The sequence below is a fragment of the Diadema setosum genome, chromosome 13 (assembly GCF_964275005.1).
Source record: "Diadema setosum chromosome 13, eeDiaSeto1, whole genome shotgun sequence".
NCBI lineage: Eukaryota > Metazoa > Echinodermata > Echinoidea > Diadematoida > Diadematidae > Diadema > Diadema setosum.
Genome location: NC_092697.1, coordinates 23,934,205 through 24,078,383, shown reverse-complemented (window position 1 = coordinate 24,078,383; position 144,179 = coordinate 23,934,205). Strand labels below are relative to the sequence as shown.

Sequence of the window (144,179 nt, the reverse complement as noted above, 5' to 3'; positions counted from 1 at the left end):
AGATCAAGAATCTGCCCAGCCTGTTCCTCGAGTCTAGTGAAGAGCTCCTGGAATTTGGAGTCAAGTGCTTGTATCACAGCTTCTTTCATGACCTTCAGTACCTCATCATCCTGGAGGATCTCCTTAATGAGGTTCTTTGTTGTCCGGGTACCAGCCATTGTGTCGTGAAGAAGTAAACCCAGGTGGCAAGAACAATATATAATACTACACAGTCCAGTGAGGCAACTTCAATAGATTCCGCGGAGCAAGTAGAGGCAATTTCAATGGGATGAGTGGGGCAAGATAAGGCAACACTGGTCTTATAGTTGAACGATCCAGTTAGACCACATGAAGATGAGTGTATGGGACTGCAGCTTGTCCACAATCCAAAATGGGCTGTCAGACTACCAAGAAAAAGTTGGCAAGAGTGTGCAAAAATCTCAATAAAAATATAAAGTTCTCACCACATAAGATTCTCCAAGCATCCAAGAGGCAAAAGTGTTACATCATTGCATATCTGTGATTCCAGAAGTGTGAATTTTAAGCAAATATGAGGAGCTAGTTGAGGAGCTTGCCTTCAGCTTGTCTCGGGCAGATGTATTGAGAAAGTGCATATTATCCCCTCCCCCTTTTTCTTTTGGTTGTTGTTGTTGTTTTGGTTTTTTTGTGGGGGGGGGGGCTTTTTTTAATCTTGTTGTAACAAACAATGCAAGTAAGGGAAATAATTATAGTTTCACCTCTCATACTAGGGAAATATTGTTACAATGTACATATTTCTGAATTAGATTGTTCCACTGAGTGAGTTTGGTCAATGACATACAAGCGGTGTATACATATCTCAAAATATACACTGCCATATTGGTGTTCATTATCACAGGGTTTGCCTGTACACAATGTATTACCATCAATACCATTAATGACCACCAATGTGACTATGATCATTATTCTTATCTTTGTATTCATAAGAATAACCACACCATTCCTATATTAGTATCATGACAATGTTGTTGTTGTTGCTGTTACTGTTGCTGCTGTTGTTGTTGTTGTTGTTGCTGTTGATATCATCAACACTTGATACTGAAAATGTTGGATACATACCATGTGTATATTCAGCCCTTGAAGAATTCCAGGACTGTCCCTGCTGATCCATACACGTCACCCAGGCAGACAAATTGTCCTCATTTAAGGTAATAAACTGCATATCGTCGCTTGGAAGACCTACGGTGTGTTTGAAAACCTGACCTCTGACAGCATAGTGAAGCACGCAATCAATTTTCGATGACATCGATACGGTGGGCTGCCATCGTACTATCACATAATTCTTCTGCACCTCTGGCCTCCATATGCACAGCACTAGAGCAACATCTGTGGAGAAGAAATATATACAACAAACTATACGTGAATGAAATGCTGCAAGCTCTATACAATTGCACATTCTTAGCACAGAATAGCAGAGAAGGGCTATTGGTCAGAACGAACTTCATAACAAAAATTCACCTAATTGCTATTTTAAACTTCTCTTTCACCAAACATCATCAAATCCATTCACGGGGGGCCTCCAATGCCCCCTCCAGATCTCGGCGGTCAACCGCACAATCGCGATGAAAATTGGCACACACATTGCCTATGACGTAATCTAAAGTACCATGACATTAAGTTTTTAACAAATTATCATTTATGCTAAATTATGCTAATTTATGCATAATGATGCATAAAATCAGACAATTTGGTATAAATCACTAAATAAAGCTCAAAACTGGCAAATTTTTTGGGTAAATATTCTTTTTAGTGTCCTTAGCAAATGTAAGAGAAAAAATGTGCAATCAGAGAAAAATTTCTTCAGTTTTTAATTGTTTTTTAATTTCTTATGTATTTCTCTGTTTTTTTGACTTTATGTTTTTCATTGTTTTTTCGATGAAATTTGTCCGCGACATTGTTCCGAACAAGAAAATATGTTATTAATTGATTTTAATCAATAAAACCCCAAAAGAATCATGCTTTTATGAAATTTGCCTGTAAACACAGTTTGCATTGAAATTGTACATGAATTCACGTTTTTGAGCAATTTTTGGTCCGACATGCACGTACACTATACATATTTATGCGCAACTTCGGAACCGCGCGCCCGGGCATCGCAAATTTGGTGTCAAAAGATGCGGGAGACTCGAAAGAAAAAAGTCATGAAACGTCGCGGCGATAGCTTTTCGCGTTTGTGATACATCGTGCGAAACGTTGAGGGCCCCCCGGCCTAGTTAGGGTTAAAGATCATAAAATTCTAAGAGGAATTCCAAGTTATTTGATGAAAATTGGTTTTGAAAAGGTTGAGATATCCAAAACAAAGCAATCCTAATAAATGTGGGACCCACCTCTTATTAGGATCACTTTGTTTTCCTTTGTTAATGGATATATCAACCATTTTAATACTGATTTTCATTGAATAAACTGTGAATTGTATGTTCTTTAATATTTCATAAGTGATTTCTAGTTATTTCTCAAAAAGTGAAAAGCTTCATAATCCCCATCTCAACCAAAAACTACACTATTCCTTTAAAATCAACAAAATGATAGTTTACACCCAACCCTGTCCTCCTGCAGACTATGGAAAAAAAGTTTGGTTCTGAGCATCTCACCACTGTCTGATACCAATGAACGGAGGCCACTGTCTGTGCAGACATGCTGAGAACTGGAGTTTCCTGTAAACAAGCAGCAATAATACTCATATCAAGCTAGAGTATAATGAAATATGTCAAGCATACTACATCTCACACATTGCACTGAGAAGGAATACCATTAATAGCAAAGCAATCTTCAGACAATCAATATAAAGTGCTACTGATCACTGACTTTATGGTGCTCTGTGTCATTTGTTATTTTGGCAACTCTTGAATTTGACTTCTGACACAAACTATCGTTTCAGCTAAGTAGTAATTGAAGATGATGCATGTTTCTCAAGTACAAGTAGATATTACCACTGGAGATTTCTTGCTGAAGTCATGGTTAGAAAATTGAATATATGTCTGAATCAAAGCACAATGGCATGTCACCACTGCTATGTTCAAGCCATTACTTGTCTTTTTATTTCCATCCTTGCCCCTAAACAAACATCAACACTACAGTAGATGTTCCTAGTAAATTGATGGATTAAAATCAATGATACATACAATGTATAGTACAGTATCCTTTCACCTTGACCTTTGAAATCAAACTGTGACCTTTAGAGAGCATGAACACACAAATGTCTTGATACATCATCACCTGAAGGTTACCATACAGCAGTAATTGTGTCAGGGTTGTGGATGATTTAGCTCATTATGAAATCAAAATGGCATGAAGTGTGATTTTAGGAAATCAATAATTGTATTTTCTCAAGCTACTTAAATGTCTATCCTACATGAATTTGACCTGATGCTTACAGAAAGCACACATTTATGTAAACTCATTCCCTACTTTCCACACGAGGATGTGTATTTTCTGCTGAAATTTGCCACTGTGAAAAATTGCTAGACGAAGTCAGCTTGTGCACTCATAAATGTAGGACAAATACAGGAGTCTCCTATTTCCCTCCCCCCCCCCTTTCTTTTTTTGAATGCTCACTCGGAAGAAAACAAACAAAAATTTAATATTTGTGTGTCTCTCAGGCAATGTGATACAAAAAATAAACAAACAACACTCTGCAGAATAGAAATTTCTGAAATCACCCATCCTTCAGGAGTATCCAAAGGCGATACATAGTATGCATCTGGCAGCATTATGACAATGACAATTATTTCATTATTTATGGCAGAAACAGGATGGTCACGGCACTGCAAAGAAGCTGACACATATGAAAATATGATTTTAAAACTCATTTACCTGTCACTTAAGGTTATCATTGTGCATAGTCCCTAAAACCCTGGGATTATGACATACATTTGTACATAATTGACATAGCAGATCAACATTATCTATTCTACAGTGACACCATACACAAAGTGCTATGCAACTTCTATACACATGTACAGCTGCAATGCTCATAGAAAGACAAACTCTCACCCACCTGGAATAAATGGCAGTTCAGGAGAGGAAGGTGTATTAGACTGTCCATTATTCTTTGAAGTATCACATCTTACGCTGATGAGCCATGTTGATGACATGCTTATATCACTGACCAATGAAAGACCATATGATGTGGGCAGGTCAATCAAGTAGACTTCAGAGCTGTATGCTAATCTGTATAACAGTTCACAGTTGGACACATCGACTGGAGAGGGTGAGGAGACTCCCCACTTCACACTGGTGTTGTTGGTCCTGGAATTGAAGTCTACACAGATGTGGGTTGCAGTTTCACTACCTGCAAGACAAAAACAGTCAATGTAATGTCTGAAAGACTGCAGCAGGTATTAAAGTACAGTGTACATGCAACACTCATAACATGAAAGCATTGGGACAAAATTTATGAGGTCATTTTCCTTTCCTTGTGATTATAAGCAAACGTAAAATCCCAATGCTATGCACAGGATATGTAAAGCACATATTAGCATGCCCGTTATTAGAGTTAATAGTCTTGACATCTTGCAATAATGCTCTTGTCTCTAGATTTAATACCAACATAAACATACCGGTACACATGTATGCACATACATATAATACACACACACACTAGGGCTGCATTTTTTAAAAGTTGGGGGGGGGGGGAGGTTATACAATGTATTTCTCGTGCCCAGGGGGAAAAAAATAAATAAAAAGGCCTTCAGCATTTTCTGGTGCCACTTCATCAAAAAGGGCCCAAGTGGTTAAACCCTATATTAACTTTTAAATATATGCAAACAGTGCCCCCTCCCCCCCCCCCCCAAAAAAAAAAAAAATCGGGTTGCACCGGCCCTGCACACACACACACACACATAAAGATGAAGAAGCTGACACTATAACATCCACTGGTAATTGTCTGCTTTCACCTGTTCTTCTTCATTTCAATCCTTTATTAAATTTCTTTGGATCAAGGTCTCCTTGAGGGGAATGCACCCAAAACAGATTCAGTGAATGCAGGCATATTAGCGGCACACATCAGTAAAGTTTGAGGAAAACTAGACAATCTGTTTGGTTATGAATTGTTGAAGTTTTTGTTTTAAAATCTACTGCATACATGTACCTATTACATGTATCACATTGTATGTGTTGCCATCATGGCATAAAAGAAGAACATACAATTCCTATCAATGTCACAGCAGGACAACAACAAAGAGAAAATATACAGAGAATTTAACAACAAAATGTACATTTTCTACATTTCTAGCAAAATGAAAGTGCACTGACTTTAAGTGTACCTCCTTGTGAAGGAAAGGGCATTAAATAATACTGTGCTTGTCAAGAACAAGTCATATGAATAACTGCACTTTTCATTAAAAAATGAATTTTGCAGAATTTTCTTTTCTTTCGCATTATCCTACTGTGACATCACATCTGCTGCAATCTTCTTAATCAAGTAACGGCTGCACTGAACTTTTTGAATGGATGATTTGATTTACCTCATTTAGAACTTTACTGATGAGTTTTTCATAATTGCTGAATTCAATAAATCCACCGTATGCATGCAAACGTGGATATATTTGGTAAGGTATAACAATTTCCCTTTAAAGTGTTGTCCCCTTGAAAGCCAGCTTACTAATGTAACATGTACATTGTACACACTGCTGAGTTGCAAATGCTTCGCCTTGGCTTTTGATTTTGGACCTTTACAAATGTCAGTCCATATCTTTTTCTTATCTATCAGTCATTGTTATCATTTTCCTTGAACATTTTGTAGTCCTTGACTGAATTATCTCAATGTTAGTGGAGTATCTCACAAATGCACTGATCATGGAATTTGCCCTTCTCTTTGACTGACGGTTCATTTGTTTCCAAAGCAGTTGATATAATTACGTCCTTAGAACCAAGTTGGCATGCCCTGTTACAGCACATTTTGTTTAATTGCACATCTTGGTAAATTACCAAAATGTGCAGTGGAGTTACCAAAATGTGCCGTAACATGTTATGGCACATTTTGGTAATGGCACATTTTGGTAAATGTACCAAAGTGTGCAGGACATTGACGGCACATTTAGGTAACTTTCTGCTCCTCCACAATCATCACAAAAACAAATTAAAACTGTATCGCCACTAATGACCCAGTATTATGAAAGTGCCATGGCAGCACAGGGACTCAATACATTGACCTACGTTCTATGCCAGAAAAATGCCCCCCCCCCCCTTCACAAAATTACTAGCACTGAACACTAGTCCTGCCTGGAACAATTATTGATCACCTTAATTGAATTCTTACTCCTGGAATGCTACATCTCCTACCAATGCACTTGACCTACACTTACTTTGGGACTCTACCCCCGAAGAATAATCCTCACCAAGTTTGACTGTCTCAAATTCGCCCACTGGTTCTGAAGAAGATGGAAATGTATTTTCCCCCTTGCCCCCCCCCCCCCCCCAGTCTCCAAGGGGGACCCCTCCCCCAGTATCCAAGGGGGATACCCTAGGTATTCCCATTAACAAATTATATTCCAGGCTCTGTAAAGATATCCACGTATAACATATCTTGCATGTAATGCTTTTTGGCCTGGAACACAAATTTCTACCTATTTCCCCTGGGGGTCATATGGGGGTCATATGCCCAACAGAAACAACCTTATTACCCATCTTCCTAATGATGATCCCCACCAAAATTGATTGAAATTCGCCCACTGATTCTGAAGAAGAAGATCTATAAAAATGTGTTTTCCCCCTTGGCCCCCACCTCTCAAACTTTCATCCCCATCTAGGGGCCCAAACGGGGCCCCAGAAAACGAAAAGCAATTGCAATGTGAGCTAAAAAAAGTGTCTTGCCTGTCTTTACTGCAGGACCATATCACCTTAATTCCTTAACTGTATCAACTCTCAAGCCCATCCATGGATTTTTAGTTCAGTTGCCAAAATGTGCAGATTGTCCAAAATGTGCAGGCAAGTCCACTTTTAACTGCACATTTTGGTAACAGTTGATCCCGTCAGGTATAGGTGCACTATCGGCACATTTTGGTGACAAATTTCTTTTACCAAAATGTGCAGTTACCAAAATGTGCCATAACATGCCCTCAGACACACAGTCATGGAAATACACAATAAACTCAGGTTAAAAAAAAAAAGTAGAAAATCACTGCATTACATAATCTGTGGGACATGTATACAAAAATGCCTCACATCTAAAAAGTGGGTGCAAAGTTCTGGAAGTTTGCATATATATATCATTTTGCCATGTTGAAAATTGACACCTACAAATTTTCTCTCAGCCACATTCAATGAGTTTATTATTTATTTAATCTTTACAAAAACGTCACAATACATGTACATAATTTGTATATTCTACAAATTTCACTAGATTTACACATGTAAGAAAATCCATCTGTGCTAATTTCCCATAAACAACATGAAGCTAGAGAAGCCCACAATGTAGTAATTACAGTCTCTAGAACTTCCACCACTGGGCTTTATTCCTCCCAATCCTGTTCAGTATAAACACAGAAAAAGGTTGTGTCTATTAAAAACACAAGTCTGCCCACAAGGTTTCTTTCTAGGATATGACCTAAAAGAGTGATCATTTTACAAGCAGTAGGCATAATAGTTCAGCACAATTACATGGTGTGCTTTTTCAATCAGTGACATACTGTACACTTTGTGAAGTCACTCTGCTACCCAATCTGTTGCACAGATACTGGAAGGGTCTGTTTCAGTCACATACACTGACATACTGACCCCATCCTTGCTGGTGAGATTGACTGTTCAAAATCTTGTGGTTGTACACTGTATCTACGTATGTAACTGTAAGTCATGTTGGTGACAGAGGTATAGTTGATCGTAGGGTATCCTCAAACCATTTCAGTGCTGTTCAGTCCTGCTCTCAACTCGACTCTTATCTTACTAACAAATAATTTCATCATTCTCTAGGTTTAATATCCTCTAGATTTCAGAAGCATTTAACACTTGCAGTTCTACTCAGTAGAAGTTCTACACAAGGTTGGTAATAAAAGTCAGTTAATGACAATAAACTATTTTGTATTGTTAATGGTGGCATGTTTCAAATCATCAATTCTTATTGATTTAGGAAAGTACAGTATGATCGAGAGTACCACCTACAACATTGTATCATCACCGTAAGGACCTGCAGCTTGTTTATTCCAAAAGTATAAAACAAATTCGCCTAAGTTTTGCCTCAAATATGCCATAAATACTGCAGTTTCGAATATCATGACCGTCCTGTTGGATTCTGAATCTCCATAGTGAAATAACACCATTTTACCCTGTGTTCACATTGGTCCCCGCGATGCGGGGACAGCAACAAGAGATCTTATCTTTTTTACGACTGACCGTTCACATTGGTATCTTATCTGTCCCCGAGCTGTGGGGGCATTTTGGGGCTTTGAGTGAGCTCTGCCACTTGAATCCAGGCATAGCGCATGCGCACATTTGATGACCACAGCTGGACGCTATCAATTGCGCCCCAAGGTCACTCTCCCCTCCAAATCTTGTCCCCGTACCCGACTTGCTTTGCGGGGACGAGGGGACAAGTCCCAGCGAGCATTCACATTATGGTTTTTGAGGAGAAAGTCCCACAGCTCGGGACTTTCCCCGCGTCGCGGGGACCAATGTGAACGCGGGGTTAGTGTGTGCGCTGCATTTTCTTTGCGCGGCTTAAAAGGGAACTTCAATATCGGCACCCCCTTCCTCAATAGGTAATACACATGAATTTCACAGTCATGCGTCATGTTCGCAATTTACTATTTATACTAAGCGGATGTGTACTGTAACTGAACCGTGTTCAGTTTGTTTGTTTGTTTAGGAGTTTGTTTTTCGTGTCTTCGTTATTATTTTCATAGCTTACGGCACTTAATCCCACACGTACAATATTCAGGGCTCGACCTTAGCGGGAGCCCGGGGACCATTGGCTCCCCAGAATCGCTACGGGCTCCCCAGAAATGTATGAAAAAAGCCCGGCTGGCTCCTTAAGTTTTTTGCCGTATAGCCACACGTTTCAAGACAGAATCATAGTTTATGTACACAATCACACTATTGACGAGCGCGAGCGGCCCCGGCGCGCGCAGCGAGCCCTGACGCTCGAAGTTATTATCCCTGCAATTGCAATATAGACTACACACTGAACATATTTCATTCTCCAGCCGGCCCACGTTGCCCGCATGTGTGTGTGTCTGTGTGTACCCGACGTGTGTGTGTTCCTATCTTCTATTATAGAATACTAGTAGTGTGCGCACTTGCAATTCGCTGCTTGCGTACTGTGTACGCCGAATGGAACTTCGCGCACCTGAATCCCTGTCGCCTACGGACCGTGGATGTTTACATCGATCGCCGTGGTATCCCCATGTGTGGCCGGCTGGGGAGCGTGAGTACATTTAGTAGCTTAGCTATCACACACTGTAGCCAGCTGCCACTATAAACAGTACCCTATTTTGTTTTGAGTCGGGGTAGAAGCACTCCGTTGTGCAATGTCTGCTTCTTTTTCTCTTCTTCTTCCGCTTTTCCCTTGCCTCCCAAGTATGAAATGATTTTTAGAATGTTGTGTGTGTGTGTTTTGTAACGTTATTGCATCATTTTTCTGCAAGGAAGAGGTGAGTTTCTGTTCGTGTATTGATGAGCACTGCAGTAAATGTGCAGGTGAAAAGCGTTCGAACTTTCTTTCCCGAGTATCGTGGAAACTCGATGTATTTCTAGGCCTATTAAAGGAGATCTCATATAACAGAATACTTATAACAAACTATTTTCCGATCAAAATGAATTAATTTCCTTTGTTTTGTATCATTTATTGACGATCCCAAGGATCTCGTCGCAATACAGAGTTTCCAATGTGTATTAATTTTCGCGTAGCTTTCGGTGCTGCAAACTTTTGCTAGGGCCTAATCCTACTACTAAACTTATCGTTCTATTTCTGTCGTTTCTCACACCTCGTTTGGTACGATTTCTTCCATTTTATATCACTTTATCCGTTCCCTTTATACTTTGAAATATTTAAACAATGCTTTCAAGTGTCTCGCACTGTTATTTTCGTAACAGCGATTTCTCCGCTTTGCTGCAATACTTTTGCTAGGGCCTAATCCTACTACTAAACTTATCGTTCTATTTCTGTCGTTTCTCACACCTCGCTTGGTACGATTTCTTCCATTTTATATCACTTTATCCGTTCCCTTTATACTTTGAAATATTTAAACAATTCTTTCAAGTGTCTCACACTGTTATTTTCGTAACAGCGATTTCTCCGCTTTGCTGCAATACTTTTTCGAATCGAAGCGACGTGTGTTGTCTTTTCTAAATATTTGTGTTGTTGGGAGGTGTTGATACTTTGTATTTGTTATTTATTTTCCTCGGTTTTTATCTCGAGGGACTGTGCGTGTTTCTTAATGTTCATAGGAAAAGGCTAAAATGATCTGAGTGATGTCTGATGGTGATGATGAAAACTACGCTGGTATAAAAAGACAGCTTACTGCAAATGCTGAGCGTACTTGCCGTTCGTTTTATTTCACTTTCCCTCTTATTCTTCTTCCCCCTTACTCTTCTTTCCCCTCCAAAGAATGATAAAAAAAAAAGAAATTACATACACCTCACAACAAAAAGATCCACGATCTACCAACCTTCGTAAAGTTAAATCTAAATGTTCGATATCAGCACAGAATAAGGAGAAAACATGTCATGAATTACAATAAATTAGAGCGAAGAGATTGTGAAATACTGAATACGTGCGCGCAGTCTCTTCGGCTCGAAGAAACTTGACACCCACCCCGCTCCCCTTGTGGAAATTTCCACAAAAGCAGGTGCCACACCCAGGTGCGTGCCAGACGAAAGAATGCGCGCACTGGAATAAACAGCGTGTAAATATCTTGAAAATATCGATCTCGAGAAGAACCAGCTCAGTTGAATTAAAGGAATCATTGCAAAGATACCGTGATTCTACAATTCTATAGCCTTTCTTTTGGTGCATAGCAGGAAACATCAGTCGAATATGGTGTACTTAATCGAATATCTTATGTTCCCTGAACAATAAAAAAAGAATCGATTAATCAGTCAATTAAAAAGGCAATCACAGAAATACTTAAAAGGTCTCGTATGCCCAGACAAATTCACTATGAAGTAGGTCCAATGAGATGCAGTCATCACATGGTTAGACAGCAAAATCATGACAATTAATTTCAGTTCATGCTCATCATAACTGCATATTACTTTTCAAAGTTTTGGCTATCAACATTCGTTCGTAGGTGTTTTTTTTTTTTTTTTTTGCATGTTTTTCCTCGTGAAAGACGTAATGACTTCTTCGTATCGAATGTAAACTGCATGTTAAATACCGTAAACAAGCCATCAGCTCAGCTATGGCACATTCGATCCATCGAACTTGCAGTAACCTCTATAGGCAGGAGCACATGGCGCATTCCTTTAACTTGAAAGTACAACCACGTGTTTGCACATTGGCGCAACCACACACAGCGCGGCATTTTGCGATCATCGTTATAGCAGACTTTCCGATTCCAGTCAGGGTAAAAGAAATTGGAATACCGGTACTTTCGGAAAATACTGATGTTTAAAATCCAGTAAAATTAAAAAGCTTGAAAACAGCGCATGATTATGTTTTATAGTAAACAATAGTTGGAAACACCGAACAGAGTTTTGCATTCACTCACACAGAAGCTTTCTTGAGAAGATGAAAGCATCCCCCTTCCCTGCTAGATAGTGGAAGCTTCCATAACCAGCCCAGCAAGTTTCTGGAGGTACATACTGTACATGCACTTGTAGTCTTGTACACATGCATTGAGAGAAAGCAATCAATCACCGCTGAACATTGCGTAGTTTGGATTCTTTATCGTGCTAGTGACCAGCTCGATACTTCGGCATGTATCGTAATGTTATGTTAAAGAGCTTGTAGGCCTTATAAGTCGACAAGTTTAAATCAAAATGGCAAAAAAGAGGGAGGTGGAAAAAATACAGATTCTGGTGGAAAATATGGATTTTGGAGCTGCTGAGTACGGATTTGTGCTTCCAAAGGTTGGCAGCTCTGCTGATCAATCAACATGTGGCGTTACATAATTGTTTCTAACCCACACCTTGCAGCTAAAAAAAGAAGAACCGAGAAAGAAAGATAATAATTATGAACAGACCAGGGTAAGAAATTACACAAGGGAATGGGAGAGGGACCACACAAAACACCTACACACACACACGCAGGTGCACGGCAGGCACAGGCACAGGCACACACACACACACACACACACACACACACACACACTGTGACTGTGCTAAAACCCGTTAGATACTAAGAACCAGGTATCTCCGGCTTGTGTCTGGAGAAATGCATGTTATATCTAAACGAAATCTTCTCCACCAGGTTAATACATGTACATGTAATAGACCTCTACTGCTGATTGTGACTGAGGGAAACGTGGCTCTCTAAAACTCAATTTGGCTCCCTAAAAAGGTCCCTGAGGAGCCCGGCTGGCTTCCTAGAAAAAAAGTTAAGGTCGAGCCCTGATATTGTACTTTATCAGTCCATGCGCAAACAGTCATGATACGGGGGGTGCCGATGTTCAGGTACCCTGCTGATAGTGCATAGTGATACATGGTAGATGTGTACTCTTACCATACATTTCATGGTGCTCAGTCACAGTACCACGTGAAGGGGAAAAAAGGATTGTACTTCTGTGCAGTCTGAAATTGGAACAGTGCGGTCAATGCAGTGCAGTGCAGTGGTGGCGAGACCCAAGTCCTAACGGTTAGCTACTTATAGACCTTATGTATCTTTACTGCGACCAGCAGCCCCATACGCATAGCGTAATGGGGCTGCGCACTGTATGTAGCATTCAGGATCATGACAGGGTAGTATCGCGGACAAATATCGTTGGAGAAATTTTTCGATTTTAAGTTGATATTTATCCGTGATACTACCCTGTCATGATCCTGAATGCTACAGTGCGCAGCCCCATTACGCTATGCGTATGGGGCTGCTGGTCGCTTCAAGTTGTAGCTACTGTACTAAGCTAGTACAATGGGGGGTTTTGTTTCTGGACACTGAAGTTCGCTAGCGAAAACTTACCTATTTTACTTGTACATAGAACATGCACCCTTCTTTACCTCAAAGACTTGATAACTCTGAAAACGGCGTGAGAATTAACCTGCTAAATCGTTGGATTTTCCCCTTCAAAGTGACTCCATGTACGAATGTATCAAAGAGAGTTGTGCACGTGTTGATTTTGTACGGGAAATATATAGGGAGCGAGCGTGCACAGTTTTTACATTCTCGCCGTACGATAGATGCCATCGAACATTCGACTGAACTGGCCTAATGACATGTGTGTATAACTCGTAACACCTTTTGAGACTTTCATTGCGTCATTTTCATTACAGACGCACTTACAATACGCGTCCGATCCCACAACCTGTCCGGTCCCACAACGCTTGGTGATACTATAGTATGAGTACAGTAGACTAGTAGGGACCGTTTCACGAACTGATTAAAGTTGTCAATCCTGTTAACGTTAGTATCAAAACAGTCAGTGACTATTAACGTTAGAACTTCTCAGCCAATCAAAAATCATGTTATTGACGTTAAAATAATCAAAGTGACAATGACAATAGAGCTACATCCAAGGGTACTACTACTCGCGCAGGGACTTAATGGTCGCGCATAACGAAACTGCGTATAGCAAGCAATGTTACGCGTAGGACTAGGCGCAAAATTTGCCGATACGCCCATGGAATAAACATACCTGACAACTGCTAAACATGAGAAGGAAGCAGGTAAGAAATTTTGATTTTGAACAAATTTTTCACTAAATTTCCAATTTTTTGGAACAAATTTTTCACTAAATTTCCAATTTTTTACCTTGTAATTTACCTACCTTAGCTTAAAATCTGTTTTAAGGATGTTGTAGCCTAGACGTGTCGTTTCGCTTGTCTCGTTCGTAGCCAATAGAATTCGTAATTTGTTCGATCGATCGTTTATAATATTTTACGAAAGCCGAAGCACGTTACAGCCGCAGAGGGGCAGACACTTTCACGCATGAAACTACATAGGGCAGCTGCGCGACCTTAACATACCGGTAGGCCTACCCCGAGAAATTGAACGCATAAAATTAAGTCCGACATACAAACGGGACAGCGCACTACTCCGTCATCGTATCATCAGGAGATTCTGGGAGGTGATTTTTCTGCATTTTCGTGATATTTATTGAGAAATTCATGTACGATTGTGGAATAATTTCTATTATAAGAGCATCACAAATTTTCGTGCGCGATATCTAGACCCCTCAACCATACATGTCGAGTGGGCAGTGGTGGGTCGATATCATCGCGATCATCATAATCGTAATCACTCAAATCAGTGAAACATTCGTTGTCTTCATTTTCCAAGACTATTAGTATTAATCGTTGTTAATGCACACGCAAGGTAAAATTACTCACCTGTCGTGGAAGCAGATAAACTCAAAATGTTTGGCCCCAAGTAGAGTAGAATCGCAAATATCAACATCATAGGCATAGCTGCTGGTGGTTTGACATGACACTGTTGACAAACATAGTCGACGTACATTTGTCTCCATCGAACGCACGTACGACTACGACTACAAGATGTAGTTTGCGTTGTTTATGCTCCGTCCTCTCCGCTGAACTGCTGCGCCTACGCTGTCAGCTGGTACACAAGTGGTGATGGATGGAGCAGGAATTGATGACATTCACATTTACAGAAGTGTTTCCCTCGTATCTGCTACACCTGTACACCTACATGAGTGAACGGCAATAAAAAAGAACATATAGGTTACCTAGATTCATATCCTAGTCGCCTAAATTGTGGTTATACGTACGCGGATGGGGGGCTAGGACTCTAGGATGGATTTAGGGGAGGAGGGATAAAGATGGCCAACTCTCCCGATTTTACACGGCCGCTGCATGCTGGTGGGTGAAACGCAAGTGGCAGCCGCCCTCTAGCGGTGAGCGGGGATAATCAAACCTAGGTTAGAAGCACTGAAATCGATCTGCGTACTTACTCAGTACAGTGGTCAGAAGACGTCTGGCAGGCTTGTGTCAACCTAGGAATTTTTGAATTATACAGTACTATAATTCAAATAATACTAATAGTATACTAATACTAATACTAATACTAATACTAATAACACTACTACTACTACTACTAATAATAATAATAATTGTAATAATACTAATAGTATAATTTAAATTATACTAAAGACCGCGGGTCTTTTCAGCGCTATACTTCAAAATAATAATTATTACTTCTTTATGTGAATGAAAGTATACATTCTGGGGTGAAAACTAGTCAAAGAATCCAATGTTAAATCATATTTTCTCTCTAAACATATGAGGGTATTTTTCTCCTTAAGAAAATGGCAAGCATTTTTGTCAACTTAACATGTTCGCTGAAATGTTAGACTTTTATAGTAGTGCTATAACCTCGATTAAAAACCATGCTACAATTCTTGTAAGGCTTACTATATTTTGGATTTAAGCAGTTAAAAGAAGTTAGAACTGACAAAAAAGGGTTTAAAACATATTTTTTCGGGTACCTCTTGTAGGTTTAATTACATTAGTTTCTTAGACACAATACACGTTCACTTTATTTTTTTTTCTGCCATTTTCTTTAAAAGGAAAATGTTTATGTTGGAGAACAAAATAAACAGACCTTCAGCAGATAATAATATCACAGCTTATCATCATGATTATAACTTACATTGTATGACATTTCTCAAGATATAATTTCAATTAGAGAATTTCATCTGCTCTTTATTTATTTATTGTTGTTTTTTTTAATTGGAGCGGTTCTTATGTGAGTCTATAATGATACATAGGCAACGCCACCAAAATAGATTTTTTTTTTTTTTTGTGAGACTCTGGTTCAGTTTTTGGTATCTCATTAAATGACAATAGTTTCTATTTAATTTACTCAGCGGTTTATGCAATTCAGTCAGTTCTCTAGAGAGCTTTCACAACTTTCCCGGGTCATTCGGGCTACACATGCATGGACAGGGACTGAACATTATTCAACACTGCATTTACAGAACAGAGATGGCTAAATTGCACTTCTGCTTATTTGGCTTTTCATGATTGAAACAACCACAATAAAATTATGGCAATACACAACATTCATTCAGAATTATACATTAGGTTCTTTATTCAACTGAATACTTGACAAGTTAAATAGAGTGAATTATTTGACTACCATCGCTCCCCCACCCCACCTCTTGGCTACGCCGGTGCCTTAGGTATTGTAAGGCACCGGGCGTAGCCAAGAGGTGGGGTGGGGGCGCGAAAGTTACACTTTGGGAAAAATTGTCTAAATTGTATTTCAAAATATGTGGATGATTTTTTCATATTTATGGATGCCCCATAGTCTCATCTATCAGGTGCAATCAACAAAAGAAAATTTTGTTCACGCTTGGCTGAACACTGACGCTCTTTGTCCAGAGTGTGAAAAATGACTTGCGCCAAATTGAAAGAAGATGGAAAATTCAGCCGGCAGTCCAAATTAAGACAGTGCTCCCATTCAAACAAATTGCTCTTTTGCTTAAAGCTTTGATTATGTTATGATAGTCTGAGATTCTTTTGTCAGCTTTATCGTAATTTTAATGATTTCATTTCTAAATCAATTGGTGAGAATTAGAGTATGTAATTACTTCAAGATCTGTAACAGTGTAAAGGAAACCAATACCCAAAGAGAAATGTGGATTGAGTGAAAGAAGCAACATTAGTAGAACACATCAGTGAAAGTTTGAGGAAAATCGGACACTCGATGCAAAAGTTATGAATTTTAAAAGTTTTGGTATTGGAACCATTATGGATAAGGAGACTACATGAGTTTATGACATCAGATGTGGACAACAATATAAAGGAAATATTCAGAAAATTCAACATGCTTTCACTTTTCTAGCGTAATGAAAGAGCGCTTGACTGACCGCTTTTAGAAAGCAGGGGGAATAATTACTAACCTTAACACATGTTAGTATCAAGCTGATTGAATGTGTAATTTTCATGAAAAATAGATTTTTGTGGAATTATCTTCATTATTGTTGTCCACACACGACGTCGTGAACTCTAGTAGTCTCCTTATCCAGTCGTTACAACACCAAAACTTTACAAATTCATAACTTTTGCATCGATTGTCCCATTTTCCTCAAACTTTCACTGACGTGTTCTACTGATGTTGCTGCTTTCACTCAATCCACGTTGCTCTTCATGGGTTTTGGTTTCCTTTAAAGCAGTTTTCACAATACACGGACACATCAATACCACACGCCAGTATTGATTAATGTGGTAGTGGTACCAAATTAATCAACATTCAAATCATTCATCCCATTAATCAATCAATTGATTGACCAATTAATCAATCAATTGATTGACCAATTAATCAATCAATCAGTCAACCAATCAATCAATTAATCAACCCCTCAATACATGAGTAAAGGGGCTGGTGGTGGAAGGGAAGAGAGCAGTGGCCATCTAAATATCAAAAACCTAAACAAAACAAAAAACCGAGCCTGAAAGCACCGGGGGGGGGGGGGGGTGGGGGGAGGTGATATTCCCGATGTCGATCTGCCACTTTAAACATGCATACGATTGTGACTGATGATTGATTGATCGATGGATTGATTGATTAAAAATGAATGATTGCTTGCTTGCTTGCTTGCTTGATTGATTGATTGATTGGATTGATTGATTGGATTGTCTTGATCCTATATGATTGATTGAGTGGATTGATTGATTGATTGATTGATTGATTGATTGATTGATTGATTGATTGATTGAATGATCTGAGGATGCATTAATTTTGTACTTTTCTTCTTGAGTGAGTGCAGGCTTGTGGGTTCGATATGTCTGTGCATGATTAATTTTGTGGTAACTGTGCTTAAAAGATCTTGATGTTGTTAATCAACCTTCCATAACAGAACATGGAATCATTTAAAACGTAACAGAAAATCACCAGAAAATTCCTAAACTAACATCAGAACATAATCAAAACTATGAGTAAAAGAGCAATTTGTTTGAATGAGAACACTTATTTGGACTGCAGGGATGTCAAGTTCAAAAACAAAATATGAGTGAGATTGTCATCACTCGGCATCTCGGCATGCGAATGTGCGCGCGAGCGAGGGTGTGGGAGGGGTTTTTCCCCCCTGTGGCCTCCCACGGTAGGGAGCTTTTTCAATTTTTAGCTCTTAATGGTGCGATGAGGTGCAAGTAGCTATTTTTTTTTCTTATTTTGAAAGACAAAAGGGAAATAATTATTTATACCTTCATTTTCAACTATCACTTTAATCTTTTGAGCTATGCTCATTATTATAGGCCCAAGTTGCAGACTTGGCCAGATGTGTGAGAAAAATGGGTGTCATGCGTGAGATCGTGAGATTGCCCCTAAATGCTTGAGTTTCACGCAGAATGGTAGCTCTGGGACTGCTGGCTGATCGAATTTTCGGGTGCACGTCACGAGACCGACACCCACGAGTCATACAGCCCACAAGTCATACAGCTCACAAGTCATACAGCCCATGAGTTCGACACTAAGCCAACAAGGCCCACGAGACCGACACATTACGCGCCGTGTTGTATCTGTCGAACTCGTGGGCTGTCCTAGTGTCGAACTCATGGGCTTTATTTGCCTAGTGTCGAACTCATGGGCTGTATGACTCGTGAGCTGTATGACTCATGGACCTGTTTTCAATGTCGAACTCGTGGGATGTATGACTCGTGGGTGTCGGTCTAGTGGAATGACCCCGAATTTTCCATCTTCTTTCAATTTGGCGCAAGCCATTTTTCATACTCTGGACAAAGAGCGTCAGTGTTCAGCCAAGCGTGAAAAAAAAAAATTGTTTTGTTGATTGCACTTGATAGATGAGACTATTGGGTATCCATGAATATGAAAAAAATCTTTCAAATATTTTGAAATGTAATTTAGACAATTTTTTCAAAAGTGTAACGTTTTTTTTTGTTTTGTTTTTTTTTTTTGATACGCCTTGTATATCTCTTATGGGCCTCTACAGTATACTATAGTATACGAATAATTTATGAGTTGTGAGTGCATCAGGGCACGAATATCGCACGAGGCGCGAGATAAGCCACTGGTCTATTCAACAAGGCGCGTAGCGCCGCGTTGAATAGACCAGTGGCGAATCTCGCGCCGAGTGCGATATTACGTGCCCCAATGCACGAACAAAATCATAAATTATTCGTTTTATACAACACCTTGTCCACAATCACAGTACTAAATTAGTGACCGCCAACTCATGAAGGCCCAAAAATGTAACAATTAGGCCGAGAATTGTAAACCACCCTGTGTATACTGCTTGCAAACACTCGTCATGATTTCACCACACAGTCACAGGAATCACAAACTCTGCAGGGTCTATATCCATTCTACACTAACGTTAGATCGAGTTAGGCCTGACTGTTAGGCCGATCTGAGATGTCGGTAGATCTATGTAGTAGGTCTAGACTTTGTCTATTTCCAAAAATGATTTTGTATAAAAACACAGAAAAATAATCAAATTACGGTTTCTCAACTTGAAATGAAGTCTTGATTTTGGGATCACTTTGGTCCACGTAGCAGATCAGAGTCAAAAGTAAAAACACAGCAGTAGGTAAGGCCGCAATACATGCAACTAGCTATAGGTAAGGTATACGTTGCAGTACTCCGTGCGCCGCGCCGCGCCTGGTCTGTGAGACTTACCGGCAGCGCAGCGCAGCGCAGCCGGCCAGCACGTAGTTAATTTGCTGGCGCTTTGCTAGTGTGAGCCACAGAATTGGAACTCTACAGTGAGCGGCCGTGCAATAGTAGCCCCCTGCGAAGCCGTGCTATAGTACCTTCGAGCCGTTCAATAGGCCCATGCCAGGGGCCTATTGCATGGCTGTCACTCTCAATGAGTTTGATAGGTATTTCTATTGAATGTCATGTGACATGTTCTTGGCCAATCACAATTCGACATCATTCTGAGGTGTTGTATAATACTCTTTGACTGTAGTAACGTTAGTAACGTACTGTGCAGAAGCGCAGCGCACGCAATGCGTGCGTCCATATAAGCGCGCGCAAGTACCGTATGTTGTGGTTCAGCCCGACCATGCCAGACGCCGTGCGATGCGGATGCGACAAGTCGCTATTTATACAGCGACTAGGCAGTGTACAGTAATTAGTTGTGGTTGTGTTCTGTTAGCGTTCAACTTTTTCTTTTTTTAACCCCTTTCGGAAAATGGGGGGGGGGGGGGGGACTGGGCGCCCCAGAGCCTTCTATTAGAAAGCTCTGGTGCCCCCTCTAAAAGAAAAAAAAAATGTGTGTGCGCCCCCTTTAATTTTGTACAGGCGCCTCCCCTTTACGGAATTCCTGGATCCGCCCTTGAAAGGTGTGTACCATGTACCTTTCATAAGGATTACTTGCACGGGGAGAACACTTATTTTTGATAATAAGCAACAATTCACGATTGATATGTAAACATTTCCCAACCTAAAGTAGGCCTACATTTTTACATAAACTGTAAGGAAAGGATATCTTTGTTTGTAATAAACATAGGCCTATAAGAAGCCATTGATTTTGAAAAGAAGTTTTCTTTTTGTTGAACTAGGTCAATGTCGTCTCCATTCTCATATCCTCCCCCCGCACACACACACACACACACACTCTCTCTCTCTCTCTCTCTCTCTCTCTCTCTCTCTCCATGACGCCGCCCTGTGTATCATCCGGCAAACGTGGAGGTACACAATGCAGATTGAACCTCCATGCTGCAATCTGTGACGGAACTGTGGTTAAGGGGTGTGTACAGTTCTGGTCGGGGTGAGGATTTAGCTGTTCACGTTTTGCGAGATATTCAGAAACCACTCTATGAGATGTCAAAGAGCATGCAGTTCTTAGGGGCGTATCCGGGCACTTACCCTCTGGGCAACCACCCCCCCCCCCCCCCCGGATAACTACCACAAGGATAATTACCCCCCCAGGGCTATTCCCCCCTAGGGCAAGTACCACCCGGAAAACTACCCTCCTAGGGCAATTACCCTCCAGGGCAATTACCCCCTAGGGCAACTACCCCCCGGACAACTACCCTCTTAGGGCAATCACCCCCCAGGGCAATTCCCCCTAGGACAACTACCCACCGGATAACTACCCACCGGTTAACTACCCCCCAGATAACTACCACCCGGATAACTACCCCCTGGATAACTACCTCCCGGAGAACTACCCCCTGGATAACTACCACCAGGATAACTACCACCCAGATAACTACCACCCGGATAACTACCCCCTGGATAACTATACCTCCCGGAGAACTACCCCCTGGATAACTATACCACCAGGATAACTACCACCCAGAAAACTACCACCCGGATAACTACCACCCGGATAACTACCACCCAGATAACTACCACCAGGATAACTACCACCCGGATAACTAATTTTTATGAATATCATGAACGGTGTCTGTCAAACAATCAAAAAGAAAAAGCAAGCACATGAGGGGGTAGATAAATGGCATTTGTCCTTTCACACGAAGGTGATTTAGTCTTTTCAGACCTGAAATTCAGCGATCTGGTGCAAACTTTTGGTGCAAAAAAAAAAAGAGGAATAATGGAATAAATAGGGCTCTTTCAGGAAAGTGTTACAATCACGGAATTTAGCTCTTATTCCGAGTCATCATCTCTATGTATGAACAAAATCTAGTGAAGTAGAGTTTAGGGTAGGGGTGAGGGAGAAGGATTTCCCCTTCCGCTCGACGGAGCTTTTGCGTTGTTAGAATTGAAATAAAGCGATCCGAAGCACCCTTTTTTGTGCAGAATTAGGAAATTGTCATTCCCCGAAGTGTATTAAGTCTATAGAGGGGACCAAGCAATGGGAGGGTGGTAAAGTAGCTCTCTCCTATATTCGAGGGAGCTCTTTTTAGTTTTAGAACTGAAATTCAAAAATCTGTAGCACACTTTTTTTGAATGTCTGGAAATTTGCCAATCAAAAAATGTGGAAGGGGATAAGCGCTATCCAGCCCCCCCCCCCCTCTCGCACGAGGGACATTCTGTATTTTCTGCTTGCACTTAAACGTTTTGATGCAAATATTTTGTGGCATATTTGGAAAACTGTCTATGTTCAGTCTCCTTGCATGCATGGGAGGGGGGGCGAGCTATCACCACACTTCCGGTTCGAGGGAGCTTTTGCCTTTTTAAAGTTACAATTTAGATATCTCGAATACGGTTTGATGAAATATTTGGGAAATTAAGAAATAAACAACTGATCTTGTGAAAATAAGAGAGAAAAGTGTTAATTAAAAGGGAATTTCCTTTTGTACATGAAATAACTTTCGAGTTTAAAGTTTATATAAGTGATATAAGTGTTGTACACTCAGAAGTATTCAGGATTTTTTTTTTTTTTGAAATAGTCTATACATCATCCAACAAGATTGAATACTGTTCAGCTCTCTTACCGCTCTGAAGGTGGGTGTATGAACGTCAAGCAATATGCTGAAAAATGATATAATCACATTTCTGCTTCCTCTGTTGTTGTTGTTTATTTCTTCAAATTTCAGGGAGGATGATTGAACAGGCAATCCCCCCTCCTCCATTTCAGGGGTGGGGGATGTATACCCCCATCCCACCCCGATTTACGCCCATGGCTTTGTGTAATGTAGCATGCCGATCTGTATCAACGACGTATATAGGCCTCCCTGTAGACACATAGAGAGAACCACACGTGTGCAAAATACGTATCGCTATATGCTTACCTATACATTCAGATAATTATGTATTTTCTCTTCCGACAGAATATAATATCATATTCTGTAGAGTAATCTCATATATATGTACTGTAATTATGTCACAGATGTTTGGATAATGAATATCGTTTAAATTGAAGAAACTAGCTATAATGAGAATCATATTATTGTATATATATTACATTTTATTATTTGATACCAAAATGTTGTAAATGATGCCTTACAAATAATAAATGAATCATCTGACAGATGTTATTAAATATACAATGTTTGGCTGTACAGCGAAAAATAACGGGTATCGACGAAGTCTTAGCAACCACAGTGATTCTTCGTTTATTTTCGATGATTCGGTATGCCCGAGCCGCATCCGAGTCGATGATACGTACATTCACCGTCTGTGTTTGAAAGTTTGTGATTTTTTTTTGAAGAATACACAGAAACCAATTTGAATAAGCCAACCGCGAAGAAGTCAAAGCATGATTAAGCATATCAGCTACAGATAAAAAAACAACAACAATAACTCATCTCTAACATTCCGCTGAACTTGAGTTACATGACTTCGAAATGAGATTTCATAATGAATTATAACACCTATTGGAGTTACGGGCTGTTTTTGATGAAGTATACCAGTGCTACAGACAGGACTGATGTGGACATAATATCATTGATGATCAACTTCACGTAACATTTCATTCTTGAAACCCATATATACATATGATAATAATAATGATAATAATAATAAACTCAAAATCTATCATCATTCAGTTTAAGACCATTGGATGCCAGCAAGATTCTTCATGTCTTGCCTACACGCTTCAAGTTCTGCAATTATGGCGGGTGACAGTGAAGACAAAAGAGGTTTAAAAGAAAATTAGGCTGTGTATCACATGCATAACAATAATAACCAATACAATGCTTGCGCAATATTTTAGTGATTAGTTTCCTAAACAGACCAAACGACAAAAACAAAACCCGGGCCTCCAACAGAACCCTGGGGTAACCGAAAATCATTAACCAACAACCAATAACAAACAACAAATAACCAATAACAGATAACCAATAACCAATAACCAATAACTAATAACCAATAACCATTGCCAATCCTGACAGAATTCTATGCTGCAAGAGCTCAATAACCATCATTTTTCAATGGGTTAAACAAACGTGTGCGTAGGCCTACGTCTAAGATATACTAGTACATGAAAGTCTTATATCGCACGAAATGCACACAAAATGTCAAAGAACGTGGCAATAACTCCTACTGTCTTTCATGGTGAGGGAGATATTTATCTAGGGGGTATAGGTCATACTTATCCAGGGAGTATTCTTCGAGGGAGGGGGTAAATTGGGGGTAGTAATCCGGGGGCATCCAGGGCTTTTTATTTATTTTCTTTATTATTTATTTATTCATTTCATCATTTTTTTTTTTTTTTTTGGGGGGGGGGGGAGTGGAGTAATTATCCAGGAGGTATTTTTCCCGGTGGTAGTTATCCGAGGGGTAGTTATCCCGGGGGTAGTTATCCGGGGGGTAGTTACCCCGGGGGTAGTTATCCGGGGGGTAGTTATCCGGGGGGTAGTTATCCAGGGGGTAGTAATCCGGGGGGTAGTTATCCCGGGGGTAGTAATCCGGGGGGTAGTTATCCAGGGGGTAATTTTCCTGGTGGTAGTTATCCAGGGGGTAGTTATCCTGGGGGGTAGTTATCCAGGGGTAGTCATCCTTGGGGTATTTATCCGTGGGGTAATTGTCCTAAGGGGGAATCGCCCCAAGGGGGTGATTGCCCTAGGAGGGTAGTTGTCCGGGAGGGAGGTGTCCTACGGGGTAATTGCCCTGGAGGGTGATTGCCCTAGGGGGGTAGTTGTCCGGGGGGCAGTTGGCCTAAGGGGGAATTTCCTGGGGGTGATTATCCGGGTGGTAGTTATCCGGAGGGTGGTTTTCCAGGGGGTACTGTTCCTAGTATCAAAAATTTATTTGATGAAAATCGGTTTTGAAATGTGTGAGATATCCAAAAACAAGGTGAACAAAGAGATTCTAATAAAGGTGGGGCATGTCGCCTTTTATATTATCACTTTTGGGGATATCTCAGCCATTTGAAACCATTTTCATCAAATAAACGTAGAATCCTTCTTAAAATCACATGCTCTTTCATATTCCATAAGAGGTTTCTCATTTATCTCACATAGGAATGTTCAAAACATGAATCCCCACCTCAACCACTACTGTACAGTCCCTTTAATAGAAATCATGGTGGAACCCTCGCAGTTTGCATGTACAGTCTTGACAATTCAGCTGGTCTTTTGCCGTTTTTTCGCGAAAATGACGGAACAACGGTGTAAAAAAAAAGATTAATGACGCGCTGCCGGGGGCCCCGTACAGGATGGAAACACCGCCGGCGAATGTTAATAGCCTAAAAGTGGGGGCCCAGTTTATCTGGTGCCACTTCCGGGTTTCATCAGCTGACAAGCAAAAAAAAAAAAAAAGGTCTTACCCGCTCCCCCACTTCAAGATCTCATCGGCTGCCAAAATCTGGTCTGTTATACAGCCCCCCCCCCCCCCCCCCCCCCCGGCCCTGTGAAAATGACTGGTTTCGTGATTTGGGCTTTGTGTTATAATAATAGAGAAGTATGCTTTCCATTGCAATTGCTTCATGGTGTTTTTGGTATCTCTTGTTGAGTACTTTTTCCATTGCAAAACTGAGAATTAGCCATTACTCTTCTCAGCTAAGCAGGAGTCATAATAAATGGGGGGGGGGGTCCCTACTGGATAGAATAACTGGGTTTGGTGTTTTGGGTATAGAGTCTCAGTTGTTGTGTAGGACCTTCTAATTCATTTAAAGAATTATTAAAATAAAAAATAAAAGAAATTAGTCATGACTCTACAGCTCTTAAAAAAAAAAAAATCATATGAGGTGGCATTTCTGGCTACTGTAGCCTAATAGGGCCCAGTACAGGATAAGATGACTGGCTTTGGTGTTTGGGACATCTCTCTTCAGTATTATTTCAATTGCAAAAGGATTTGTCAAGACCCTTTTCCATGCAGCTGATTAACAGTGTACATTGATTCTATACCATGGATGAGGCACTTTGGGGCTACTGTCTGGGCCCCGTATATACAGGATAAAATAACTGACTTTGGTGTTTTGGATATCTCTGATGGGTACTACTTCCAGTGCAAAAGAAATTAGCCATGACACTTTTCAGCTAAATGAAATCAAACGTTGGGGGGGGGGGGGCACTTTGGCTATCCACCCTGTCTGGGGTCCAGTATCAGGAAAAAATACTGGCTTTGATGTTTTGGTGTCTCTGCGTGTACTACTTCCATTGCAAAAGAAATTAGCCGTGACCCTTTCAGCTGAATAACACCATATGGGTGGGGCCCTTTATTGGGGCTACTCTCTGGGCCCCGTACAGGATAGAATAACTGGCTTTGCTGTTTTCATGATAGGTACACCCAAAGGAACAGTTATACCCACCAAAACGTTTGTCCGCAGTGTTGGGTCGGGGGGGGGGGGGCGCACGGGAGCGCCCCCCTCTTTATTTTTTGCTAAAACAAAAGAAATAAAAAATAAATGAATTCCTGCATTCCGCCCCTGGTCCGTGACCCCTTCGATTGAATGAATATATTTTGGGGCCTTTTGTGGCCCCTAGGATTATTCACGGTATCGAGGGGCGGAGTGGCTTTGAGTCTTCATCTACAGATTAGATATCTGATTTGCGGCCAAGAGAGACGATCTCATAAGAAAGGCGATTAATGTCCGTTCAACGCCCCTCCCCCCTCCCCCATACACACATTTCTTGAAAACATGGGCCACTTTCCCCTGGATATTTTTCTATATATACATGTACTAGGGCAAGAATAATCGATATTAACAAGAGACGTTAGTTTTAGGGATCATTATAATGTGAAAATGTAAAGTAAATGTGGCGACAAAGATCACAATTATGATAGATAAGAATAGATAATTCATACTCATAGAAGAAGAGTGCCGTGATTGATAAGAATATCTTTTTATTTCATTTCATAATTTTATTTATTCCAGGCGGCACATGATTCAGCCAAAGGGCTGTTCCTCATGTCCGTGCATCATTGCAAATAAAATAATAATAATAATAATAATAATAATGATAATAATATAAATGATGATAATAATAATAATAATGATAATGATAATAATAAAATAATAATAAAATAATGATAATAATATATAATAATAATAATGATGATGATAATAAATAATAATAATAATAATAATAATAATAATAATAATAATAATAATGATAAATAATTAATAATAATATTTCAAGTTTCAAGTTTCTTTATTTCACCAAAGCAAAGAAGATATAAAAACAAACAAACACATACAACAACATTAGAATACAATTACAAAATATCAGTTAAACAGTGTTAAAGGAATTGCTATGGTAGGCAGCAGCAGAAAGGAAAATGTCCCTTATTTTCGGCTGGCCTAAAACAATAATAATAATTACCTATAATGACCTATAATTAATATAAATATTGTGTAACGAGCCAACCTCGTTACGGTCCTCTACTAGGTAGTTTTATTCATGCCTTCTTTGTTTGTATTTCTTTCATGAAGCAGCGCCTTATTCTATTTCTTCACCTATTCTCACTCTATATCCTTCCGCCTGTTGCTATGTCTACTTTCTTCTCTTCACTCTCCACCTCTTCTCTTCTCTCACTGCTTCAGAATGTAAGAATGAATTGTAAAAGTCGCTAGAAGTTTATGCTTTGGCGGTGAATTGTCATAGAAAGTCATTAGAGTTGCTTTAGTCACGACAAGCATATAACTCATAGCATAACTGTTCCGAGAATAGAAATCTGAAATTTAGTCATTGGTCTGTATTTCAATATCGAAGTTTACGGCACTAATGACCTACAGTTGACCTATCCTTAGCTGAATTTGTTTTGCTTGGATACGTGTTATAAGTATAGAAACGGTTAATGCACATTGCATTCAGCAACTTCATACATTCTATAAGGCATTGAAGAATGTAGGGAATACCCTGTTATTATGAAATGACGGCCAGGAATATTCTAATAATTGAAGGATTTAGTATGTGTAGCGAATATTTGAGTGGTAACTTACCCCATGTTGACAGAAATATGAAGGAATATGGAGTTTGAATACGATATCTTGTCCTGTACGAAGAATCCAAACACTGCGATAGATGCGCGTACCGCGTAGTGTTCATTCAGGATTACAGACCGTCCCTCGTTCTTTATCTTTAATATTTTGGCTGTTTATTTTAATTCATATCCAAAATTCCCTAAATTCTCAATCTTTCAGAAAATAAGTGGGAATATTAATACATGAAGAATACTTTGGTGATAGATATGAATTTTATAACTCTTCAGAAGCTAACTTGCAAAATGATATAAGTTTGCATGTGAGCTTTGGCTTCGCATCGCTGTTATGACGTAGCCACGCCAGCGTGTGATTTGGATCCTTCGTGTATGAAAATTACTGCTATTTGTCGATTCTGGTCAATACTAGAGAAATTTGGTTATTATATGTATCTGGTCATTTGGTAATAACTCATAATTTATTGTAACACAGAACCCATATTATAAAGAGTGATATTTGTTGAGATAATAAGATTTTTGCGACGTCTAACTAGCACAATATCTACGGAGTGAACAAGTTCAGCGCTTAGCGCATACCGTAGCTACCTCCGCGTAGTGATTCCCTCGACGTCCGCATTAAGCCTATATAAGCAGTAAAATTTTTCAGTTCGGGAGGGAGACTCCCGGAGTCCGCTCCAGGTATCGAGCTACTCTCTGCTCACTCCTCAACACACTACTTTCTTTCTCCCTCCCCCTCCCCTTATATGTAGAGGAGACTCTTGGAGTTCTACTCCAAGTATCGAGCATCTGCTCACTCCTCTACATATCAACTAAACCCCCCCCCCCCTTTATGTCCCTATGTAAATTTCAACTTATATTTTGGGATTTTCGGCAATTCAAAAAGAGTTAGAGACATGCTTTGTATTAGTCATGAGATGTCATGTTAGGGATTCTGGCGAGTCAGAACTAAGGGGAAATAGAAGAACTTGTATTCGCACGAACAATCAAACGAAGTGTATGCATGGTTCGGTATTAGAATTTACGAATTGGCTTAGGCATGCATTAATAAATGAGTATGTAACAGTGGCGATTTTTGAAATGTTGTAAATGAAAGATTAAACTTTGATTTTTGTTTTTGTTGAACTGAAATCTGAGTATTACAACCTTGTGTCTTTCTTTTGTTTCTGTGTACGACTCACTTGACTTAGTTTCTATTTTCACACACTACACAACCCATACACAACATACACATCTACACACACACACACACACCACAAACTGCACATATATTCCTCCCTTGCGTATTCCATCTTCCCTCCACGGTCATATACTTTGACCAAGAACTCATCCCCACCGAGAGACTATAGCTTCCGAAAGGTCGATTACACTCTGTATATGTTTTTACCGCTCGGACATTTGGGCTTAACATCTCGCCCACGGAGTTGATCAATCTTTCTGGAAAAACACAACATCACACCGCTAATAACTCTCGGTCATTATATTATATTCTGTGGTAGTGGCGACAGTGCGCCCTCGACGACAAAAAAACAACAAACAACAACTAAAGAGGGCGCCACACAACACAACAACAACCAAACAAACAGCCATCTCAAGACCGCCACATAATAATAATAATAATAATACTAGTAATAATAATAATAATAATAATAACAATAATAGCGCATCCGTTTGGTCCATGTTCATTCCAATTCCAATTCCAATTTGAATTCAGATTTTATTTTCACTTTTTCAACAAAATGTACGAGGAATCTATGTGAAATTTGACATGGGTGTCGTTGAAAATAATTACAGCGACCCGGTCATGGCGCAGGGATATAACATGTTCATGTCTATAATTATGATCAGTACTAAAAAAGAGACATACAATTCACTAATTGTAAAAGTACAACACAGCGAAAAAGTTCACACCTACCATAATGTCTACATTACCCCATCCAAAGTAAGAAAGAAAAGATACCCCCCAAAAGAAGAAATAGAATATAATGTTCTGCAGCTTTCTGGAAAGGACTGTATAGAAAGAAAATTATATTGACCGCCTACAATGATTTCTATCGGTTGTTCTATATTGAAAATCTTAGTATATTAACCTACATTGCTGACCAAGAGAAGAGCTGAGAGGAGGAAGGGAGGGAGGAGAGGCTCTGAAGCTGTGAGCACCCTCATGCATCACACATCATGGTTTAGGTATACTCCCTATATCATTAGGAGTTAGCTCGAATTTTGAGGGACAACAAAGAGCATTCCTTCATTTATATTTCGTTCTTAGGCAGGAATGATACTTATAAATGCCGTAATGAGGTCCGAAGTTCTTCTTTACCCTGTATGCCTCCCTAAAAGCAACGGCGTAAATCCATACTGAGGAGTGGGGGGGATGATCGGCGATAGTCACCATCACCACGATTACAAGGCCATAACCGAACCGGCGCAGCCTTGAGGGGGACGGGGGTGAGAGAAGCTTGGTAACCCCCCCCCCCCACACACACACACACACACTTTACAGGGATCGGATGTCTCACTCTTTTGCATGAAATATAAAGTGGGAGGAGAGTGATATACTTCTGACAAACTGTTACAAGCGAGCTTGAAAATTGTGACATTTTACAGTCCCAAATCTGCAGTTTGTGACTGTATTTTGTCCGCTTTGGAAATTAAGGGGGGCACCAGGTGAAACTGCTGGCAATTACTACTGACAGCAACATCAAGAGAATGGCATAACAATTAAATGCGAGCGAGCGAAGCGAGCGAGCTTGAAAATTTTGACATTTTACAGTAAAAAAAAAAACTGCCGTTTTGGGCTGTATTTTTTCGCTTTGGAAATTAAGGGGGCGCACAGGGCGCAACTGCTGGCAGTTCGTACTGGCAGCAACATCAGGAGAATGGCATAATGATTAAATGCGAGCGAGCGAAGCGAGCGAGCTTGAAAATTTTGACTTATTACAGTCCCAAAACTGCCGTTTGTAGCTTTATTTTTAGCTTTGGAAATTAAGGGGGAGCACCGGGCGAAAACTGGTGGCAATTACTGGCAGCAACATCATGAGAATGGCATTAATGCGAGTGTGCGAAGCGAGCGAGCTTGAAAATTTTGACATCTTACAGTCCCCAAAACTGCCATTTGTAGTTATATTTTTCGCTTTGGAAATTAAAGGGGACGCACCGGGCACAACTGCTGTCAATCACTGGCAGCAACATCAGGAGAATGCCATAGCGATTAAATGCGAGCAAGCGGAGCAAGCGAGCCTTAAAATTTTGACATTTTGCAATCCCAGACAATGTCGTTTGTAGCTGCATTTTTTCGCTTTGGAAATTAAGGGGAGGCACACCGCGGGCGAAAACTGCTGGCAATTACTGGCAGCAACATCAGGAGAATGGCATAATGATTGAGCGAGTGAGCGGAGCGAGCGAGCTTCAAAATTTTTGACTTATTACAGTCCCAAAACTGCCGTTTGTAGCTTTATTTTTAGCTTTGGAAATTAAGGGGGGGGGGGGGCACCGGGTGAAACTGCTGGCAATTACTACTGACAGCAACATCAAGAGAATGGCATAACAATAAAGTGCGAGCGAGCGAAGCGAGCGAGCTTGAAAATTTTGGCATTTTACAGTAAAAAAAACTGCCGTTTTGGGCTGTATTTTTTCGCTTTGGAAATTAAGGGGGCGCACAGGGCGCAACTGCTGGCAGTTCGTACTGGCAGCAACATCAGGAGAATGGCATAATGATTAAATGCGAGCGAGCGAAGCGAGCGAGCTTGAAAATTTTGACTTATTACAGTCCCAAAACTGCCGTTTGTAGCTATATTTTTCGCTTTGGAAATTAAGGGGGGGGGGAGCACCGGGCGAAAACTGCTGGCAATAACTGGCATCAACATCAGGAGAATGGCATAATGATTAAATGCGAGTGAGTGAAGCGAGCTTCAAAATTTTGACATCTTACAGTCCCAAAACTGCCGTTTGTAGCTATGTTTTTCGCTGTGGAGATTAAGGGGGGAGCACCGGGCGAAAACTGCTGGCAATTACTGGCAGCAACATCATGAGAATCGCATAATGATTAAATGCGAGTGTGCGAAGCGAGCGAGCTTGAAAAATTTTGACATCTTACAGTCCCCCAAACTGCCATTTGTAGCTATATTTTTTGCTTTGGAGATTGGGGGGCGCACCGGGCGCAACTGCTGTCAATCACTGGTAGCAACATCAGGGGAATGGCTTAGCGCTTAAATGCGAGCGAGCGGAGCGAGCGAGCTTTAAAATTTTGACATTTTACACCCCAAAAACTGCCGTGTTTAGCTATATTTTTGCGATTTGGTTTGTCCCACTTTTATGGGGGAACCATCCCCCCCCCCCCCATCGACGCCTCTGCATATGAGGGACCTTTCGTTAAGTGAAAGATATGCTGCACACTCTTTGACAAATTAGGGAAATATACGTCAATCTCAACAGTGTACTTATCGAAAGGGATCCAGTATAGCGGAGCTTTTGCATGTTGCACATTACTGGCAGCAACATCATGAGAATCGCATAATGATTAAATGCGAGTGTGCGAAGCGAGCGAGCTTGAAAAATTTTGACATCTTACAGTCCCCCAAACTGCCATTTGTAGCTATATTTTTTGCTTTGGAGATTGGGGGGGGGGGCGCACCGGGCGCAACTGCTGTCAATCACTGGTAGCAACATCAGGGGAATGGCTTAGCGCTTAAATGCGAGCGAGCGGAGCGAGCGAGCTTTAAAATTTTGACATTTTACACCCCAAAAACTGCCGTTTTTAGCTATATTTTTGCGATTTGGTTTGTCCCACTTTTATGGGGGAACCATCCCCCCCCCCATCGACGCCTCTGCATATGAGGGACCTTTCGTTAAGTGAAAGATATGCTGCACACTCTTTGACAAATTAGGGAAATATACGTCAATCTCAACAGTGTACTTATCGAAAGGGATCCAGTATAGCGGAGCTTTTGCATGTTTATGATTGCAATTCAACGATTTGGTGCATAGTTCTGGCGGTATTTGGACAATAATTCCATTAAGAAAGTTCGAAATTTGTCCTCATCTCGGAAATTGCTTGGGGGATAAATGATTTGCCTGCCTAAACACTTTCGTAGGGGCGGGGCAAATGCCCTTTGCCCCCCCCCCCCCCCCCCCCCGAGATATTTTCGACGCCCCTGATCTTCCCTGGGTATACCCATAGATGTATCTTGACTGAATTATCAGTCACTGTCGTTCCTCATGAATGATTCAGGAAATGGAGGGGGTTCAATTATGGCAATATAGTTTTGTTATTGTTTGTTTGTTTGTTTTCGTACATATTTTGCAGATGCAATGGTCCCAAGTTACTCTCGTCTTAGCATGTTTACATGTAGGCCTACACTATTTGACGTTGTCAACGTCTGAGCCATACCTTACAGTGTATGTCCATGTCCGCGAGCGAGCGAAGCGAGCGAGCGCTTGAGAAAATTATGCATTCGATTTCCTGCAAGATAGAATACTGTTCAGCTCTGTTACCTGTCTGAAGGCCGGCGTACAAACGTCATGCAATATGCCAAAATTGATACAATCACATTTCTGCTTCCTCCATTTTTTTTTTCTTCAAAATTCAGGGGGGGGGGATGATTGTACAGGCCATCCCCCCCTCCTCCATTTCAGGGGGGGGATATATCCCCCCCCCCCATCCCCCCCGGGATTTAGTACCTCTCCATTGAGGGTAAATCCGCCCGCTGGCGATCGCTTTGCTTCCTAAAATGGCGCCCGCACCTGCCCGTGAGCGTATTAATTACTACGCAAAATCTCGAGAGTGCACCCTCTTAGGTTTCTACGCTCTTTGGTTACGAACGACTTACGAGCGAGAAAGTTGCAATTAATTGCAAATAATTGCTAATTTTGAAACAACCATTCTGATTGGCTCAGGGTCTGCCCTATTAAGAAGACATGCATGCAACAATGATTTTGATTGGCCAGTGACAATCAGTTGCAAGTTGCGTTTAAACGCAAAGTTTCTAGCAACGGGGCCCCAGTTCTTGTGCTGAATTATGGAAATTCTGATAAGTATAGCATATCAGTCGCTCGTAAGTTGTTCGTAACTTTACGAATAGGGAGCTTTAGATTTTAGACGCGCGGACGTTCGAAGAGAAAAAAACATGATCTGAGCGTGCGCAGTAACTTGATCCGCGCTACTGCGCATGCTCAGATCATGTTTTTTTCTCTTTGAACGTCCGCGCGTCTAAAATCTAGAGCTCCTTAATATAGCTATGGTATGAAACAGGACCCGAGCTATGCTGCTGCAACGTGTGTGAACCATTTGCCTTGAGATACTGTATCTACCTTCTAAAATACAGTTTGTACGAACGATAGTACACTTGCCGTACCTCCATCGTGCCGCGGCTAGAAGCACACAATTACTAAGAATGACCGCAATCAAGGTAATGGAAACTAACTGTCTTGTTGAAAAGTAGCCGTGCGTGCGTGCTCCGTGCAAACACGTGCATGCATGCAATCAGCACGCAGCAACGTTTCTCCAGCAGGCCGGCGGCTCAGGCCACGTTTCCGAGCGCGAGCCGGCTGTAGCTGTGTAGCGATTGAGTAGGGAGGGAGTCTGCTCGCTCTGCTGTGGCTGTGATCTATCGAGTATTAAAGGGAAGATAAACCCCGAGAGCAATGTGGATTGAGTGAAAGCAGCAACATTAGTAGAACACATCAGTGAAAGTTTGAAGAAAATCGGACAATCGATGCAAAAGTTATGAATTTTTAAAGTTTTGGTGTTGGAACCGCTGAATGAGGAGACTACTAGAGGTTATGACGTATGAGTGGACAACAATACCAAGAAAATATAAAGAAAATTCTACAAAAATCCATTTTTCATGAAAATTACAAATTCCATCAACTTGATATTGACATATGTTAAGGGTAGCAATTATTCCCCTTGCTTTCTGAAAGAGGTTGGTCCATTGCTCTTTCATGATTCTAGAAAAGTGAAGTTTTGTTGAATTTCCTTTATATTTTCTTTGTATTGTTGTCCACTCATACGTCATATCCTCTAGTAGTCTCCTCATCCAGCGGTTCCAACACCAAAACTTTAAAAATTCATAACTTTTGCATCGATTGTCCGATTTTCCTCAAACTTTCAAAATTTTGACTTATTACAGTCCCAAAACTGCCGTTTGTAGCTATATTTTTCGCTTTGGAAATTAAGGGGGGGGGGGGGGGGGAGCACCGGGCGAAAACTGCTGGCAATAACTGGCAGCAACATCAGGAGAATGGCATAATGATTAAATGCGAGTGAGTGAAGCGAGCTTCAAAATTTTGACATCTTACAGTCCCAAAACTGCCGTTTGTAGCTATGTTTTTCGCTGTGGAGATTAAGGGGGGAGCACCGGGCGAAAACTGCTGGCAATTACTGGCAGCAACATCATGAGAATCGCATAATGATTAAATGCGAGTGTGCGAAGCGAGCGAGCTTGAAAAATTTTGACATCTTACAGTCCCCCAAACTGCCATTTGTAGCTATATTTTTTGCTTTGGAGATTGGGGGGGGGGGGGGGGGGGCGCACCGGGCGCAACTGCTGTCAATCACTGGTAGCAACATCAGGGGAATGGCTTAGCGCTTAAATGCGAGCGAGCGGAGCGAGCGAGCTTTAAAATTTTGACATTTTACACCCCAAAAACTGCCGTGTTTAGCTATATTTTTGCGATTTGGTTTGTCCCACTTTTATGGGGGAACCATCCCCCCCCCCCCATCGACGCCTCTGCATATGAGGGACCTTTCGTTAAGTGAAAGATATGCTGCACACTCTTTGACAAATTAGGGAAATATACGTCAATCTCAACAGTGTACTTATCGAAAGGGATCCAGTATAGCGGAGCTTTTGCATGTTGCACATTACTGGCAGCAACATCATGAGAATCGCATAATGATTAAATGCGAGTGTGCGAAGCGAGCGAGCTTGAAAAATTTTGACATCTTACAGTCCCCCAAACTGCCATTTGTAGCTATATTTTTTGCTTTGGAGATTGGGGGGGGGGGGGGGGGCGCACCGGGCGCAACTGCTGTCAATCACTGGTAGCAACATCAGGGGAATGGCTTAGCGCTTAAATGCGAGCGAGCGGAGCGAGCGAGCTTTAAAATTTTGACATTTTACACCCCAAAAACTGCCGTTTTTAGCTATATTTTTGCGATTTGGTTTGTCCCACTTTTATGGGGGAACCATCCCCCCCCCCCATCGACGCCTCTGCATATGAGGGACCTTTCGTTAAGTGAAAGATATGCTGCACACTCTTTGACAAATTAGGGAAATATACGTCAATCTCAACAGTGTACTTATCGAAAGGGATCCAGTATAGCGGAGCTTTTGCATGTTTATGATTGCAATTCAACGATTTGGTGCATAGTTCTGGCGGTATTTGGACAATAATTCCATTAAGAAAGTTCGAAATTTGTCCTCATCTCGGAAATTGCTTGGGGGATAAATGATTTGCCTGCCTAAACACTTTCGTAGGGGCGGGGCAAATGCCCTTTGCCCCCCCCCCCCCCCCCGAGATATTTTCGACGCCCCTGATCTTCCCTGGGTATACCCATAGATGTATCTTGACTGAATTATCAGTCACTGTCGTTCCTCATGAATGATTCAGGAAATGGAGGGGGTTCAATTATGGCAATATAGTTTTGTTATTGTTTGTTTGTTTGTTTTCGTACATATTTTGCAGATGCAATGGTCCCAAGTTACTCTCGTCTTAGCATGTTTACATGTAGGCCTACACTATTTGACGTTGTCAACGTCTGAGCCATACCTTACAGTGTATGTCCATGTCCGCGAGCGAGCGAAGCGAGCGAGCGCTTGAGAAAATTATGCATTCGATTTCCTGCAAGATAGAATACTGTTCAGCTCTGTTACCTGTCTGAAGGCCGGCGTACAAACGTCATGCAATATGCCAAAATTGATACAATCACATTTCTGCTTCCTCCATTTTTTTTTTCTTCAAAATTCAGGGGGGGATGATTGTACAGGCCATCCCCCCCTCCTCCATTTCAGGGGGGGATATATCCCCCCCCCCATCCCCCCCGGGATTTAGTACCTCTCCATTGAGGGTAAATCCGCCCGCTGGCGATCGCTTTGCTTCCTAAAATGGCGCCCGCACCTGCCCGTGAGCGTATTAATTACTACGCAAAATCTCGAGAGTGCACCCTCTTAGGTTTCTACGCTCTTTGGTTACAAACGACTTACGAGCGAGAAAGTTGCAATTAATTGCAAATAATTGCTAATTTTGAAACAACCATTCTGATTGGCTCAGGGTCTGCCCTATTAAGAAGACATGCATGCAACAATGATTTTGATTGGCCAGTGACAATCAGTTGCAAGTTGCGTTTAAACGCAAAGTTTCTAGCAACGGGGCCCCAGTTCTTGTGCTGAATTATGGAAATTCTGATAAGTATAGCATATCAGTCGCTCGTAAGTTGTTCGTAACTTTACGAATAGGGAGCTTTAGATTTTAGACGCGCGGACGTTCGAAGAGAAAAAAAGTGGACAACAATACCAAGAAAATATAAAGAAAATTCTACAAAAATCCATTTTTCATGAAAATTACAAATTCCATCAACTTGATATTGACATATGTTAAGGGTAGCAATTATTCCCCTTGCTTTCTGAAAGAGGTTGGTCCATTGCTCTTTCATGATTCTAGAAAAGTGAATTTTTGTTGAATTTCCTTTATATTTTCTTTGTATTGTTGTCCACTCATACGTCATATCCTCTAGTAGTCTCCTCATCCAGCGGTTCCAACACCAAAACTTTAAAAATTCATAACTTTTGCATCGATTGTCCGATTTTCCTCAAACTTTCACTGATGTGTTCTACTAATGTTGCTGCTTTCACTCAATCCACATTGCTCTTGGGGTTTATCTTCCCTTTAAACTTGGTGAATGTTAGGCCTAACTAGCTCCATGGACCATAGTTGAGTTAACTTCGGCGGCAATTGTTCAGAGCCGTTCAGTGCTGTAGTGATAATCATGATGGATGATAAAATTATGGCTAACAGAACGCAGCCCGAAATAGGGGCAGGGCATAGACAAAGGTGTCTATTATGTTAGGGGAGATGTTGTTATTTTAATTTTAAAAGGGCATTGCATGTATCGGTTTTTTATTTTTTTATATGTTGTTCTCTTAATTCTAAAAGACCCAGCGGTGCAAACAGAATCAAAATTTCATAACGATTTAGCCCGTAATTTCATGTTAAAAATTGAACTTTTTGGGTGAGAATTATGCTAATGTAGTACTAGTAATGAGCTAACGAGCCCGGATGTCGTGACGTCACAGGTGCCAACTATAGCACTGATTACAAGCTCTCGCATACGCGTGCATTAAATCGTACCGAGTAGCAGACGACGCTTAGGCCCAATTTAGCTAGCAGACTGCACTTGTGTACTGTCCTATTCGTACATGCAGCTGTCTCAAATTTCGCTGAACCAAATCCCACCAAAATTACAGGATATACTTCTAAGCATAAGTCTACTGTCTTATATTTGAACGAAATCGGTAATCAAGAAGTATCAATATTGACGCAGACTTTCAAGTCGTCACCCAAAAAAAAAACTCACTCTTCGCGAGAGCTCATGGTAAACGCGACATGCACAATCTAGAACTGAAGTTAGCCAACTAGTACTTTGCGAACGGGGAATTTACGCGGGAACTAAACTAAAAAATGTCATGATTTTGGCGATTTGTGTGATTTACGAACTATATTTTTAATTCGACTTAGCTCAAATAATTTGTAGATTGATTTTTTGCTCCTGATTACTTGAAAGATTTGTCTCATCATATTACATGGCTAACTTCAGTCTGTGCGTGCGCAGGCAGGGCCTATGCCGCGATCACTCTTGTTTGGACAGAGCAGATTATTTTTAGCGACGACAGGAAAGTCGACAACTTCACTTACGCTTCCCGACTTGCGATTTGGTTCCAATTAGCGTGAGCAAGTGGACATGAGTCATAAAGTATTTCCTGTGATTTTGGTGCAATTTGGTTAAGTGAATTTTGAGATATCTACATGGATATGGAAGTACGCTAGCACTATACCTACACCAGCGCTTGGATCGCGAAGCGGCGGCACTGTTAGTATCTACGTGGTCAGGCCACTCTTCCGAGGTATGGGTCCTACTGTAAAACTAAACTAGATCTACTTACTAGTCCTTGGTGTTAATACGACCACCATGAGATTTATCTCGACTACAAAAACATTGAAAATCCATAAAGCAGATACCTTACCTGCAAAATTCAGCACAGAAACAACTAGGGCCTGCAGCACAAGGGCCTAGATCTAACGGCAACGCCAGACCTTGGAGTCTGGACTTTCGTCTGGACTTTCTTCAAGTTCTGGCAGCAGGGGTTTATATAACGTTTACGCTGTGCCTATTAGCGCTGTGCACGTACAGCTGTCGACGGGGCGGCGAGTGAGTGTAGGGGCCTACATCAAGACTTGAACTGCCACGTAACATTAAGCCCCCGTTCCACTTTCACGATCTGGACCCCGATCTGTCCCGATCTAGCAGATCGGGAGAGAGCGGCAAAAGCCTACGGGGATCGGAAGCATCGTGGCAGCAGCGTGTGGAGGTCGGGGTTGGAGCGGACATTTTTTCAGATCGGGAAGAAATTTTGAACCTGTTCAAAATTTCTTCCCGATCTCCCCGATCAAAATTGACCTATTTTTAATCGTACGGCAAGCGGGGAGAGCGTAGTGACAGCGTAAACGCAGCGGGGAGAGCGTAGTGACAGCGTAAACGCACTGGGATGAGCGTAACAAGGTCTTTCTGAGCATAGTAACATCGGCACAAGAACGGGAAGAAAACTTACACAAAAACGTCTGCCAGAAGAAGATCAAGGAGATCGAGAGGCAGAACTGTTGAGGAGGAGGAGGGCATTGTCGCTACACCTGTCAGGGCAGAACATGAAGAAGAAGGAGCTCAAATTTTCGAAGAAGGAGAAGAGATGAAGAAAAAGAAAAGAAGAAAGCAGCAAAGCAGCTACCCAAAAGGCGAAGAAAGAGAGACTGCACGTGATGCTTAAAGAGGAGGAAGAGGACATAGCAGAATTTTGAAGAATATGAAATCATCTACAACTGGAGGAATTAAGACGGACTATAAAAGCAAGGACATCAAGAAAAAGCCTTGGAAAAATCAGCACGTTTTTGTTTATAACAATACATTGCTGCAAAAGAACCGTGAGTTGAGGAGCCTCTTCGAGGTCCACAGTATATTTCTTCGTCGGTTCTGCATGCTAATAAGTTGACTGACTGCAGATCGACAGTCGAGTCGGGGTACATCGGGGCACATCGGGCACTTTTCAGCTCTCTGAACGGGGTGACAGCGTGATGAGATCGTATAGATCGTTCAGAGCGTAGATACAGCGTGCATCGCTCGGATAACATCGGCAACATCGCACTGACAGCGTAGCTACATCGTTCTCAAGCGTAGCTGCAGCGGCAGAGATCGTAATGCCTCATTCCCGATCATCGTAGTAAGAGCGTAGCAAGCACGTGGTAGTCGTAACTGCAGCGTACTTAGAGCGTTCTAACATCGTACTGTGTCCAGATCGGCTCAGGTTTTTCCCGATCCTTCCCGATCTGAGAAAATTGTCAAATCATAGCGAGAACGGCATAGTGGAACAGGGGCTTTAGAATCTACTCGGTCCTTGACTGCTCACTAGTCCTGGTCCTAGTTCTAGTCTAGAGTCTATGTGTACTGGGTGCTGTTTTCTTCTAACTAGGCGTAAACCGTGATTGCCGTTAACTGTCACTCAGTCGTCATCTTCGTTAGATAAGTTTGAACTGTCGAACCATTATCGCTCGTCATCAACGCATAGTATAGTTAGTGCAACGCACACAGTTTTCTATGGGCAGCACGTTCGGACAATGATGCCAATTTCATTTTGCATAATCTGGAATATTCCCCACAAATTTTATCTAAATAAAAAGCTTTGAAGAGATTCCTTTTAAAAATTAATATTGTTTAACATGTTTATTTCAGCTCCATAATGCAATTTTATTAAATAACAGTTTTTGCAGTACTTCATGTGAGATTTCATCAGTAAATTGACATGTGTAGTTCGTTTTGCTAAAATCGGAGGGTGGCACCTGTGACGTATGCCAAATTGTGTGGATCGTTCCTTGGCTTGCTCGTTTTCATTTATTTTCAAAAAATCATTACAGGCTTATCCTGGGTTTTAGAATCCTCTCTTTCCAGTTGTAGGCATCAAAAAATGTAGATTAGAATTATCAGACAATTAGAAATGTCAGTACAGTTTTCTTTTAAAGGGTGTGTACAGTTCTGGTCGAGGTGAGGATTTAGCTTTTAACCTTTTGCAAGATATTCAGAAACCACTGTATGGGATGTCAAAGAGCATGTGGTTCTAAGGGGTATCAAAAGTTTATTCGATGAAAATCAGTTTTGAAATGGCCGAGATATCCAAAAACAAGGTGAAACAAAGAGATCCTAATAAAGAAAGTTGTGGCATGTCGCCTTTTATTATTAGCACTTTTTTGGATATCTCAGCCATTTGGCAGCCGATTTTCATCAAATAAACGTTGAATTCTTCTTAAAATTGCATGCTCTTTCATATTTCATAGGAGGTATCTCATTATCTCACTTAGGAATGTTCAAAGCATGAATCCGCACATTGACCAGTACTCTACAGCCCCTTTAAGCCAAGGCGTGTAACGTTAGATATTCATTCATTCAGTTATGAATATATAGATCTAACAATTAGACGTTACGCCTAATACAGTACCTACTTAAATTTATACAAATATCTTTTTTTTTTCTTTGAGGAACACAAATTCAAATTAATTCCGCTGTGTTATTGCCGCAATTGTGGAGATTCTAAAACAGACTGTCACCACCCATCATTGGCCGTTTTTAATTTTGCGTATTTTCTGGCCATGCCCTGTTCGGTATACGTAGTATAACACGTGAACAGGCTGCTCAGCTTGAGCATGCGTGCATTCAAGCCTAGCCATTCCAATACCTTCCAGTACCGGTAGGCCTATAGTATGTGTACGTGTATGTACAGCTGCCGGCCAAGACTTGGATGATGTCTGTCAATGTGAATATGTGTCTCCTTTTCTGATTGAATCACTGAAACCAAAAACAAAAATATAATAATTTCGAAACCATTGTAACATAAAATCATTCTGGGCTTCTTGTGTGGCGAGGTGCAAATAATCATAGTGATGCATACTTCTTACTACAGCTGTACTTACACATAGGCCTACTGTACACTGTACGTGCACATATGGTTGACATGGTTGAGGGGTCTAGATATCGCGCACAAAACTTTTGTGATGCTCTTTAACATAATGGAATTATTCCACAATCGTACCTGAATTTCTCAATAAATATCACGAAAATGCAGAAAAATCACCTCCCAGAATCTCCTGATGATACGATGACGGAGTAGTGCGCTGTCGCCGTTTGTATGTCGGACTTGAATTTCTGCGTTCAATTCTCGGGGTATATAAAGGTCGCGCAGCTGCCCTATGTAGTTTCATGCGTGAAATTGTCTGCCCCACTGCTGTATAACGTGCTTCGGCTTTCGTAGAATATTATAAACGATCAATCGAACAAAATACGAATTCTATCGGCTTCGAACGAGACAAGCGAGATGACACGTCTAGGCTACATCATCCTTAAAACAGGTTTTAAGCTAATGTAGGTAAATTACAAGGTAAAAAATTGGAAATTTACTGAAAAATTTGTTAGAAATCAAAATTTCTTACCTGCTTCCGTCTCTTGTTTAGCGGTTGTCAGGTATGTTTATTCCATGGGCGTATCGGCAAATTTTGCGCTTAGTCCCATGCGTAATATTGCTTGCTATACGCAGTTTCGCTATCATTATGTGCGACCATTAAGTCCCTGCGCGAGATCTAATCCCCTTACTATACATTTAACATATTGTACATTATACTGTATACGCCGAATATTTCGCGAGGTTTTTATTTTCGCGAGTCAGCTGTAGTTCGTGAAAATATTGACTCTGATCCCGATATGAATGGGATGTACGCATACACATTTCTGCATTCAGTAAAGGACTCCATCGTCGTGAATTTAACCACTCGCGAAATCGTCGGGAAGTCACGATTCGCGAAAATTTAGACTCACGAAATATATGGCGTATACAGTACATACGTAGGCCTACATAATTTTATCTTCAACAATTTATTGTACTGGTAAATGATTACCGTATAAGAAGGAGAATCTGTGTCCTTCTTACGAAGCCAACCATTGCTTTTTGGTTTAAATATTCTGGTGAATTTAAGAGTCTCAGAATGTTCTTTACTTCCTTGCAATTTGTTTCATTCAGCTAACAGCATTGTTTTTTCTATTATAAATCTAGGGCATTCGATTAGAAAATATTTTGTGGTTTCTGGTACTGGTATTCCACATCTTTCACATAACCCAGTATCAATCTATCATGCTTCTTCAATAAAAAAAAGGTTATAATTTAAGCCAATATTATCTATTCTTAAACAGTGCAAAATTGCCTCACTGTTTGTTTTTTGTTTTTTTTTATTTAATACACATTTGAATGTCAATGATGCACAATTTTGTATGTTTTTTTTTAGGGGGGAGACTGTTTCATCATTGGCAGGTGCCAATTTGGCAGGGAAAACGAAATGGTTAATTAGATGGGTGTTAGTTGTGCGAAGAGAAGCCCAAAATGTTTGCTTACCCGAAATGTCCAAGTAACACATTTGTGAGAAAATTTAAGTTCAGGGATTCGTCTCCCATATGCCGCAGCAGGCTGAGGTTATATATCAGATGAATCAAATAAAATGTCCAAATAAGAATTTCTAAGGCTTGGAGAGAATCAGAAAATCAGAAAATAAGAGGCATCAGAAGAGGCACGTCCGACCACCTTGACCGACCGCCTTGACCGCCTTAACACTTAGAATGTAGCCTACTTAGAATGCAACACGAATGTCCCGTGTGTGTCAAGAATGCCGCCGGAATGGTCTCCGATGGCATATAGAATGGTGATTTTCACCAGTCTCAACCCGATCATCCTTGGACCATGTTGAATTGCTTTGCTACAGATTGCTGTCCTCCAGCAAGACCTTGAAAGAGAGTGTCTAGGCCAATTACCCCCTGGGCAATTACCTCAGACCCTTCCCATGACCCTTACCCTACAAACCTGAACCTAATCCTAACCCAAACTCTAACTCCAAGCCTAACCCTAACTCTAATCTGTACTCTAACCTTTTCACTAACCAGTATTTAACTGGGGGTAATTGTATGAATATTTGAGCATTTGAGATATTTTGGCAGAATTTGAGGTGCAACACAGTTCCGATTCTCCCTCAAATTATTGTTTCAAATGCTGTTAGAATGCCGTATATTGTAGGAATATTTAGAATGCCGTAGGAATATTTAGAATGCAATCAGAGTCCAATTAGAGTACCCTTCGAATGCAGATCGATATTTCTCCACTTCGAATGCTCCTCAAATTTTTTAAGCATGGAAAACACATTCAGGCTGGCCACAAGAATGGGCCCGAATGTTTGGAACGCACTCAGAATGTCGTCAGGATTGTTAGAATGCACTTTGAATATGCAGGGATGCAGGAAGAATTTTCATTCCAACGGCATTCCGGCTCATTCCGCCTCTAGTGTGACGGGGGTATTAACAAAGCAAGGTGCTTGTCTCTGAGCTTGTTCGATGGAAGAAATATTCTTCTTTCTACTTCTAGTAGTGATGGGTCCCATGCGGCAATGGCGTAATCAAGATTAGGATGAACAAGCATGAGTATCTCCTTCACAGAGGTTGAACAATTAGGGAAGTTATGTCTGAGCGAATTCAGGACACCTGATAGCGGGTACTAATGGTTGTTGCTTGTTAGGTCTGCTGTTCCAGCGGAGATTATTCTGGATAAATTTGCCAAGGTACTTGATCTACTTAGACTCTTCAAGAGTAACACCAAGGGTGTTGAATGGTGTGTTTTTTTTTCCAGGTCTCTTTTCCTATATTGACTTACTTTGATTCACATCCTGAAGGATTGAATCTCATACAGCGCTGTGACCATTCAGCAATTGTATTGATGTCGTCTTGTAATCGGGAAATTTCTTCATCACTTCATTTTACTTGGCAGTACAGCAGACAGTCATCAGCAAATAACCTAGTGGTGCTTTTAATGTTGTCATAAATGTTGCTGACAAAAAGAAGTAAGAGATGTGATCCGTGGACCTTCTTTCAGAGAACCGCTTCAGAGCAGGGTGTAAGTCAGAATACTTCCCATAATGGTGCATGCATGCTGGAGATGGTTGGTGAGGAAGGTTGATATCCATTGCTTTATGCCATGACAAATGCCATAAAACTTCAGCTTCTGAAGCAATCTTTGGTGAGGAATAACATCAACAGCAACAAGTGCTCATCAAGGAGATGGGGTGGTAATTTGCTGGATTGGTGGTTGAGCCCTTCCTAAACAAAGGAGTCATGTTAACTTTCCCCCAGCCAAGCGGAAGGTCACATGTGTCCAGCGATTGTTGGAAGATGAACTGCAAGATTGAAGATAACTCTTCTGCTTTTATTTTGAGGACTTGAATCTATCAAGTTATAGTCGGGTCCTCTAGGCTTTGCAGCATTGATGTTGAGCAACAACAAAGGTTTGCTGCAGATAAATGGCCATATGAGTTGGGTACATAAAGAGGGTATGCAGGGCATGAATAGTATAACACTGGGCAAATTGTTCTTATTTTTGTTGTTGTTGTTAACCTAGGGCCTAAGGGCTCATGTTCAAAGCTGTTCTGGGGGTCCTGTAAAATACCAGGTAATCATGAAAATCTGTGTGCCAATATGCATGAATACCGTGTTATAAAAGAAATTTGAATGATGAAACTTGACATTTCCAAGGCTGTGTAGAGTTTTACTGATACCTAATACACAAGTAGCAGTACCCGGTACTGTTTCAGCTAAACACTTGTCAGTAATTGTTTACCAGTGTACTTTGAATAATCTGTAAGCTATAGAAATGGTATTCTAACATTTTTGTCCATTCTACAACAGGTTGGAATTATTGGTGGATCTGGCTTGGATGACCCAGATATTCTGCAGTGCAGACAGGAAAAGTTTGTGGAGACTCCATATGGAAAGGTAAGTTGTTACGTAAAGCAAGATATGAATGCTTTGGAGTCAATGCTTTGATGGTTACAGATTATAAATGCTATCAGCCCTTAAGTTTTGCAGATGTTTTCATGCATGTGAAGCCTTTCTTTTTAGCTCAATAGCTGAGCCAAAGGCTCAAGTGAGCTATTGCGATCGCCCTTCGTCCGGCGTGCGTCGTCCGTCGTGCGTCGTGTGTAAACTTTTTACAATTTCATCTTCTTCTTGAAAACCCCAAGACCGATTTTCATCAATCTTGGCAGGTAGCATCCCTAGGGGGTTAGAGACTCAATTTGTTAAAATGGGCACCATGCCCCACCCAGGGGACCCCCAGGGGGGCCCAAACCCCCCAAAATTAAGGAATCTGTAAAAATCTTCTTCTCTAGAACCAGAAGTGATAGAGCTAAGTTAATACTATGAGTTAGTACATTGATGACTGTAGTTTCAAGATTGTTCATGGCAGAATCAGGGGTGCCCCCCTTGGGACCCTGGGGAGGGGGTGGGGAGGGGTCCTAATGGGGCCTAAATTGTACATTTTCATCTTCTTCTTGAGAACCCCATGACCCATTTTCACCAAACTTGGAGGGTAGCATCCCTAGGGGGTTAGGATCTCAATTTGTTAAAATGGACACCATGCCCCACCCAGGGGGCCCCGGGTTTGGGGGGGGGGGGGCAATCCCCCCAAAATGAAGGAATCTTTAAAAATCTTCTCTAGAATCAGTTCAAGTTATAGAGCTAAGATAATACTATGAGTGAGTACATTAATGACTGTAGTTTCAAGTTTGTTCATACATGTAGCAGATCCAGGGGTGCCCCTCTTGGGGGCGGGGGGGGGGGGGGTTGGAAGGTCCAAATGGGGGCCTGAATTGTACATTTTCATCGTCTTCCTGAAAACCTCATGATGGATTTTCGTCAAACTTGTCAGGTAGCATCCCTAGGGGGGTCAGGATCTCAATTTATCAAAATTGGCACCATGCCCCACCCAGAGGGCCCCAGGGGCCCCCAATCCCCCCAAATTAAGGAATCTTAAAAAATTTGGGCCCTTATTGTACATTTTCATCTTCTACTTGAGAATGCCTGGTCAAATTTTAATAGAGCTGTGAAAAATTTAGATTAGTGACTGCATGAAAGGTGAATTTGTGATACTCAGGTGAGCGCTAGACCCGCGGGTCTCTTGTTTTCGATACATTTAGTGTATTATCTGTAAGGGGCCATACAATACAATGTATGCCGGTATATAGTATTTTTCTTGATAATACAAGTACTGTAAAAGTGGAAATTTTCGCGGTGTTGAAATTTTTGCGCATTTCGCACAACCAGAAACTACCGCGAAAATAAAAGCACGTGAATATTTTTGCTAGTCATATGTTCCTTTGCGTGATGTCTTGATTCCGTGGAATTAAAAACGCGAAATTCTTCTTACCCGGCCAAGCGCGAAAAATTAGTCGTGTGAAAATATCCACTTTTTTACAGTACTTTGTGTATAGATATCTCTCTCTGTCTCACACACACATGGGATGGAATACAGCTGTTGATGAGTCTTTCCTCTGTGCAGCTGTGTCAAAGTATTATCATGATACATGTACACACTCCTGTCAAAGATTGCCAGCAAGAGAAATATTGCCAGTCCATGTAATGGAAAGCTACTTGAGCAAATGAAATGACAGATTATATGCAAGTGTCATTACCAATTCACAGCACATTGGGACCTTTCGCAGCCGGAAATATATGGATTTGGTTTGACATAATCTGTATTGATTTTATACCATAATAATTTTAATACCTTGATTTTCAGATTCAAAACAAAGAAACATTTCAGAATTGTTTGAAAATCTGAGTGTTCATGACAACCTCACTTCATTTTTTTCTTCGTTCCTTTGTGTGTTTGTTTGTTTATCACCTGATATATGCAGCCCTCTGATGCTCTTATTCTTGGTCAAATTGGTGGAGTGGACTGTGTCTTGCTTGCCAGGTACTGATATGAGACCAACCTGTCTGATGATGCGTGGGGATTCAGATGTGCTGAATTTCATAGTGTGCAACATACTTTATTCTTTTATTCTATTATGGGACTTTTATTACAAATAATTTATTGCAGAAATCAAGGGTTTTGTGAATAGGGCATACTAACGATTTCACAAGTGGTTTGATTTGCGATTGTTGAGGACAGTCATAAACAGAGGAATGTATGTACAATGTATGCACTTGCATTCATGTTATGTCAGATTTATGTTATGTCAGAGGTAATATCTTCATGTGTTGTTAAATTCGTTTATGGCACCCAACTTGAAAAAATAAAAACTCTGAGATTCATATGGCATAAATATGAAGAAAGCTGCAGTGTATTGCAGATTATGCAATTCAGAATGATTGATGGCTTTCAGCCATGCGTAATGAGATACGTTTTTAATAGCCAGTAGCGACTTTCCTGTGGTTCAGGGCTTGGATGAAGAGAGACATGGGATTGCAGGTTAACAAGCCATGATATTTGGGTCTGCTCTTCCATCAAACAGACATGGCAGAAAGCACAACATCATGCCCTCCAATGTGAACTACCGTGCCAACATCTATGCCCTGAAGCAGGAGGGCTGCACACACCTGATTGTGACCACAGCCTGTGGCTCCCTCCAGGAACACATCGCTCCCGGCCACATTGTCATTCCGGACCAGTTCATCGACCGCACCCATCGGCGGGTGCAGACGTTCTACGATGGGTCAGAGGATGGCCCACAGGGCATTTCCCACTTGGCCATGCACTCACCCTTCTGTGAGAAGTCTCGTGAGGTATGTGGTGTCATTGTCCATGAAAGGTGTGTTCAATGTATTGTAGTGCAGTGTACTCCCATTAAGTCCCTGGGATTGGCGCTTTTCTTTTGTTGTATTAAGATTTTGTTATAGCCGAACAGCAAAGTATATAAAGGTATACATAGAATAATTTTGCAACCTATTTTTTTACTTCCTTGATATTGAGAATTTCATTATAACTATGTTCATTGTAACGGGAGTGCACTGTAGTAGAAACTTTCACGCAAGTGTTTTCTCATACTGGCCCAATTTCAGTAAACACTCGGACAAGAGTACTTTTTTACGCACACTTTCACATCTCACCAATGTATATTTTTAAACATAACATGTACTCCTTCTGGTGCACTCGAGTAAGAATCAGTAAGAGTTTTCAATATTAATGAAATGCTGCATGTTTACTGTCTCTCAGATATACAGAGTCTGAGTACAAGCAGTTATTTCTGATATTGTTTTCTTTCCTTTTTATTGAATGTCAACGAAGCAATAAAAGGATACTGGCTGCAAGAGGCTTACCATCCCATACTGTAAGAGACTTTTTGAAAATGTGCTGTAATTCTGTCACATTTCCTGTTCCCCAACAGAGAACATTTCCCTCTTTGTTGATCACCACATTAAACCTCTTGTCTCACTCGCACCCTCCTACATTCATGACACACCAGACTTTCTCAGGAAGCTCGATGACATCAAGGACCAGATACCCGAGACAGCAATCATCGGTACTTTCGACGTCTCCTCTCTCTACACCAATATTCCCCATGATGAAGGTATTCTAGCCTCCTGTGAGGCTTTGACATGCAGCGGCCATTCCAACCCCCCCATATCTGACATCAAATCCCTCATGTCACATGTACTGACGAAAAACAACTTCACATTCATGGACAAGCACTACCTACAGGTATCTGGCACAGCAATGGGTACCCGGATGGCTCCTTCCTTCGCCTGTCTCTTCATGACCAAGCTAGAGCAGCAGATGTTAGATTCAGCGCCCTGTCGTCCATGGATTTGGTGGCGCTACATCGATGACGTTTTCTTCATCTGGACCAGGGAGGAAGAAAGCCTCCATACTTTCATTGACCACATCAATTCTTTCCACAGAACCATCAAATTCACTTCCGACTTCTCCCAAGAAGAGACCAACTTCCTCGATGTCACCGTTAGAAAGGAGTCTAACCATGTCACCACCACTCTCTACACTAAACCCACAGACACCCATCAGTACCTTCACTCAGCCAGCTGCCATCCCCGCCACTGCAAAACCAGTATCCCTTACAGTCAAGCCCTCAGACTTCGCCGTATCTGCTCTGAGGATTCTGAGTTTTCTTTCCATGCCAGGAACCTGAAGAGACATCTCGCAGCCAGGGGCTACGGTACCAGGAGAGTTCAACAAGCCATCAACAAAGTTCGTTCTCTCCCCAGATCTGAAGTTCTCAAACCGAAAACCAACAAGCAGGACACCACTGACAGAATACCACTCGTGACCACTTTCCATCCCAATCTACCCTCTCTCCACAATATCCTTCGTGATAATCACCATATCCTTCACACCTCTGATCGTCTCTCCCAGGCCGTCCCAGATACTCCCATCCTGGCGTACCGGCGCCCCCACAACCTCAAGGATCTCATCGTCCGTGCTGAAGTACCCTCCCTCACTGACAATTCTTCTCCTTTACAGCATGGCACATTCAAATGTTCAGCCAGCAGGTGCATCATTTGTAGCATACACATCCATGAGAGTGACTCTTTCACCAGCAACTCTACCGGCCTCTCTCACCACACAAAGGGAAACATCACTTGTACCACCACTAATGTCGTGTATCTCATCACTTGCAGAATTTGTAGAATCCAGTATGTTGGGGAAACCAAGACAACACTCAAAAGACGCTTCTACGGACATAGATCTACTGTCAACACAGCCAAGCTCGACACTCCAGTGGGCCACCATTTCAATCTACCCGATCATTCCATCACTGATATGACTCTACAGGGCATTGAATCTTTAGGCACTCGTCCAGACACAGTCAGAACCAGCAGAGAGAAGCTCTGGATGAGACGACTTCACACCATCCAACCCCATGGCCTCAACATCCAGGAGGGAAATGACTAACCACCTCTTATATCTCTAAAATATATATATATATATATATATATATATATATATATATATATATATATATATATATTATTATTATTTTTTTTTTTTATTATTATTATTATTTTTATCACCATTATTATTCGCTTTTTCATTTTTCATTTTTCAATTTCATTTTGTTCTTTCTTTGTGCCTTTTTCCATTTGCAGACCCTTTTTTCCCCAATTGATTCCTTCCTCTAGTCCGAGTCTCTTTTATACAGCCTTTTCTACCTATACACACACACACACACCCGGTTTTGTTTGTTTACACATACTTGTGCTTATCTTGCCTTGCCTGCTTTTTGTGTACTTACAATGTATACAGTTTTCTCTCCCCCAGTTTTTCATATGTGCTTTATTTTATTTCTTTTATCAATATTCTTTTCATTACTGTTATTTCATTGTCATTATTATTACTGTGTGTGTATATGTATACACTTTGATATGTTTGATTTCTTCCCCTTGTTGCCTCCTCCTGGTACACCTTTCAGGGCTCACTGTTTGCTCAGCCCCCCCCCCCCCCCTCCCTTCCTCTTGCTGTTGCTTTTTTCACTCTTTCCCTTTCTTTATCCCTCTGGTGTTCCCTATCTTCTTTGATGTTGCCTCCCTATTCATCCTTTTCCTTCATTGGTTGCCTCCTTGATCCTCATGATCATCATTGACCCCCTCTGCCTTTTGTCTGTCCCCTCTCCTCTGCCTATTGTCTGTCCACCCTCCTGCTTTAATCCCCCTCCTTTTACCTGTTGGGCTCCTTGCCCATGACCTCCCTCTCCTTTGTTTCTTTGTTCTGTGTACCCAGCTTGTCCCTGTCTGTTCTTGTTGTGTAAAGTCCTTATATGTGATTGCTTTCCCTGCATGTTTGTCATTTTGCCTCTGACGAAGATTCTGCTAGGATCGAAAGCTCAGGCCCCTTTTGACTCCATTTTACTCCATTGGCTCGCCCTTATTGGATAAGCAGTTTTCAGCAGCTTTTTTTGCTACATTTCCAAGAAAATACACAAAAACATTAGATATGAAATGTCTAGTATGTTGACGAGTGCATTCCCTGTTCAAGAGGTACTTGAAAACTACCACTTTCTTATTGTAAAAACTGCATTGAAATTATGTTATTCTTTGAACAAAAAATTGTTTTCACTAGTATCACATAAGATGCTGAATTTTTATAATGTTAGCTACAATATGATGGAGAATAAACTTATTCTACACTTGTTATGTATATGAACAAGAGATTGATTAATATCTGCACATTCATCAAAATTGCACAGTCTTTTTAGGATAATTTACCATAATCTGCTTTCGAGGAAAAAAGAAAAGAAAAAAGAATGATCACCTGCATGTGAAAGTGTCATTCCTGACAGGCATGAAATGATTTTCTGAAATTAAAAGAGCTGACCCTCAGTGTATTTCATCAACTTACCCAAGTCCATTCCATTCTCTATTTCTGTCTCTCTCTGTTTCATTTCATACTATATGCTGCCTGTTGGCAACACACCGAAAATCTGACACACACACCACAACACAGTTACTCATCACATCAACCGAGTCTCTCGGCCTGAAGTGCCACACGACAGGCACTGTCATCACCATCGAGGGTCCCCGTTTCTCCTCAAGAGCAGAGAGCAAGATGTTTCGAATCTTCGGAGGGGACATCATCAACATGACGACAGTACCTGAGGTGGTGCTTGCTAAGGAGCAGAGCCTCTGTTACGCAGCCATTGCTCTGCCAACAGACTACGACAGCTGGAGGGAGTCGGAGGAACCAGTGAGTAAGGCCAGGGCATGATTCTCACCAAGAAAGTGCAATATCAATGATAGCCTATAACATATATTTGGTGCCAAACCATGAGAATAGATGGCATACCAGGAATATTTGTACCCTGACAAGAAGGAAGCTTTGTGTCACATATCACGATGTGTAAACGTATTAAGAGCAGAACAATTTGTATTGTGATGCTCAGAGGAACTTTTTGTTGTTTAAAAAGGAAGAAAGAAATGAAGAAATGGGAAGAAAAAGAAGAGGAAGCAGAGGAAGGAGAAAAAGAATGATTTTGTAACTGATAATCTTCACATTTGAAGTTGAAAAATGACAGATAAAGTCTTTGTGTGGCTGGTATCCACCAGATTCCTCCTATGCCTGTCAATCTGAAAGCATAATACATGATTTCCAGTGTGTTGCAAATCCTTCTGAATACAGTTATGAGTTATACATGTAGGTCTAAAGCTGAAATATGGCACCAAGAGAGTCAAGCTGCCATCAATAATGGATAGTCTTTTTAACCATCTACAGTAGATTACATGTATGTTTGTGCTATCATGGATATACTTTCCTTATCCTCTGAGAATATACATTTAATACAATTACAGTTGACCTTGCCTAGGCAAAATCTTAAAGGAATACTATAGAGAAAATCTTTTGAGCAACCTGAAGTTTGACTTATACATTTCCATTAGAATTTGCACATGTTTAAATGTCTGTCCTGGTTTGTAGTGTTGTAAACCTGGTTAATGATGACACTATACTACGCCGTCTCCAGTTGAAATTACAAGCACTACGTACACGTACATAGCTGCGGGAACCCGGAGTTTAAAGTAATCATATATGTATCGACAGACTGGGGCTGTTTTGTTTCCCTAATAAAACGATCTTGATTTCAACTGGAGACGGCGTCGTACAGTGTCATCATTAACCCGGTTTACAACAGTAGCATTTTTATTCGACTTATCCAGGCTTTACTCTTGTGTGAGGTGGATGTAGGTGAGGCTGTTACTGCGGGCCTGCGGTTAGATTGAGTACTGGGCATGTGGTTGTGTGTAAACTTTGAATTAAGTGTGTTGTTGATGTGCAGGTTGGATGTGTATTGGAAATCATTTAGTGGATTATGTTACAGTTGGTTTCCAGGATGAAGCCAAGTGACTTATTTTTATAATCTGCCCTAGTGAATAGAAATTTTGTTGTAAATCTGCAATGCGTGATTATGATTAGCCAAATGCTGACTTGTATTTGGCTTACCCATATTACAGAGCTTAATGTAAGGTACGAAGTGTATTTTAACCTTTAACCCCTGAACGACCTGCAATCACCCTTGTCTGTGTGTGTGTGCATGTGATATGTATGTGTGAATATGTTGGATGCAGATATGATTATGCTTGTCTGCACCACGGTCATAATTAATCTTCCATATATCAACCTACTGTGCAATAAACAGTTGTGCAATAAATTTGTCCAGACCTCTAAACTACGAGTTCTTGCTTCCTTCTGGTAGTATGGGTTGACATGGTAACAAACCTGGAGGTGCTAAGGGGTTTGTACACTACAATCTTATTCCCCTTGCTTCTATTGATCACCCTTTCATTTGTATCTTCACAAGGTTTCTGTTGAGGTGGTGATGAAGACCTTTTCCATGAATGCTGCAAATGCCAAGAAAATCCTCCTTGATGTCATTCCAAAAATTGCCCAGGCTGACTGGGAAGATACCATCAAGGCTCATGAGGTGAGTATGGCATTACCAACATGCCTTGCCTGGGTATATCTGCCATATTACTTTTCAAGAGTAAATGATACCATTGCCCTCAACACAGAATGTTCTCATCTTTTTGTAACATGACATCGAAAAGGATAATGTTGACACTCTTCAGGCTATCTCTTCCTCATAACCTGTTAACTCGTTCCTCCCGTAATTCTGCAAGAGCCTTCAGTGTCCCCAATCGAGATTCTTTTTGTAGGCCGAGAGACAACAAACAGGTTTGTAATCCACCTGTGCGAAAGCATTCAAATGGTTCATGTATCTCCTTACCATGATCCACTACATGTGCCATGGAATAATGAAAGTATTGATCGAGCGCGAGATATGAATCGAGCGTGTTCTGATGGGCTCACAAACTCTTCGTTCTACACAAAAAGAGGCACCTCAATGCGGTCAGCAAAAACAAATTTCTGCTGAGCTCATCTTTGGTCCCTGTGTATGTACATCGTCATACGCGTTTTATAGCAAAGTAAGAGCACACTTCATTGGAAAAAGGGCAAATAAAACTGCAATACACACAGTTGTCATGCAGAAAGCAAACTGATATTGATAGAAGAAACTCAGCCAAAGCCAAAGCCATTTTTCTCCTCAACATAACACAAATAAACATAAATTTAGGCCAAGAATGCAGACACCGTTGTCTACATTTTGGGAACCTGGTATACCAGGTTCCCGTATATCAGTTGACGCCATGGGAACCTGGTATACCGGGTTTCCGTAAGGAATGGGTTAATTGCTATATGCCAAAGTCACAGATTGATGGTGTAGTTCTTGTTCATACCAAATATGAGGATGTGCAACTACCTGTGATATGCATTGCTTAAAATTCCTGTGGATATGCTTCTTTCTCCTGTGTCCATGCTTCTTTTCCCTGTGTGCACTGAAACCTTTCTATCTTTCTGATTTCTTTTCAATTAACAGGCAACTGCAAAGGAGTCAATAATGGGAGTGTGAACCCTCCTTGGTGAACCTGTAGATCAGACTCTCTCTTCTTGGAGACTCACTTGCAGTGTATGAAGATCCAACATGGCAAATGGTGCACTCATGCTGGTTCACTGGGAGTGACTGTGTGTCCCTGCAAGGAGTAACACAAATCATACACACTGTACCTTTAGGAAACAACGGTGTGTGAAACCGAATATTTTTAAATGGCATTAATTTTGCGGCATAAGGGTGTTACATTCATCCAACAAATCATTTCCAATTTTACTGTAATTATGATATACCTGTGTATTACTTTATGTTGATCATTAATGTTTCAGTAATAAGATTAAAAAACTCATTTTGATTTGTAGCTTTGTATTTACAAAATTTGTGTATAAGGTGTTCAAAAAGATGTTTTAAAATGTGTATCATTGAATGCTTTGCCTTTAGAGTGTAACTCAGAGATAGCTATTAAGTAGCTAGAGTGATGATGCATTCATGCACTGATAAGAATTTATGTAGAACGTACTAATATTGTTTACAGCATTAAGTCTGTTCAGTTACAGGGCAAGTACCTTAGTGAAAGCACAGGGGCTCTGAGTGCATACATGTGTTGCTAACTTTTCTTCTAAAACAGTTTCATCTTTATTTGGCACTGAGATATCTCACTATGCCCACACTCTTATAGCATGACTTGTCACTGACAAAATCATTATAGTAAGGTTCCCTTATGAGCTACTGTATACGCCGAATATTTCGCGAGGTTTTTATTTATGTCAGCTGCTATTCGCGAAATTAAAAACACAGGAAAATATTGACTTTGATCCTGATATGAATGTGACGTACGCGTACATATTTCTCTGTTCAGTACAAGTCCACGATCGCGAATTTAACCACTTGCGAAATCGTCGGTAAGTCTCGATTTGCGAAAATTTAGATTCACGAAATATATGGCGTATACAGTAAGCCTCGGAATAAAGCCATGTATCACTGCAGCTGAAAGAGGATCAAAGAAAGAGAAAAAAGTGTATCCTTTGTTCCAGATCTAATCACCTTTGGAGAGAAAAGGAAACATGGGAGTTGAACCATCTGGCTCTCACTTTAAGCTGAAATATTGAATGTTCATCTTACTTGTTGTGAAAGTGTTATCACTGCAAAATCCCCAAATCTGTGAAATGTTGATAGAATCATGCAAGGCCCTCAGATTTTGAGAACTGCCCTTTTCACCGCAAAAGAAGTTGTTTTTGAAACTACATCATGTAAAACAGTACATAGTATGATATGCAGGGTGTAATACCTATCACAATTGTCATTGTTGGATAAGACTTGATCATGGACAGGTCTTTTCATCTTTGATGAACACAAATACAACCAGATTTTATTACTGCAAGACTTTCTGTGTACAGGTTGTCAACACACATGCAAATAGATGCTAATTTGAAATTGCGAACTAGTTTTCCAGACAGGATTTTTGTTAGGTTTCATATGTATGTTTTAGTGATGAAACAGGTATTTTTCCCCGTTTCTTCCTTTATTTGCCTCATCAAGATTGAAAAACATGGGCAAAATGATTGGCGTCCGAACACACGTCAAGTAATCAAAGGCGGGTGCTTCCTGTGTACACATTACTCACACACAAACACTCACGGAGCAGTGTGCATGTGTTTTTTATTTGTAGCAGGCACTGTGAAGTGTATTATCTTTTTATGCACATGGTCTTAGGGGAGTGTGTGATTCATGGCCCTGATCAGCAGATGTTTGTGCTCCCATCTGGATGATAGAAATACAGTGCACTCCCATTATAATGAAGACAGTTATGACAAAAATCTTGTTGCAATGAAGTGAAAATTTGATACAGTGCACTCCTATCATAATGAACATGGTTATAACGAAATTTTAGTTACAGCAAAGTAAAAAATTAGGCTGTGACATTATCTGCTCTATGTTTTTTTTTTATTGTATTTGTTTGGTTATACTGAAGTTTTGATATAATGAAAAAGAAGAAAAAAAAAAAAAAAACCAAAAAAAAAAAAAACTACCAGTCCCCCGGATTTCATTGTAACAGGAGTCTACTGTTGTCTGTATAACAAAAATTGATAAAACCACAACAACAACAAAAAACAACTTTAGGTCCCAAAGTCTTTGAAGACCTTTGAGTAGTTGCCTGTACATTGAAAGCTTGTTCATTCATTGCAAGCAAGTTGAACATAATGTTTCCTCTCTCTTCACACAGTGTGCTTACTCTCAAATAAAATGGAGGTTTATACTAGTTTCAGTATGACTGTGTAAGATACAAATATGTGCTCATGAATAATACTTTTCAAAGACTGGTACTCCGTATTTGTCACAAACATTATACTGAGAAGAAGATTTTCTGTGCAACAAGTGGGATAAAATGTGTAATAGCTGTGGTGTTATGTACAATGTATGTATGTAGTAAACAATGAGCATCTGTTTTAATTCCAAGGAAAAAAAAAACACAAAAAACAACAACAACAACAACAACAACTCTTGTGGTAGTATTTCCCCAGAGTTGCCAGAGCCTGTCTGTTCAAGCAAACTGAAATTGATGGATCACCTTATTGCTCCCTGACATGAAATCTTTAAGATTTGGTTCCAATGATATTTTAAATTTATTTTATTGCTTTTCATTAATTAACTTTGAATACAGAACCACCTGAACTCTTTGTGTGCAACATTTGCACACCAGACTCGGTGGATGGCTTTCCAATTTCACTGATTTTTTTTTCTCAAATGCACAAAAGCACGCAAGTTGATTGATAAATTGCAATGTTCAACAGTACATTGAATGTGTCATAGCCATGACCATAGCTTTCTTACAAAATTTACACCACAGCAAAGCCTACAATTTTTTTCCCCTCAACTTTGCTGGAGGGCATTTCTTGCAAGAGGCTTCTCTAAAAAGTTATTGGTTTGAAAAATGGAATGTTTTCCAAAGGCATTTATATGTTGCAGTCTCAGAAAATCATAGCATGTAGAGTTAATGGGCCAAGGTACACTATTAGATTATAATGTGAAGCTGTAGTTAAATTGAGCTAATCAAACTTACATGTATTTCAGTTTCCATGATGCTAGAGAGAAAGTATGGTGTGTATATACAGTCCTACCTCAGTTTCTGGACTGGCGAACATCTTGATAAATGATATTGCCAAATAAGCGAGATGTACTTTAAGCAAGATGATTTTTAGCATTTTTTTTTTCATTTTTTTGCTTTCACATGCCAGCATCAATTTACTGATACTGCATTTTACAGTGTATCTATATGATATTTGCATGTTACATAACTCATGTTGTGGAAATGAAATCAAATATGGGTAAAATACCCCCTCTTTGTGTGTTTTGTTTGCTCTTGAGTTTGCCGACAAGCAAAGATTTACAGTATTTCCCCCTGTATCTCTGCAATGCCTTGTGTGTTTTCATGAACTGTAGTATATACAGTATACATGTACTTCCAGTAAAGATTGCTAGAGAAACTTTTGGGCCATAAGGTCAATAAAGGTCACAGGTCAAGTGGAAATGCTAAAAATTTCACCTGTTTTCCATATTTTGAAAATGGCCCAAAGTATTGTCATGAAAATTGGTGTACAATAACCAGCTGACGATTATGTGCCACTTATGAAATTGTCTCACATCGGCAATATGTGCTAATGACCTATTGATCATGGGTTTCAAAAATTGTGCAATTTTTTTTTCTTCTCCTCAATTTGCCTTTAGTGGCCAGTAGGTGCCCATTGTCTGCTAACTGCAGTGCTGTCACAGCACTACTATCAGTGCCAAAAAAAGGAGTAATTTTCTATTGTTGCTTTTCAGATGAATAAGATCATCATACTTTTTAAGATGGATAAGATCATTGTACTTAAATGCATCAAAATTATTTCGGAAGAAAAAATTGTGATTTGTTCTGAATGGTTGATAATCAATCTCTTTGATTTTCTTTCTTTCCAAAAGAAATTATGATATTAAACAATTAACAAAACCTGTATATTATAATCATTGTCATGATACTGTTTTTCTTTCACATTAACTAATTACTGTTCTGTTGCGTGAAGGAAGAATGGTCAACCATTAGTTATAGCAAGGCTGAAAATAACCAGTGCTCTGTGGCTGAGGCCACTTAATATTGATGTGAGGCTACCAGATATCCACAAAGGGTTCTTTGTTTCCATTCATTTTGAGCTGATGCATTTCTTTTTGGACTACCAAATTTCAGTTGTAGCAGCTCAACTTTTCTCTGCTTCTCTCTCCTCCTCAATCTCCTTCTCTCCGCTCTGATCTCTCCGTCTTTCCCACTCTCTCTCCCCCTCTCTCTGTGGGTCATCTCTGCGTGTTCTCCTAAACGATCAGCTTCCCTGTATTTTCTCTACAAACTATCTAATGATGATTTGCGAGCCTCTGCTCGCCAGTGTGTCTGTCCGCAGTGTTATGACGGACTCAATTCCTAGTATTCTAAAGGGCTTTTTACACTTGTGTTTCTTAACCCCGGACTTTCTCTGACCCAGGACTATCGTTAGTCCCGTACCAATTTTTTCAGCTTTTTACACTCGCCAATTAGTCCCGTACTATCTCTTGTCCGGGGCTAAGGAGAAAACTGACCTTTTTACACTCGTATTTCTTAGCCCCGGACTTTCCAAACCACATGAATATTCATAATTACGCTGTGTACTGTACACGTACACGCACGCACCGGCAGCACTTGATTACCTCGTTTCTGATTGGTCAGTGAGGGTCGGATTTCGTCTCCGTCGCTTAGCCCAGGATTATTTTTTCGTTCTGTTTACACTCACTTGCTTGGCACCGCAATTGCGGTGCTAACCCCTGCTATTTTGCAGGGCCAGATAGTACCGTACTATCGGTGGGGCTAGCCCACTTTGGCAAAAACGAGTGTAAACAGAAAGTGGGCTAAGGATAGTCCCGTACCAACGGTGGGGCTAAGGCCCCCCCTTAGCCCCACCGTTGGTCCGGGGCTAAGCAAAAATTTACAAGTGTAAAAAGCCCTTAAGTGGAACTCAGTTCTCTACCACCTGACGTCCATTCGTCTTCTTAGGCTGCCCACTGTAATATACATAAATAAGGCCACCCATAAATAATCTCAAAACAAGGTAACTGCTTGTCAACACTGACCACTTGTTTCACTGTCTGATACCAAAAGAGGTGAGTCACCTCCCGTAGATGTATAAATACCAATTGCTCTTTGTTTGAAAAGAGCAGAGTGTGTCACAACCCCATCAGTAACTTGCTCCGACAACTCGCCTCGGTGCAGCAGAGCATCCAATAAAACCATCTGATCTACAATGTATGCCCGGAGTGCCTGATGTCTTGTTTTTCTGTACAGTGTATTCGACTTAAATTAGTGAGTAGATGTTGTAGTGGAGTGTATAATTGCAGAACTGCAATACGAACACACTCATGCACACACATACATCATCTCTCGCGAAACAATTATAAAGATTTTTGTGGTTCGAATGTGCCACCAGAGAGAGAGAAAAAAAAAGTATGCCATGCTGTGGTTACAGTTATCGATGTTACAGAGTGGACCATTCCTGTATTGAATTGTATCTATCACTATGTGTGCATGTGTGTTTTGTTTTGTTTGCTGTACCTGGACTGCCACCCCAATAAAAAGCATAAAAAGTACCGGAATCGAACCAAATCAAACTAAAGATCTTCTCAACAAAAGACCCCCATATATTTACAACAATTTAAAAAAAAAAAAGATAAGACGAACACACACACATGCCATTCCAGTTTCAAACAACTTTATGCAGGCTCATGCCTGTAGATTTAAATCTGATTTCAGATTTTTTTTTCCCCCTCAAGTCTATACACATTTTGCCTTTTCCATGTATCGAAATCACCTGAAAATTTTGATTTCCGTTTTTTTTTTTTTTCCCAACAAACTTCGATATCATCCCTGTTTGTGGTTTAAGGTCCTCATCTCTCATCTAAAAATTGTCTTTTAGTATGATCTATGTCATCATCATCACCACATTATGTTACCGAATGTTTAGGGCACCAATCCACCTGTGTCTATATGACTCGGTCTGAGTTAAACATCCATCTCCAAGTATCTTCCAATCATTCTCTCTAGTCTTCTCTTTGCATCATCCCATATTAAAATCATCTATCCTCCAAGCAAGTTCCTGTACTGGGACAATCTACATGTAGGGTCAAACCCACTAAATTGACACAATTCTGCCTATGCTGCCCACGTCTTAATTAAGAAATAAAATATCACAGAACATGATTCTTACATCTTATCAATTCAGTAGAGTGATATTGAAGTGGAAGCAGATTTGCAAAGAAATAAAGCCAGAAGAAAGTATTTTGACCTCAGAATAGATATTGATGTAAAAAAAAAAAATAAGATAAATAATACATGTAAATATAAGACAGGTTACAGCCACACACATGGCTGAAACATGAGGTCATAGCTGCACAGCCATGACCCTTGGAAAGAAATCGTTTACATACATTATTGTATTTTATGTATGTTTTGACATTTTTATTTGGCATCAAAAGGGAGTTAACTCTCGATCATAGCAGAATCTTTGTCAGGCAAAATGACACACAGGCAGGGAAGGCAATCACATAAGGACTACACACACAAGCCCAGTCAGGGGAGGGCTGGGGACACAGAACAAAGAAAACAAAAGGGAAGGATTAGAAGTCGCGGGCAAGGAGCCCAACAAGCATGGAGGGGATTAAAGCAGGAAGGTGGACAGACAAAAGGCACAGGAGGGTCAGTGATGATCCCAAGGATCATGGGGGCAACGTGTGAAGGATAAGGATGAATAGGGAGGCAACATCAAACAAGATCAGGAACAACCAAGGGATAAAGAGAGAGTCTTATTTTTTCTCATGTTTTTTTATTGGTTACCTTTTATAAGTCAGCATGTAAAAGTAGAAGCCAGATTCACTTGCTCTTCTGAAATAGCAACAGTGGGGGCTGAACAAGCGGCGAGCCCTTACCTGGTGTACCAAGAAGAGACAACAAAGAGAAAGTGAGAGTCAACCAGCAAATACAAGTTGCCAAACAAATCAAAGTATGTATAAAAATATGATATATGTTTACTCAATTACATATCTATGTAAAGAGAGAGTCTTATTTTTTCTCATGTTTTTCTATTGGTTACCTTTTATAAGTCAGCATGTAAAAGTAGAAGCCAGATTCTCTTGCTCTTCTGAAAAAAACACAAACCATGTTGAGGTATGTTGCATGGCTTAAAAATAATTATGCTTTTATGACTATGATTTTGTCATAAAAATGATTTCAGAACAAGACCAAAAATGTTCCTTTATCAGTGCTGATGTACTGGTTGTAGCATTTATGACAGCTGTTAAATAGAAAAATGAGATGATTTAAATCAGACAATAATTAAGTGACCATTTGAGTCATAGGTGCCTTTTATGTAATATGTATGTATATATATATATATATATATATATATTAAACATTTATGTCACAGAAAATTTGAGACAGGCAAAGGATGGTTACAAACAGCAATCAAAGCATGAACAGAGCAATCTTTCTTGCATTGTCTGTGATAGACGATAGAAGAAAATCTTTTGACTTTTTATATCAATAGGCTTAGGGCCTACTTATTACACAAGTTGTTTTGTGTGTGTGTGTGTGTGTTTTTTTTAATATAGCACCAGGGTTTTTTCCACATATCCTTCACAGTGGGCCGGCCATAATTACGTTAGTCCATCTTTATTCCCCATGTAGAGTATAATATATAATGTTTTCACCGATGCCACGGTGAAGAAGAGATGTAAGATTCAGGTTCTGCAGTCTGTAATATCTTTGAAATGCAGGAAGAAGAGTCAGCAACCCCTGGAGTCCGTTTTAGATGAAGTCATCACATAAAAGTCTTTATGTTATCTCAGAATGACCAAAACGCCGCTCATTATAAATGTATAGATCTGAGAGACTTTATTAAGAACTTTAGGGCAAGAAAGATAGATGATTTTAACCCACATGAAGTTTTCGACTGTCCATGTATTCTAGCTGTTTAGCACAGAGCCTATCACACAAAAATTAATCATCTTTATTGGTGCAGAGGGGGCAAATAAGTTTGGTGTCTAAGGACTTATTATGCATTTGATAACTTAAAGCATACTTCCGAGGTATGATGATTTTGTTATATTCAAGGTATGTTCAAAGTGAAATCCGTGTCATAATCAAGTCTCGCATAAGTGTGTCTTACGAGCCAAAGGTCTCTCATAAGACTTCCATGAAATGTTTCCCGTATGTAGCTCTATGATAGACTTTTAAAGAGAAGTAAAATCCATTTCATGAAGTCTCTCATAAAGTGAACTTCAAAAGTTTCTCGTAAGAGTAACTCTTGTGAAACGGAGAAACGGCCGGACGCCTTGCAGCTTTTCTCAGCGCTAGAGGGCGGGCACAGAGATAAATACTATTATGCAGAGAGAGCACAGTTCGGTGAAGCATGCATGCTGCTAAACAGAGAACGCAGACGCGAAATCATAACAGACTGTACAGTCCCATGTATAGACGGACGGGGTACTCGCTGGACGCGACCACCGGACCGGAGCGCCGGCGGACGGAGCAGCGCGGCGGCGAAACGAGCGACGCGACATCAGATAGCCGGGCTATAGTGTGGGCCCACCACCACCACTCGACGAAAAGGCGTAACGGTTGCTGACATTTCTTAGCAAGCTCCAGTTCCCGGATCCGCTACTAGACGTTGGAAGTGCTGAACCAAAAATTGAAGCATTTGACGGGAAAAACATAGAAGTATAATACGAAGAGGGTGCAAATTATTCAGACCAGCGGGAACTTTACACTTTCTTGACTTGGATTCGACACCCACCAAACCTACGTCCACGATGACGCACAATGAAGAGAGATCTCACTGGCTGAAAGAAGGAGCCATAGGAATAAGTGGTTAGTCTAGCCATCTTCCGATGACCAAATAGTAGAGACCTAGATTCTAGACTACTGTAGTCCTGTAGATGTTCTACACCTCTAACTGATGTTACATATTGTTCTTTCCTCAGTATCTTAATAGTTTAAAGTCAGTCCTGTGACTAGTGAGCAGTTGATGCCCGACATTGATGGTATGGACAGCGATGATGATGATGATGATGATGGGACAGCAGCGCCACCCATACTAATTTAGATAGTCATCAAACACTTCAGTAGAAAACGACAGTAGAACATTAAGATATTTATACGTCAGTAGACAGTTCGTGCATGTGCATCTGTTGTGTATTTTCAAACTAGACTAGTACAGTTCTGCCTCGATTATCCGTCCATGTTGGGATCGGCGCTCATCCAGATAAGCGAATTGGCCGGATATGGGAGACGTACACAATGTTAATGTAGATTTTATAGCTGCCGTGCAAGCTGCCGTCCCAGTGCACTGGCACTATGGTGGCAGCTAGGCAGGTAGCATGCCTTGCAACGGTGGTGTAATCTATCTTGGATCTTGGATAAGTAGACCTCCTATTGAGTCCTAAACATCTCCTGTGGAGTTTTAACTGGAGGTTGCGTAGAGGGTGGACTTTCAGAGACTTGCTTGCAAGCAAGCAAGGCAAGGTAGATTGGGTAAAATAGTTAAAAGTAGAATTATTTGATTAGGCATTTCTCTTTTGTAAATATGCTAGCCTGCGCAAAATTGTGGTCCCTTCTTCACAAAAATAAAGTATATCTTTATGTGAAAATCATACATGTTTTACCGCATTAGATATTGAGAAACCTATCATGCACATCTTATGAAATTAGTGAAATAGATCCATGAAAGTCACTGTTTTTTTCTCAATTTTTGGATTAAAAAAAAAAGTCCTGCACTGCGTGAATGCGTCCGGATAATAGAGATTTCCGGATAAAAGGAGGCCGGATAATCGAGGTCAAACTGTAGTATAGTAAGGGTACTAGGTTTCGCGCAGGGACCTAATGATCGCGCATAGCGTAACTGCGTACAGCAAGCGATATTACGCGTAGGAATAAGCGCAAAATTTGCCGATACGCCCATGGAATAAACATACATGACTTACCGCCCAACATGAGAAGGAAGCAGGTAAGAAATTTTGATTTCCAAAAAATTTTCCACTAAATTTCCAATTTTTTACCTTGTAATTTACCTACCTAACCTTAAAATCTGTTCTAAGGATGTTGTAGCCTAGACGTGTCGTCTCGCTTGTCTCGTTCGTAGTCGATAGAATTCGTAATTTGTTCGATCGATCATTTACCACGTGACGTCATCATACACAAGAACAATGTATGCTGCCAGCTACGCTGAAATACTGTTAATAAATGTTGTTTTAAGTCAAATTTCAACACAACGATTATAATATTACAAAGGAATAAATATTTCAGTGTATCGAAGTTGAAGTGTGATTTCAATTTGAATTTGCTTGTGATTTCCTGCGCTAACTTGTGATATATTTGTGACAGGGGAGGGTCATGATACTGAAGAAAAATTAGATGAGAGTGTGACAAATGGGTGACGAAAATGAGAGGATGACGAATGGGTAAGCACACACACAAACACACACACACACACACACACAAAATATATGTTCATATTTTACTTTTTTCCATTTTATATTACGTGTATATTATTGGTTAAAGTGATTAGAAATATTGTAAGAAAACTTTATAAATGAAAATCATTAACGATTATCAAAATATCAATGATAAAAATAATGATAATAAGAATGATAAAATGATGATGGTGGTGGAAGTGATAATAATAATAATGAAAATGATAATGATGATGATTTTTTTTCCATAATCTTTTATTGATTCCATATTCAATACAGTGTCATGATAAATCAAATCACATGTATCATAGAATCCACGATTCAACAAAACACAATTATAATGAAATCAAACCAAGCTGTACTTTCAGCAGAAACAGTGCATTCGTAAAGAATATACAACGCACCGAAAAAAAAAAACAACATACACTGCTTACTTACTTTCATTAAAATCAAATGGAGCTGTCCTTTTACCATGACAGTGCATTCATAAGAAAAAAAAAGAATCGAGCTGTACTTTCAGCATGACATTGCTTCATAAAAAAAAAAAGATGATGATTATGATGATCGATGATGGTGGTGGTGATAATAGTAATAATGATAATAATAATAATAACAATAATAATACTGCTGTTGCTTAACAGGGACAAATTTAATATCAAGTGAAAAAATATTCTACGAAAGCCGGAGCACGTTACAGCCCCAGAGGGGCAGACACTTTCACGCATGAAACTACAGAGGGCAGCTGCGCGATCTTTACATACCCCGAGAAATTGAACGCATAAAAAAAAGTCCGACATACAAACGGCGACAGCGCACTACTCCATCATCGTATCATCAGGAGATTTTGGGAGGTGATTTTTCTGCATTTTCGTGATATTCATTGAGAAATTCAGGTACGATTATGGAATAACTTCTATTATAAGAGCATTTCAAATTTTCGTGCGCGATATCTAGACCCCTCAACCATACTGGTAACAGTGGTAGCATTGCAAGCAAGCAAGGCAAGGTAGATTGGGTAAAATAGTTAAAAGTAGAATTATTTGATTAGGCATTTCTCTTTTGTAAATATGATTTTTGGGAACAACGAGCGTATGACAACAGGTAACTAAAATATACACAGCTAACAGCTACAGCCCAGTCGCTATAAAAGTGTTAATGACCTACGATCCACTGTAGCCAGGCCGTACCATGGCATGGGCACTGTAAAAGTGGAAATTTTAGCTGTGTTGAAATGTTTGCACATTTCGCGCAACTTGAAATTAGTGCGAAAATAAAAGCATGCAAATATTTCAATTCCCACATTTTAAAACAGTGCAATGGAGCGCCACAAGGTTTAGTACGGTACTACTAGACCCTAACCTTGCTTGCTATTTATGCATGCGTGCGCCCTGCAGTGGGGCCCATGGGGCCTTGACCTACAGTGTATTTCACGATTTTGATTTTGCCGAAGTTTCTACTGGCCAACAAACCTACAATGTAAAGTCTCTGGCCAACTTCATACTTGCATTTCATCACTCTTCTTTTTTTAGTGGGAGTCCTCTATGGCACCACCAGTGTTATAGTTGGTCATCCCTTTGACACCATCAAGACCAAGATGCAAGCACAGTCTGGGTATGAGAAGACAAACATGTTTAGAACTCTCATCAAGACCTTAAGGACACAAGGAATCATTGGTCTATACAGGTAAATTCATCAAGTTGTTTATTTAATTTTTTTTTTTAATTTGCTGTATTTTTCTTTTTCTTTTGTTTTTATTCATAATATATGTTTCTGCAGATCAGTGCTGGGGTTGAAAATGTGAATTAATGTCTTTAGCTTTAACCAGTGTTGTGATCTTTTAAGGCTAAACCAGTTGTGTTTGCAGACATCGGTGGGTTTTGTAGCTTGTAATAAAGCTTGTTTTCACCCATGCAGGAAAACTGCAAGGGAATAAAAGTCTTTGCCAACTTCTTCATTGTCAAAATAAAGTCTCAAATGTTGACATTCTTGTTTGTTAAGTTACAGGAGTACCTGATGGTAGACAGTACATTCATAGTTGATCCAATGATGAGGAGATCTGTTCCATAAGTGCTGTATTATTCATATTTTCATGTCTAAATTGACTTATACATGTAAGTTTGACTGTTTTGGAGTGACTCTGATTTTTTTTTTTTTTTTTAAGTGTAGGGATGATCTGACTTTAACATTTCATTTCAAGCATTTCATGCAAAGTGTAGGACATTTAATGATTTTATGTAGATAGAATTTCTGCACAAATGTAGCAGAGTGAACATTTGAAGAAACAGTTACCTCCTTTTTTTTTCCCTGGCAATGCATCACAACATGAATATTCCACTCCTATTCACTTGGGTCTATGCAAGCATATTTTTAAGTATTGGTACTAACAATGCAATAATCTTCATTGCTGTCTGTTGTAGAGGTTCCATTCCTGTCTTGTGGGGCTCAGGAATCTACAGATCAACACAGTTTGGTGTGTTTGAGTCAGTGTGAGTATGCATTGTTTAATTTGCTTTGATTTCGTAGTAACTTGTATTTGAGGATTTTTTTTTTCTTTGAGATATTTTAAGCATACATTGTAGGTATCAAAGACTAACTGATACTTGAAGAAACAAATGTTACTATTGGTGTTACCATTATATGTGAGCATTCATCAGAAAACCAACAAAAACTCAGCAGACATGGATTCTGAAAAAGCAGATTCCAAGCTTTAAAATGATGTATAACTCAATACAAATTGACTTTCCTAAGCTGCTGCACTGAAATAATGGAAGAAGGTACAGACCATGGAGTAGTCTTGTGCGTATTTAGGTAGAAGGCTTTGAAGTTTAGGGTCTATTCAAGTGCTGTGATAATCTCACTGAGCTGTGCTCCCTATGATGAATGGAAAAAAAAAAAGACTCCAGGGCAACCACAGTGGAGGGATTATCAGATTAAGCTGAAATTTTGTTCACTCTATTAGCACATTTTATTCATGACCACTATTAACTTTCAAAGCAGTAGCATTCATCTTTTTAACAGTTATTTGAGTTGAAAGTAAAGAGGGTGTAAAGGGTTTCTGAGAAATAACACTAAGTCTCTGAAACATACCTCATCACACTTCTAACAAAGAACATGTTCTAGAAAAACTGCCAAACACACAACTTCCCATTCATTTTCTGATCCCAAACTTACACATTGTGTAAAGGAAGGATTGCTCTTTCCGAAAATACCAAAAACTGAAAACTAACTAGGTTCACCCATTTCACCCATTTTGAGTCCTTGTCAAATCTTGGGATGCAACTTTTTTGTTGATTTTGTGATGCGAAGTCACATGGTTGTAAAAATAACAAGAAGTGATGTATCACAAGATCCCAGCAAAGAGCCTCTGAGATGCGAAATATCTTAAAATTTGTGGATTGTAAGCATATCTTAAACTTTTTATCATATCATCTCCATTGGAAATCTGTGAAATGTGAACAGAGGATTAATTGCTTATTTTGATATTTAAGCATGTCTGTGCTCTTTTTTCCCCTTCCAGATATACACTCCTTGACAATCCTCAGTGCAGAACAGAAATTCCTTTTACAGGTGGTTTGCAGGTGTAAGTAATCATTTCTATCTTTCCATGGTACATTATGCCACTTCTGTTGGCACACCTATGAAATGGCCTCCAGAGGCAGCAGCTCTGTACTGCAGCATTTGCAGTGTTTGCTGGAAGTTGATTTAAGATATCCATCTTAAAAGAAAAGTAGTCCATATTTTATTGGACTTCAGATTACCCTTGCTTTCATCATCATCATCAAAATGGAAGGATCGATTTGATTGAAAAATTCTCATTAATTTCTGTCAGTTTGAGCAATGTGTGTCTAACTTTAAGGGACTGCTCAGTACTGGTTGAGGTGGGGATTCATGTTTTGAACATTCCTAAGTGAGATGATGAGAAACCTCTTATGAAATATGAAAGAGCATGTAATTTTAAGAAGGATTCAACGTTTATTTGATTAAAATTGGTTTTCAAATGGCTGAGATCTCCAAAAAAAGTGATAATAATAAAAGGCGACAGGCCACGCCTTTTATTAGAATCTCTTTGTTTCACCTTGTTTTTTAATATCTCGGCCATTTCAAAACCGATTTTCATTAAATAAACTTTTGATACCCCTTAGATTTGCATGCTCTTGGACATCTCATAGAGTGGTTTCTGAATATCTTGCAAATCGTTAAAAGCTAAATCCTCACCTCGACCAGAACTGTACACACCCTTTAAATTTGTGGTATCGCTGACATCTTCTGCAGCAATGTAAAATTAAAAACTTGCGTGCAATCTTTTAATAGTTCTTTTGTACAGTGTAGGTTAATATCACGCTCTTGGACATCTCATAGAGTGGTTTCTGAATATCTTGCAAATCGTTAAAAGCTAAATCCTCACCTCGACCAGAACTGTACACACCCTTTAAATTTGTGGTATCGCTGACATCTTCTGCAGCAATGTAAAATTAAAAACTTGCGTGCAATCTTTTAATAGTTCTTTTGTACAGTGTAGGTTAATATCAGCAAGTTACTCGTGTGTGCAATTTAATGAATGGGAGTATTTCTGTTTGTAATTCATCATTTCTAAAACATTTGTATATATTTTGGTCATAAAACTTACAGTATGTCGAACAAGAAATAGAAAAATCAAAACACTGAAATAATCCATGTCTATCATACTCTTTATATGTTTTCTATCAAATATACAACATTGATATATCAAAAACTTCCATTCTAAATGTATGGAGAATGCAGAACAGTTAAAGAACATAGAACAGTTAAAGAACATAGAACAGTTAAAGAACATAGAACCAGCTTACTTCTAAACTGCTGTATTCCAAAAGTGGAATGACTATTTTGATACATACTCATACAACAATAATTCCATTTCAGTATCAATGAATAAAGAGAAGAAAGGAACAACAAGACAAAAAAAAAAGTTACCAGGTTCAAAATGAGGCAAACCAATACCAAATAGGGAGGAAAAAGAAGAAAAAAAATCCTGTGGTTCATTAATAGCCATATAACGCCACTTTCTTTCATGCTTACTGTACCAGTGCAATTATTATCAAACACTCATTCTGTCTCCTGCTTGCTTCAGTGCTGTGTGATTAAAGGGCCATACTTAATCATTTCACTCTTTACATTATATTCATGTACTTAATCACATACATTGTTCATTTGCCAAATTCTTTTGAAAGTTTACATATTATGTAGATATATGGAATTCCCGGATACAAATGTAGCTCCCATTCTTGTAAACATGGTTATAACAGAACTCTTGTTAAATCATGTAACGAAGTAAAAATTTAGGTTCCCAAATCAATGTCTGCATATCTGTGTATACCTTATTATTTGGCTGCAAAGAAATTTCAATATAGCGAGAAAAAACTGCTGGTCATGAGGAATTCTTTATGAAGGGAGTCACCTGTAACACAAACAAATTCAAAGATCTCATTATGTTCCAATTTACCATGCAGCTTTTGAAAGAAATTGCTTGAAAATTGCAAAACAATCCTATCACAGTCACCTACATGTATTATGTGTATTTAAAGTGATGTACAGTTGTAGTAATGCTAGCTATGTGAGTGCCATTCTTATTGTTTGTTTGTGTGTTTGTTTTTTTTTTTTCAGCAAGTTTAAACCGTAAGTTTAAAGTGTAAGGAATTCAGCTCCATACAATGTAGATGTTGTTTGGTGCTTTCATTTTGTAGACGTGTCGTGCTTGCAGGCTTGTGTGGTTCAACGGCTCGTGCAATTATAGAATCACCACTAGAACTAGCCAAAGTAAGTGCATCAACCAGGGCAATGCTACTTCTTCTAGCACTACTGACACCACTACTTCTACCGTTTCCAAAATTCTTCTACGATCATCAGACCCAAGTATCGTTGTGTATTGGACTTCACTCAACACGACTCATTACCTTTTCCTTAAACTCTTTTCTGCCACCTCTTATCCAAGTCTCATTTCCATAAAGAGCGCGCTATCTACAATTGTCTTTGTCAATTTGTTCTCAGAAGCAAAGTATATACTTTAACTCGTTTTGAATACATTGTTTGCCATACCAGTTCATGTATTTATCTCTTGATAATGAAACATCTTCCATCTTCACGGAGAACACCTCCCAGGTGCCTTGAATTTTAACATTTGTATTATTTTGTGACCACTTACGGTAATCTTCCTGATGCTTATTCCATTCTGCTCATGAGACCAGCTACACTCGTATATCCCCCCCCCCCCCCCCCCCCCCGTATTTCATTATGTGATACATGTATGCACATCTCTGCCTCGTATGTGAAAAGTAATTCAGCTACTGGTTGAAACCTTGAAATGTGTAAATTGCCAAGTTTGTTTTCAGTGAGAGAAATAGTGTTATTGTGAATTCAGTATGAAACATTATGGAAAAGGATGTTTAATCCCAGCATTATTAACTTTCTGATATTTTCCTGTTGTTTCTTACTTCCATGTGTAGATTCGAAGGCAGACACAGCAAACCTGGACCTTTAGAGGTCTGTACCAGGTGAGTCAGGTTTGGTGTTTCTCTCCCTCAATGAACTTTGTTTCCTTGTGACTGCAGGGTTGATCAAGGATATTCTAGTCTTACAGTCAGTTCAATGCATTTCACAATTATCAATAAATTATGTTCACAATGTCTATGCACTGGTAACATTTGACTGAAATATTTAGTTTAAGGCTATGCCCAAAATGCAATCTGTATGTAGTAGCCATTCCAAAAATTTGACCTGATACAAATTGAAGCCCCAAAAAGAAAAAGATATCGTTGCTTTCCATTAAGATTTGTTTGATTAAACAATGCAATCCTTTCTGAGCAGTGTTCATTGTCAGTTTTAATCTGCTGGGGAAGAACACACACATACCCACACACAACCTAGAGCTGAAAATAGGATATCAGCTATGAAATTGGTGAAATTCATCGTACCCTAGGGCTTTGGAGTGACGTGGTGCAGAACGTTGGGGTTGATGACGACCTACTTCATCCTGATAGACACCCAGAGAAGACACTTCCCAGAAGTCTTCAACCAGAGCGTCCTTGGTCCTTTTCTTGTTTCGGGGACAGCTGCCACATATCCTTTGATTGAGTGCAATCTGTGTACTCACAGAAATTGCAGTCATGCCCAAGTGAACCTGTACTCTTCATAAAATAGCACAGGGTACACATTGTATAGAATTTACCTAGCATGCAATGTGTCTGAATAGCCAAAACCATAGACATGGATGAAATTAAGCATTCTGTGACTTAAAGAATTTGAATTATATGCCCTTTGTCAGGATTACAGTTATGCTAAAAAAATCATATCATAATTCTGTTATGAATATGAAATGAATATGAAATGAAAATCCTCATACTTTTTTCATTTAAAAGAAACACATGAACCATGCAAAGTGGCAGAGGAGTCCACTATGACTATATAGCTACAAGTATAGGTAGATGCTTCAACCATGTGTGTCTAGTCAGTTTCCAGCCGACAGAGAGTACACGAAGAGGAGGAATTAGTCAATATGAATTATCATGGTGCAATAGACTGTTTCATCCACGTACAGTTGTAGTACTGTTTATCCAACAGACATGAAATCATGTCATCTTTAAAAATCAAAATATTAATATTGACATTAGTGTTTCCTGTGAATTTTAGTAAGGCATATTCATCAGGTGTAGGAGTTGCATGCAGCCACGAATGAATGTTAATATCATGGGATTCAAAACATCTGTGAGGTTTAATTATTCCTTGACTGTGTAGCTCACTCTGTCATGGTGGCTGGTGTGGCCTCTAGAGTACATGAAGTCACAAGTGCAGGGAAACTATGGCAAGTAAGTGCTTTGACCCTGCTCTGCTTTCTGAACTAAATCCATGGAGATGTCTTTGCTATTAAAAGCTATCTGTTAGTGAATAGGGATTACCATATCCTCTGACGGAAGTACAATCACAGTGGACTTGTGGTCCCCTGTCCTATTGTTACTCTACACCCGAGTGGGTTTGCCCCACTATCATACATGTATTCAGAATGAAGACCAATCTAAGAGAGAATTGATCTACTGCCTGTGAGGTGTTGCAAGTTTCCATGGGGCTTCATATCCTCTGCAACCAGTTCCTGCAGTCAAATCAGTGCCCTAATCAAATGCCAGCAAAAGAGCTGGGTCATTTAGGACTTCAAGGCATTCAACATGCAGAGGGTTAAACTTTGTAAAGCACAGTACAAAGCAAACCTCAAAATTTGATAATGAATGATTATGATGACAGTGGCTATTGGTGGTTCACCATATGCATGGGCATATAAAGGGTTAAACCAGGACCACAATATCAACTGTGAATGATTACTTGTGAAAGCAAAGTGTATACTCGTAATGAAGAAATACTGACTGCAATATTCACACTTCATATCTCTGTCATGGTACTGTCATATTAAATGCAGCAAGTACTGACATTTCCATTCTGCTTGTATAAATTTGCTTGAATAAATTTGGAAGCAATGAAATGCACAGGTGTTTGGAAATAATCTGATGTTATGTACTGGTTGTGTGTGTGTGCATTTTTGATCAACACCAGTTTCAGTAGTACAACTGTATTTCCTGTGCCTCTGGAGCAAGCCTGTCGAATTCTGATGGAGTTAAATTTGCAATGGCAAGGAATTTTGTTCTTGTAATGGCTGACCAATGTGTTAGTTACTTTGACAGCAATGTACTCTCCTACTATAAAGATGAATTAGAACTAGAAATTGGTGCTCGGCGGGTCGCGCAGCCGAGCAGCCGAGGCTTCTGTTCAGAAGGGGCTACACAGAAGATATCATCTTCCTGGGTGTCACTGATATATTGCGAGAGGTCTGTTGGTTGGAGGCAGGTCACAAGAGGAGCTGAGGTCTCACTAACCTCATTTTCATCAAGAGGATCACTTTGATTTTCCTGGCTTGTACTTGGAGAAGGGTGCGGACCTTTGACATCAGTAGATTCTATTTCTCCTGTGCTACTTGGTTGGAGCTGTGACTCTGTTATAAGAGCAGCTGAATCACCTTCACAGGAGAAATGAATCTCACGATCCCTTGGAATGTCTGCAAATGAAGGATGTTTTTGCAGCAAAAACTGAAATGCATCAGCAACAACGTTTGTACGGACTTTTTGGTAAAGGTGGTGACCACGGTACTGTAGCTTTCTCTTTAACTTCACTTTCAATAGTGCACTGTCATCAATAGATCGTGGCAGCTTGGAGACAGTGTCAGGTACATTGGCTGCTACACATACTACAGGTCCATGCATTCCCCTTTGTGTTCTTTTTGGCAGACATATGATCTTCATGAAGGGTATTACATGTGTCAAAAGAAACTGCTCAAGTGTGTTGAGGTCCTTCAAATCTACTGGCATGCCGATAGGTTTGAGATTATTTCCTATGGTGGCTAATGGAGGTAATTTCCCTTTTGTCATGGACTTATGACATGCCAAACAGATCCACTGATTCTCCTTTTCATCATTCAGCTGACACATTTCCACTAACTGTGCATGGTCTTTATACTTTTTAGGTATGTATTTCTGGACCTGGTGTCTGAACCTAAATCTCTCACACACACAACATGTGTAATTTGGAAGTTCAGATATTTTTTGTTCAAACCTGTGCAGTACTTCATTAATGTCTTTGAGCTTTTCAGATTCTGCCAGTTGTTTGTGGGCCCTTTTGTGCTTTTGTCTAATGTTTCCATGACTTGTGCTTGCTGCCTTTGGTTTTTTTCACGTATCTGCCTGGCCTGTTTCACTTGAGGCTGCTGCCTCTGGGCTGCTTCTCGCTCTCTCCTAGCTTTCTTAATCTTGTGGTGGTGGTCATGAATCTTGCGTTTTTGTTGCCTGGCCTGTTTGACTTCAGCCTGCTGCCTTTGGGCTGCTTCCCTCTTCTGCCTGGCCTGTTTCACTTCAGCTTGCTGCCTCTGGGATGCTTCCCGCTTCTGCCTGGCCTGTTTCACTTCAGCCTGCTGCCTCTGGGATGCTTCCCGGTTCTGCCTGGCCTGTTTCACTTCAGCCTGCTGCCTCTGGGCTGCTTCTCGGATTTGTCTGGCCTGTTTCACTTCAACCTGCCGCCTCTGGGATGCTTCCCGCTTCTGCCTGGCCTGTTTCACTTCAGCCTGCTGCCTCTGGGATGCTTCCCGCTTCTGCCTGGCCTGTTTCACTTCAGCCTGCTGCCTCTGGGATGCTTCCCGTATCTGTCTGGTGTGTTTCACTTCAGCCTGCTGCCTCTGGGATGCTTCTCGCTTCTGCCCTGTCTGTTTGACTTCAGGCTGTTGCCTCTGGGCTGCTTCTCGCATCTCTCTGGCCTGTTTCACTTCAGCCTGCTGCTTCTGGGCTGCTTCTTGCATTTGTCTGGCCTGTTTCACTTCAGGCTGCTGCCTCTGGGCTGCTTCTCGCTTCTGCCTGGCCTGTTTGACTTCAGGTTGCTCCCTGTGGGCTGCTTCTCGTTCTCTTCGGATTCTCTTCACATCTAGGTCACTGCGATTAACCTTCTCTCGTAATTGGCGGTGCTCTTTTACCCCCGGTTTGCTGAGCCATTTGTTTTGATATTGTTGCTTTTTCTGACTTTGTTTTGCAGCTTGTTGTTTGAGATACTGGTCGATTGGTGTGTAAAACTGAAGTTCCTGCTGTTTAAAGTGCAGTGAGCAAGGGACAACCTCAAACTTATCATTTGGAGTTTGTAGTTGGAGGGAAATTGATAGTTGATGAATGTGGTTTGCCACCTGGTCTACACTGGGTAATGTTACTAATACAGATGTGCCATCTGCTGTCCCCATACCATTAACATTCCTGGAATGTGAGTCAAAAATAAAACATCCATGTTGTGGTCCTAAGTTCATCAGCATACAGGTGTAACTGAGGGCCTCAGATCCTACAAGCAGAAAGTTGTGTTGGGACACCCTCTGCGCCGCAATGATGGCATCAGCAAGTGTGTAGAAAGGAGCATCTGTAATATTCCTCCCCAAGGTTCCACAGTAGCCATCGTGGTATGCAAGTGTATACTGGACACCATGGTGGGACAATGACTGCAGAAGCTCATTAATCATGATGAAATGCCCGTGACAATAGGAGGAGTAAAGCTGGTCACCCTCGAGGAGTATGCTGTCCAGGTCAGCAGTTGTCCAAATGGCTGGCGACGTTTTCTGAGCTGTGAGCAGGGCGATGAGTGACATGCATGTACACTGAGTTCCACGGGTTTGTGACGGTAGTAATGGAGAACCCTGGTGAAATGAGCCTTGGACAGTCCTCCTGGTCCGCTGCATCAGCTCTCTGTGGAGAGCACGTCGCTTTTCTGGGCTTTGCTTCTTGGTGCGCGGCATGATCTCAAAATGTCTAACACGTTTCTATACATCCACTTGATGTGATTCGGTGGGAACTGCATCGGTAGTTTAAAGTTGGGATAGATTGCTGTGAATTATACTGATGGGTGCAAGTGGCTCCACGTTTGAGTGTGTATTTCAAAACTTGAAACAAGCACTTGTAAGAAGTGAGTAGAAAACAAACACTTCAACAAGCAAGTAAAAAACAAACTTCATCTTTTCTATATAGATGAAAAAAATTGAACAGGATGTTGTTATTATGATACATGTAGCTTGAAATGACATAAGCATGATCCATTGGATTCATTGTGATGGTTCTTGGTATTGCTCAGAGACTTGGCAACCTGTCAAAGGTAAAATACATAAAATAGAGCTTGATTAAGTAGTAGTGCGTGGTTGTGGTCCGGCTAATGGCTTCTAGATGACTTTAACAAAATAGTGTGACAATCAGCATGTTATTGTAGAAAAAACATAGCAGATTAGAATAAACAGAGAAATGGAGTTACTGTGTGAAATGTCATGGTAATCTGAATATAACACCCACACTGAAAATATATATAAAATTGATTTTTAAAAACACTAGGTTTGACTGCTGAACAGTGTGAATGTGCCTGCATGTACATGTAACTAAATAAAGAACAACCATTTCTTTGGTGACTAGATAACCTGTCAGGGGTAAAGTAAACAATAACATACAGCTTGACAGCAGTATTTTGTACATTAACATTAAAAAGAATGCATAAAATTGATGAATACACCAGGTTGAATCCTCAAAAGAATAATTGTAATATGGGATGCATATTAATTGAGTGTTAAGCAGGAAAACAAGAGAACAGAGTTGCTTGAGAAATGTATGATGGTCAAGAAAATATGTTATAGCAAATTGAATACTGCATATGGAGTAACAATAAAAAGCATGCCTAAATTTGAACAAAACACAAAATACTGTGATCTTTCAGCCATCATGCACTGAGGATTTACATAGAGTTGTAATATTCTTTCAAGTGCAAAATGTTGCCCGGCACCCACGACAAGGACGCAGACCACAAATCATATTCTTCAAAGCATTTTTTTTTTTGATGAAAAAGACTTCCCACTTTGTACAAAATTAACATACAGACATTCGCTCAGTATTTTGGAGATGTTTGGGGTAATATTTTAAATGTTTTGAATAATATTGCACATATGTGGTTAAAATTTGGATATGATAAATTGCTCTGAAGTATATGATGGGTGCCAATGGTCAAGTGGCTGTAACTTTGAGCCTGTTTATTTGAACACGTGAAATAAGCAAGTAGAAAACAAACTACATCTTTTCTATATGGGAACAGCATGTCATTATAATACATGTAAATGTACCTTGGAATGAAGTTAGCATGATACATTGGATTGATTGTCATAATTATGGTAACACTTAGTTGGATTGTTACCATGGCAATAAAGACTTGCCCACATCAAAAATAACAGGCTGAAAAGGCAAGTGGAAAACAAACTACATCTTTTCTGTATGGGAACAGCATGTCATTATAATACATGTAAATGTACCTTGGAATGAAGTTAGCATGATACATTGGATTGATTGTCATAATTATGGTAACACTTAGTTGGATTGTTACCATGGCAATAAAGACTTCCCCACATCAAAAATGACAGGCATCTTCACTTTACCTTGTAATATTTCTTCTGTGCGCCAACTGTTATGACAATCTGGTAAAAACAGCAGAAGTTACAGGTTTTACCAAATTTCCCCCCAAAAATATTGTTACCATGGTAACTATGACTCTGCCCACAGCTAAATCATAAACCTTTACCATAATAAACCTTCATGCCAAATTTGACAATGAACGGAGAAGTAATGTAGCCGGTAGAGTGTCCACAAGACAATCTCAGCTATCTCCAGAAAATCTCTTTGTTACCATGGAAAGGATGACTGCATTAATACCAAAACCATAGGCAGCTTTGCTTTACCATATAAATTATGGACCTTCATGCCAAATTTAAAGATGATTGGAGAAGAAATGCAGCCAGTAGAGTGCTCTCAAGACAAACTCTGCTATTTCCACAAAACTGTTGTTACCATGGCAATGTCTCTGTCCACATCAAAAACAATAAGCAGTTATGCTTTACCATAATGGACCTTCATGTCAAAATGATAGGCATCTTCACTTTACCTTCTTATATTATTTCTGTGTGCCAAATGTTATGACAATCTGGTAAAAACAACAGAAGTTACAGGTTTTACCAGGGTGATTTGCATTGTAGAATACAATGTTCTTTTAACACAATTGATAGATCTAAGGTGATTTGCATTGTATTGTTAAAGCTTTAAAAGCTTACTCACACAGTTCGACCTTGATTATCCGGCCATGGCGGGACCAGCGCCCATCCGGATAAGCGAGTTGGCTGGATATCAGAGAAACAATGTTAATGTATGGCTGTTGGCCCAGTACAGTGCAGTGAATACATGAATATTTTGTTTTTGATTATGATGATAATTGATTTTGTGTGAATGTACACTTATTTATTGTGTTAGGAATCTTATAGGTAAATTGAGTGAGTTTTGTGCTTGAAATTGCTTTTAATTCACAATCATTGAATGAGAAACAAAATTTCAACTGCATGGACACGTCTGGATGATAGAGAGTTCCAGATAAGAGGAGGCCGGATAATCAAGGTTGGACTATATTTGGACAAAAATACAGTTTATTACACGGGAATAAGAATATATAAATCATCTGTGAAATAAAAAGTTTTTTATGTGTTGAGAGAAAACTGTGGCTAAATTATAAAAGATATTGTTCTACCAAAATTGGTTTTCCAGCAAGCCTATAGTGTAGAGCAAGTTTGAGTGAGTGAGCCTATTTAAAATATTCAACAACATGATACTGTAGTTTCTTCATTATAAGTGAAAGCGTTCCACTAGGGCTTAGAAACACGAAAAATATTGATTTGATGCAGTATAAAGCAGAAAAAAAAAATATTTGAATCTACAACTTGTTAAGGAGATTAAAAAAAAAGGTACATCCTTTTCATGTCATATGGATATTACCTGAATTTGAAATGCATTTTCAATTATTGATTACATTAAGTACACTGATTTGGATTGTACAATACTTGCAACAAATTTACATACAGAAGATGATTTGTACTGTGGAATGTACACACATTTATATCAGAATCAACATGCCTTGAGCAGATGATTTGCATAAAAATATAACTAAGGTGACTTACATTATAGAATACTTATAGCAGAATTAACATACTTAAGAGTTTTTTTTTTGTTGAATATAGTGTACTTGCTATATAATTAGTTAACAGACTTAAGGTGATTTTCACAGTAGAATACAATGTACTTGTAACACAAGAGACCTATTAACCCTATGCTAACTGAGGGGGGGGTCAAATTGACCCCCCCCCCTCGACGTTTCGCGCCATGATTCCGCAACGCGCAAAGATTTTGCCGCGTCGTTTCGTGACTTTTTTCATTCGAGTCTCCCGCATATTTTGAGACCAAATTTGTGACGTCCGGGTACACCGTTTTGAAGTTAGGCAATGTTTTGCATATGCATGTCAACCCGAAAAACGCTCGGAATTCATGATTTTGTGTGCAAATCCAATGCAAACAGTGTTTTTTTGTTTAATTGATATAAATTAGATTATTTCAACTTTTAACCATTGAAATAAATCAATTCTAATGTAGATAAGCTTGAAAAAGTGCCTCCAACAAATTTTGGCAAAAAAAACAATAGAAAACAAAAGATCGAAAAAACAATAAAATACATAAGAAATTAACAAAACAATAAAAAACAAAAGAAAATGATTTTGATTGCGCTATTTTTTTACTGGAAAATTGTTTGATGTGTCTTGAGGAACTCTGACACAAAAATTTAATAATCCTTCAGTCTTTTTGATGGAGTTATTGGTGAAAATATGATTTCATGCGTTAATTTGCATAATTAATTTATTAAAAAATATGAAATCAAAATTTTTTTATTGTATGATCATGTAATCTTGTAGTTGACATCCGGCTCTATGTTCAGGCAAAATTTTGTGGCGATCGCGCGATCGGCGGCCGAGATCTGAAGGGGGGGGTCAAATTGACCCCCCCCCCCCCCAGTAAAAACTTGGTCTCAAATAGCCCAGTTAGAATAGGGTTAAAGGTAATTTGCATTGTATTGCAAAAGCTTTGAAAGTTAACTCATATTTGGACAGAAACACACTTTATTATTTGGTACATGTAATTAAGAATATACATATATCTGAAATAGAAACTTTTTATGGGTTGAGAGAAAACTGCGGCTAAATTACAAAAGGTATTTTTTTAAATTACAGACATTGCATAGCCAGGAAGCCTATAGTGTAAAGCAGGTTTGAGTGAGTGAGCCTATTTGAAATATGCAATAACATGATATTGTGGTTTGTTCATTATAGGTGAAAGCGCACCACTAGGACAAGAAACACAGAAATTGTTGTTTGATGTAGCATAAAGTAGAAAAAAATATGTTTGAATCTACAACTTGCTTATGAGATAAAAGGTAAATTCTTTGTTTTGTGATATGGATATTAGCTGAATTTGAAATGAATTTTTAATTGTAGATTACATCTATTTACACACTATTAAAGAAAGTGTGGCTGTGGATAGAAAAGATGCTGACTGGATGATCTGAATTATCTTTTTATGAATTTGTTAGTGATTAAAACACATAGTACATGTTGAAACATTCAAAATATCCAACTTGAAAACAAACTTTAAAAAGAAGTGAAGGTACATGTGATAAACTGAAGCCAGTAGCCTGGATGTTTTATGACTGTCTACTCAGACTTCATTCTTTTTGGTGAGGTCTGTTGTTGGCTCTCGAAGAGCTCGAGTGAGGAACTGAGTAGGTCATCGTCGTCGGTGTCAGTGTTCATGAATTAGGTGATCCGAGAATCCTCTCGGATCACCTTCTGTATCTGTACGGATTCTTTATTCTTCTTCTTTATTTCTGGACAAAATTTGTGTATCGGTTAGCTCAGAAAGTCCTCTTCTTATCAATGTCAAAATCATACCATATATGTATCGTGTCCCAAAGACGACCCATCAAGTAAAATCATTGTGATCAGTCGACCGTGACGTCACTATGACGTCATTATATGAAAACACATTCTCATTCATATCTCATTAATGGAATGGAATTTTTCTATGAAATTTACGTCACATATAGTTCAAATCAAGGTGAGTCTATTCATGTTTTCAAAATTCATCTTTACTCTGAAAACGTGCGCGTACGCGCGCGTTGAAATATTTGTATGCTCCAATCGAGCTCAAAATTTTTTTGCGCACGTTTCAGGCCATTTGGAGCATTTTTTGAAAAAATGAAAAAATTGGACGGACGCGTACGCGCGCGCACATATACGCACGCACAGCTCATATGCAATAGAAATTTTCCGTTTTTTTACACTTATCGGATGCCTGAAATGTCAAGTAATATTTATATCAAGTTTCAAGTCGATCCAACTCAAAATGACGTCATACGGGCCCGTCAAAGTTGAAATTCCGCGCGCGCGTCAATGGCGATATACAGTGCAACTATGCCAAAAAACCGCCAATTTTAAATCCGATTTTACTCGTCAGGATGGACGGTGACCCCCCATTTTCTTTACATATTTTGAAAGCTGATGAGTTGTACATGTCATTTCATGAGTTGGCGATGCTGGAAAAATGATTAAAAAATATCAAATTTCTTAATAAAATGAAAAAAGTAAATTTCCAAAATGACGTCATCAAATTTCAAGTTTGTTCGAGCGTATCTCACTTATCCTTCGCCAATTTTCACCCAAATTTCAGTATGTTGTAGCTTATTAAATGATCTTTCATTAATATAATAACAACATTTTGATCGGATGACGGCATCACCTCGTAAAAATGGATTGAAAGTAATCTTATCAAATTTGACCAGTTTACGTGTTATCTCTATGGGAGTGCAGTTTTTCTGGAAATGAAAATTGACATGACTGTCTTTTTCGAGCACTAGCTCACTTATGCTTCGGTGAATTTCTCCCAGATTTCGATATGTTGTAGCTGAGACTTTGGGCTATCGTTAGTGTTTTCTTCTTTTTTTCATACGGTGTCGTAATCATGTCCAAAAACTTAGTTGAAATTAAAGCTTATCTTCGATCTACTTTCATATTCCTTTCTTTTTGCAACTTTCTTTGCAATAACTCAAGAAAAACAGCTTCTATCACCCCCATATTTTGCACATGTTTAGTTCATGTCACGTACATTATTTCATAAAATAACAACTACTTGATCGGACACCATCTTGGGTATGTAAATTAGGGTCAAAGATCATAAATGTTTTATCCTGTATCTTGCTGAATATGTGTCCTATCTTTCCTATATTTTGCACACGTAAAGACCATATTACAAGGATCATTTCACAAAATAACTACTTTTTGCTGAGATTCCATCTTGTCTGTGCAGATCGGGGTCAAAGGTCATATGTACTTCTTTCTTTATCCTCGTTATGACGTGTTATCTCTATGGGAGGGAATTTTTCTATATATGAAAATTGACATGATTGTCTTTATCGAGCACTAGCTCACTTACCCTTCGGTGAATTTCTCCCAGATTTTAATATGTTGTAGCTGAGACTACGCGCTATCGCAAATTTACCATTTCTTTTTCATACGGTGTCGGGATTACGTAAAAAAACGTGGTTGAAATTAAAGCTTATCTTCGATGTACTGCGATATTTCTTTCTTTCTGCAACTTTCTTTGCAACAACTCAAGAGAAACAGCTCCTATCACCTCCATATTTTGCACACGTTTTGTTCATGTCACGTACATTATTTCGTAAAATAATAACTACTTAATCAGACACCATCTTGAGTGTGTAAATTAGGGTCAAAGGTCATAATGTTTTATCCTGTATCTTGGTGAATACATGTCCTATCTTTCCCATATTTTGCACACGCAAAGACCATGTTACAAGAATCATTTCACAAAATAACCACTTTTTGCTCAGATGCCATCTTCGTTACGACGTGTTATCTCTATGGGAGGGAATTTTTCTAGATGTGAAAATTGACATAATTGTCTTTATCGATCACTAGCTCACTTACCCTTCCGTGAATTTCAGAGAATTTCCCAGACTTTAATATGTTGTAGCTGAGACTTTGCGCTACAGCTATGTGTCCTCCGTTTTTTCATACGACGTCGAAATCATGTCGAAAATCTTTGCTAAAATTAAAGCTTTTTGCTCAGATGCCATGTTGGCTGTTCAAAGTAGGGTCAATGGTCAAACATACTTCATTCTGTATCTTCGTTACAGTGTATACGGAATTTGGTACCAAGGATGGCAGACCTGACTCCATTTTCTAAACGAGAATCCAATCATCACACGTACGGCCAATGTCCCTAAACACAGATGAAACCTGTATGGTCATGCCTAATGGGATCAGGACTAAAATCGTTGATTTCTGAATACATCGGATCACCTAATTTGTCAGTCTTGACAAATTCCAAGTCTAGTTCATTTATGATTTCATCACTTGTAGTGGTGGTAGATGGTTAGCTTTTCTCCATTTGTGAACTTTCTTCAGCACCTGGTTGGTATGACGAAGTCAGAGTTGTGGCCACAGTTGATGACGACTTCTGTGGTGTGGCAACAGTTGATGACGACTTCTGTGGTGTGGCAGCAGTTGATGACGACTTCTTTGGTGTGGCAACAGTTGATGACGACTTCTGTGGTGTGGCAGGAGTTGATGACGACTTCTGTGGTGTGGCAACAGTTGATGACGACTTCTGTGGTGTGGCAGGAGTTGATGACAACTTCTGTGGTGTGGCAGCAGTTGATGACGACTTCTGTGGTGTGGCAGCAGTTGATGACGACTTCTGTGGTGTGGCAGCAGTTGATGACGACTTCTGTGGTGTGGCAGGAGTTGATGACAACTTCTGTGGTGTGGCAGGAGTTGATGACAACTTCTGTGGTGTGGCAGCAGTTGATGATGACTTCTGTGGTGTGGCAGCAGTTGACGATTTGTGTGGTGATTTGTGGTATTTAAATTCACATTTTTTCATTTCAGCTATCTGTTGTCTCTGATTTGTGATGATGTGGTTGAGGTGCTGTATTTGAGAGTTTTGCTCATTGATCAGTCTTGATGCCTTTTGAAGCGTGGTTTGAATAGCACATGATAAGTCTTTGGTATCGACAGATTCATTTGCGTTTGTTGTGAAGTACAATCTGGCAGACAGGGCAGTTAGGTTAATTTCATTTTGCACACTAGAGTGAGCCATTGTCTATATGTAAGGGAAAAAGAAAGAAATCATAACAAGGTATCAGACACATAAACAAAGATACTGAGCATTGAGTGTAGTTCTGTCCTTCTGCATATTTAGAATCTGGATGTGAATATGGACAACATATAAAAAGGATGTCCATGAATGGTAGATATCATATGTGTGTGGCTAAAACAGAGGTTAACCACATGTAAACGTCAGTGCAAAGTGTTACTGGCACTACCACTAGGAAGTAGATCACATTATCAGGGTATCCACAGAAAGGGAGTAATTGCTGCATTTTGCTATGAATAGAATTTTTCATAAACAGAGAATGGCAGTAGTTGAAATGAGAAATAGATATGTTTCCCCTGGACAATGTATCCTCCGGACCCATTGCGTAATCCATCCTTGCAACTTGAAACAAGCAAGTAGAAAACAAACACTTCAAACAAGCGAGCAGAAAACAAACTTCATCTTTTCTATATAGATGAAAAAAAAATGAACAGAATGTAGTTATTATGATACATGTAGCTTGAAATGACATAAGCATGATCCATTGGATTCATTGTGATGGTTCTTGGTATTGCTCAGAGACTTGGCAACCTGTCAAAGGTAAAATACATAAAATAGAGCTTGATTAAGTAGTAGTGCGTGGTTGTGGTCCGGCTAATGGCTTCTAGATGACTTTAACAAAATAGTGTGACAATCAGCATGTTATTGTAGAAAAAACATAGCAGATTAGAATAAACAGAGATATGGAGTTACTGTGTGAAATGTCATGGTAATCAGAATATAACACCCACAGTGAAAAGATATATAAAACTGATTTTAAAAAAGAAATAGCTTTGACTGCTGAACATAATCATTTTGAATGTGCCTGCATGTACATGTAACTAAATAGAGAACAACCATTTCTTTGGTGACTAGATAACCTGTCAGGGGTAAAGTAAATAATAACATACAGCTTGACAGCAGCATTTTTTGTACATTAACATTAAAAAGAATGCATAAAATTGATGAATACACCAGGTTGAATCCTCAAAAGAATTATTGTAATATGGGATGCATATTAATTGAGTGTTAAGCAGAAAAACAAGAGAACAGAGTTACTTGAGAAATGTATGATGGTCAGGAAAATATGTCATAGCAAATTGAATACTGCATATGAAGTAACAATAAAAAGCATGCCTAAAATTGAACAAAACACGAAACACTGTGATCTTTCAGCCGTCTTGCACTGAGGATTTACATATAGTTGTAATATTCTTTCAAGTGCAAAATGTTGCCCGGCACCCACGACAAGGACGCAGATCACAAATCATATTCTTCAAAGCATTTTTTTTCTTAAAAAGACTTTACATTTCGTACAAAATTAACATACAGACATTCGCTCAGTACTTTGGAGGTGTTTGGGGTAATATTTTAAATATTTCAATAATATTGCATATATGTGGTTAGAATTTGGATATGATAGATTGCTCTGAAGTATATGATGGGTGCCAATGGTCAAGTGGCTGTAACTTTGAGCCTGTTTATTTGAACACTTGAAACAAGCAAGCAGAAAACACGCTACATCTTTTCTACATGTGAACAGCATGTCATTATGATACATGTAAATGTACCTTGGAATGAAGTTAGCATGATACATTGGATTGATTGTCATAATTATGGTAACGCTCAGTTGGATTGTTACCATGGCAATAAAGACTTCCCCACATCAAAAATGATACGCATCTTCACTTTACCTTCTAATATTGCTTCCGTGTGCCAACTGTTATGAAAATCTGGTGAAAACAGCAGAAGTTACAGGTTTTACCAAATTTTCCACAAAAATATGGTTACCATGGTAACCATGTCCCCACCCATACCAAAAACAATACGTGGCTTTGCTTTACAATAAAGGACCTTCATGCCAAATTTGAAGATGATCATAGAAGAAATGCAGCCAGTAGAGCACTCACAAGACAATCTCTGCTATTGAAACAAAAATTCTTGTTACCATGGCAACGATGTCTCCGCCCACACCAAAAACAATAAGTGGCTTTGCTGTACAATAAAGGACCTTCATGCCAAATTTGAAGATGATCATGGAAGAAATGCAGCCGGTAGAGCGCTCACAAGACAATCTCTGCTACATGTATTTCCACAAAAATTCTTGTTTCCATGGCAACGATGTCTCCGCCGAAACCAAAAACAATAGGCGGCCTTGCTTTACCATAATGGACCTTCATGCCAAATTTGAAGATGATTGGAGAATAAATGCAGCCAGTAGAGCACTCTCAAGGAAATCTTTGCTATTTCCACAAAATTCTTGTTACCATGGCAACAATGTCTCTGCCCACACAAAAAACAATAGGCAGCTTCGCTTTACCATAATGGACCTTCATGCCAAATTTGACGATGATCTCAGCAGAACTGCAGCCAGTAGAGCGCTCACAAGCAGACCCTATTGAATTTACCTTTTCATGTATAAAGACGGAACAAGCGAGGGTGCCATCACCAAAAACAATAGGCATCTTCGTCTAACCATAATACACCTTCATGCCAAGTTTGAATATGATCGAAGAAGAACTGCAGCCAGTAGAGTGCTCACAAGCAGACCCTATTGGATTTACCTTTTCATGTATAAAGACGGAACAAGCGAGGGCGCCATCACCAAAAACAATAGGCATCTTCGTCTAACCATAATACACCTTCATGCCAAGTTTGAAGATGATCGAAGAAGAACTGCAGCCAGTAGAGCGCTCACAAGCAGACGCTATTGGATTTACCTTTTCATGTATAAAGACGGAACAAGCGAGGGCACCATCACCAAAAACAATAGGCATCTTCGTCTAATCATAATACACCTTCATGCCAAGTTTGAAGATGATCGAAGAAGAACTGCAGCCAGTAGAGAGCTCACAAGCAGAACAATAACAATAGGCGTCTTCGTCTAACCGTAATACACCTTCATGCCAACTTTGAAGATGATCGGAAAAGAAACGCAGCCAGTAGAGCGCTCACAAGCAGACCCTATTGGATTTACCTTTTCATGTATACAGGCGGAACAAGCGAGGGCGCCACCACCAAAAACAATAGGCGTCTTCGTCTAACCATAATACACCTTCGTGCCAACTTTGAAGATGATCGGAAAAGAAACGCAGCCGGTAGAGTGCTCACAAGCAGACCCTATTGGATTTACCTTTTCATGTACACAGACGGAACAAGCGAGGGCGCCATCACCAAAAACAATAGGCGTCTTCGTCTAACCATAATACACCTTCATGCCAACTTTGAAGATGATCGGAAAAGAAACGCAGCCGGTAGAGCGCTCACAAGGAAATCTCTGCGGCGGCGGCGGTGGCGGCGGACGCGGCGCGACGAGGCCAAATCCATAGTATCCTCCGAACTCTGTTCGGGGGATACAATAAAGGTTATTTCACACTACACTGAAGATGGATGTAACAGGAATATATGAAAGTACTTTGCTACCTTGCAAAGCAACAATGATGATACTCTTATGCTGTAAGTCAAAATTCAAAATTCTGTCACACTGTGAGTGACACCCTCTAAATGAGAATTAATAGTTGATGAATATGATACATTATGATGATGTACAGCCCAAAGACAATGCGCACCGTATTACCAAAACACTTTTCTGTTTCTCCTAGGAAAATGTCTACCCTTCAGAGGATGCGTCTTGTGATCCGAGAACGAGGGGGCTTCCTTGGTCTCTACCGTGGCATTGGACCCGGCACCATCCGCAGCTTCATCTCCAACGGCACCAGCATGATTGTCATGGCCAATGCCCAGAAGAAGGTGTCGGAGTGGGGGCTGAGAAGCTAGTGACGGAAATGTGAGAAGTCACCAGCTATGGCAATAGAATACTGAGGAGATCCTGTGCTTCAACGTCTGACAGCTTTGCTGTATGATGGTGCTCTTCGTGCAAAGCACAAAATATTTTAAGGGAGAATTAAGTATTTAACCCTTTGGAATGCTGCCACTGTTGCTGAATGAATACTGTATATGTATTGGTGACTGTGCAATGGGGGTGAGAAGAATTTTCTTGTGTTTAAATCATGTGATGATCAAGCAGGGTCAATTATTACCTCTGCCAAGGGAGGAGGTTATGCTTTCATCTGCGTTTGTTGTTAGTTTGTTTGTCTGTGTGCAAAATAACTCCAAATGTTGTGAATGAATTTGGATGAAACTTACAGGAAAGGTTGAGAATGACACAAGGAACAGATGATTAGATTTGGGTAGTGATCAGGAATTTTTATGGATTTTATGAAGGATTTTCAATATTTTGGCAGGTAGGGTCAATGAACTTGAGAGTACAAGCTGCACATTTTTTAAGGTTTTCACACGCGCTAGTTTCTGCTACGGCGAGGCGCACCACGCAGCTTGAAGTTGATGATGTAACAAAAGGCTTCTATCTCGGGGAAATTGGGTGATATTCACCATGCATACGTATGGGTGGAAATCACTGAGCTCTATGGAAAAACAAGATCAGTGGTGGAAATAAGCTGCTTGGAGGAGGTCTGCGCTATCAGAGTGCTTCTGTAGTTTCATATGGAATGCAAAAGGAGAATCATATACACTGTATAAGGGGGAGATTATCAACATGCAGCTCCACCTCTGGGGCCGATTCTGCTTGTGGGGCAGACTCACCATTAAGGATTCCTTGTGTCTTTTTACTCATCCGCACTCCTTGGGATAGACTTCTCTCATGGAGCAGAACACAGTAAAGCTTGAAGGCAATTTGCAGGCCCGATTTGATAAAAATAATAATAATGTCATGATAGGAACTCTTTGCTGATAAGCAAGTGCCATGGTAATAACAAATTTTCATCATCCTTATCAGCTGTTTCAATGGGAAGTTACCATTCTGGCAAGATTTGCTATCCTAACAAATTTACGAAATGGTTTGAACTCTCCAAGTTCCATGTGGCTGAGAAAGGTGACTCACACTTGCCTAGTTGGGCTGTTGGATCCCTTTGCAACCACACAGAATTAGGCAAGTCAGCACTGCTTCTGAGATTTAAACCAAGAGGCAGAGCTGGGTGGGAATGTTGTGTTTAGACAGCTGCACTTCTGGGGAGAATTAGTGCTGTATATTGATTGTGTGTTTGCTTTCAAAATTGAAGATTGGAGAAGTCACTGCAGTATCACTCTAGCAGATTTTTATGTAGAGCATTTACTGGGTGTCAAGTACTATTTTATGCAAGGAATGTTGGAAACCCATCAAAAATCTGAATATGTCACCAGTGTAAAAATGACAGTATGGATGCGTGACTCACATGGCTGTGTGATCCCTAGGAGCCTATAGAATAAGCTGTGACCCAAATATTAAAGAAGTTAACATTTCCTGTGGTCATTCCTTTGGTCAAAGTATTCCAGATTCTATGCATTTTTTTTTCTTTCATAAATTGTCAAAACATAGACATTCACTACTTGCATCATCAAGGTTAGCAGCACATTAAAATTCAATGCAAACTTCTAGATAGCAGCTTGCCATCATCAAGTAATTAATGCACTGTTTTTGACATCTAGTGGAATTTATTATATAAACAAGCAGGTAGATACCGGGCCTATAGAATTTAACATTTGCAGATCAGATTGCTGTATGTGAAAGGTGTGTACTGAATATAGCATGAGCAGAGTTTGAACCAAATGGAGAGCTAACCATGCACATATTGTGTAGCCTAAAGGGTAAGTGATGGCGAAATTCTTGCTCAAGGAAGAAATATATCAAAAAGATTAAAAAACAAAACAAAAGAAAACAAGGTTTGTGTTGTATACTTAGCACATCTTTACAGTAAAATTGTATGACAAAATCGAAATTTTATTAGTGGGTTACCTGATGCCCACAACTAATTGGCAGCACTGTTTATAATGTATACTATATTGCTTCACAGTTCACATCATTTTAAGGGTTCACCATGCAGAAACCTTCTCCACTCATGTCCACTTTGGTGTCATGGTCATCTTATTTTTAACCAGGAAAGTTTGCTTCTTTTTTTTTCATGTTTGAAGGATGAGGTAGATTAAAACCATTGTTTGCTTCCACAGGTTACTGTTAAAGTGGATATTTTCGCACGACTAATTTTTTGTGCTTGTTCGGGTAAGAAGAGTTTTGCATGTTTTTAATTCCACGGAATGAAGACATCATGCACAGGAACATATGGTTAGCAAAAATATTCGCATGCTTTTATTTTCGCGGTAGTTTCTGGTTGCGCGAAATGCACGAAAATTTCAACACTGCGAAAATTTCCACTTTTACAGTACATGATAATGTCAAGAGCAAGTGTCAACAAAAAGGGGAAAAAAGTCACATCCTGTGAATGCAGTGAAACAGTAAAAGTGAGGTCAAGCAAATATTTAAGGTTATGACCATTTGAGTGCTTGTAGGACATTCAATCTGGTGTTCACTGGGCCCCTGTGAATGTTTCTGCTCCTTAGCATTGGCTACATTATTAGTCATACTAGGGTGGTGATCTGGCTTAGTTGGGAGCACATCTGCCTCCTGGTCCAAAGGACCAGTGTTGGATTCCCAACTCTCAGTGAGCAGTGTTATTTGTAAGCATGCATTCCTCTCTGGTAAGAGGCTAAACACCCTGTCCCTCGGATGGGACATTCCCATGTGTGAGTTAGCCATGACTCGCGCAATGAAATGATCCCACTTCATTCATCATCTCAAAGAGCAGGGTGCTGACCTGCTGAAGTGGTCTACAGACCTACCCACACAGGGAAACTGGCGAAAGATACTGACCCTTGTGGTTTGCCCCTGGTGACTAGCAATAGCCAGCAAACAGTATCAACCAGGCACATGCAATGTACTCATGAATTGAATTTGTCACATTGTTCTTTATTTTTATTTTTTTGTGTTGTTTAATTCCCACTTTATGAACTATGTTTGATCGTACAGCTTCTCTTCAGAAATCCAGGATACAAGTGTACTTCGTCATACCAAACTCTAGATTTTTGCTAATCAAGGTCAGTGATGGATGATTACTTTGAAACCAGAAACTTTTGTGTACATGACTTTTTTGAAAATTTCATGATTAGGCAAGATTCACTGAAAATGCAAGCAAAAGTTTTTGTCTCTACAATGTATTGAATGCCAGTTTGCAATTTGCAACAGTTTCATACCATAAATGTTTCTTGTTTTATGGTACTTACTGTACGCTAGACAGAGCACTTCAGGACTGAGCATTATTACATGACTGGTGTTTCTCTGAGTCCAGCATTTTAAAGATCCTGGCCCTATTCCCAGTTGTATGACACATTGAATACAATCTCTGTGCTTTAACCCTATTCTAACTGGGCTATTTGAGACCAAGTTTTTACTGGGGGGGGGGGGGTCAATTTGACCCCCCCTTCAGATCTCGGCCGCCGATCGGGCGATCGCCGCAAAATTTTGCCTGAACATAGAGCCGGATGTCAACTACAAGATTACATGGTCATACAATAGAAAAATTTTGATTTCATATTTTAAATAAATTAATTATGCAAATTAACGCATGAAATCATATTTTCACCTATAACTCCATCAAAAAGACTGAAGGATTATTAAATTTTTGTGTCAGAGTTCCTCAAGACACATCAAACAATTTTCTAGTAAAAAAAATAGCGCAATCAAAATCATTTTCTTTTGTTTTTTATTGTTTTGTTAATTTCTTATGTATTTTATTGTTTTTTCGATCTTTTGTTTTCTATTGTTTTTTTGCCAAAATTTGTTGGAGGCACTTTTTCAAGCGTATCTACATTAGAATTGATTTATTTCAATGGTTAAAAGTTGAAATAATCTAATTTATATCAGTTAAACAAAAAACACAGTTTGCATTGGATTTGCACACGAAATCATGAATTCAAGCGTTTTTCGGGTTGACATGCATATGCAAAACATTGCATAACTTCAGAACGGTGTACCCGGACGTCGCAAATTTGGTCTCAAAATATGCGGGAGACTGGAATGAAAAAAGTCATGAAACGACGCGGCAAAATCTTTGCGCGTTGCGGAATCATGGCGCGAAACGTCGAGGGGGGGGGGTCAATTTGACCCCCCCCAGTTAGAATAGGGTTAATAGTGCCTGCAGATATCATGCTACATGTATCTTGTAGGTAAGAACACATCAAAGTGGTTCTCGGTCAACTCCTTGACAAGGAATGAGGAAGGAAGGGAACAACATCACTAGAGCATTGTAGCCTAGGCTGGTCTTTGGATTAGCACTTGATCATTGGAGTACGAGCGGTAGGAGAGTGGAGAACATTCTGTACAAAAACATGGCATGTACCCTGATCTAGACAGGTGTCATTAAATATTACTGGTCTCGTTGTGGTATGCTGTATAGTGTATGGAGTGCAAATATGTAAATAATGGTGTACGTAGATGAGGACATAGGTACATTCAAGTGCCATTTTCTCTTCTCACTCATTTGGTCAAGTGAGATCAATTTTGTATGTTTCTTATAATTGTATTTTGCATGTTGTGGACAGTAGTAAAAGGGATATGTTCACAGGGACAAAATGCAGTGAACAAAATATCTGCGTAGTTCTAATGTAGCACTTATTTTGCATCATGCAAAATGAGTGAATCCTTTTTTTTTCCACCAAAAGGTGCCAAAGTTCTTCCACATTTGCAGTGTAGATCTACTGCATAACGTAGAGAGAACAAACAGTAATATGCACTATATTGTACAGAATGATATACCTGCTATGTAAAGTAAAAGGGCACAATGGTGATGGTACTGTGTATATGGTCAACTGTTCACCATGCAAAGAAGAGACATATATATTTTTGTAAATTTCATGACATAATTCTACTGTACTTCAGGGAGGTTCTCTTGCACAAAAAATTATTGACTATATTCTTTCTTCATGTCATATTTGTATATATCTTGCAATATTACTGTGATATCTGCTAGTGTTAGAAGTCCTCCTCTTGAGGTAGTCCTACCTCGGCTGTAAACTCATATTTTATGAATAATCTAGACCCATATTGCTAGACTACCATTTGTTGAGTTTTAGTGCAAACTACCGGTACTCTTGTTGAATCTGGTTGTATGAGATTGAAAGTAAACCTTTCATCTTGCTTTTCATTGGCATTGAACGCTAAATATTGCCCACAATCAGCTAGAATCTGAAAGAGCCTATTTGAATCGCATCAAAACGGGGTAGTGCGATATACTTGGCTCATGAAACATATCTCAGTATTAAAGTTATGACCTCTTCGCTCTTTAAATTGCCAAATTGTTCTGATGCTACACGTACCTTCTTTACTTACAGAATTGTAATCTGCAATCTTCAGTGTGTCAGTTAAGCATTTAAAGAGTGGCTATAAACTCTGAAGATTTGAAGTAACAGTAGTATTGTGCTGTCAGCTTGACTGTATTCTCTGGTGCATGAGATCAGGTAGAAAAATTACCATGTGCCAAATGAATGATTATGCTCAAATCAAAACACATTTCGTTGCTTTCTGTGAGATGCGAGTTGACAGTACAGTCACCCTTGCTCAAGTCAACCTCGCGTCAGTCAAATAATCACTGAAGTCGATGGTCCTTTCAAGTCCTCTTTTTTATAATATGTGACCCGCCACAACAAAAGGATCCAAAAGTTGCTGACAGCTGAGCCAAGAAAATCGAGTTTGAAGTTGGGTCATCCAAATTGGTCAAAACATCCCATTTCTTTTCTTTTTTTGGCATATTTTTTTAGTGTAATGTTTCATATATTATCTGCTGAAATTTCGAATACTCACGAAATTCGCGAAAATGAAAACCTTGCGAAATATTCGGCGTATACAGTACCTTCTATTATCAAGAGGTGAGAACTGTCTTACCTCCCTTAATCATGATTGTCTTAAGTGGAAGGTGTTTTCTGAACACGGTGATTTCCTAGACCTACATAACAGTCAAGTCCTTGCTCATCAAATCTCTTTCATTATGGTCCTCAACCAAGTCGTGCTTCTGAATTAAAGCAAAAGAAGTAGGAATTATGTCTTGCCATTTTCAGAAAATGAACCTCCCCGCCTGTCAGATCCTTTTGTTGTAAGCGAGTCACATATGTTCTATTAAAGTGGAAGCTACTTCTTCGGTCCTAACAGATTTGACTTGAGCAAGGGAACTTGACTGTTATGTAGGACCTATAATGAAAACAGATTTGACTTGAGCAAGGGAACTTGACTGTTATGTAGGACCTATAATGAACCTCCCCCGCCTGTCAGATCCTTTTGTTGTAGCGAGTCACATATGTGTAGTTTCTTGGAGACAGTCAACCTGAATTGACAGTATACCCACGTTAGTAGGCACTACAATTTAATGGCTACGTTGTACTGTGAAAGTGGACATTTTTGCGGTGTTGAAATTTTCGCGCATTTCGTATTAACTTGAGATGTAACATGCCATGTTTATATTTCTATCCAGTCAAAAAACTTCATACTCATCTCCTGACAAAAATGAAAATCGGATTGCTGTCATATGTTGCTAAGTATCTTGTTCACTCCTTTTCAAAATTTAATACATTAAATGGTGTGAATGGAATCTTTATTTTAAACCATATCCATTGCAAAAAACTAAAATTGAATTCTTAGTGCTGTCATAAAAATTCTACATGTTTTATTCTATATCAGCTTTGCCTTAAATAATTATAAATTTTGTAGGGTTACAGGATTTTTTTTTTTTGGGGGGGGGGTGAGGAAACAACTAATCTGATTGCAATGCAACAAAACTTGCAGTAGATATATATCAATCATTTTTTTCTTAAATCGATCATAAAAACATCATTTGCAAGGCGATTTAGCTTCATGAGACTAAAAACTCCTCAATATAATGTACGTTTGTATGATTGTGATTAAACTATATACATGTGCATTGTATATGATACAGAGGCTATTTTTTTTTTTTTTTTTTTTTTTTTTGAGATGAAATTTTCAAAGGCTGACTTTTATCCTTTTAGGTTTGTTTTCTGAAATCACTGTTTTGTTTTTTTCTTCACAGTTTTGACTGCTGCTTATTTACACCATGCGACACAAGAATGTGATCTTGTGTATCAAATTTGCCATTGAATATAAAAGAGTAGCATTTACACAGAAAGCACATAGGTTTTAAACTGTAGATAATGGGATATCAATTTGTTAGCATACACAGAGTAAGGTCTTGGTATTGCGTACATGTGAATTGTATTCAGAATATTGTGATACAGTACACTCTCATTATAACGAAGTCCTGGGGACCGGCAGTTTTCTTTCGTTATACGTAACAAAATTTTGTTTTGGATAGCCAATCAAATAAACAATGAAAAGACATAGAACGGATAATGTTAGGGTCTGAATTCTATCTTTGATGTAAGCAGAATTTTGTCATTACCGTGTTCATTATAACAGGAGTGCACTGTAAATGCTCTATATTGAGAATTCTGTGTTGCACTCTGGATTCTACAGAAAAACTCATATATCTCTTGGTCAGCTTAACTATGTCTTCATATGTGTCTGTTCGTGTGTGTGTGTGTGTGTGTGTGTGTGTGTGTTGAGTAATTGTGTATAATTCAAAATGTGTGTTGTGTGCACCAAGGTTTTAGTTCTAAAGTTTTCAGTCCTAATGGGAACTCTTGGTTGATATCAATTGTATAATTTTCTTGTTGTGAAATTTTGGAACTTGAAATAGTTATGTAATGTGTCTATTTGTGTGTTATGTCTCAAGTTTTTTATTCCATGTGTTGTTTTTGGTCACAGAAATGTATAATGGACAGTGCAGTTTCATATTGTATGTACAATGCAATAAACATTTATAATGGCATTCAATTTGGCAGATTGGTTATAGTGTAAAAAGCTACAAAACACACGACTACAGGTGACTCCCATTATAATGAAATCCTTTGGACTGGCATTTTTTTTAGTTACATTGAAATTTTGTTATATCAGAGCAAATAAAGTGTATGAAGCTATCTAGGTTATATTTTGGGCCCGGAATTTTACTTTGTTGTATCAAAAATTATGGCATAACCATGTTCGTTGTAATGGGGTTGCTCTGTATGTGTTCTATGTATCTATGGAAATTATGTTTCTGGAAAAAAAAAAAATGTCCTAGTAGACTCTAAAGCCACTAAGTATCACCTTATGCAAAGTTGTATCTGTCAGTAGTAGCATTTACCCATGTACATGTAGTATAGAAATATAGCCAATAGCTTCAAGCCTTCATCAATTTCAGCGGAAAGTATTTTGTTATAGTTTGATGCTGAGATTTCTTTATTTCCTCATTGTCATCATTCTCAGCCTTATGTGTAAAGTCAAAAGCCTAAGTTACTTTAGTTGGCACTTCACACAAGTTTTTAAATTTGTAGTATTGCAGAAGATCAGTAGAAATGAGATTATTCTGCCTTCTTCTCTACATGGCGTACATAGGTACAGTGTATATCTTTTCTCTTTTTTCTGTTGGGATGAATGTAATGAATGCCCTGTACAGTGTAAGATATTTCTCTGGTCACACTGGATATCATAAGATGAGATTATCAAATTCTCTGTTAAATGTCATAATGTTTGATTTTATAGTGGTAATTGGTTCTGTTTCCAAGAGAAAGAATATTGGCAAGAATATGGCAGTGGCACAGGAGTAAGAAGAAATAACAAAATTAATGATGAAAGAGTTGGTTGGTCCATTGTATTGCCGACGCAAGGCACACAGTAACAAAATCACCATCCGGGCTTGTACATAATGTAATAATGTTTGGTAATTCACACATGGTCACCAACATGCACTTCAGACTAGACTCTGTCAGGGCCAGGTCCATTGTAAAATACATGTCCCAATTTTCTGTCAATCTGAAGGTATTTATTTATTTATTTATGTATTCATTTATTTATCTGTTATTATACATGTATTATCATTGGTTGTAATCATATATCTGGTCACATTCACTTCAGTTGTCTGGGAGAATCTTGTTTACATTGTATGTACACTGTATTCAGCAAGATCTTGCCACATCCATTCATACTACATGTAGTTGTCTTTGCTCACAATTGGGCCTTGCCGAAGTCAATTTTCAATTAAAAAAACAGTCTCAATCTTTCCTTACCATGCATAAAAAAGCCGCAAACAAGCTTGCACACATGTGAAATTTTGCAAGTCTTTGTTTCTCTGTGTCTAGTAATAGGCATAGGTATAGTTGTGTGTACTGTATTTGAGGTTGTGTGCACTTACAAAATAGTATAGACACCTCTATTGAGTTCCTGGGTCCAGTATTATAATAAACACAAAGTTTGACAGTCACTTAAATATTCATTTCTTATTATTCATTTTTTTAAGGGAATTACTTTCACTGATATTATGGTGCAGAATTACATACATTCAGTAGGTTGATAGTGAAATCTGCCATCAGAGAAACTTTTGTTTTCATATTCCAGCTCGTTTACTTCATTGTTCACATTTTCCTGTATTTTTCAAAGGTGCTTTGGTTTTCTGCTGTAATAGTCAGTAACTGTAAAATACACTCATGGTGATAATTGCAAAAAAAAAATGCATAAATTTCCTTTTGTGATTTTTTAATTGGGTGGATGGTATGCATTTTTGTGGTTGTAATCTTTCTCTGTTTGGTGGTGGTCTTTTTTCTCCATACACAAGTATGGAATGCAGGAGCTATATTTGTCCTTCCTAACAATTGCAGCAATGCGGTTGCATATCAGTTTGGATCCACATGACATTACAGACTCAAATACACATTCTAGACATCCATCTTTTAACTTGATTTTGCTCAAGACATTTATTGATATAGAGCCTCCAGGACATGGCAATGATATAATACATTACAATGTATAACCTGCGATCTTCTTCCAAAATTTGTTCCTTTGCATTTCTGTCCCATTAAGTCGATACATCTGTGATTTAAAAAAAAAGGCAAAAGTAGAATGAGTAAAATGTGTATTAAACAGAGGGTGTACAAAGGCAGTAGTTCTGTATTAACTTCCTATGTTCTTTTTACATTTCAAATACACATGTCAGGGCTCCACACTAACTTTTATTTTTGGTGGCCCAAAGGCAAACATCCGTCCTTTTTTGGTGGCCCGATCAGGCCACCAAAGTCTTCATTTCTGAAATTTTGGTGGCCCGATGTGCGTTGTTGGTGGCCCTGGGCCACCGGGCCACCGTTAGTATCGAGCCCTGCATGTACAAATTATTTTTGATGTTCTCTTCTGGATATTAATGCCTCATAACCAATGCAATGTGTTGCATGCAGCTGTGTTTGGTATCCCATTGATATAGTACTATATGTATTTTAAAAGTTTGTCCAAGTAAATGCATACAACAATAATTGTGCTTTATAAAGTACATATTTATCAATTCTCTAATGTGCTTTACATACAAATGATAGAAGTCATACAATAGGCCTATACACACACATAACAGCATGCACAAATTACTGTCTTAAAAGAAGTTACAATTGTAGGTAACCAAATCATGAAAAATATAATATGGCTTACAAATTGTATTCTTTCTACAAATTATGGAAAATCTAACCAGTATTCTACATTTGTGAAACACAATGTGGTCTTGAGAACAACCTAATATAAGGCCAAGTAAAAAAAGAAACCAGTTTCTCGTCCTCGCGCGCATCGATTTTGGCCGCCGCATCGATTTTTTTACTATTTACTATTTTCAAAATGGCGCTGAAAATACCAAGAAATTCATAATTTTCGTCCCAGCCCGCTCCCCGCCCGCATCGATTTTCAGTTGCCGCATCGACTTTTTTGATATTTACTATTTTTCGGCCGCCGAAAAAAAGATCGACAGTTCACCTACCAATACCAATCGTGATGTCTCATTTCTAATCTACGCCTTGCGTCCTCTACTTAGCTGTAGTATAGCTGTAGCTTCCGTAGTGCGTATGTAATAACGCATGCATTTCATACTGCGAGCTCGGCAAGAAGAAGGAATGACCCACAAAGCAGTTGAACTGTAGTTGGAAGGGCGCGGGCGGCCGCGGGCGCGGGCCTGGGCTGTGATGGATACAGCGCACTCGGTACGTCGTGAACGCGATAGCGGCAACATTTCTTCGAACAATCGCTGATATTCCACGCATATTTCGCGCATTGTTCGTATTTTCCCCGTTTCTCATATTTTAAGCGGATGAATTGTACTGTACAAATGCTTGTGAGGATTGTATCGAGTTTGTATACATGTTCGTGTCATTGTGACTATGTGCATGTGTGTGCAGTGTTGAGGTACGGTGCCAGTCGCGTATGGCATGCGTGTCTGCACTGCACTGTCTATGTACCAGGCACCAGGTGTAAGCCCGTACACTCTGCTCTGTAACGTTGCATCTGACGGCGATGACGGATTTGTTCTATTTTGAAGAGAAAATGAATGCGCTTTTCCAGCAAATGTAGAATTATTAAATGGGTGTATCCACAAAATATATAACTTTTCCATGGATTCTGGTTTGTCTCGTATTTCTGCGGGATACATGTACTTTTCTTTACGATGTAAATTCAAGGACACGGCCGTGAGTCGTATCCCCTGTAGTGTAGTATACAATCATTCATCAAAATGTCGAACATGAAGAAACATCTTTAAAGGTTTAATGCTATAATGCCATATCAGCAAGTATCATTTTGACATCCATCTGCAATTGTACAAGCCAGTTTCCAGTTGAATGTTCTGCAATATATTTGTACTATGAAGAGATGCAGATATATACATACCAGCTGTGTGGACACAAAAAGTCACACTACCAATGATAAATAAATCACTGTTTTGAATATCATGGAAATTATTGCAGTCGTACATTGGTATTTTGTTGAAAGACATATTTTATACCTGTTTCAATTAATAGCACAATACATCAGAATTGCAAGCTTACACTGGTACCGGGTATCAGAATAGGCCTAGATACCAGTATTAAGATGATCATTTTCCCTTGACATCTGTAGTGGAAAGAAAAAGCACATTCTGCATGCATGAAGTTTCATTTCAAGTATGGTACATATATCTATTTGTTTGAAAAAGCACAGAGTGCAGGCAAGACATACACTTGGGACCTGGTCTCTCCACCAGAGTGATAGTCATTTCATAAATTGGATATAGAAAATAGTAAAGCCCTCTCTCATTACCTTTCTCAAAATTACCGGACGTGAAACACATATTACTTCCATTTTGACAATCCTCGAAAAAATAGTAAGATATCAAATAGTAAGGACCTCCCTCATCGCCTTGCTCAAAAAACCCGGACGAGAAACTGCTTTCTTTTTTTACTTGGCCTAATGCAAATGAAGGCATTTTCCTTAATGCTGTAGACATGGCGGCAAAACTAAGCCATTTTTCAACTGGTCCGACCTGTCCCTGTTGGTACCCAGCAGGTACCCAGTTTTTCCATTTTTGTACTGGTCCATTCCTGAAAAGTTACTGGTCTGACAGTGATTTTTACTGGTCTGGACTGTCGGACCAGTGTCCGTGTGTAGCACTGCTGTAGATGGTGAATTCCAGAGAAAAGGGACATACATGTATATGCTAAGAAAGCTGTCTTGCCATAAGATGTACATGTATAATGCATACAAGCTGGGGTATGCTATCGAGTACATTATTGTTATTCATAATTGGACAATCAAATTTATGTCTTAGTTTACATTTGGAAGCACTTTGTAACTGTATTATGAGTTTTACAAATGTTATGCAATAAATGCAGTCAGGCTTGTGTTATTACCACTTGTGTTTGTTTACTTACTACCCTGACCAGACCAATCTGAATCTACAAACTGTATAAACCTTAAAGTGTACCAATACCCTCCGAATAATGTTTGCTACAATGTGTATTATACACCCGAGGCATGCCCTCTAGTTACAAGAAATTTTTTGTCTCTGATTTTTTTTCATTGGGGTTTTAATGTAAATTTTAAAGAGTATAGACAAATGAATTGAAGTAGACTAGTCGATCACCAATTCTTTCAATCAAACAATTGTGCCATCATTATTTTTTTCCAAAGAGGTCTTGAACGATGGTGATATGAAATGCGTGCATACACTTCGATCGATACCTCACAAACTGATCGAAACGGAATCTCCAAATTACTTGTAACTATGTACGCTTTAGATAGCTAGAACTTGCACACATCAGTACCAGTGCTTACGAAGCAGAACTTTAAAACATGCAGAGCACACATGCCAAATGGTGATAGATATATGATCTTATTTATCTAAATACATGTACATGTATACACTTTCAGGAGTTATCACATGTAGGTGAATTTTGGCTGTTTTTGTGTATTCTAGCTGCACACAAATTTTATTTCCAGGGTATAATTGGTACACCTTAATTCATCTGAATTGCATGTGTATATTGGCTATGATAACTACCGTTGTTAAGACCCAACTTACACTGTATATGAGTTACACAACTGGCGGCATTGGTAATCAGCCGTAATTTATGACACTTCACAGACTATCAAGCAAAATCTTGGTACAAGGTAGGCCTAGTTTCCTACTCTACACTTTATAGATCAGTACCAGGCACAGGTGTACAATCATGCCTTTGCCTTTGACATTTCCAATATCAACAATGTAAAATGTTGTAGAATTTCTTCCAGTCACACTGGTCTCTCACAAAAATGTGTTTGTCTATGAACTATGTGTATTAAAAACCCATTTATCATTAAACAGTAATCACTTTTGTATTTATATGGTGTTCATTTGTTCTATTCATTCAATGTTATAGTGTTGTGTGATCTTTGTTTAACATACAAGGTGTACATGTATATACATGTAGGTCACGTAGAGCTGCAATTGAGTTTAACTTTTTAATATGTGACAATCAATTTTGATTTACTGTAATTGCAGTAAATTATGTATGCCCCATTTTAGCGTTTTACTTTATATTGTTTTTCATTCAACATTCTTTGTCAGTTTTTTGCTCAAGTTATAGCAGGCATCATTCTCAGTGATAGGATATTAAGTTGTTCAAACAATTCTAAGGCTCCTCGATGGCTAATGTAGCTCGATACTATAGAATTAGAAAGACAAAACAAACAATACACAAACACACTTCTATTTCACGTACGTGTCGGCGCGCATACAGTACGTGTTCCCTTTGTGTATGCTGCTATATTCCTGGTTGTGCGTGCACTGCAGACATTGAGGTTGCACCCCTATTTAAATCGGCAAGTCACTGAGAAAGTTTAAAAATGCATATATATATATGTCAGTGAAACTGCTGGAAATTTTACATTTTTATCGTATGTCATACAAGATTTCATGTGCAAGTCAATTAACGCTATTAAAGGTACATATAAGAGAAAGTATTACGTCACATAATGCCCATGTACCGACACGACTGGCACCATCCCCAGTACTCGCGATCGGACGGGGCAAAGGCTATTACACTTCCATAGTAATTACACGACAGAAATCCACATTTTTCATTGTCAAATTTAATACATTTCTTAATTTTTCTGTGCTTGTCTGTGTGCTTTATGTGATTTTGTGGTGTTAAGTTCTTGTTAGACTTGCAAGAATCTTGCATTCATTAAGAGTTTTTTGTGTAAAGTTAAAGGGAGTTATTTTATCTAGTACCATATATGGAAAGGGAGGGGCTTGATCACCATTTGTTTTGCCTGTCATAGCTTTGCAGGTTTTGTGGGAAGAGGACTACCAAGGCAGGGAGAACAAAAGGGGTGTCTCATACTGTTGATAAGTATAATGAATTACTCCATTCTGTGTTAAGCATAGATGTTCGCCAGGATGAGACAGACACACATCCTACAGAATTTTGTCGCTCATGCTATTCTCACATCAAGGCAGCACAATCAAACAACTGCCAGTGGCAACCTACAGTGACAGGATTGCCACAGCACAAGAGGACTGCAGGGTCAAACTGTGCAACTTGTGAGATGTTCAAAGAATCACAGAAAAAGGGGCGACCAAAGAAAGTTAAATGTGGGGGCAGGTCGAAAAATCCAGGGACAAGTTTATTGTCATTCTTTGACAGTTTGGCAGAAAGTTGCGGTACTGCTGCAGTGAGAAAGGGATCAAAATGTAGGAGAGAGGGCTTCATGGTGGAACAGTCTGATTCATTTCTTCTGTGCACCATTTGTGACTGTGTTGTTTCTCAACCGGTGCAAACTCCATGTCAACACCTCTTTTGTGTTTTGATTGCGTTTGCTCTTTGTTTTGCAAGGTAAATTCATTCTGCCCAACTTGCAATTGCAACATTCACGACACCCAAATCACACCAGCACCAACGTACGTATCATCGATCCTCAACAATGTAAAGGTGGCATGCACAACTTGCAAAATGAAAACTCACTGTGCAAATATGAGCACGCACATTTGTACAGATGCACCACTCGCAGACCACACCTACAGTGTACTCAAAAACAAAACACTAAAACTTGCCTAAAGCCCAGGCGAAGAGGAGAAAATCAGGGGCGAAGTCCTGAAACGAAAATTTTCAGAGTCTGTCTGATACAAAATCATTCTGCTGCTATGGCCTTCATACTCTTAAGGTTTACTTTAATATAATTTTAATATAACTGAGTTTTGTTTTGTTTTTTTCTCTTATGACACCAGCCATTTATCACATACAAGACTTTGAACTCTACAACACCAAGTGAAGAGTGTTCCCCATGAACCCTCAGGAAGAGATCCATACAGATTGCCTCCTTCCGGGAGAGGGTGTCCCTCTCTACATCCACACATCAGCAGCTGGATGAAGTGAAACATCTTTGCTCCAACGCAGAGGCAACAGAATTGCTTCAAAGTGGGGGAGTACTTCTCAAAATCCCAACAGGAGACCTTATGGAGTTGAAAAGCCTTCTACAAAGGACAACATAAAGGCTTTTTTTTTTTTTTTTTTTGCACGATTCAGAACAGACTTCCATGGGGAAAGTACTAAAGCTATTAAGGACTATGCTAAGTACTAAGCTATTTAAAGGGGGTGGCATGCTGGGCTTGGTGTGATGGGGGAACAAGGAGGGGAACCCATCCATCTGCAGTTGAACAACATCATGCAAGACCTGTGCAGATTCAGCAATGATCTCATCATCCTTGTGCATGCAGTACAGGCTCAATGGATACAGAGTAGTCCTAAAATGTATGCAATTCCAAGACATACAAAGTAAAAGAGAACAAATACAGAATGAGACTGTGACAATGTCAAGAAATATCTATAGAGAATATGGAAACAGTTGAATGGGAATGAGAAAGAATGGAGAAGAGAGCTCCAACACACAAGAGCAGAGAAGTACAAGTGCACTCCTCATTTGCTGATATTGGAGGAATGTGAGGCTATGCCATAAATTTTGTTTGAATTTTACAACCAAGAGAGAGAGAGAGAACAAAATTTTGTTTAAACTTTACAACCAACAGAGAGAGAAAGAGAGCAAAAAGTTGTTTATGCTTTCGAGCTTAGTTTGAAAATACGATTTAAAAGTAATGGTTTCCCGGGCTTTGTTATTCCTTAGGCTTATTATTCCATTTAATGAAAGAAAAAAAGTTAACGAAATTATGAAGGTCCATTATTCTGAGTTTAATAGTTGAAAATAAAAGTTTCGCTATTTTGAAATACATCTAATGTTCCAAAGGTTTGTTTATCCAAAAACGAAGGTTTGTTAATATGTACACGCACCCTTTTTCACTATCACCTTCGAAATAATGGACATTCCTATCATTCCCGGATTAATGAACTTTTGTAATAAGGAACCTATTATTTCATTTTTGATTCATGAGGAATTCATTGGCCTTCATACAACCGCAATAAGTGTAGATAAGCTTGGCATATAATAAAGAACATCTTAATAATCATCGCTATCACCTTCGCAAGTACATATATGTACAACTGTATGCACTCACCTATAGGTAATTAAACACAGCTAGGAACCCCCCTGGGTTGGACACAAAACAGAACTACCATGCCTTGTGGACATCTTATTTCATCTATTTGATCTACAAAACACTAAGGGGGAAAAAAATGAGATACAGGAGTAAATAAATAGGACCCATTTAATCTCACAGAGAGCAAATGACTTCAGAGCTACACTGTACCTGACCCTACTGTCTATAAACTGTAGCAATGAAATAAAAGTCACTCATTTTGGAATGAAATTGAGGAAAAGTACAATGCAGTGTATGCTATAAACATAAAATTGCAGCCAATATTTAGTCAGTCCAACTTGAATCTAGCATTATATGCAAATTACATACAGATAACCACCTGTCGCATGCATGATTATGAATAGGATAATATTTCCAAGCAGTATCTGCGTATAAACAGTTACCCTTCACAAAGGACCAAAAGTTAAACGTGTAGCTTTATTGTCTTTCATTCTTACACCAAGGTCTGAGCAGTAATCTTTCATCTGGCCAAAAAGAAAACTTTTCACACAGGAACAAAGGGCAGATCATTTGAACGATCTTGTCAAATGGCCTGTCGCTCTCTGGGAAGAGCAGAACAGGCACAGCAGAGGTTTGGGATTGCAGAAGCAAGTCAGGTGAAGGAGAGGACGAGACTTGCCGAGGTTAAGGCAAGCCCAGTCAAAATACATAAGAAGGGAAAGGAGGTCATGGTTCCTGAGGAGCAAGTTCAAGAACTGGAAGACAAACTGCCGGCCTTGAAGAAGGGACTGGAGGAGGCTGGGAAAGGGGTGGGGCCAGGGGCCTGCAGCCCCCACACATTCTGGCTCTTACAAGATTTGTGAGCAACTTGGACACATCTAAATCCAGCACACTCTTGAACTCCAACACTTCCAACTCTATATCCAATAGTTTTGCTGGTTGAGGAATTTGTAATATGTGTACTACAGCTGAATGAAATCACTTCATGAGTGGGAAACCACACTACTGGACTTGTTTGCTAGAGAATTCTTCCCCCTTCTTGGCTATCTCAAGGTCAGAGTTGGATGCGTGGGTCTGGCCATAGATTTTATTCATCTATTTATTTACATGTATTTTGAATCTCTACCATTATTCATCCTTTCATTCCTTCCTAACAACATGAACTCTTGCATTCAACTAGTATCCAAGCCAGTCACTTCATTCTAACATTGTAAGGTAATTATTATTATTTTTTTTCCTACTGAAATATGATTAATGAAATCACTTTACGAGTGGGAAACCGCACTACTGGACTTGTTTGCTAGAGAATTCTCCCCACTTCCTGGCTATCTCGAGGTCAGGGTTGGATGCGTGGGTCTGGCCATGGATTTTATTTATTTATTAATTTTCAATCTCTACCATTATTCATCCTTTCATTCCTTCCTAGCAACATGAACTCTTGCATTCAACTAGTCTCTAAGCCAGTCACTTCATTCTAACATTGTGAGGTAATAATTTTTTTTTCCTACTGAAATATGATTAATGAAATCACTTTACGAGTGGGAAACCGCACTACTGGACTTGTTTGCTAGTAAGCGAATTCTTCCCCCTTCTTGGCTATCTCAAGGTCAGGGCTGGATGCGTGGGTCTGGCCATGGATTTCATTTATTCATTCATTTTCAGTCTCCACCATTATTTATCCTTTCATTCGTTCCTAGCAACATGAACTCTTGCATTCAACTAGTCTCTAAGCCAGTCACTTCATTCTAACATTGTGAGGTTTTTTGTTGTTTTTTTCCCTACAGAAATATGATTAATGAAATCACTTCATGAGTGGGAAACCGCACTACTGGACTTGTTTTTTAGAGAATACTCCTCCCTTCCTGGCTATCTCGAGGTTAGAGTTGGATGCGTGGGTCTGGCCATGGATTTTAATTATTCATTTATTTATTTATTCATTTTCAATCTCCACCATTATTCATCCTTTCATTCGTTCCTAGCAACATGAACTCTTGCATTCAACTAGTCTCTAAGCCAGTCACTTCATTCTAACATTTTGAGGGTTTTTTTTTTTTTTTTTCCCCTACAGAAATATGATTAATGAAATCACTTCATGAGTGGGAAACCGCACTACTGGACTTGTTTTTTAGAGAATACTCCTCCCTTCCTGGCTATCTCGAGGTTAGAGTTGGATGCGTGGGTCTGGCCATGGATTTTAATTATTCATTTATTTATTTATTCATTTTCAATCTCTACCATTATTCATCCTTTCATTCCTTCCTAGAAACATGAACTCTTGCATTCAACTAGTTTCTAAGCCAGTCACTTCATTCTTACATTGTGAGGTAATTATTATTATTTTTTTTCCTACTGAAATATGATTAATGAAATCACTTCACGAATGGGAAACCGCACTACTGGACTTGTTTGCTAGAGAATTCTTCCCCCTTCTTAGCTATCTCAAGGTCAGAGTTGGATGCGTGGGTCTGGCCATGGATTTTATTTATTTATTTATTTATCTATTTATTTTGAATCTCTACCATTATTCATCTTTTCATTCCTTCCTAGCAACATGAGCTCCTGCATTCAACTAGTCTCTAAGCCAGTCACTTCATTCTCTTCAACATTGTGAGGTAATTATTTTTTTTTTTCCTCCTGAAATATGATTAAGCATAACACCGCTCACTGCAAACCGGAAGTGTTTAGTTATTTACATTGACCTTTATTACAAGAGTTCCCAAGACCGGCAAAAACTTGGTCTGTTGGGAAGGCCATTGCGGGTCACGTGCCATCAGTTCGTCACGCCGATTGGCTGCAGATCTCCCTGGATCTGGCATGTGGACTTCAGGTGATTAACAAAAATGGACCACCATGGCTGGAACTATTCAGTGTAAGAATGATAATTGTATCAGTCCTCTTACTGATAGCTGCATAGCAATAATCACGTTGTGTGACGTTGTGTGATGCTGACAATGGGTATTCACCTGACAGCATATGACAATACAGGCTACTGCTTGGGGTCAAAAGAAAATGTGACATCTCCCTGGATCTGGCATGTGGACTTCAGGTGATTAACAAAAATGGACCACCATGGCTGGAACTATTCAGTGTAAGAATGATAATTGTATCAGTCCTCTTACTGATAGCTGCATAGCAATAATCACGTTGTGTGACGTTGTGTGATGCTGACAATGGGTATTCACCTGACAGCATATGACAATACAGGCTACTGCTTGGGGTCAAAAGAAAATGTGACAAGTCCCGGATATTTATGAAGTTCTACAGCAGATACTTGTTAAAAGCATGAGAAACTTTTGTAATCAACATGTTTGTTAAATGTCATGTTTGCTGAATTTCATAATTTAACATATAGTGTCCAAGCAAGAACCACTTATTGACTGCATGTCCTCAATATAAAGAGAACAGCTAAATGCCTCCTGAAAAAAACAGCTTCCGGTCCATGTTTCTGACTCTCCTTGGGTCGATGGCGGAAAGAAGATCATTGACTTTAGTCTGGTGACCTCTAGGAGCAGCAAGGTTTTCACCCAGTTCTGCAGCAATGTCAAGCAGAAACACTGACGTTGCGAGATCTACCGCCACATCGCTCCAGAGGTTACCCTCCATGGCAGGCCCAATAGGGTCCAGAGTAATGTCTTCCACCTAGGACACCTCCTGTGGTCAATAGGGATGTCGAGCGTTGACAAAGACCTGACCGACAACAGGGGTGGCCATGGATTTTAAGAAATCAATTTGCCCATTCATGTTATGGCAGCATGGTCACTTTTGGAGTGCCTGGTCATGGATGGGTAATAACGGGAATACATTTAAATAAAATACCTTCTAGTCTAATTACATAACTTTGGCAACTTTAATTCATTTGGTGTTCAAAAGATGTTTTATGCCGATGATACCCAGCTATATTTAGCTTTTAACAAATCTGAAGTTGAGAATGTAATCCCACAGATTGAATCCTGTATCAGAGCGATAAAGGAATCGTCGATACTCAGTGGGCTGAAGTTGAACAGTGCCAAAACAGAATTTCTCCATATCTCGTCGCGTTTTTGGGCAGTAGAATCTATACAGTCTCTTGATTTTGATGGTACAATCCATGCAGCACACACTTGCAGAAATTTAGGTGTAATCTTGGATGATAAATTGCTCATGGAAAATTTCATGTCGCAAAAATGTCGCTCTGCTTCATTCGCACTTTACAAAATTGGGAAAATTTGAGAGTTCATTGACAAACACACCGCAGAACAATTAGTTCATGCTTTTGTCATGTGCCACCTAGACTTTTGTAATGGATTGCTTTATGGATTGCCGGTCAAACAGATACAGAGATTACAATCAATACAAAACTCTGCTGCATGAGTAGTATCCAAAATCAAGAGACATGAACAAATTTCACTAGTTTTAAGAAGCTTACACTGGCTTCCAGTGAAAAATATGATTCAGTTTAAGATACTGTTATTAGCATTTGAATGTTTTTTTATGTTTGCTCCACATTATCTAAGGGAGCTACTTCAAATTTACACACAACAGAGGAACCATCATTCAAAAAGTAAAGATTTATTTGTTATTCCAAAGAGAAGAACCAAATTTTACGGAGAACGAACATTTGCTTTTAATGCCCCTACCTTATGGAATAATTTACCTCAGAAATTAAGACAAATCACTGATATGAATAGATTCAAGTCTGTCTTGAAAACTTATTTGTTTACAGTGTAAGCAAATATGAAGCTCGGTACCATCACAGTAATAGGAATTGTATGTTTTTGTATAATCTTTTCATTTTTTTTTTTTGAGCGCATACGGATATTATCACTTTGTGTTATGCGCTATATAAGCACTGTCAGTGTCAATTGTTAATTATCATTATAACTAAATACAAAATAAATCTACTGGTAATAATAGAAAACTGCAACTGAGTTAGGGCAAAATGAACTCGCAAGATGTCACTATAGCATTTATCTTACTTCAAGCTTCCCAAAGAATTTGAGATGATGATCTTGACCTACATTGTATGTAAAGAGTGTCATCATGATTGCATCCTAAGATGAACTCGTCTTGGACTTTCTCATGTTATGCTGAGAACCTAGTGATGTACGGTATAAGCCATCGTAAGTCCCCCCCCCCCCCCCCCCCCCCGAAGTTTCAGGCAAACACCATTGATAGCATTCACTTAATCGTATTTTAACATTGATATGGCCGTATTCATAGAAAAGAGCAGAATTTTATCATGACTTTCGTGTTAGTGGAGAACAGTTTTTAGGATTATACTGGTGACTGATTCTGATTACTAGACATCATATGCATGATTGTAATGCCCAAGTCAAAGATATCTATCCTTGCAAATTGACAAGGTTGAACATAGGATGTTGTATAAGAATACTCCTCTATAAGTCAGTAACAAAGGAGGTAGAACCTCAAGGCTGCATTATGGAAGACTATGATATTAGAAGTTGTATCAGATCTACAGAAGAACTGTTACATTCGCCAAACAGTATTAGGCAAGAAGAGTGCCAGCTTAAAATCCCATTAGAGACAGTGAGGTGGTTGGGTATGAGTAGAGGAAAGTAATATTATTTTAGTGAAAGAGATAATTTGGGGCTGGCATATACACTTAGTATGGAAGAAAGAGCCAAAATGATAAAGAGAAACTGACATTACAACTTGGTTTGAATTGTTAGAAAGACCAACAAGTATATGTACCTGGCCACTCGGAGTAAGGCAATGGAATAGAATAATAGATACCTAACTTTATAGGAGAGAGACATAAACCCAAAAACTGTATTTTATGTTATTCATTTAAGTAGACCTACATAGTTGTATGTATATGATCTTGATATTCGTTTATGAGAGTCACAGAGTAATTTCCTCTGAGTCAGAGTCATGATTCATGGTCTAGCAGTAATTTAAGTTCACCTTATCAATATTTTACCTGTCTATCACCTCTTTCGCATTTGCCATAATGATCCACAATTCAATTTGTGATATATTGCTGATTTAAATGCCTTATACTATGATTCATATTATGTATTATACCATATCATATTTCTGTTGTGGCTGTAGCACAATCTGATGTTGAATTTCTGATAAAAGATTAGTTTGTTGTGCAATTTGTTTTATAAATACATTGTTTACAATCCATTTACTAGCATATTAAAGTATGCATATAATTGGTTCACTTTACGACAACCATGGCTTCTCCGAAAAAGAGGTGGAGACTCTCACAAGATGATGCATGTGAACTGTATGGATGAGAGGGGTGCGCCACAACTTCCTTATTAGCCAGGTGCCTCGTCAGTAACAGCAAAGGACACTACAACATGGGGATACTACTGTGTGGGTACTACTCAGTGGTATTCGAGAGATTTACCAAGGAAAACAGAAATCCGAGAAGCAAAGATAGGAAGATTCACTCTGTAAGGCATTGAGACATTCTTCCTTGCCACCCCACAAAGAGACAGTTGGGACTCTTGTTGATTTTAACATTAAATTTCAGAGGTTACAGTTCTGAGTCTGATTTTGCAATATCATTCTATCATACTTATCTTGTTTATTGATTTTGTTACTTTGTAAAACCTGACACTAGAAACAAACAGTGCTATGCATACATACATGAAAATGTATATGCTCACTGATATATTCAACTTCTTCACAATTTGACAAACATGTCATGAAAATTGTGAAAGCTATTACATGAGGGGAAATTATACATATGTAACACATAGATCTTAATTGTTATAAAGTCAATCATTTATTACGATAAATCATGAAATGAAGTAACGGCTACAAAAAAAAAAATCAACAGCAGAGAGACATTAATGTGTAAAAGGGATTAATATTTTGACTAGATTTTATGTAATTTAGTGAATGTATTTGATATCAATGGTTGCAGTTAACAAAGAATCACAAAAATATTACCATCTTTCATTCGCAGACTGAAAATATCTAAATTAAACTGTGATGCAGAGAAATCAATGGATGATTTATACAAAAATAAGACTATTTTGCAGTGCATTCATTTGTCATTTCATTTGGAGATGTGGTACAAATTCTTTGTCTTGTATAGCAGGCATGTACTGGTACTGGATTACTTCATGAAGCCCTCTATCACTAGTGGTAATTATTCCCAATGAAATCTACACATTGAAAACAAAACGTTAACAAAATCTTCAACTGAAAGCATTTTGCATTTGGAAGAGAAGGGTCAATATGGTCTCTTGTCAGTCAGTCTTTTTTTTTTCTTTTTTTTTGGGGGGGGGGGAATTTGGAAATTTAGCTCAACAACCCACACAAGTATTCTGTAATTCAACTTTGGTAATACACAGGGACCTTGTTTTAAGAAGGTCAATAAATATTACAATAGTGTCTTTAAACAACAAGATTTTTCTACAGGCACTGTTGCATTATTGCAGAATATAGCTTCATCAAATATTTTGGGCAGAAATGATTTCAACCTCTGGAAAACTCCTGTACTGGTAGAATGTAGTTAATAGTGAACTTTCCCATTTAGATGCTCATCTTTAATATCAATCAAACATTTACATCTAGTACAATTTATGCTGTAGTAGAAAAGTTTTGTGTTGTTTCATCACGCAGATATCCAGTTGCATGGTTAAATCTTGTATAATTCAGGGTATTTTTGTTTGTTTGTATGTTATTAAATGTAAGATTAGATCCTGTTAACGGGGATGTTTATGGCGGATGGTATTAATAAGCATATGTCGGTCTCTTCGTAAGTAAAAGACACTGTCATCTTCAGCGAATAAAATGAATTTGAAAGTTGCAAAGAGGATGTAGGGTCCTGAAGAGGGAACCTTGTAGTATGCCACATTAAAAGGTTTCACGGAGGTTATCACAGGCATACAGAGTGGCATATCAAAAGACATCACACTGAGACACTCTACTCTAGCTGGCTCACAATGCAACATTAAAGTGAAAACTAAGTTCTGGTAAGGGCCTGAGAACCCGTCTGACACCATTTCATATTTGCTTGCAATATATCGAAAGAGTCTACAAAGAAACTTACCTGGCTGACGCGGTTTGCCGGAATGATGAGTCGTTTTGGAGTATTTTGAGAAAAATAATAAAAGTCGGTAGACCGACTTTTATTCCAGAAGGCTCCAGACTAACTCGGTCTCAGGGAAAACTCGACCCTATTTCAGACAATTTACACACAGTTCGTGATCGCCATGTTCATCAGTACTCTATACTACGGGTACCAAACAAGGCCTTGATGAGCAGACAGGAAAGTGCGTGCTAATCCTGTACAAAACAAATGGACAGCGCGCGGTCCTCAAGCTAAATACAGTCAACTCCGGATACCTCGAATTCGTCGGGACTGAAGAAAATGGTTCGAGGTACGTGAAATTCGAGGTACGCGAAATTCGAGGTACGCGTACGTACGTCGAATTTTCTTCGACTTATCCGACGTTTAGCGATTTTCAACATGGTATCTGTTATAGTGCCTACCGATTGTTTACATGCTTATCAATTGGAATTGAATCGATATGTTATATGAATGAATTGAATGAAAATCGGAATTGAAATCAGAATATCAAAAATGAAGATTTTGGTGGCCCTATCGCGCCACCAAAAAAGTCGGATGTTTGCCTTTACTTTTGAAAATGAATAGCGGTAACAATCGGCTCCGTAAGATACTAAAATAAATGTCGGATGTTTGCTCATACTTTTGGAAATGAAAAACGATAAGACTCAGCACCGTATGGTACTAAAACTAATGTCAGATATTTGATTTTGCGTCGGAAATGATTAAGGACAACATTCGGCTCAGGAAGACGCTGAAATAAATGTCGAATATTTGCTTTGAGGTTCGGAAATGAAAAACAATATTCAACTCCGTACAAGGTTCAAGGTTCAAGGATGGTTAGATAGTGTCGGATGTTTCCTTATACTTTCGAAAGGAAATAGCAATAACATTCGGCTCCGGAAGATGCTGAAATATATGTCAGATGATCGCTTTTATGTTCGGAAGTTCCAATAACATTCTGCTCCATACGATGCTAAAATACCTGTCTGATGTTTGCTTTTAAATTTCGAAATGAATAACAGTAACATTCAGCTGCGTTCAATGGTAAAATTAATGTTTGATGTTTGCTTTGACGTTCGGAAATGAGTAACAATAACATTCAACTCCTTACGATGATAAAATAAATGCTGGATGTTTGCTTTTACGATCGAAAGTAGATGGCAATAACATTCAGCTCCGGAAGATGCTAAAATACATCTCGAATGATTGCTTTTACGTTTGGCATGTTTGAAAGTGAATAGCAGTAATATTCTGCCCCATATGATGCTAAAAAAAGTATTGGATATTTGCTATTACATTTCGAAATGAATAACAGTAATATTCAGCTACGTTTGATGGTAAAATAAACGTCTGATGTCAGCTTTGACGTTCAAAAATGAAAAACAGTAACATTCGGCTCCGTACGATGATAAAATAATATTGTCAGATGATTCATTTCACCTTCGGAAGTGGACAGCAGTAAAATTCGGCTCCGTACGATGATAAAACAAATGTCGTATGTTTGAAATGAATCACGGTAATATTCTGCTTCGTACGATGCAAAAATAAATGGCAGATTGTTGCTTTTACATTTGGAAATGATTAACGGTATTAATCCGCTCAGTTAGATGCTGAAACAAATAGCGGATATTTGCTTTCACGTTTGGAAATGGATAAGGATAGCATTCAGCTCCGTAAGATGCTAAAATGAATGTCTGTTGTTTGCTTTTACATTTAGAAATGATTAACGGTAATATTCGGCTCCGTATAGGTGCTAACAGACTAATAAATGTTGGATGATTGCTTTTACAATAAGAAATGAATAACGGTAACTTTCGGTTCTTTACAATGCTAAAACAAATGTCGGATGCTAACAGATGTCGGCAAATGCTCCCACTTTTTCATTTCAAACGTAAGTTTTGACCTCCTAAATTTTTAGGCATCAACTTTTATAATAATCTATACGCCTATTTGCTAAATCTTAAAACACAAAATAAGATGACTGGATTTTCTAATTTTAATTTCGAGTAAATTCGATCACCGAAAAATAAAGATCAGTGATACTGGTGGCCCGATTAAAGTTAGTGTGGAGCCCTGTCTATTCTATTCTTTATCATGCTCGGCCTATACTTCCACATCATGTTCCACAATATTTTCATAATCGCATTGCTGGAAAAAAAAAAAAAAATCAGTGCTTGCTTTCTCGGGGAAGAATAAATGAAACATACTTCCTGAAAGGCAAAAAAAAAAAAAAAGTTAAAAAAAATACGCAGGAGATTGATGTTTGGACAGTGGACCGTGATTAATGCCAAAGATATAACTGTCAACATCCAACACCTACGCAGGTGCGCCACGACGGTTTAGAAATCTACGCGCGCGGTATGACTATCATGATCAAGAATTAAAACACAGTGGTTAAAGAAAAGAAGATGATGGGCAGAGCGTAGTGCTATCGTAAGCACTCCATTGGCAAGGGTGCTATGTGCATACCGTGTACGTGTGTAGGTAGGTGTTGGGGATTTTTCTTGTCAGCTGTGTACCGGGTATTTCTTTGGGCGCGATTGTTCTGGTCGGGAATATTTACAGTCGAGTGTGAAAAGATTTGTGACATGTCTTCTTCGCTGTCCACGCGCGCTTAATCGGAGATGCTGAGTGATGTTGCAATTCGATTCGAGCTACATGCTGGGAAAAACAATAAGTTAATTAAGATCGGGACAGTAGATTTCACTTCGAGGTAACCGAACTTCGAGTTATTTCTTCGAGCTACGCGAATTTTAATACACGGAAACTCCATAGGAACAATCGGGACTTTCATTTTGCCCCCGAGGTAAGTGATATTCGGCTTATCCGACGTCGAGGTATCTGAAGTTGACTGTACGCACATCACCTCAGTTGCTGAGACGCGCGGTCTTTGAAGTTTTTGTTGTTGTTTATCAAGCGTCTTTGATTGCTTTTAGAGGTGCTTGAGGTGCACACTAATTTTGCATGCGCGCCAAAGAGGTTTTTGATGCGCGCGTTGTAACAACTCGGACCATTACTGCGAGTAGCCAGAACGCTACAATGTAGTTTATACAGGCCGCTCCCATATGCATAGTACAACGCTGTACAATCCAGAGGGACAACCAATACAACTCATCCCGCCGCCAAGCACAGCGAGACCGAGTTATCCCCGTGTCCGAGTCTAGCCTGACCCCGTTCGGGTAAGTTCTGAGACTGAACGTTTTTGGTTAATATTTCCCATTTTCGTCGTTACCCATCGAATATCTTGTTATTACAGCGTTATTCCGCACATTTCCTAGGCACACGTTCACATTTTGGAGCAAAATTTGACAACTTTTGCAGGCGTACCAGAACTTTCTTTGGGCTTTAAGGAATACAAGCAATGAGGAGGCTTTTGCAAAAGGCTGAGGTAATTGGGAAATCACAATAAAATCTAATGATCTGTTAAGTAGATGAAAGGCTTCTTTCATCCCTTTCATCATCATTTTCCTGTTGCTTCTTCTTTTTGTAAAAGTGTAGAGGAGGAGGGAGAGTAATAGTTTTGGTAATGGAATATGATGAACTCTAGCACTTTTTTTTCATCTGCTTATGTGTAATATGCAGGAAAGAACACAAATATGACCATAATTTCACTCAAGAGATATGCTGACTGCTCTAGTCACCGTACCTACATCATGTTTGCATATGTCACCTAGTTCATAGCATGGGTTAAAATTATATTCTTCTTGAAGTACTGAATTACCTCTAAACTGTAAAGCAACAAAAATAAAAACCCTCATGACATAAATTCTTCTTAACTATACACTTTTCTGTTGCCACACCCAGCACAGAGATGAATGGCTCATGTATCAAAGAGGTTAGTACAAATACTGATTAACAGCAATATCAAATCAGCATTCTATCCAAGCGATGCTGCCATCCCAAAAATTGTGGCTGCTGTATATTTCACCCACTGAATACAAACCAGCATCAACCAGGATCAAATCAGCATTATTTCCAAGGGACACTGCCATGTCCAAAATTGTGGCTGCTGTATATTTCACCCTCTGAATACAAACACTCAGCTGGTCTTGGTGCACTTGTCTGGCTGCACCTCTTCTCTTGAGGCAAGGGCAGAGAACGGCCTCTTCACACCAGTGGACTGCCTCTGGTGGGCACCTTGCCCAAAGCCTTCCAGAGCTGCCACCAGCTCACTCTGGTCAGAGATGTTGAGAAGGCTTGATGTGAAGAATTTGATGGCAGACTGGAAAACCAAGGGGTTCTCCTCCAGTTTGGTTTTGAGTCTCCTATAGACATTATACAGCTGCTGTTGCAGATCTTGGCAGTCTGCGTCCCTGTCATCCTGGTAGGTATTTCCATCACTGTGATCATCTTCATCATAATCACCAGCATCATAGTCATTGTCATCAGAGCTCTCATTCCCAACAGACTCTACCTGACTTAGTATGTCCATTCCATATGAAACATTTTGCCTGGAAGGTGGGTTTTCCTCCATCTGCCTGAGATCAAACTGTTCTTTACCTGTACAAACAGGGAAAAATCACTCCTTGATTAAATATGAGCATATTCATAAATTTCATGAACACACAAACTGTAGTTGAAGACAAAATGTGAAGGGTTTTTTGATGTAAAAGACAATATGAGCATACATCATCAAGGCAATATGCATAAAATTACTGTGTGTTATATGCGCAAAAAAAAAAAGCAAAAAAAAAAAAAAAAGCAAAAAAAAAAAAAAAAAAGCCAGCACTGAAAACAGAAAGCCTATGTGAATATCTTTTCTGCACATTTAAGTGCACATTATAAACACTATTCAGGGCTACCCCTTTGCATAACACTTTACAGTTAAGAATTTGTATATAAAAGGTAATTGAATAATGCAAGTTTAATATATTGAGTAAAAAAATATCTAGACTGCATTGTAATACAATCATTTTGCTGAGTAGTTCTTGAAACAAGAATGTATCACTGTAAGGGCATATTCATAACAGGTAAAATCAGAAATTTTTATTCTCCCCTATTAAACACAGTTCTCAGGAAAAAAACCCCAATAACAACAGTCAGAACAGACAGTACATTTTCGTGGTGCATTTCAAATTCTTGTTGCCAAATTAATGGTGTAACCTGTCCAAAAATCTGAAATATCACTCTCATGCCAAACATCATATATATCTAAATGAAACTTCATATGCACCGAGTGGTCTGGTAGTGGAAAAACAGAAAAAATATACTCAATCTATAGGGCTTTTTACACTTGCAAATTTTTGCTTTAGTCCCGTACCAACGGTGGGGCTAAGGGGGGGGGGGGGGGGGGGGGGGCTTAGCCCCACCGTTGGTACTGGACTTTCCTTAGCCCACTTTCTGTTTACACTTGTTTTTGCCAAAGTGGGCTAGCCCCACCGATAATCCCGTACTATCTGGCCCTGCAAAAAAGCAGGGTTAGCACCGCTTGTGCAGTGCCAAGCAAGTGAGTGTAAACAGAATGAAGAAATAATCTGGGGCTAAGCGATGGAGACGAAGCCTGAACCACCCAAAGTACTGGACTTAATTATACAAGTGTAAAAAGGTCAGTTTTCTCTTTAGCCCGGGACAAGATCTTAGTACGGGATTTATTGGCAAGTGTAAAAAGCTGAAAAAATTGGTACGGGATTAACGATAGTCGTGGGTCAGAGAAAATACGGGGTTAAGAAACACAAGTGTAAAAAGGGCATATAAAACCAGAAGAGCCAACACTTGCTACCCATTCATAACATTCATACCAAGACTTCACATGTGCTGCAGTTATACTGATTCCATAAAGCCAATTTTAAATAATATTAGATGGAAAGAGGGCAAATCAATTGAAAGTAGGTCCAAATTTGGCCATTTAAGGGATAATCATTACCTACAAACATAAGTGACCACTGACCTGTGGCAATGGCGTAGAACAATGAACGCATGGCAGACGTCAATGCTGGTACTTCTCTGTGGATGCTCTGGCCATAGATCTGATGGACAGCTGCTTGGTGACGGCATGGGTTTCCGGAGCAGCCAAGAGAGCAAGTGCAGATGCCCAACTCCATGTTGACCAGCTGATTCTGGGCCACATCTTCCTTGCCTTCAACTGGTTTCTTGTCTGAAGATGGTGTCAAGACTTCATACACAGTCGCGCTCATCTTGGGTATAAAGCACAAGAAAAAAGAAAGGAAAAAACTTACCACAGATAAGATTCATTTTGCATACATCCAAATTCCTGTATGAAGTGATGCAAACCAGTATTAGGCAACAGTTACGTCATCTTCTGTGCCAGAAATATGAAATAGATGAATTCTACTTTCCTGACCCCCCCCCAAAAAAAAAACAAAACAACAACAAACAAACAAAAAATGTGTAATGCGACTGCAATGCTTTCTCATTTCATAAGACATAGTCCTTGAATTTTGGTACAATTATTATTTCATCTTATTAAAGTATTCTTTGAAGTCAATGTACATTCCAATTTCTCAAAAGAATCTTGATTCGTGTGCACCTACACGTATGCCCCCCCCCCAAAAAAAAAAGGGGGGGGGGAACAGAATCAATTCAGTGTGTCCCTTATTTGCTACTGCAGCTGTGGCTACAATGTGGGTTTGCTGCTGTATTTAATAGTGATGTGAATAGTTTTGTTTCTAAAGATCAAGTAACAAGTTATACCATCAACCTGCACATCGTTGATGCATTTCAATACTTGGAATTCAGTTTACACATGCAGAGCTGCTGTCAATACACTGCAGTTTGAAACTTCTTCTTCAAGCAAAACTTGGCATAAGCAAAGAATAGATTACATATGACCATGATTCTTCATGCAGATGCTCCCTGTGCTTGTTTAAATCATGGACTACAATAGGGGAACCATAATTAAGATTTAGTTGCATATAACATGAAAAGAGTATACAAGAAATTCTTTGTGCTTGGTTGATGTGCAAAACATGATGTTAGGTTAGGTAGCTAGATACTATGAGTCTTGTGCCACACTGTCTAAAGAAGTTGTCTGAGGAGCAAGTAGTGTAAACTGAATCCCTTTGATCTGTAACAAACATCTGTATGAATTTAACACTGAGCATGAAATATCGTCGAGAATGTCATCAACTTAAATCAGCTGGTGGCAATCCCTACCTGAATAATGCATTCTGACGGAATATCCATCTCTTTGGGGTAGAAGCGAGAGTTCAAGGTAAGTGTCTCACAGTGGCTGTTTGATGCACTAATGAGAGCATTCTCAAAGCTGACGTTGAGCCTAGATGTGGCAAAGTCTACCATCTGGCACATGTTGAAAGACCTTTTTCTCCATGGCATTTTGTTCTGCAGCACACGCAGGGAAGCTTCTGTTTGATAGTCCATGTCCTGAATGCAACTGACTGCCTGTGAGCAGTTCAAGATGGCCCACTGGTCTCTGGATCCATACAGGGTTGCTAGATACTGAAGGAAGCACGGGTAGCGTTGGCAGGTTGCATTCGCCACTGCCTGGCTGTAGCACAATCCTAGAGATTGTGAGTTCTGAGCATACACCATGCTTTTGACTCTACCTAGCAAGGCTGTGCGATCATCCGGTGCAATCATTCGCTTGGGGTCCATCATCCATCGCCATGCCGACTGGACAATCTGGCAAGAATTGAGCAGCGTTCGAGATGAAGGAAAAGATGTCTCAAAGGCAGTCTTCACAGCGACAATGTCGTCCACAACAAATAAGAGAGGGCCCTGGATACGCCTGCCATAAAATGCTCCTTCCAAGAGGAGACACTTCAGTAGCTCAAGTCCATGAGTAATTGCGATTTCAGATTCCGACGAGAGGACAAGCATCCCAAGAGGCAGGGCCCCAATTGGGCTTGGGGTAACAATTAGCAGAGTACGACAATTGTGCTTGCCTGGGCAGCCCCAAGTATCCACATAGCAAACATTAGCACTCTGGGCCCATTTCTTGTGCACTCTCTTCATGAGTGGAGTGCAGATTGCTATGACAACCTTGTCATCTGAGGAAGTGCCCATTCGTATGCACTCTCCATGCTGGGTGTTGTATTGGTCTATAATCATGCCCAAGTTTATTATCATCTCCTCATGGCTTGGATGACTGTATCCCACATGGTACAAGCCATAGTAGAGCCTGAAAATAGACAATATCAGGTTTTTACCCAAACTGAGTGCATTACAACGAATGAATGATGGGTTATCAATGATTTGCTAGCAGCACTCTACCACCTACTACTACTATTACTACTACAACTACTACTACTACTACTACTACTGCTAATACAGATATAGAACTATAGCATTCATCACAGTAATAGGAATGATTATTGTAACTTGGTCTAAATAAAAAACTAACACTTGAGCAAATCAATATTGATCACCTCTGTTAAAAAGTAAAGAAAAATGACAAGGAAAGAAATGTTTTACAAACTGAAAGCATCACAACCAAAAAATGTGAAAGTATTATTACCCTCATTCAAATAGAACTCTTCTAAGCTCTATTTCAATTAAACCATATCTAAAAAATTGCATTTTAATAACAAAATAATGTAGGCTGCCAACATATGACCTCTCTTCTACTCAAACAATCTAAGTGCGTATCTCACTGGAGGAGACAGCACCATGACTGCCACGTCTTATCAGTGGCCATGACTCGAACGACTTGAAAGACAAAAAAAAAAAAAAAAAAAAAAAAAAATGGCTTATGCTCTCACCAACAAAGGAACTCCATACTGACTTCAGAAACATCCCCACAAAAGCCACATACGATGTTAATATTTATTAGTCTGAAAGTCACAGAGAGGTCACTACTTGGCCACAACTAAGGAAACACTGCGGAAAATCTCTGTGACCAGCTGGAGACAGGTACTGTAAGTGTCTCTGAAAAATATAATGTTATCCCATGACTCCCTGGAGACCCATCTTCATTCCAGGAGATGACATGGAGACATTACTTACAGAGGCATCTCCAAGACTAGGGAAACTCAAGTTGCCACAAGGTCACCAACTCATCTTTAGTCCAATGAGATAGCCATTTTAGAGTCTGTATTAGATGGATGTGCCCTATATAACAGCAGGGGCTTACCTGAAACAGTAGCTGTTGTCAGGGGAGAGGGAACGGTCCAAGGAGACCTCGTGGAAGGCATTTCCATGTTCCTCCTGCAGGTCATACTGAAGCACATCTAGGGCTTTGGTTGGACAGAAGCCGGAGCGGAACAGCCCAACCAGCTTGTCCCTTGTCTCCTTCGACACATCACGCCGTCTCAGCACTTCGGCTCCATTCGGCTCATGGTTGTGGATGTTCGTGATCACACACTTAAATGGATAGCCACTCTTCATGTGTGGGTCTGTAGACCTGCAGCAGAAGACCCAAATGCAGCACATTACAGTTTTTCTACAGAAATTAATCCTCGAGATGAAATCAATAAAAAAATACAAGTTTATTTGATTTGTGTATCCAGCTTAGTGTACTTATCATACACATGATGCACAGACTTGCCTCAATCAGTGAGTACAGTGTGTGCAGATTATGGAACTTTGCAGTAGGGGGAGAAGGAGGGGTCCCCCTTTACAGAAGATTAAACAAGCAAAATGAAGTAAAGTAGAGATAAAGTTATAATCTATGAATCCGTATTAGGGAAGGTCTAAGTATTAGGGAAGGTGTTTAAGTCATCACATATAACCACTTACTTGGTACACAATGTTTCTTCACGTAAAGCAAAACAAATGATACACAGCCTTAACAATGTAAATTAGTGAGAACTACTAAATGCATGAAAACATGCCTCATCAAATTTTTGCTTGTTCTGTGATGGTGATGACACCAGTGATGGTTTCAAGAGTGATATACCAAGTTTAAGGCATTCTGCGGATAGACCAAGTTAAGGCATTCTGCGGATAGACTAAGTTAAGGTATTCTGTGGATAGACCAAGTTAAGGCATTCTGGGGATAGACCAACTTTCAATAAAAGCTATTCCCTGCACTAGATACAGATCATATCAAATGTTATATTCCACAGTATTGAGTGATATAATATCCTTTTTATGACATGGGGGAAACGTTAGACTGATCCTACCTTGTGGTACCTTTTTTGTTCTTGGCATGTTTGAGGACGTGACACATGCGAGCTTTACAGCTTCTCTCCCTCTTGTTCTTCGAGTATTTCGTCTCCTTTAATGTTTCCTGCCGTGAGCCCAGTTTACAGAAGAAGCGTCTCTGTGCAAAAAAAAAAAAAAAAAAAAAAAATATGACTGCTGAGTGCTTGTGAGATCCATCTTTTCTTCTTTTTTTTTCTGTAATATGAACCATCACTTACTATGCATTTTGCAATGTTTAAGACAACAAAAACTTGGTGCTTTGCTACGAAAGGCATATCAGGTAAGAGGAATATGGAAAAATCACATCCTTATGATGGCAGAAAAATGCCATAAATGTAAAAAAGAAAAAAAGAAAAATTACAATCAGATTTTTGTATCGACAACTCCCAAAACTGTCTAAATGCTACTTCAGGGTCTTAAAATATAACATCTCAGCTCCATTTTGCAGAATATCCCATTTAGTTTGGTTTAGTGGTCACAGAGATATCATGTGGATTGTTGGTAATGCATGCCATGGGTCTGATTCTTCCCAGTCTAGCACGTGAATGCTCTTGGAACTGTATACATATTAACCCTAATCCCACCAGGTATTTTGTAAAACCGGGGGGGGGGGGGGGGGGGGGGGGGAGGGGCTTTTTTGCCCCCCCTTCAGATCTCGGTCGTGGATCGCGCAATCCTCGCGAAAATTTGCACTAAGGTAGAGGACAATGTAATCTACAAGACAGAATACTTAGATTTTTCAAATTTTAATTTATGTATTTTATATTAATTAATTTATGCTAAAATATGCAAAAATATATTTTTTTGCCTATGAATAAAGAAATAAAGCTTGAAGACTTCTAATTTTTTGTGAAAATATTCTTTTCAATATCGTCAACAATAATATTGAAGCCTAAATTTGGCTTCATAATTCTTTCTTATGTATTTTATTGTTTATTGAATTTCTTATGTATTTCTTTGTTTTTTCACTTTTGTTTTTGTGTTTTTTCGTCAAAATTTGTCGCAGATACTTTTTAAAGCATAATCAGGCTGAAATAAATCATTATCAGCCATTGAAAGTAAAAAATATTTATTTTTATATGAATTGATTGCAAAAACTCAATTTACATTGGATTTTTACACAAAATCGTTTTTGAGCAATTTTTGGGTCAACAACTTTTTTTCAAAGGGGCATGGCTTCAAAACGGTATGCCCGGGAGCGACAACCTTGGTCTCAAAAGTTGCGCGATACTTTAAAGAAAAAAGTCATAAAATGTTGTGGCGAGAGCATTACGCGTTGTGGAATAATCACGCTAAACGTCGAGGGGGGCCAAAATGCCCCCCCCCCCCCCCCCCCGGTGGGAATAGGGTTAATGTGTGAAAACAATGGACAGAACTTGGAGGGAGGGGATATTCCTGACATGCTCTATAATACTCCTCAGCTTTCTCTTTGACCACTCAAGCAAATTGAATGGGTTTTCTGTAAGATGTGGGAAATGAGTTATACATGTATGTAGTTTCATACCCTGAAATTACATTCGGATTGATTCACTATTTTTAAAACTATCATTGAGAAGGGTCCTGTTGTAATTTTTGCTGCAGACCTCTTGCTAGGCTTCATTTTCTTCTTCTTCTTTTTTTTTTTGGGGGGGGGGAGGGGGTGTTGCAATATATGAATCTTGAAGTAGCTCTGTACATCCTGGTGTAAAAAAATATATATATATTATGTATACCACAGTATTCTGAAAATTGCATTTGTCTATGATTGGTTATAAAAGGTGCTTGGAATGTCCCCTGCACTACAGGAAAATTCAAGGAAAGCTTCACTGTTTATGTTTAACAGTCACCACAAAGTTACAGCCAAAACCTGATGTCAATGGCTTCTAGAGACAAATGGAACTGCAGAGTGATTGCAAAGACTACAACTGAATCTAGAAGACTACTGGACGAGACTTTGTGTAAAGGAGCTCAATGATCAAATACGATCCGGAATCTTCATATGAAATTGTTTTCCAGAACTCAGATGGTTGGCAAACATACAGAACCCATTGTTCATAATCATGTCATAACTAGATGTAAAAAAAAAGTAAATAACATAAACAAGAACTGAAAAAACCAAATCATGAAACAATATAACATCACTGACTCATACCCTGTAGATGTTACTCTTGGCACTGTCTTTCTTGCTGCCAGTGTAAGAATGAGACACCCTCCATATTGTTGAAGACTTGGCTTGTAGCAGCTTTAACCACTTTGCTGTTTCCTTCTCAGTGGTGAGGGGAAGACGTATGGTGGCTGAGAAATTTCCTACCTGGCCAGCACACTCTTCAAAGGCACACACCCTGTAGCTGTAGCCCTCTGGTAGAAAATTCTACAAGTACACATTGTACAAAGAGAGAGGAGTGCTATTACTACCATACCCAAAAGAAAATGCATGATTTTGGACAAACCATTAATTTATTAGGCCAGTATCCATGAAAGGAGACCTCTGAGATTGAATAATTTAGACTTTTGCAAATGTTTAACTGGTGGCGAGTGGTGTTGAAAAAATAAGTCTTGGTAATACAGTATTTCTGAGTGCATCCGGCAATATCTATGGCTGTAAATTCATTTTCAACTGCTCAAATTGAACTGTAATGACTGCACTGAGAGCTGAAATATGTCAGAATACTGTTATGTCATTTGAATGATCAAAGTGTATCGTTGTTCGTAACTGCCTTCTGCCTCTAATCTCCGGGATTGCCTTTTTTTCAGAGTAGATCTATCAGTTGTATGCTCAAGGACCACCATTTATAGTCCAACCAGACGCTATGCACGGCATGCTAAGCACGTCATTTGCAGTGTGCAGCACAACTTAAAGGTACAGTCTACCATTGGGAGCAGTGATTTTAAAAATGTTTGAGTTACCCACTGGTATCACATTTGATGTACTGTTATGTGTGTAGGTCAGCTGTAGGTCATAAAACATCCTATTCCTACCATATGTTACGACCAAAATCACTCTGAGAATGATCGCACAAAAGAAACAATCAACTAATGTTCAGGCGGTTTATTAACAGTGATATTGTGGGTACAGACTCGTAATCGGTTTTCACATCAGTACAATAATGATCACTATAAACAAATATAAGTCAGTAATGGAATCACTTACTCACTAAATCACGAAATCCCTACAGTTTCCTGGTAGTGTCCAAATACGATGCTTGATGAATGATCCGTGAGGCACCGATGAATGATTCCTTCGACGTAAATCCAGAGGCACAGGTTATAATAGTCCGCGTTATAAATCCAGGGTATAGTCCACGATAGATGTTCACGGCCAAACGCGCAGAATCCAAACGTTGTGACGACCACGTCCAGTTGATGCGTTTAATGATGATTCACTTTATAATGTCCAGCAAGGAATCCAGCCCGTCACAGCTTTGCCGTAATAATGTCCGTTGACACTAAAATATGGAGTCTCTCTCCAATGTAGACAAATTAATTCTCTGCAGGCAAAATGTCTCCCAGGCCTTATCTCCACAAACACAATTTGTATAGCAGGTCAGCAGGTAACACAGGACTGACTATAACAAGTCGCTTCAGAGCCAGAAGTGACGTAACTCTCAGAGCAGAGGTGTTGGGTACTCTGCCTACTGCAGAATTTCTCCTGCTTATATACTATCCATTCACCCCTTTCTAGTACATTCTGTAATTTTCTCCAACCTGGGGCTACATACCTGAACATACTAGCAAGTCCAAATTCCAGGAATCCTGGATGACTCACTGCCTAATATGTGCATAACATCATTGCCAAAATTAACTACCAATCACATTGGGCTACAAGGGCAGTGCCTCACTCAGCCAGCACTTCCTAGAATTTTCTGGAATGGTTTAAATCATTCTAGATTGAGTGAGCTATAATGTATTTCCTGTCACATGCATACATGTACTGTAACTACATTGTATACCATGTAGAAAATTCTCCACTGATCTGGTCAGCCTGTATGTACTATATCTATATCATATAGAATGTTCTCCATTAATCTGGTCACCCCGTGTACATACACATTAAACAACCATGCATACAGCCTTGATACATGTACATAACTACTTGTGTGTACATTTGTGACACCATCCCCCATGGGAAAAAGAAAGCCTTGCCGTAGCAAGGGTTTCTTTTACCTTCACAATTTCTCATTGTTATTTACAACGAATGTGAGGTAAAATCCAAATCAAGCAACAACAATCACATACTATCACATGCCTTTTGAATAGCTGCATTAATTCCATGTTCTCTTTTCATGGATACCAGTTACATTGATATTGCTTGGATTCTCGGAGCTTATACAATCATGTCAAACTGTTTTGCATACATTAATGGATATGCTAAACACATACAATGTACACTGTAAGTGATATGCGGTGAAAACTTTTCACCTTTGATACTCTCTTCATGTTACACTCTTGACAAAGCGTCAGCAATTACATTATTTTTGCCTGCCACATGTTTGATTTTGAGAGCATATGGCTGCGTCATCATGCTCCATCTGAACAGTCTATTGTTCTTCATTTTGAACCGGTCTAAAAAGACCAAGGGGTTGTGGTCAGTATAGACCGTGATCTCCCCTTTGCTATTTGTCAAGTACACTTCATATTGCTGGAGGGCAAGGATGAGACTGAGAGCCTCCTTCTCGATAGTTGAGTATTTCTTTTGGTATGCGTTCAACTTTTTTGAAAAGTAGCTAACCGGTCGTTCAGTGCCTTCTTCATCTTCTTGGAGCAAAACCGCTCCCACTCCTACATCACTAGCATCGATTGCCACTTTGAATGGCTTTTGGAAGTCAGGAGCTGCCAGAACAGGCTCATTAGCAAGGACTGCTTTTAGTTTCTTGAAGGCCCTTTGACACTCATCAGTCCAGGTGTACTTTGCCTTACCCTTCAGCAGGTTTGTTAGGGGGGTGACTACAGTGCTGAAATTTGGCACAAATTTCCTGTAGAAACCAGCCATGCCCAGGAATCTGAGCAACTCCTTCTTGGATTGGGGGATGGGAAAGCCTAGTATAGCTTCTACCTTGGCTTCTCTTGGCAATACCTGTCCCTGACCGACTACATGCCCGAGATACACCACTTTGGCCTTTGCAAATTCACTCTTTGCCAGATTAATCACCAATCCGGCCTCCTTGAGTCGATCAAAAAGTTGCTGCAAGTGTGTAATGTGCTCTTCCCACGTGTCACTATACACTAGGATGTCATCAATGTATACTACACAGTTGTCAAGTCCGGCAATGATTTGGTTTGTTAGCCGTTGGAAGGTGGCCGGAGCATTTTTCATGCCGAATGGCATTACTTTGCATTGGAACAAGCCATCTGGTGTAGCAAACGCAGAAATCTCCCTGGCTTTGTCGGTCAAGGGCACTTGCCAGTATCCCTTTAGAAGGTCTATTTTACTGACACATGCAGAATTTCCGACCCTGTCAATGCAGTCTTCTAGTCTGGGAATGGGGAAAGAATCTGTTTTCGTCACGGCGTTTACCTTTCGGTAATCTATACAGAATCTTTGAGACCCATCCGGTTTGGGCACCATGACGATTGGGGAGCTCCAACTGCTTTTACTCGGTTCTATTATGTCATTGTCTAACATGTACTGAACCTCTTCCCGTACTTTTTGCAGTTTGCTCGGGTTTAGTCTGTAAGGGTTTTGCTTGATAGGGTCAGCATCTCCTACATCAACATCATGTACAGCCAGAGGGGTGCAACCTGGTTTGTCTTTGCACAATTCTTTGTACTCATGTAACAGACTAGTCACATCTTTCCTCTGATTTTCAGGTAGGTAGTTCAGTGCCTCATCTACTTTCCCTAACATCTCTGAGTTAGACAACCTGGCACTAGAGGGCTCACTTCCATTCTCATCTTGAGCTTCTCCCTCTTCATCTACTTCCTCTTCTACCACCTGAGCTACGCCTACAGGCTGACTAGCCTCTCTCTCATAGTACTCTTTCAGCATGTTTACATGACACACCCTCTGATCTTTTCGTCTGTCTGGCGTACTGATCACATAGTTCACATCATTGAGTTTCTTTTTGACACAGTATGGGCCACTGAACTTGGCTTTCAGTGGTTCACCTTGTATGGGCAGCAGTACAAGAACTTTGTCACCTGGTTTGAAGGTCCGAGCTTTGGCATTTTTGTCTGCCTTTCTCTTCATTGAGTCTTGTGACACTTTCAAGTGTTCCCTAGCTACCTCACAAGCCTTTGAAAGCCTTTCACGAAACTTTGACACATAGTCAAGTAGATGGACCTCATCATCCTCAGTCATGAATTTCTCTTTGATGAGCTTCAGTGGGCCCCTAACTTCATGACCGTACACCAACTCAAATGGGCTGAAACCCGTCGACTCATTTGGGGAGTCTCTCGTTGCGAACAGCAGGAAAGGGATGCCCTTATCCCAATCCTCGGGATACTCCTCACAAAATGCCCTAATCATTGTCTTTAGGGTCTGGTGGTAGCGCTCCAATGCACCTTGGGATTGGGGATGATAAGCTGACGACTTCAGCTGCTTCACACCCAAACGATACATCACCTCTTGAAATATGCCTGACATGAAATTTGACCCTTGGTCAGACTGCACTTCCTTGGGCAACCCATACCTAGTGAAAAACTGCACTAGCGCATCTACCACAGTCTTGGCAGTGATATTTCTCAATGGGATAGCCTCTGGAAACCGTGTAGACATATCCATGATTGTCAAGAGGTACTTATGACCCGACCTAGTCCTAGGCAAAGGTCCAACACAGTCAACTAGAACCCGACTGAATGGTTCTTCAAACGCAGGTATCGGAATCAATGGCGCCGGTTTCACTGAATGCTGTGGTTTACCAGCCACTTGACATGTGTGACAAGTCTTGCAAAACTCAGCCACATCCACATTCAACCCTGGCCAATAGAAATGCCTCATGATCCGATCCTTTGTCTTTCTGACGCCTAAATGGCCGCCAACAGGTAACTCGTGAGCAATCCTCAAGATCTCACCGCGGTAACAGGGAGGGACAACAACTTGACGGACCACCGTCCAATCCTCATCAGCTGGCCTATGGGGAGGTCTCCACTTCCTCATCAAAATGCCATCTTTGACATAATAGCACTCAGGGACCTTTTCAGCCTCAGCCTCAGAACACGCCGTCTGAGACAAGCCTTTCAACTCAGAGTCTGCCTGCTGTGCTTCAACCAAGGAAGACTTGCTAAACAGCCCATCACTGTTAGCCTCGGAGCCTAATACAGCAACCCCATCATTCAAATCCTTGAAAAAGGTTTCTGCCAACCAAACACCGGAATTCTCCTCCACATCAACAGAATCCGCATCATCTCGAACAGCTCTACGAGCCTGAGACCTAGTCACAACACAATCTGGGAAAATCCCAGGAAACTCCTCCTGCAACTGCTCAGTTTCAGCAACCACCACTGGTTTATCCGAAACAACTGGAGACGCAACCACCTTATCCCCAGCCAAGTCATTCCCCAACAAAAAGTCAATGCCTGCCATGGGCAACTCAGGAACAACTCCAACAGTAACAGGACCAGAAACTAGGTCACACTTCAAATCCACTCTATACAGTGGTACTGACATATAACTGCCATCAACAGTCTGAATCAAGACTTTTGCATTCACTGCACTATCTGGTGGAAAAGTCATACCACCATCCACCATCAACGACTGAGAGGCCCCCGTATCCCGCAGGATAACTACTAGTTTACCTGCCTCACCAGAAGTACATGGGGTCACCTCACCATCAAACAAAAAGCTACGATAGCTCTCATCCACCTGCTTAGTCCTATCTCTGAATTTGGGAGATCGACTTTCAATGGCCTGTGTTTCACTGAACGGGACACTATTTTCAGGTAGGACAATTTTTGACATGACAAATCCCATGTCCTTCTTTGTTTTGTTTTGCAACTTCCAACACTGTGACTTTACATGCCCTGTCTTGTTACAGTGAAAACATTTGATGACATTTGCACTTGTACTGGACCCTTTGTCAGATTGAGGCTTTGGTGCCGATGAAGTTTCAGAACTCGTGCCCTTTTCAGGACCAGCATTCTTTGGATTGCTCGACTGGTTTTTGTCTCTCTTATTTCCAGAGAAATTCCTGAAAGGTGGTCTGTTGTCATTTCTGTGGGTCAGCTCATACTCATCAGCCATCAAGGCTGCTTTATGCAAACTTGTCACTTTGTGATCATCCAAATGTGACCGCACACTGAAAGCAACACTCTTTTTGAATTCTTCCAAAAGAACAACCTCACGTAGGTTATCAAAATCCTGATCCACTTTCAGGGATCTATACCACCTATCAAACATCATTTCTTTTTCACGAGCAAACTCAACATGTGTCTCCTGGTTTGCGGTACGAATTTCTGAACTTATGTCTGTACGCCTCTGGCACCAACTCATAAGCATTCAACACTGCCTTCTTGACTGTAGCATAGTCACGTGATTGCTCTTTTGAGAGAGATGAGTACACATCGGCTGCTTTGCCGACAAACACACTTTGAAGGAGCATTGGCCAAAATTCCTGTGGCCAGTTCAAACTGTCAGCCACCTTCTCAAATGACACAAAATATGCATCAACTCTGTTTTCTTCAAACTTTGGCACCAATCGAATGTTCCTAGCCAAATCAAATTCAGAGGGAGCCCCTTCACGATTTCCAACAGTCTGTGCATGAGTCAATTCCATCTCACGCAATTTCAATTGTTGCTCCACTTCAAGTTTCTTCATTTCAATTTCTCTTTCCACTTCTCTAGCCCTTTCCCTTTCCTTCATTTCCATTTCTCTTTGTTTTTCCCTTTCCTTCATTTCCATTTCTCTAGCCCTTTGCTCTCTTTCTATTTCTAATCTCATCTTCTCTTTCTTCATTTCCATTTCCATTTTAGCAAGCTCAAGCCGTGTTTGATCAGAAATTTGAGCTTGATCTGGAGAGTCAATTTCTTCTTTGAGCTCCATGTGACCAGCTACTAAGTCAAGAATCTCTGCCTTTCTTACACCTTGTGGAACATCAACATTTAAATGCTGTGCAATAGCAGTCAAATCACATTTGCGTAACCTTTGCAAATCTTTGAGGGACAAATCTGTCCTCTGAACAAATGCCTGAACATCCATTGTACTGATTGACATTGTCACATGTATTACACACAATGTACAATTGAACAATCAACTCAACTGATATTTTGTATGTACCAATATTCTGGATTCCGGAACGTTCCAAATGCTAAGTTTTGGCTATAAATTCACTTCTCGGACACAAGCCCCCAATTTTGTTACGACCAAAATCACTCTGAGAATGATCGCACAAAAGAAACAATCAACTAATGTTCAGGCGGTTTATTAACAGTGATATTGTGGGTACAGACTCGTAATCGGTTTTCACATCAGTACAATAATGATCACTATAAACAAATATAAGTCAGTAATGGAATCACTTACTCACTAAATCACGAAATCCCTACAGTTTCCTGGTAGTGTCCAAATACGATGCTTGATGAATGATCCGTGAGGCACCGATGAATGATTCCTTCGACGTAAATCCAGAGGCACAGGTTATAATAGTCCGCGTTATAAATCCAGGGTATAGTCCACGATAGATGTTCACGGCCAAACGCGCAGAATCCAAACGTTGTGACGACCACGTCCAGTTGATGCGTTTAATGATGATTCACTTTATAATGTCCAGCAAGGAATCCAGCCCGTCACAGCTTTGCCGTAATAATGTCCGTTGACACTAAAATATGGAGTCTCTCTCCAATGTAGACAAATTAATTCTCTGCAGGCAAAATGTCTCCCAGGCCTTATCTCCACAAACACAATTTGTATAGCAGGTCAGCAGGTAACACAGGACTGACTATAACAAGTCGCTTCAGAGCCAGAAGTGACGTAACTCTCAGAGCAGAGGTGTTGGGTACTCTGCCTACTGCAGAATTTCTCCTGCTTATATACTATCCATTCACCCCTTTCTAGTACATTCTGTAATTTTCTCCAACCTGGGGCTACATACCTGAACATACTAGCAAGTCCAAATTCCAGGAATCCTGGATGACTCACTGCCTAATATGTGCATAACATCATTGCCAAAATTAACTACCAATCACATTGGGCTACAAGGGCAGTGCCTCACTCAGCCAGCACTTCCTAGAATTTTCTGGAATGGTTTAAATCATTCTAGATTGAGTGAGCTATAATGTATTTCCTGTCACATGCATACATGTACTGTAACTACATTGTATACCATGTAGAAAATTCTCCACTGATCTGGTCAGCCTGTATGTACTATATCTATATCATATAGAATGTTCTCCATTAATCTGGTCACCCCGTGTACATACACATTAAACAACCATGCATACAGCCTTGATACATGTACATAACTACTTGTGTGTACATTTGTGACACATATAAAAACTTTGCAATAAAAGCCAAAAGATAAGGAGATATCACTATTTTTTTCACTACGCGATAACTGTAGGAGGTTTATTCTAGTAACAATTTTACTGTTATTATTGTTAACATTTTGTACTTTTAACAATTTACTTACACAATATCGATTATCCTGATTAAAATTTTTACATTGGTTGTTTCTATCCCTAACTTACATTTCAGAACTATTTTGAAGCACTAAAGCTGGGGTTTTGTTTCATCTGCACTATAAAACGGTAAATAGTGCCTTTAATAGTACAGCGATAAGGCTGTGATAGGACCACCAGGCCACAACAAACAAAGGTTTACACACAGCACAAACACTAACACGGCAAAACAATGATACTGTAGATTATAAAATGCACATTGGAAAAGCATTACATGGGTGTTGGCTTCAAAATAATGGTGCAGCTGAGTGCATCAAAATAACATCCCACGCATTCGGAGCAGTTATCTTGGAGTGTGTACTGCAATTTGCATTTTTAATGCCCGCTTGTGAATTCAGAGTATTTTCTTAACATGTGAGTAAAATCAAGAGATACATTGCATTTTAATGTCAACAATTACAAATTGGCATTATGCCATTAATTCCAGTTTCACCTGCATTTGCATAACAATAGAAATGTTGAGATATATTACATCCAGTCACCATCACTTAACCGTTAACAGTTAACTTAGGCCTAATCCTTCACTTGTCACTTGCATGTAAAAAATCTGCTCAAAACTGAAAAATTCCCAGGCGGGCCAGGGGTATGAATAATTTTGTTAACTGTAGGCCTATACCTATAATAAACTTTAGAACTCGAAGTATAAGATAACTAATGTTAGAACTAACGTGCTAATTAACTTAGACGTTAATTCTAACATTTAGTCTATAAGCCCCCCTAACCGTTAACAAATTTCTTTTTGTTAGAACTCTAACGTTAACGTTCACGTTACATGGTAACGTGTTAGTTTGTTACAAACATTTTTTTTTTTAAGAATTAAATAGAAAATGAAGGATTTATCTAACACAACTTACACATGTCTAGATAGAATCTACTTGTGTCATGTGTGTTGATAGCTCTGAACGTTAAATTTGCCCCTCTATCCCCAGTTAACTATGGCATGCTTTTACAAGTTGTTAGCTTGTTCTAAACCCTAACCCTAAACCCTAAAACGATCTTGATCTTGATCTTGATGGTGTACGTTGATCAGCCCTGGTAGAGCAACACTCAACTTTGGTTCATAGGTCATGGTAGGAGGGACATTACTCAAAATGTTTAGATAGTGTATCTTTGAATAAACGTGGATCAGCTATATTGGTTATTGCTTGTGGTAAGGAATTCCAGTATCTGGTGGTTCTTGGGAAAAATGAGTGTAGATGGAGATCAGTTCTGGAAGTAGGGAGCTTAATTTGAAGAGGCTTCCAACTCCTGGTCCTTCTAAGTGGTTCAGGGTTGAACCCCAACCCTAGTATAACCCTAACCCTGTACTGTAGTGTAGGGCAACCACTAACATGTATTGTAACCCAACAAGCCTAGAGCGGGCATTCGATCATTTGATGATAGGTGAATGATCTAATGACATTCCAGGGAGGTGATCCCTGGACATTCTAACGTTAAGTCGCCTGTACATTAATGTACAATGCCTTAAAATGTCTAAAATAGAAGGGTTTAGGTTACGCACCTTCAACGTAGAACAGTTTTCCAAGTCAAACGTTTCACAACTACAAGCCATCATTATGAATTTCTCTGAATCGGTTAGGGCAAAATTTCACGAGTATGCCTAGGCTAAGAGTTCGTACACCTAGCTCCGGATCCAGCCCATCTGATAGCCGGCCGGTCAGACAACTTCAAGTTTGTTTGCGAATTTGATCGATCGCGCTTACCTGAGCTAGCTAGCTGTGCATAATCGCATGCGCGCGATCGCAAATCAACAGACGATTATGATATTATGGAACGCGACATGATGCAATATCTGCCCAAACTTTTTTTTTTTTTTCACCATACAAAGGAATACTCCAGTACTGTTCTACATAAGGTGTCACCTATCAAAAATGGCCTTCCTCCCCCCCCCCCCCCACACACACTTTTTTTTTTTTTTTTTTTTTTTAAACCCCGGAAGTGCTAGAAAGATTTTTGCGCTGAAGAACTTTTTTTTTCCTTTTTCCAGCTGAAACCCGGAAGTGGCACCCTACAGAACTGCAGAGGTCGCGCTGTCAAAGACGGTTTGTTGTTGTTGTTGTTAGCTGATAAAACCCGGAAGTGGCATCAGAAGTCTGAAGTGGGCCCCCACTTTTGAAAACGTGGCGCCGTGCCGCCGGCCATGCAAACAACCAAAGTTATCAAGCTGAGGGGTTAATAATGAGCCTTATTAAAACTCATCCCGGGAAGATATAATGCAGTGTTTTGTCTCTTATTTCTAGAAACTATAACTAACACAAATTCGGCACACGCACGCACCACATTATACATAAAACAAAAAATACACAAGCACATTAACAATAACATGAGATGATGCCATTTTGAATAGTTTTATTCGTGATGCCTCGTGAAAGAACACACAGATATACCCGGTAATTATACTATATTTTAACAAAAAAAAGTCATGTCGCATTCACATTATCACACCTCTGTAAATACTGATACCATTTGACAGCTATGCATTTGTGTGCAACATGTGGTTACTTGTTCTTCTTTTATTGTATTTGAGAAGAATCTTCTATACCCCTAGTATCAATGGTCTTGTTTTTATTACTATCCGTGCTCCTCATCCTGTTCTTCACACTATCGCTTCTGTTGGGACTTATACTCAACACGCTTGCTTTTTAGTAAGTTCCCTCATATTTTTTTTTCTATTTCCATAGCATTATTTTGTTTTGATTGAAACTAACACATATCGATCGCTATGTTCTATGTTTGTAATTTTTCGTGTATATCTAAGCTGGACATTATGTATTATCATATTTTGTCATACTTTGTGTATTTTCCATTGAGAGAAAAAAAAAATGAAACTGAAATAGAAAAAAAAAACACGAAAGTGCTTCGAAATTTATTTTGTTTAAGACGTCGGGAAGAGACTTATGGAGGGAAGGACATTATATCTTATCTTATTTGTTTATCGCTATGTGACCGCATGCATAATCAATTATTGTAAAAGCATGCAAAATCATGAAAACATATCCTTCACGACGCAGCTATAGGATACAAATCACAGCTTCAGCTCACAAACGTATATTGGCAGAGATGACGATGACATTACCACATCTCGAGTCTCCCACTGACGGTTATACAAATAGTTATCTATTTATCTTTTGTTAAGAAATTAGAAAACGCATGTGCACGTTTATCTGCTTTCATAATGTAGTTGTCATGACATGATATATTTTGTACTTAATTATCATGTAATAATTTGCCTCATTCTAGATATGTTTACCACGTAAGAAATTGATGTTGCTTTTTATTGTTCGAAAAGTATTAATTTTGTGCGACTTTAAAGGCTTGAGCCTGCATCAGCATGGACTAATAGATTTCGTGATGCACAATGAAAATACTAGACAGTGGGATATGCCTTTAATGACGTCAAGCATGAGGCCTGGCCAGTGCAAAACAAAATACAAATTGTAGTCAAAAAAGTTTTGACAGGCAATAAAGATATGAGGAAAAGGGGGCAGGACTTGTGCAAAAACTTTCGAAGTAGTAACCTCATCTGACTTATTTTACATGGATGCCTATGGTCTAGCAAAATGTGTAAGTTGCCTAGATATGTAATATTTAGGCTCAAACTTCAGATGCCAAGTTGCTGAACACGCGATCAGGAGCAGGCTACGTCACTTCAAATTGGGAATTTCAGTGTAGCGGAGTGTTGTGATGCAGGGGATTGATGCATTGCTTGGACAGCTCATCGTCCAGAAGAGAATCACTCACCAGGAGGATTGAAGAGTTTAGACACCAACAACTGATGATGTTGCTACCAATTAATTGAAATTTGTTCATGTCTTTATTGCAATTTTGTGTGTAATTTCCAATGTGGCATTGTATATATATGTGTAATTTTGATATATCAAACCGAATTATGATTGCATTGTCGAAGATGGATCAATAATGCTTAATTTGATTTTAATGGGCTTTTAATGGGCTGATCGTCCCTTACTCCATGTACTCAATGTTGAAAGGTAATGATTTATACAGTGTGAAACATTATGGAAACTATATGTATGGCTAATGTACAGGATTGAATTATAATATGCCGCTTTTGCTAATAAGATTTATGAAGAGAGTCAAGAATAACAAAGGGCCACAAATTATAAGGAAGAGTATACCATATCATTAAATTAGCAGGATGTTTGGGGTTCCAAGGAGGACCACAGTTTGGAGTTCCGACAAGGACTGAAGTTGGGGAGCCAACGTAAGGGAGACCACCCGCTTACTCCAAGCATGGCATTGTCAACAGCCTAGAGCAACCCAGTAGGGAGCTTCTATAGAACAATCGAACAGGGAAACCAAGCTCGAGATAAAATCGAGGAATTGGGAATCTGTACTGAAGTTTGTTGTCACAACTTTGAAACTAGTATTGTTATATTGGAAGAACACGGTGTGATTGGCCACTTATTTCGAGGCACGTTAAATGCACAAGTCGAAAGAGTTGGTTGAATGAATGGTCTGTTAGCAATCTGCTGCATTTGGAGGAAGTCAACTATTAACTATGGAGAGAAATGATCCAAGTCGCAGGGAGGACTTTCGTTCCCCGCACTCAGATGAAAGTCCCCTGCATGTGACAGTAACAAGTCTTTTCGTAATAAATACACAATGGGCTCCCGTGACGTCACAGGTAGCAGGGTAATTTTCCCCCAAAATCACATCGCCAGTGACCTAATGATGAGTTTATTGCATTGTTGAAACACGGGTTTCAGTTTATAAATCTTTTGAGAAGATGAAGAACGAAAGAACGAAACAAAAGCAGTTACTGAATAAAAATTCTGAGATTAGTGATTATCGAGAGTTAATGGCTTTATCATCTTTTCCATTTTAGTGAAATATTACAGTGAAACTATATAGAAGTTTTAAGATTCATTTATTTTCTTAATTTTGTCCAATTTTGATAGAACCTGTCATTTTGTTCTTTACTTTATGTTCATGTCAATAGTATGTATCTGTGCCCCGTTTTATCAAAAGATAAAATCGATTGTAAATTCCCTTACCACACATTAGCTGTCATAATATAGACTTATGATGGAAAGCAACATAATCAATATAACTCTTTATAAAACAGGACTCTGGTGTGAGTTGTTCCTTCAATAACACAAACACACATTTCAACAATCTGTAAGTTGATCTCTATAATTTCACATGACAAAACATTCATCTTGAATGTTATATATATACACACAATATACAATCAGCAATGTTTGATCAACGAGGGGGGAAAAAAAGTCAATCGGTGCGTGACCGGAAAAAACACACCCCCCCCCCCCTTTTTTTTTTCTCAGGTATGCTTTAGATGGCTTTTCTCTCTCGTGTCACACCTTTCCGGGCAAGCCTTGCGTGCGACTTGCGAAGAACAATTTTTACTACCCGGAGGTCCCCGCAGATGACCCGTACATGACAGTATCTAGCACGTATCTCACCCGTAGTCGCCCGGAGGTGCGCACGCAAATCTTTTTACCCGCAACCATGTCTATAGGCCCTGTCACACCTTTCCGGGCAAGCTACGCGGGCTTGTTGCTTGTATAGGGATTTTCCAGCATCAATTTCTGATGGTGGACAAGGATTTGGGCGAGTCAGTGCATCTTACTTGCTGGTCGCGTTCTACTTGAATTCTACTTGCGAGTATACTGTGTGACCTGTGTACCAGTCGCGTGGGGGCTGACAACTCAGTGAAAGAATTCCTCTGAAGGAATGGCAAAAGTCCCACGGAATGTCATTATCTTGGCTGCATATACAGGGACTGCGAAGTACCTGCGCAGGAGTTGCCTGCGAAGTGCTGCCGCTAAAGGCCTCCTACTGGCGTTCTGCGTGGACCTCTCCGGGCATCCCCGCGACTCACCCGGAAAAAGTTTTGGTCATGCTCAAAACTTGGCTGAGGTTAAATCGGACTTGCGTGCGCACTTCCTTGCAACTACAGGCGAGATACGCGCTATAGAAATGTATAGGTACTGTCAGGTGCGGAGAGCTCCGGGTAGCAAATTTGTTTCCCCGCAAAACTTCCCCATACAGATACGGTATCGATGAGCATGCTCAACAGCTCTCAACTTGTTCCTAGTGAGTCGTGGGGGTTCGCTCGCAGAGGTACACGCAGAACACCAGTAGGAGACCCTTACCGACAGCACCTCGCAGGCAACTCCAACGTAGGTACTTCGATCTCAGTACCCATAAGTCGCTCGTAACAGAAAACGGATCGGTTTCAAAGCTCTCACGCAGGTCACACGGAATGCACCCAAGTAGAAGCTTAGTAGCACGAGTTATAGTAGGTAATAAACATGTGCGAAACTCGCAAACTCTCCTCATGCGAACTGGAAAATACCTCCTCACAACAAGCCCGTGTAGCTTGCCCGGAAAGGTGTGACACGGCCTTACACAGACTTACACGAAACTACCAAAAAGAAGAAGAAGAAAAAGAAGAAGAAGAAGAAGAAGAAGAAGAAGAAGAAGAAGAAGAAGAAGAAGAAGAAGAAGAAGAAGAAGAAGAAAAACAAACATACCCTCCCTACCTGCCCTCGTATACCTGTCCCCGCCTTTTTGCAGTTTTCTATAGGGTTCCCGCTCACATCCCGATCCTGCATTTCAATAAAGTATTTTAATCATCCAAATTCCATATTCATATCCTGTTATGATATCATATCATATTCAATCACAAATCACCTGCATTAGCCGTAAAAGAAAGTATAGCAGAAAGAAAAAAAAAAAGAATAGTAGGCGTTAAAAGTAAGCCTTTACATATATACACACACACATACACACACACACACTGACACACACACACACACATGCACACACACACCAACCCTCATCTGCAAAACAACTGCAAAACTAACTCATGGAGGCAGACACTATAGACAAAGAAAGAAATAACACAAACAAACAAACAAACAAACAAACAAACAAACAAACAAACAAACAAGCAAACACACGCTTAAGTAGAAAGAGAGAAACCTGGACGGGAGAGTCACTTTAATATTTTTAACACTATTTTTCTTCCTGTATGCTGGATTTGAAAAACGTTCTCATGACAACATAACTAATTCTATCTTGCCATGTAGATCGTTTTGTGCATGATTGCGCGAAGCTTATTCTAAAATCACAAATAAATTTTTGCGTTATAGTCTTTAAAGATTCTTCCATGATTGATCGATGTTATATAGGCGAGAGTAAGTTATATATATTTTTTTATTCTCTCCCCCCCCCCCCACACACACACACGTACACCGTCAGTGAATTACTGATAATGGTTATGATGGGTGTGACTGGGCTAAGATAAATAGTTTTAATGTCTGCAAAAATATTGTTATCGATGTTAATGAGATATTTTCTCTCTTTCCATGAAATAATTGTCAAGGGAAGTAAACTTTTGGGTTTCCACGTTTATAGGATACATCTGGCAAGATTGTGGTTTCCAAGAGCATATTGAACGAGCGAGATTCGACTGCCCTTATTTAATTTGCATGCTCTTGTGTTAATTTTTTTTTTATAATCTGATTTTGAATTGTGCTGTAGGGAGACTCCATGACTTATATAGTTGCTTACTAGTGTTCCAGAACTCAGTTTCATAATTTTCCAAGGTACATGCCTGGCTCTGGCTGTGCCACTCGCGCGACTCGTCATCTGATATGTGGATATAGAAGACTGCCATCTTTTGACGTCTTTGCGATATGACATTGACCCTGTTTAGTGGCACAGTCAACCTGCGTTTTGAGAGAGCCTCCTTGCCATATTTCATAATCCCATTTTAGTTTCACATTTAAGACCATTTTTTGTGAAAGTTCATGTTTTGTGGTTAACCCGAGTTTAATCAACTATTCATAACTGCATCTTCTCAAGATAATGATGGAAATTGCAGGTCATTTGCGCAGCAGACGATGTAAGGCTCGCACAATGCATCTGAGCTGCACGAGAAAAGCACGATATTTTATCTCAACCCCTCCACCCCCCCCCCCCCCCCGACCCTGCTATATTTTTGGCCCGTCATCAGCTCAGCAGTTCACTTTCACAGTGCGAAGAGAAAAATCGAGCGTACTGGTAACGCGATGGCTGACTTAAAGTGAGTAGCCTTCGTATACCCCTTGTATACCATCCATGCGATGTAGAACACACGTCTACAGCTGGTACACACCGCAAACACCAACACCTACTCCTCGGAGATGTGGTGGTATCCAGACGAGATGTTGAACTGATTGGTCAAGATGTACAAGACAGCCAGATAATTCTGCGCGTAAGATCCCCGCGCTACACGTATTGAACACCGCGGCTCGGCACTGGTTCTCAGCGCATGACAAATGAACCTGATGCAGTAAATATCCCCACCGATTTTGTGATGGGTAGCTCTGAGTGGGCTGTGGAGGTACATTTTGGTTTCGCTGCATTCGATAGAACGCGCATGGATTCCTTTAAAAAATCTTGATTCCTTCGGTGTGTGTCTACATTGGTGGCATCCGGCTTCTGGATGCGGGCGAGAATCATATACCGGCCGTGTTGTTCCCGAGATGGCTTGGCGACGAAGATGAAAACTGACAATAAAGCTGCACCCCTCCGGAGTGGGGTCTGAACTCTAGCAGACGTAATCTACAGTACATTCATCCACACAGTTGGCGCATCAACGACCGGGATTCGTGAACAGAATGTCCATGGTTGACGGGAACTAACTTTCCATGGGAAGATAAGGTGAGCGAAATATCCAAACCATTACACAAAATTAACGCAGATGAAGGGTGGACTGGGTTATACTAGTACAGTGTGAAGTGATGTAAAGAATATAAAAAGTGGTGCAAAATTATAAGACTTTGCATCTAAATCTTTATACTTTATTTTATTATTTTATAAATACTGAGCATATAGCCTCCTCCAGGCAATAAATATAAGTTCTCACACCAAGTCACAGAAATTATTCGACCACTGAGAAAGATAGGGAGAAATTGCAGTTTAAAAACAAACTAAACAATAAAGCTCAATTCCAAGACAAAGACAAACAACAAATTTTAGTCATTGGCAACACTAGCTGTTGGTGTGGAGTTTTAATCCAGTGGCGGATCCAGGCAGGGGTGCACTGGGTGCATGCCCCCTTTATTTTTTTATTAAAACAAAAAAAAAAAAAACTAAAAAGAAAAAGAAAAAAATACGAGTGGGGTGCCTGCACCCCCCTTTATTTTATATATATATATATATATATATATATATATATATATATATATATATATTTGTAAGTGCCTCCTCT

General features: G+C 39.6%; 5 protein-coding genes across 8 annotated transcripts in view; 2 read left to right on the top strand and 3 right to left on the bottom strand.

Annotated features, from left to right (window-relative positions):
• LOC140237029 (uncharacterized) overlaps positions 1-158 on the bottom strand; it is a 726-nt gene extending 568 nt beyond the window's left edge. The window contains exon 1 of the mRNA XM_072316971.1: positions 1-158. This exon is cut by the window's left edge and continues 568 nt beyond it. Within this exon, the coding sequence (XP_072173072.1) occupies positions 1-158 (158 nt within the window).
• LOC140236658 (uncharacterized) overlaps positions 1-27,901 on the bottom strand; it is a 46,629-nt gene extending 18,728 nt beyond the window's left edge. Inside the window, exons 1-6 of one of the 3 annotated variants that reach the window (XM_072316577.1) lie at positions 27,825-27,901; positions 14,434-14,748; positions 12,614-12,681; positions 4,016-4,309; positions 2,610-2,672; positions 1,078-1,344 (exon numbers count right to left, since the gene is read on the bottom strand). In XM_072316577.1, coding sequence (XP_072172678.1) covers positions 1,078-1,344; positions 2,610-2,672; positions 4,016-4,309; positions 12,614-12,681; positions 14,434-14,570 — 829 coding nt within the window. In that variant the 5' untranslated portion in view covers positions 14,571-14,748; positions 27,825-27,901. Of the gene's footprint in view, positions 1-1,077; positions 1,345-2,609; positions 2,673-4,015; positions 4,310-12,613; positions 12,682-14,433; positions 14,876-27,824 lie in introns of those variants that run through there. The other 2 variants (XM_072316578.1, XM_072316579.1) reach the window with 2 other exon arrangements.
• Positions 27,902-34,110: 6,209 nt separating this feature from the next.
• On the top strand, positions 34,111-55,360 carry LOC140236499 (S-methyl-5'-thioadenosine phosphorylase-like). The gene is made up of 7 exons (XM_072316420.1): positions 34,111-34,227; positions 45,852-45,938; positions 47,861-47,919; positions 48,461-48,731; positions 52,405-52,644; positions 54,251-54,373; positions 55,328-55,360. The coding sequence occupies exons 1-7, from the start codon at positions 34,213-34,215 to the stop codon at positions 55,358-55,360; spliced, it is 828 nt and encodes a 275-aa protein (XP_072172521.1). The 5' UTR covers positions 34,111-34,212.
• Positions 55,361-62,245: 6,885 nt separating this feature from the next.
• Positions 62,246-121,841, bottom strand: LOC140236983 (uncharacterized). 2 transcript variants are annotated; one of them, XR_011901816.1, is made up of 4 exons: positions 121,399-121,841; positions 120,173-120,419; positions 118,229-118,785; positions 62,246-62,320 (listed from the first exon to the last, which is right to left on the bottom strand). XR_011901816.1 is itself a non-coding variant. In XM_072316932.1 (3 exons), the coding sequence occupies exons 1-3, from the start codon at positions 121,792-121,794 to the stop codon at positions 118,325-118,327; spliced, it is 1,104 nt and encodes a 367-aa protein (XP_072173033.1). In that variant the 5' UTR covers positions 121,795-121,841; the 3' UTR covers positions 118,198-118,324. The 2 variants fall into 2 exon arrangements, 1 of the variants encoding a protein (XP_072173033.1); XM_072316932.1 differs by lacking the exon at positions 62,246-62,320 and having other exon boundaries at positions 118,198-118,785.
• LOC140236498 (uncharacterized) lies at positions 64,202-89,286 on the top strand. The gene is made up of 9 exons (XM_072316419.1): positions 64,202-64,259; positions 67,390-67,543; positions 68,278-68,346; positions 69,378-69,440; positions 71,581-71,653; positions 72,340-72,387; positions 72,813-72,947; positions 73,628-73,698; positions 89,112-89,286. The coding sequence occupies exons 1-9, from the start codon at positions 64,202-64,204 to the stop codon at positions 89,284-89,286; spliced, it is 846 nt and encodes a 281-aa protein (XP_072172520.1).
• Positions 121,842-144,179: the final 22,338 nt, after the last annotated feature.

Excerpts from the sequence above, each read along its gene's own strand:
- LOC140236499 (XM_072316420.1), top strand. Across the intron at positions 47,920-48,460 it reads GACTGTGTCTTGCTTGCCAG|ACATGGCAGAAAGCACAACA; the intron begins GTACTGATATGA and ends TCCATCAAACAG. Across the intron at positions 54,374-55,327 it reads ATACCATCAAGGCTCATGAG|GCAACTGCAAAGGAGTCAAT; the intron begins GTGAGTATGGCA and ends TTCAATTAACAG.
- LOC140236498 (XM_072316419.1), top strand. The coding sequence starts at position 64,202 with ATGACGCACAATGAAGAGAGATCTCACTGGCTGAAAGAAGGAGCCATA. Across the intron at positions 67,544-68,277 it reads GGAATCATTGGTCTATACAG|AGGTTCCATTCCTGTCTTGT; the intron begins GTAAATTCATCA and ends TGTCTGTTGTAG. Across the intron at positions 72,388-72,812 it reads CCTTTAGAGGTCTGTACCAG|GGCTTTGGAGTGACGTGGTG; the intron begins GTGAGTCAGGTT and ends ATCGTACCCTAG.
- LOC140236983 (XM_072316932.1), bottom strand. The coding sequence starts at position 121,794 with ATGGTGTATGCTCAGAACTCACAATCTCTAGGATTGTGCTACAGCCAG. Across the intron at positions 120,420-121,398 it reads CGTCAGAATGCATTATTCAG|ATGAGCGCGACTGTGTATGA; the intron begins GTAGGGATTGCC and ends TTTATACCCAAG. Across the intron at positions 118,786-120,172 it reads GTTCTACGCCATTGCCACAG|GTAAAGAACAGTTTGATCTC; the intron begins GTCAGTGGTCAC and ends CTGTTTGTACAG.